Source organism: Crinia signifera, chromosome 6 (assembly GCF_055691185.1).
Source record: "Crinia signifera chromosome 6, ASM5569118v1, whole genome shotgun sequence".
Lineage (NCBI taxonomy): Eukaryota > Metazoa > Chordata > Amphibia > Anura > Myobatrachidae > Crinia > Crinia signifera.
Window position 1 is genome coordinate 46,276,772 of NC_139222.1, and position 144,179 is coordinate 46,420,950.

Here is a 144,179-nt window from a genome sequence, read left to right on the forward strand (position 1 = left end):
AATATCTTCCAGACCGACCAGGATGGTAATACCAATTTTACAGCACTTTATTATTATTCTCAGCTAGCACTTGCTATATCGCTCTCAGTGAGACAATACCTTCAACAAAAGGACTCTCAGTTAAAATGATATATTATTTAGTGTGATTTTATTCATGTGTATGTTTTAATAAATTGTTTATATATTTTTGAGAAACGTCTGATACAATTATTTGGAAGCAGCCAGCGCAGGCACAATTTTCTTTATTCTTTTCAATAAGAAGTCACTACCAGTCAGTGAAGCGAGAGCAGTCTCACAGACAGCATCTGGCTTCACTACAGTGGTGGATTTTACCTGGAGGGGCCCTGCAGCCCATAGGTAAAAAAAAACCACTCAGACAGTGAGGAACAAGTTTTGGGAGGGGATTGTCATTTGTGCCAACAAATAAGCCTAATGACTTCTCCTGGAAAGTGGATACTTTTAAATTCTCCAGAACTCTAAAATGAAGGGAAATTTTTCTCTAAAGCTTCGGTAAAAACATTGGAAATACATAACGCGGGCTTTAAAGCGATTTGGGATGAAATCCAAATATGAACCTTTACCAAACTACGCATCTATTAAGACATTCCTCAGGTTATTGGAAACCTCTCCTGATTCAGCACAGGTTAAAACACTACCCAATCTGCCCCTGAACATCAAGCGCTCAGTAAGAGCTGCAATATAGTGATCGGGGGTACAAATAAAGGGGGATCAATTGTGATATAGGATACAGAGGCATACATTGCGGAATGTGAAAGATTATTGGCTGAGACTAATACGTTTTTACCCCTGAAGGAGGATCCGACAATCCTATTTAAAAAGGAACTCAACAATCTTCTTACTCACACATTGGAATCAGGTTTTATCACACAAGCAATACTAACTGAATTAAATCAACTAATTGATTAACTGATCAGCTAGAGATCCCCTTGTTTTATACACTGCTCAAAATACATAGGGATGCACAGCGACCCCCAGGCAGACCGATTTATCTCGATCAGAGGGTTGCTCTGTGAACCTGTCGTGGTGTATTTGTGGGTTTTTTCCTTGACTTATTGCACTTTACGTTAACACACCACTATTTTCTTTTTAATGGGTGCTTTTATAAGCAGTTAACAGGCTGTGCTATGGGATCACCCGCAGCACCGTCCTTTGCAAAATGTTTTTTGTGGGAAGTGGAGAGAGATTTGTTTTTTTAAAGATGCGGAGATTGCACTGAACATAGCATTTTATTACAGGGATATAGATGACTTGTTACTGTTGTGGCTTGCAGACATCCAGGAACTGATTAACATAGTCATTGCTCAAAACAACTCACGCCCCATTAATTTGACAATGTTCCACAATCATGTTATGTGTTATCTAGACTTACAATTGAGAATGGTTGTATCAATACCTGTCTATACTGTAAACTGACGGACGAGAACATGCCTTTTTTTGCAGGATAAAAGTTTTCATCCGGTCCCTACTATCAAAAGATTATCCAATTCGCAATACTTAAGTTTAGTTGCATACTGGAACTACCCTTAACAAACCATACATTTATGGAAAGGGGTTATATAATAAGAATTGAAACAAGCAAAAGCTAAGTCCTTAATAATTAGAAGATAATAACTGATTAATCGCAAAAACCCTAACCGTTCCAAAATAACACACAAAATACCGTGTGCAATGGAATACAACACAAAAAGTTGTTTGACCTCTAAAGAACCTAAAGGCCCCCTTTAACTATGCGATTTGGGCACGATTTCACCCAATTCGGATGAATCGGGCAGTGAAATCGGCCCAAATCGCACTTGTAGACATCCCGTCCGATCCGATGCGCATCGGATCGGAGTCAGGAGGCCGGACGGGCTGCACATAAGATTTGCTAAATCTTATGTGTAGCCTGGCCCTGAAGCCGTGCGGGGGACGGCAGCGGGCGGGGTGTGCTGGCTAATAGAGAGCCAGACAGAGGGAGCAGGGGGAGGCTGCGAAGGGAGCTGGGCAGGAGGAAGCTGTTGCGGTGCCAGCGGGAGCAGGGTGCCGGGCAAGGAGAAGACGCTGGCTGCTGGGCAGTGGATGGAGCCGGGAGAAGCAGAGCATTTAAAAAAAAAACTCCCATACAGATAAAGCTTAGTGCATCTGGCCCTCAGTCTACTATCTTCTAGAGCAGTGGTAGCCAACCCTAGCCCTCGAGAGCTACCAACAGTTCACATTTTCCAGACAACCTAGCTGCTGCACAGCTGCACTCATTAATCACTGACACATTTTAAAAGATACACAGATGGCGCTAATTAGCTCACTTGTGATTCTGTGAGGAGACCTGCAAAACATGCACTGTTGGTAGCTCTCGAGGACTAGGGTTGGCTACCCCAGTTCTAGAGGGTGAAAAATAAATAAGAAGTAGATTCTGATTAGTTGCCAATAGCAACATCACATGTGAAGTAAATTTCCCCCAAAGTGTTAAAACAACACGGATCTCATGCAAAGCTTTACTAAAGGCAAAAATATTAGATTTAGTTGTGAAGAGAGATGTGACAGGTTTTTTAAAACAGGAGAAAAAAAATCAACGGGACCTTTAGTTATCTGGGTTGCACGTTATGTTCATATTTGCTTGTAGGAGACCTGTTTAGACACCAACATTCTGGGAAAAAGTTGTAAATTCCATAGGCCATGACCTGTACAACAAGTCATGTAATTTCCATCATTATTTGTCCATGCAGACTTTACTATGTGGGAAAAATGGAGTGCCTTTTAAGTTTGCATGGCCCAAAACTGGTCTGCTATTCCTGCTGTGCTTAATACAGGCCAAAGTGAGCAACCGGTGACAAGACATTTTAGTGAGAAAAATATCATTGAATTTAGGGATGGCCATCAATGGTTCATGGCTGATGTCAAATACTTTGCCATCAATGGGGGAGAACCAGATGGTTTCCCTCCATCGATGGCACAGCAAAACAATGTTTTGCAGGGTTTTTTTTTTCAAAGTGACGGGGCACGCAGCATAGCCCCCCCATGTTTTGCTTGGCCCACAGGCCAATCAATCAAACACAATGGATGACCATCGATAGGTAAAACTATCAATGGTCATCCATTGCATAGTTTTGCACTATTGATGGTCAGTTGCAAAATTGCCATTGGCATCCATTGATGCCAATGGCAACGATGGCCATCCCTATATGTCTGATGACTTTAAAGTATTGCATGATTGACTGTGTGCCAGCCCCAAGAGGAGGAGACAGAGCTAGAAAACTACTGCAAAAGCGAGGTGGATTCACCGCTTAGATAAATGTTTACCCTTGAGGATTAAATGAATCACTCAGTTTAAAAATGTCATTTCATTTGTGCGCAATATATTAATATGTGCAATATGATTCCCTTTCTGGTTATGTAAATTAACCGTTTTTCAAGGTTCCAGGTAGTGTCCGAAAGTGGAATATCATACTCCATTATACAGTATGTGACTAGTCTTAAGTCGGATCTGACCAACTGGCAAAGGTTTATGCTTATGCAATGCTCAAAAGTTTTGTAAAGTGAAAATGGTTTTCATTTAACCCTTTGAGTGCCAACTGTGAGAGATGTTCGAAAATATCTGCTAAAAAATGCCAGCGTCTCTGTGACGCATGTGCAAAATATGAGTGCCAACAGCTCTGCGAGAGAAATGTATACAATATGCCAGTGTCGCTCACATTTGTTAAATAAATTCAAATAAAAAATGTTGTGCAAAGAAAGCTTAGATTTCCTATAAAAGGTAAAAATCGCAGGTCCTTATGATGAATAAAAATGTTTGCTTGCCAATTTTCACGCCAATTTTAACAAATTCACTGAAAGGGTTACAGGCCATTAACCCTTTCGGTCAGTGGCATAACTAAAAATTATTCGGCAAATCTTCTGCGGGTCCCGGGCTCTGACCACAGGTGAGCTCCCTGCAGCGGCATTACAATAGCCCCGCAGACCCCGGCGCCCACACCTATACAGTGCCTCCCCGCTACCACGGGGTCTGCGGGGCTATTGTTATGCCACTGCTTTTAATGGTATCGGGAAATTTCTTGTGCCTAAGCTGTGCTGCAGGATTGGGATCTCATGATAATTTCCAGGCATGCCACTGTAAAAAAAGGGTGCACCAGTGATGCCTCCATCTCCTCTGTCAGTGATCCCCCCCCCCCCCCTCCTTCGCTAAACTTCCCCATCTCCTGCTTGGCCGTTCGTGTGTCCGGACATCCAAACACAGGGATGCCCGAACAACCGAATGCTGCTGAGCCTCCCAAGCGACCCCAAACTTTTCTAAGCGGCCGCAAACAACCAAAGCCAGCAGCAGCAGCCCCAGGGTAGAAGGAGCTGCTGCAGAAGGCAGTGGCTGCCCCTTCTGTGGTGAGTATTTCTGGGGCAGGACAAACCTGCCTGCCCTGGTAGTACTGTATATCATATACGGCAGTGGTTCCCATACTGTGTGCCTAGGCATCCTGGGAAGCCTCAGGACACTTGCAGGGGTGCCTTGGGTTGGTGGACCAGGATCAATTCATATTATTTATGGTCAATGTACCAGGCAAAACCAGTGCTTGTGGCTGCCAATCATAATATATGTGAACAAACAGAAGCAAACCCTGTCCCTCACCAGATAACTGTGGCATATAAACACAATGCTCTTAATTTAATATTTTTTTTATGAATTTCTCGCTAAGAAGCATTTGGCCTAGGCGTGCTTTGAAAATATTTTGATGCTCTAGGGTGCTGTTATTCAAAGAAGTTTGTTAACCCCTGATAAACGGTATATATTCCTTATTCCAGTGTTATTAATATATTCACTGTATGTTTTTTTGTTTATTGACCACTAGATGGCATCATTTACATATTTATACAGTGTTTTACAGAACAGATGGTTTTATATGTAAAAAAGTTTTTCATCACTGTTATTAGTTTCATATAGAATGTGCCATATTAAGTTTTTAATATAAGATAGTATATATTCTATTTAATTTGTGGATTTCATGAATTTTGGAGCCAGGATGTGTGTTATAGGGTGTTTGAGATGTTTGTTATAAATAAGGTATTTGAGATGGGTCTCTTTTATATATGTTTTTCTGAAAGCAATGGTTCTACCGTAATGATATAACATCCGTTCTGACAATGATTGCTGCAACTAGAAGTGGGCGGGGCTACCATGCGGGCAGATGGTACCCAGCACACCTGCTGGGGTATTGTCTTTTTGGAGGGTAAATTGCAGAGAATGGGGCTTGCGAGCGTCTCAGATGCACGTGAGCCACATTCGCTGGCAAGCCTCAGTGAATGGCACCGGGGCGCAGCAGGCTCACGTTGCACTCTTGTGCCGAAGGCTGTCCTGTGTGTAAGCTCTAGGGAGGAAGCTGAGTATGTAATGTCTAGACTAGCTGCCTGTAGGTGGCGCTGCAGCGCACAGCTCCTCTGCTCTCAGGAAGTTCCTCGGGTATGGGTGAAAACCGGACCAGGACAAAACCCCCGGACCGCATTTTGTAGCTTGTAGCCTCCGGTCCGAGGGGGTGTCCTGTCCGGGGGTGTCCTGTCTGGGGGGGCTGCCTGTCACACCTGTCACAAGGTAGAGGAGGAGGGGTAGAATAAAGCCTCCCTGTATGGTCCAGGCATGTAGCAAAAACCAGATGGTCTGGACCACCCGGGGATGCTGTAATCTCCCCTCCCCCATGTCCCTGGTGATAGCTATCACAGGGACCCCCCCAGACAAGACACCCCCGGACAGGACACCCCCCGGACCGGGCCCTACATCTCCGGACTGCAGATTTTGATGTCCTTTCCGGCGGTCCGGAGTGTAGTCCGGGTCCGGTTTTTACATAGTCCCAAGTTCCTCTCTCTGTCTACACTCTACACCACATATGGGGCTGCCTGAGAGACCGAGATTAACCCGGCCCCGGAATGGACGTGTGACAGGCTGACTCTCAAGGACTAGGTGTGTGGGCAGGGGGGTGAGGAGTGCGGGCACCATTACTGTATACTGGCCCAGTGAGAACTATGATGTCATGGTAGCTGCAGTGGGAAGGGGGAGGACTGAGTATGTCGAAACTGGGTGCCCTCCATTGCATGTGGGGGTTATTTCTATTAGTATTGGTGTTTGTAAGTATGCTGTATGTGTATGTATTCTATGTATGTGTGTATGTACAGTATGTATACTTTGTGTGTATGCTATGTGTTTATGCTATGTGTGTGTATGTTTGTATGTCCTTTGTGTATGCTATTTGTGTCTATAGCTTGTGTATGTTTATAAATATGCAGTGTGTATGTATGGAATCTGTGCCTGTATGCCATGTGTGTGTGCAGGGCCGGCGCCACCACTAGGCAGCTCTAGGCATTTGCCTAGGGTGCCGGCACCTGGAGGGCGGCAGTTTGCCCCTCACCCCCAGCATGATGATGGAGGGTTAGCGAACTGTGTAAAAAACCTTCGGCGCCGGCGTCCCTGCAGTGCTGGAGCGGGCAGGGGTGTCCGTGCCGCGGGGGTACCTGCGGCGCTGTCATTGTGTATAAAGCTGTTGGCGGCCGGCGGGGTCCCTGGAGTGAATAGAAAATAACTAGCGCTATGCGCGCGGCGGCGCGGGAAGCGCTAGTTATTTTCTATTCACTGCAGGGACCCCGCCGGCCGCAGCCAGCTTTATACACAATGTTCGTATTTATGGTATGTTATAGAAACATTTCAGGGTAACGCAGGAAAATGGGAAGGGGGGGCGCCAGAATTTTTTGGGCAGGGGGGAGCAAAATTTCTAGTTACGCCACTAATACTTACCCACCCCCAACTCCTCACTAACGCTGCCTAGTAGCAGCCTGATCCTAATGCTCCATGTAAGTGCTTACACCTAACCCTACACCCAGGGCCGGTCCGCCGCTTACCTGTTCATGGGGGGGGGGATGCAGCCACCGAGTCTGGGGGGAGGCGGGGATTTTCATGTGGCCACCGCCGAGTTGGACCTAGGTTGGTGCGGGTGTCGCTCACCTGGCTCCAAGGGGGGGGGCGTGGTAGCTGCTCCCAAATGCCGCCCTCCAGTTGCTGCCCCCCCCCTCTGCCTACATCCAGTCACCTAAATGTAAACCTGCAGCCTGACCCTCATTCCCCATTATAAGTGCCTAAACCTAATCCCCCTCCCCGCAGTCTAACCCGAACCTTCCCCTTCCTGCAGCCTAACCTACAAGTTTTTTTAGTCAAATTGCTGTATGTTGCCCTGAGGTTGGGGATTTAACCCTGAAACTTTTATTAATACGGAACACAGATATTCCAATAGTAGACTATGGGCGAGATTTATTGTGTTGACCGTTTTTCCGAAAATGCGATTTTTGCTCAAATCGCCCTGTATCGCCGTTTTTTTAAATCGCATTTTTGTTGCAAAATCGCATATTTAATGAGGTGTGTATTCCGGCATGAAAAATGCGAGAGAGTGCGATGTAGGGCGATTTTCGGGATGAAAAGTGCGATTTTTTTAGTCATGAAAAGGTGCGATTTTGTTAAAATGTGCGATTTTGTGATAAAAAAAATAAAAATGGTGTGAGGTCCCCCCTCCTGTACATAACCAGCCCCGGGCTCATTGAGCCGGACCTGGTTCCAAAAATACGGGGGACAAAAAATCTGGGGGTCCCCAGCACCGGGCTCCAACAGCCCGCAGTGTCATGCCACAGCCGGGGGACACTTTTTACACAAGGTCCCCCGGCCGTACCATTAGCACCGTGGCTGGTCAGCCTTGGACGGGGTACCTGGAGGAGTGGGGACCCCCCAATAAAGGGGTCCCCCCCCAGGCTCCACCCGTCCAGGGCTGAAGCCCGGGGCTGTCACCGGCGTCCCTGGCCATTGGACGCCGGCCTGATATGGTTAAATTCTCATTCCTAACATTGCTTAATACAGGAGAACTACAAGTGCCAGCAAACCTCCCCCGCAGGCTGGGACTTGGAGAACCACAAGTACCAGCATTCGGGGCATTAACCCCTTCCCGACGGGGCGTTTTTTGTTAACTTTTTTTTTTTTTTCCTCCTCGCGTTCAAATAAGCGTAACTTTTTTAATTTTCCGGCTATATAGACACATGAGGGCTTTTTTTTTGCGGGACAAGTTGTACTTTTTAATGGTACCATTTACTATACCGTATAATATTCTGGGGAATCAGGAAATAATTCAATGTGGGGTAAAAAGAAAAAAAAATGCAATTCCACAATTTTGCGCTGGTTACGTTTTTTTTGGAGTTCATAGTTCGTTTAAAATGATGGGTTATCTTTATTCTATGGGTCGTTACGATTCCGGTGACACCAAACTTATATAGTTTTCGTTACGTTTTACCACAAAAAAAAAAAATAGAAAATTTTACGGTTTTTCTAATTTGCGTCGCGTCGCCATGTTCTGCGGCTTATAACTTTTTTATTTTTCCACCTACGGACCTGGGTGAGGGCTCATTTTTTGCGGGCTGAAGTGTATTTTTTAATTAATACCATTATGGGATATGTGCGACTTTCTGATCTCTTTTACTTTTTTTGGGGTAGGCGATGCGACCAAAAAACGTAGTTTTGGCATTGGGAATTTTTTTCCGTTTACGCCTTTAACCGTGCGGGATAACTAATGTTATATTTTAATAGATCGGACTTTTAGGAACGCGGCGATACCAAATATGTTTATTTTTTTATTTTTTATTTATTTTTATTTGTGAAATGGGGAAAGGGGGGTGATTTGAACTTTTAATATTTTTTTTTTTTTTTAACTTTTTTTTTTTTTACTTTTACTACAAGGCCCCCTAGTGTACTTGACCACTAGGGGGCGCGATCGCCTGTACTAGGTTCAGCCATAGAGCTCTATGGCTGAACATAGTGATTTTCAGCACTTCCTATTACATCCTGCCTCAGGCAGGATGTAATAGGAATGCTGACATGGCTAGCACAGGGGTCTACATTAGACCCCTGGCTGCCATGGCAACCGATCGGCACCCTCTGATCTCGCCGCGGGGGGCCCCGATCGGCGCCGGAGGGGGGCGCCCCCCCTCCGATCAGCTATTTAAGCACTGCGGGCGCTTTGCCCGCGGTGCTTAAAGGGTTAAACGGCCACGATCGGCGAACTCGCCGCTCGTGGCCGTGAGAGCAGGTACCTGGCTGTAATATACAGCCATTACCTGCTCTCTTTCAAGCCAGCTCACTCCGTGAGCTGGCTTGATTCCCCCGCAACCGACATATGACGTAAATGTACGTCATATGTCGGGAAGGGGTTAATGGGCCCGCTGGGACTTGTATTCCACCTGTAAAAAGAATGTTAAAAGAAAACACACACACAGAAAAGTAAAACTTTATTACACACACATCCACACACCTCACTTTTACACCGCTATACATACCAATCCAGGATCCAGCGCTGGTCTCTCTGCAGCAGAGCCGGAGAGCCCGCACTGACAGCGGGCTGAACCGGCTTCCTCCGATGCAGCTAACAGCTTCTGTCGCGCTGTCCCAGCGCAACAGAGGCTGAGAGCGTCTCCGGCTTATGTGTCTCCATGGAGACGCATAGCTCAGCCAATCAGGGCTGAGCTATGCGTCTCCATGGAGACGCATCGCCCAATCACGCTCTCAGCCTGTGTCGCGCTGGGACAGCGCGACAGAAGCTGTTAGCTGCATCGGAGAAAGCCGGTCAGCCCGCTGTCAGTGCAGGCTGTCCGGCTCTGCTGCAAAGAGACCAGCGCTGGATCCTGGATCGGTATGTATAGCGGTGTAAAAGTGAGGTGTGTGTGGATGTGTGTGTAATAAAGTTTTACTTTTCTGTGTGTGTGTTTTATTTTAACATTCTTTTTACAGGTGGACTACAAGTCCCAGCGGGCCCATTAATGCCCCGCATGCTGGGACTTGTGGTTCTCCAAGTCCCAGCCTGCGGGGGAGGTCTGCTGGCACTTGCAGTTCTCCTGTATTAAACAATGTTAGGAATGAGAATTTAACCATATCAGGCCGGCGTCCAATGGCCAGGGACGCCGGTGACAGCCCCGGGCTTCAGCCCTGGACGGGTGAAGCCTGGGGGGGGGACCCCTTTATTGGGGGGGTCCCCACTCCTCCAGGTACCCCGTCCAAGGCTGACCAGCCACGGTGCTCATGGTACGGCCGGGGGACCTTGTGTAAAAAGTGTCCCCCGGCTGTGGCATGACACTGCGGGCTGGTGGAGCCCGGTGCTGGTTTCAGAAATACGGGGGACCCCTACGCTTTTTGTCCCCCATATTTTTGGAACCAGGACCGGCTCAATGAGCCCGGGGCTGGTTATGTACAGGAGGGGGGACCTCATGCCAATTTTTTTAATTACTTTTACACATATTTAACCAAAGAACCATACACAGATCACAATGATCTCTGCATGGTTCTGACAAAATCGCCATGTTTCTGACAAAATCGCCAGTCAGGATCAGGTCTATTTTTTTTTTGGAACTTTAGACCATTTTTTTGGGCGATTTCCAAATTCGCATCTCATTAAAAATGCGAATTGTATCTTTTTTAATGGGGAAAACATCTGGATGCGAATTCCGGAGTTAAAAAAAATCGCACTTTCAGAAAGTGCTATTTCGCGGCAAAAAGCGAGATTTCGTGGCAAAAAGTGCGATTTATGCCGCAAATCGCCACCCATTAAGTAGTCGATTTGGGAAAAAAATGAAAAAAGGGCAGTTTTTGTGATAAAAATTGCCAAAAACCCAACATCGATTTCTAATAAATGTCACCCTATATTTAGCCAAATGTTTCCGGGTTAAATCCCCATCCTCATGGCAACATACAGCAATTTGGCTCACGGGACAAGCTGACACTTGGACAATCATTAGTGGATATGTTAGGAGGGGCCAACTTGCATTTTTTTTCTTGTGACTGACACCCTGGGAGAAACCAGTACTGGCCTGAGGCATACTGTACTTGTGAGTCTCCCGTACATCCCGGGAGGACAAGCGTCTTTTGGGGTAGTCCCTTGTAATCAGTGTCGGACTGGCGCAGTGGTAAAATCTCAAACCAAGAACAGGGTCACATCCCCAGAAGAGTAGGTGGCTCTCCCACACCCTGCATGCAAGCTGGATGGTGAGGTAATGGTAGACCACATCTAGGGTATGGAGTACAATTCTGGGCACTATAAAAAAGGACATCATAGAACTGGAAAAAATCCAAAGAAGAGCAACAAAGCTAATAAAGGGAATGGAGAATTTAAGCTATGAGGACAGATTGAACAATTTAGGATTGTTTAGGCTAGAGAAGAGATGTTAAGGGGGGACATGCTTAACATGTACAAATATATCAGGGGCCAATATAAGTAACTGTCGGACGCCCTTTTTACTGTAAGGGCTATTTCACACGCTCTGGCTCCTGCCGGGTGGCAAATCCCCACAAGGCCAAATGCTGTGCCGCTCACAGTAGTTGTTAATGGACACGATTGTGTCTATTCACACGGGATGGCCACAGCCTGGCCGCCCGGTTGCAGCTGGATCCCACCACTGGAAAGGACGGCTGCCGGGCTGTGGCCATCCCCACCATTGAAAACTTCTGAGTGCGGCATGTCTTCTTGGCTGGAGTCGTAACATGTGTGAAATAGCCCTAAGGAAGGACTCAAGGACATGAGTTTAGGTAAGAGGAAAGAAGATTTTGTTCCCTTAGAAGAAAACATTTTTTTACAGTAAGGGCAGCCAAACTATGGTACTCTCTTCCTGGTGAGGTAAAGTCGGCAGACACAATAAACATTTAAAATAAGGTTGGACAAATATCTATTGGTTAAAAACATACAGGGGTACAAGCAATAATCATAATCTGTCCTTAAATATATCAGTATACACTACATATAACAAGGGAGGAAGCTAATACACCAAGGTTGAACTGAATGGATGTGAGTCTTTATTTAGCATTAAATACTATGTAAAATACTATGTGTATACTATGTAACTATGTAATAGCTGCAAATTAGGGTGTATGGCTGAATGACAGATATCATGACCTTTGGCTCTGCCCCACTCACAGCGAACCTCTGAAGTTTGGATGTTTCCCTGTTTTGGAAAACCATTAGTATCTACTTCAGGGAGGGAACAGCAAGGTTGGCCCAACAGGAGGGGTTATTGGTATATGTGGCCAGTGTGGGGGCCAGTGGCGTAACAATAGAGGGTGCAGGGGGTGCACCCTGCACCCTCTAGAATTTTTTTTTTTCATTTTTATTACTGCTGCGGCCCCTGCTTACAATTTGAGGATCAGCGGTACAGTTACGGGAGGCGGGGAGGGGGGGTGGACGGTGCCTGGGCGCGGATGGCTGGGCTTCTTCTGCCTGCAGTGCTGCACATTGGCTGCCCGGCTAGCAGAGCAGCAGCAGCGCAGTCCCACCTCCACATCCCTGGGTGCCTCATCCAGACTCCTTCTCCTCCCTTCATTGCCTGAAGTTGGTGACCGAGAAACTGCGGCGCCGTTTCAGGAGACGTTACTGCTTAAGGCAGCTGTCCCCAGCTCCCTTCACTTTCCCTGACCCGGCCAGCTCCAGTATCTGCACTGCAGTTCTAGGCAGCTGGTAAAGCAGCAGCAATAATGCTGTCCCTCCTTCTCCCTGGGTGCCTCTTCTTGGCTCCTCCCTTCATATGCCCTGCAGCTGGTGACCAGGAACCACCGCGCAGCGTAGTACATTTCCGGGAGGAGAGGTCACTGCCCCCGTCCGTTGTACCCGGCTCCCTTGTCTCTCCCACCCTGACTCAGTCTGCTCCAGCCTCAGTAGTGATGCACGGAGAAAACAGCGCTGGTTCACATATAATCCTGGACTGACCCCAAAAGCTGTAAGTTATAATAATGGATGGCAATGGAAAGGGGGAGTGGTGTATGTATGTATATATATATATATATATATATATATTCCTATTCTGAATGCAGAGCAAGGAGGTCATTAACAGAAAGCGTGTCCTGATATTCTTCCTAGCAAGGATCCATTTAAATTATAGCAGAAGCCCATCTATCTACCTAGTCCAGAAAAAGTATTTTCCAAAATTGGATCATATAAAAAAAATTACATTGTGATGTTTTTTTATTGCGTATTGTGTCTCCACTAGGGAGCCTGTTGCACACCTGCACACCAAATTGTTTTAGTGTTTCTGTAAGGAGTGTTTCTGTTTAGTGGTTCTGTAAGGACCCCAATTTTCTAAATAGATAGGAGGGGTGCTGTTCCCAGCAGTCAGGCATATAATGTTTAGAACAGGAGAGAAAAAAGGGACTGCTTTTTGGGGAGCGCACTGAAAGGATTGAGTCATAAAATATAACTTTTATTATATTATCATTAATAATCCCAAAATTACTCTGTGGGAATCATAGTTACAGCGAAAAAGTAAGGGTTAAAAATATTGACATACAAACACACACAATGTGCTCAAAGAGAAAGAAATGAGGTGTTTTAAAATTACACTCGAATCCTGCTTGGGAAATGTTTGTTTTATTGTGGCCAGTGATGTTGTGTCACGTAAGAAACAAATATAACCCTGTTGACGTGGTTTTATGCTGGTTTAAGAATTTTTATAGAATATCTGGTGTCCTGTAGGTATACCCAATCCTATTGTGGCCACCTACTGGTGGTTAATCATATTCTATTAGATGTGTCGTATAGAAATCCTGTTGGTAATATATTTCTATCCTCCACCTTTTATTTTAGGTAATCCTTTAGTGCCACCTGCTGGTGGTTAAATATATCTTACTGGGTTTCAGTATGTTCTTCTAGACCAGACTTATTTAAGTGATCCAATAATTTTATAGGGGTCACCAAAAGGAAAGGGGAATAGCTGTACTCAGGTATATTTGAAAAATGCAAAAAAAAACATTAATACACAAAGATAAAGGGTATACGTGTTGGTGTATTTATACGTTCAATTGAATATCGCTCTTCAGATGTGCTTGAGCGCTCAGGTAGGTATATTCCCTGTGCTGTGCAGCAGAGTTTGAATTGCCCCTTGCTGCCTTACAGCTAATGAGCTGGCACCTGTAGGGTGGTCACTACCTGCTACCCTCCTAGGTGTTCTCTTTCCGACACCTGGGTGGTCTTAGTGGCACTCTATTACACTAACATCACAAATAAATACATTATTAGACTAACAAACATCCCTAGCAGAATAACAAGCCAACGCAAGCGTTTCGCTGACTTAGTTCAGCTTTATCAAGGCCAACCTGATTGCCCCAGCTGGCATGTATTTATTCATATCTGTCCACCAATGGAGAGCCGATCTCCGTGTCACATGTTTATTTGATCCAATCATAGCTCTATTGTGATATTTGGATCCCTTCTCCTGGCTAAGGTGTGTGGGGCGTTCTTACTGTCGTAATGTCCCACGTGATTGGGTATCCGCATCACATGGTCGGCATCCCGTACCATGTGATCGGCGTCCCGCGTCACGTGATCGGAATTCTGCTCGGGCTAGTGTGATCATGTGATTGCCCGGCATTATCTCTCATCTCGCGTCTCCTTTCCGGGATCACGTGACGCGTCACGTGACTGTGTCTTGGCCAATCGCGGTGTTGTTCTTCGTTTTTGGTTTTAACAGGGTTTCACGGGGGAGAGTTTCAAACTGTCTTGTTGCCTTCTTCACAAGTCTATTGCTGTACCCTCTTCTCCTGAAACGGTCCTGTAACTCTCGTTCACGTATTTGGAAAGTTTCCGGATCTGAGACATTTCGTTTAATTCTCATCAGTTCTCCTTTAGGGATAGCTCTGATGGTGGAGGGCAGATGAGAGCTTTCAGAATGGAGGATGCTATTTTTAGCTGTTTTCTTATCTGATCTGTGGAGATGATACCTTCCTCGTTTATCCTGATTTAGGAAACTGATCTCTTTTTGATTCATCTCAGAGGTAAGTTTTAGGTTCAATTGATTGTTGTTTAGGATATCTAGGAATTCTTTCAGGTGTCCCAGGTCACCTTCCCATAGGAAGAGGACATCATCAATGTACCTGAAGTACATAAGAATATTTTCAGTGTATTTTTTCATAGCCTCATGGAACACCACTTCTTTCTCCCACCACCCCAGGTAGAGGTTGCCATACGTGGGGGCACATGCCGTCCCCATAGCCATCCCTCAAACCTGGAGGTAGTGGGATTCTTGGCATACAAAGAAATTTCGGGTGAGTATGAATTCCAAAAGTTCGAGAAGGAATTCATTAAAATCAGAGCGGGTTCCCATATTTAGGAAATATTGAGCTGCCTGCACACCTAGCTCATGATTGATGCTGGTGTACAGGCTCTCTACATCACAGGATACCAGCCATACTCCAGGGTTTACCGAGATGTTCTGTAATTTATTTAAACCGTCCGTGGTATCTTTCACGTAAGACGGTAGTGCTGTTACATGTCCCCTTAGGTGTTGGTCCACATAGATGCTTGCATTTTCTGTCAGGCTCCCCATTCCTGACAGAATCGGTCTTCCTGGAGGTTTATTTTCATTTTTATGTATATTAGGGAGCAATACAGGGTAGGGGTTTTGGGTTTTTCCATTTTGAGAAATTCTAAATAATTTTTGGAGATAATATTGTTATTGTAGGCTCTTGTTATATTGTGAGGTGAAGAGATTGCTCGGATTGAATATCAATCTCTTGTAGCAGGTGGTATTGTTTATATGTCTGTTTAGCTCTTCTAGATACATGGGTCTGGGCCAAAGGACTATATTACCGCCTTTGGGGGAGATTCTCTAAGAATCTCCGCCCCCCTTCCCCGCCCATCGCATATTTAGTTATCGCATATGTTGTAACATATGCGATAATTAAGGCAAAGGACAGCTCTTGCGTTAAGAGCTGTCCTTTGCGGTGAGAGTCGCTGGGTCCCAGCAGGTCCCGGCGGCTCTCCCCTCCCTCACACACCCGGCGCTGCTGCTGCTGCTGCGCTGGGCTCTCCTCCTCCCTGCACCCAGAAGAGGAACAGTGCAGGGAGGAGGTCACAGGTCCGGGCAGCACTGCGCTGTGCTGCCCGGACACAGGTGAGGGTGGAGGGGGCGATGCGGGGCGGCGGGGGGTCGGCGTGGGGCGGCGGAGGGTTGCGATAGAAGCCCATTGGCTTCTATGGGGCATCGCCAGATTTTTCTGGCGATGCCCCCCCGCCGCGGTAACCCGGCGGGGGATGATTACAGCATCCCAAAATGCGGTAAAAACCCCGATAACTGGGTTTTTACCGCATTTTTAGCTTAGAGAATCTCCCCCTATATCTGATGCTTTTACGATTACATCATTCCATTTGGCAATCTCAGACAGAGCTGATCTTTCCTGCTTACTGATGTTATCTTTCAAATCCTTCTTCCTTTTCATGAGGTCATCCAGATCTTGGGATACCATTTCTTGATAAACCTGCACGGCTGGGCAAATTTGGCTGTCTGGAAAGAAGGTGGATTTCTTTTTTATCTTATTACTGTTGGGGATTGAGCTGAGAGGGGTATCAGGTTCAATTTCGTTTTCAAGATTTCCAGGATTTGTAAAACTGCCTGATCTTGTTCATTAAGGGGGTCGTCTCCCATCATCTCTGTTTCGCCGTTTCTCCCTGTTGGGGATTTTTTACTGTAGAATTTCCTTAGGAGAATTTTTCTCGTAAAGAGTTAAAGGTCTTTCTCGACTTCGAAGCGGTCGAAATTGGATGCTGGGGAAAAAGACAATCCCTTACTCAAAAATTTTTTTTGATCTTTGGTAAGTATTTTATCTGTCAAATTGATCATTCGTAAGGAGTCCACTTCTTCTCCCACTGATGTTCTCCTGACTCTATCTAGTTTTGATACCTCCTCCTTTCCCTCTGGTCCCCTTTCCAATCCAGAGTATCTCTTTTTCGTCTTAGTCCTCCTCTTCCCCCTCCTGATCTTTCTCCATACTCTTGTCTGGTCTGATTTTGCCCTAAAAAAATCCTCCTGTGATCCCTTTGGGAAGATTGATAATCTGACATATCTCCGTCTGATGTTTCCATTTCTGAGCTGCTGAAATTGGATACATTTGCATTGTTTCTAGATTGTCGCGGTTTGGTGTTCCACCTAAAAACTTGGTTTAATGAATAGTCTGTTTTATCCCTCTGAAATTTTCTCCTTTTCCTCTCAATTATTTCATTCTCAAAGGTCTCAATTTTCTTGCAGTATTTCTCATATCTCTTTAAGAAAGCTTCATTGCTCTCGAAATTCTTGAGCTTTTCTCCCAGTAGGTGGCCACAATAGGATTGGGTATACCTACAGGACACCAGATATTCTATAAAAACTCTTAAACCAGCATAGAACCACGTCAACAGGGTTATATTTGTTTCTTACGTGACACAACATCACTGGCCACAATAAAACAAACGCTTCCCAAGCAGGATTCGAGTGTAATTTTAAAACACCTCATTTCTTTCTCTTTGAGCACATTGTGTGTATATGTTTGTATGTCAATATTTTCAACCCTTACTTTTTCGCTGTAACTATGATTCCCACAGAGTAATTTTGGGATTATTAATGATAATATAATAAAAGTTATATTTTATGACTCAATCGATGTTTTTTTATTGAATGATCAGCAGATATTCCTACCAGGATCAGCTGCACAAATTTAATTCTTCTAATGGTTTGAAACGCGTCGGGTTTTGTTCATCTTTAATAAAAGGACTATTTATCCAGACATGGACTGGGCCTAATCATTGAGGATGTCTTCAAAATACAAGGAAACGAATTTCTGAAATGTCATATTGATTTTATTATGCTATATTGGGAGGTACAGATTCTGTATTAGGTAGCACACCCCAATCCCCCCCTTTCTTTTACATATATATATATATATATATATATATATATATAGAACCAGGTAGGGGTAGCACACCAGTACAATCAATCAATTTGCGCGGTGCCTTCCATGAGAGATCCCTGTGCAGGAGCTCCAGCGTATACAGCGTATTCGGCGGCACTCAGAAATAAATGACACAAGGCGCAAGTAATGCAACGTTTCGATGTATTGTATATTCACATCGTCTTCAGGCAATCACCTGGTGATTGCCTGAAGACGATGTGAATATACAATACATGGAAACGTTGCATTACTTGCGCCTTGTGTCATTTATTTCTGAGTGCCGCCGAATACGCTGTGTGTATATATATATATATATATATATATATATATATATATATATATATATATGAGAGAATTTTGTGGAACCGGCACACTCAACCTTCATGAAACAACTGCTGGGGTGCCACACTCCAGTCCAGGAGGGGGTACAGCCACAATATATATTCGTATAGAGAGCACTCACCAGTCTTCAAATAAGATCCAAATAAATGCTTTAATACATCACCAAGGTTTCATGCAAATGGTCGACGTTTCGAGCCTCGCCGGGCTCTTTGTCAAGACACACAGACAGGATGGGTCACAACTTCTGGGGTTGTGACCCATCCTGTCTGTGTGTCTTGACAAAGAGCCCGGCGAGGCTCGAAACGTCGACCATTTGCATGAAACCTTGGTGATGTATTAAAGCCTTTTATTTGCATCTTATTTGAAGACTGGTGAGTGCTCTCTATACGAATATATATATATATATATATATATATATATATTCATATATATATATATATATATATATATATATATATATATATACTTTCGTCGAGGCGGAGCGGCACTCAGCAAAAATCAAACTGTAGACAGATATAAACTGCAGTTTATATCTGTCTACAGTTTGATTTTTGCTGAGTGCCGCTCCACCTCGACGAAAGTATATTTGGCGTTTTTCTTAACGACCATGGTGAAGGCACCAGGACACTACTCGTGTTGATAGCGTTGTGTGCAGCCGAATTGGACTTTATATATATATATATATATATATATATATATATATATACTGTAAAAGTATGGAATTGTGTGTGGTGGGGGGAAAGCACCAAGCATATAGGTGGTGGGGTGATTAACATAAAATTTATAAGGGGTATACATGAACTTATAATAGCTTTTGCCCCGGCACAGGGACCAAACAAAGTTGATCTACAGATTGATCTCAATCTATTTGCTAGAAAATTGACTTTGAAGCGCCATTTTTTAAAGAAACCCACACATCAGAACCAATTGGAAAGTTCTGAAATCACTCAGGGGTCTAATCTTAAACTTAAGTCTACGTTTTATCCTTTGGAGTCCAGAGGACCTTACATAGATCTCTTTTCTAAATTAGTAAAAACAGACCTTAATAAATTAAAGCCTAATGAAAATAAACGCTATAACTTAGATTACAGTGAATCACAGGCTTTAAAAAGTCTCAGCGAAGATAAATCCATTGTAATAAAAAGCGCCGACAAAGGCAGAGGCGTGGTGCTGTTAAACAGAAAAGATTATATAACAGAAACCTATAGGTTATTGTCTGACGCTGACTCTTATCAAAAACTACTCGGTGACCCAACAAATGAATATATTGACATACTAGGCGATATATTAAAAAGAGGTTTATCCAATAAAATCATCAATATGGATGAATTTAGGTATATGTATAATACAAGTCCCAACCTGGCCACTTTTTATTACCTCCTGAAGGTTCATAAAAGTGTCACTTCTCCACCTGAACGCCCGATTGTGGCCGGGGTTGGATCCCTGTCCTCAAGGATCTCCGAGTATGTAGATGTTTTTATAAAGAAATAAGTACCGGAAATAAAAACCTATATTAGGGACTCAACCCACTTGTTGCAAATATTAGATACTATTGAATGGAGGGGTGATTACTGTTTTGCCACCATTGACGTGCAGGCTTTATACACCTGTATCCCCCATGATAAAGGGATACAGGCGGTAAAGCTTATCTTACAGGGCGATGATTTAATGTCACCATCGAAAATTGATTTTATTTGTGAATGTCTTCAATTTGTTCTTAAATACAATTATTTTGACTTTTTGGGGGAATGGCACCTGCAGACATGCGGGACGGCGATGGGGACGATATGCGCCCCAAGCCTTGCTAATATTTACATGGCTGACTGGGAAACCAATGTACTCGATGATAATTTGATGCAAAATATTGTCTTAATCAAAAGATATATAGACGATATCATAATCATATGGAGAGGTGACCAGGAGTCGTTTAATCAGTTTGTTGAAGTGCTAAATGTAAATACGTACAACTTGAAATTTACATCAAACTTCCAGAAATCGAGAATCGAATTCCTGGATATTGTACTTAGTACTGAAGAGTTTCCTGATAAAATAAAAATACAAACATCGACCTTTTTTAAACAGGTCGATGGCTACCTTTGAAGATCAGGCTAATGTGTATATTGAAAGGTTTACTGAGAGGGGTTACCCTAAGGGTCTCATATATGGAGCACTTAAAAGAGCTTGTGATATCGAGAGAAAACAACTACTTTCTACCAAAAAAGAAGAAAAAATAACAAAAACTGATAGCTTCAAAGAGTCCTCAAATGTTATGTTTATAACCCAGTATAACACACATTGAGAATGAAATCAATAAGATTCTTCGAAAACATTGGAATGTTCTTAAACTTGACCCTGTCCTGACCAGCCATTTACCTGATGCTCCCCGTATAGTTTATAGAAAGGCTAAAACTATCAAATCACTGATATCCAAAAGCCAGTTAGAAGTATTAAATGAGAAACCGTCAAGTGATACCTTCTTATCTATACGAGGTAGCTTCCCCTGTAATAGTTGTAAAATTTGCCCACGTATGAAGAAGGGGCATACTATTGAGGGTACATCTTTTAAAATTGCACATTTTATTAATTGCAATTCTACTTATGTCGTTTATCTGGCAACCTGCGGGTGTGGGTTGAACTATATAGGCAAGACCAAACGTTGTCTAAAAACAAGGATATTAGAACACCTTAGAAATATAAAACATGGTGTCCTTAATCATAGCCTCTCAAGACATTATAAAGAACATCATAATTGTGACCCCAGATCACTTACCGTTAAAGGGATAGAACTGGTATCAAAAGGTAAAAGAGGTGGTGATCGCGACAAAGATTTGCTAAAAAGAGAAACATCGTGGATCTTGCGTATTGGCTCACTCACACCCGCAGGACTAAACGAGGGGTACGAGATTACCCCGTATATTAATTGAATTTTTATCTGGAATATGCATTTTAAATTCCCCTTGGTCTGGCTTTGATGAAAGGCTTATTTTTAATGATGGTTGATGCCTCTCTCTTGCCAAAAATGAACTTGACCACCATTTGTATTTTATATACATTTAATTCTTATCGTTTTTTTAGGTTTCTTTATATGTATTTTTATATGTATTTTTTATATGTATTTGTATATATGTGTGGTATATAGTAGTCAAATGACTGCATACCTGTGTTTTAATATGTTATTGTAGTGAATCTGCGATGTACACTGTATAATTAGCCCGCCTTTGTAATTAGGAAGGAGTTGTGACCGCGGACCATCGATGGATGTGATCACTGAGGTCAACAATCATAACTTGTGACTAAGTTATAAAGACACGAAGCGCTGCTATAAGCCGCCTTGATTATGAATATATCTTTGGATATGGGCGCTGTTAGAAGCCCCCCACAGGGGGAGTTTCCCACTGAGTACGGCCGCTCTGATTGATAGCCGGTACTATAAAGATCTGGGGAGCGGACGTAGTAGCCACGCCCTCTGACGAAGTCTTTGTGACGAAACGCGTCAGGGCATGGCCTACGTCGCTCCTGTTACCTGTTACCTGCCTCCCAGACGTGTTCTCCGGCTGTGGCTTCTCGTTCCCCGTCTTGCAATCCAGCGTGGCGGCGCATTGATAGAGGTCCATTCGGGTCCATCGATGGTCATGTGAGCAGTATAAGCCTGTGTTATTTCAAACCGTGTGGTATCCAGCCCACAGAGTGCATAATCTTGGTACGGGGCTACTCTGAATTGTACCGTGGATATTTTATTGTCCTAATTAAAAAACTCCGTTTAATGCACTATGAAGCGCTGTTTTTCCTCCACTTCCCAATATATATATATATATATATATATATATATATATATATATATATATATATATATGTCTGTGCCCCTCACTCCAGTCTGTCTGTCTATGCCCCCCTTCTGCCAATCCATTTATTTCCCTACATTCATCTATGCCCTATACTGCTCATCTGTATATGCACCTTTTTGGTGCGCTGTTGCTCGTCTGTCCAGCTATGTCACCTCCCATCCTTCTATTTCACTCCCGTCTGTCCAGCTATGCCTCTCCCTTCTATCTGTTTATGGCCCTTCCAGTCCATTAATCTGCCCACTCACTGTCCTCTCTCTCCAGTCAGTCCATCTGTCTGTCTAAGCCCCTGCCCATCCGTCTATGCCCTCCTTTCTATTTGTGCCACCTCCCATCTGTCCATCTATACCCCCTCCATTCTGTCTGTCTATGCCCCTGCGCCATTGTCTGTCCGCCTGTCCATTTATGCCTCCTCCCATATTTCTGTCTATACCCCCATATGGTGCTTTGTCTGTTCATCTGTCTGCCCATTATCCCGTCCATCCCAGCCCTCTTGTCTGTCCATCTATGCCTCTACTCCCATCCTGTGCTCTATATTCAAGTGGTGTCTCTCCTGCTTGCTCCTTCTTCCTCTCCTTAACAATCTCTGCTCTCTTGTTTCTCTTTTTGTCTCTCTACCTGGCACTCTCTTTCTCCCTCCCCTTCTCTGCTACCCCAAGGGGCATTGTAATGACAAAAGCTGGGGTGTGTGTGTGTGTTAGGGGGCCCTGTCAAGATTTTGCTATGGGGCCCACAGAGTTCTAGTTATGCCCCTGGTGGGGGCGACTCCCATTATATAATGACCAAAGAGGAGAACAATCTCTTTCATTTAATTCCTTTTTTTTGCTGATGTAGGCAGAAGTTCCAATTGTAAAGCGCAACAGAATAAGCTGCGATATATAATAAACTGTTAATAAATAAATAAAGTGACTCAATATCATTATTGAATTTAAAAAATAAAAAAAAGTTAGTGTTTTTCAGCAAAAAAATCCTTTGTAGCCATCTAGCAGCAACTATTTGGAACAATAATTGTACAGTGTTTGGGAGAAATGTATATATACAGTAGAAGAAGTGACAGCACTGTATTTTAAACTGAGTTTTTGACACCAAGGTTTCCTGGTATTTTGACCATTTCAGCAAAATGAATGTAGGTATTTGAACCATGTTGGCATTTGGACCATTGGCAGACAGTGAAAATACTGACATGTTCAAAATACAATTTTCCTTATGCTGACGTGGTCCAAATACTGACATTTAAGATGTCGACATGTCAAAAAAGTATGGGTATCTATCGATATGGACACCACAGGGAGCCATGCGAGATGGCATGGTATTTTGACCATTGGTATTTTGAATGTCGGGAAATCATACTGAACCCCATGCCATTACCCATTAGAAGCCTTTGGTTTTTTTTTTCACATATCCTTCGCACAGGACTTGTAGTACTCCTGGGTTCTAAACCTGAAAGTCCAGTGATCACAAAGAACAGCTCCTATCAGGAGAGCTGTCCGTAACTACAATTCTAATCACATTTATTATTAATGCCATTATGTACAGACCATACAAAGTGACAAACAGATGGAGCCATCCTCCTCTAGCCCTTTAACCCCTTCAGTGGTGTTTTTTTTTTTAGGGAGCGCTCCCCACTGTGCGAGTTTTTTATGGGGAGCGCTCCCTAAAAATAACCCCACCACTCTCTACCCGGGTCCGAGCAGTGCCGCTTAACTGTCAATCAGCCGCTGCCCTGCGCCCCGCCCCTGCTCCTGGCAGCAGGCTTGTCATAAACCGGCGCCGGAGACGTCAAAAGAAAACCCGGAGGGGAGGGAGCCGAAGCTGCCTGAGTTCAGCGATTGAACTCAGCAGCGCTGCCCGGCTCTAAACAGTGGCAATCCCGAGAATTTCCTGGGCTTGCCAGACTGGGCACTGAGGCACAGCCCAGAAAATTCTCATGATTGCCACTAAAGGGGCAATTTATTATTTATTTTGAATAAACAATAACTGAACTCTTTCATGTATTTCATTGGAATAAAAACAATTTCTAAAAAAAAAAAGGATTAAGTGAGTAATTTACTTGCTAATCCCCTACTGTATTGTTCTGTGTATTGTACTGCAGCTGATAACAACAGGTACCACACCATGAAAATAACGCACTACAATCAAATGCTGATACTGTCCCGCCTATCTCAAGGACATTGCTGTATATACTGTAATAATCTCTGACACACATTTGGTTCTCACATGTTTAATTGATTGTGTCACTTGATTTGGTTTGTGCATTACAAAAAAGTCATAGCCAATATTATAAAACGTAAAGTATACATCTCAAAACTGCATTTCTCCCCATACCCTGATATTGGAGCAGAATCGGTTTATTTGGATATGGGCACCAGACGATGGCATCACATGCAATGATGCAATTCTCTCTTCCTCTAGGAACTCAGGGACCTTCAGCCTCTATTGTTAGAATATGATCAGCTAGGTAAAACCATTAACTTTAGTACAGCACAAGTGGGGTCCATGTGAAAATATAATATATAATCTAAATAATTAAAAAAAAAATATTTTGAATAAACAATAACTGAACTCTTTCATGTATTTCATTGGAATAAAAACAATTTCTAAAAAAAAGAAAAGAGAAAGAAATTGGGTGGTATTCAATTTATGCAGATTTTTCTGACAGTCGAAAAAACATTACCTTTTCACCCCTTTTAGGTGGCATTTACATTCGACCTATTCAATTAAAGTGCGACTTTTTGACTGTCAAAAAAATCGTTGTGGTTGGAAAACACGTGGATTGGCGAATTTTACCGATCCACGTGTTTTAGTCGAAACCCTGGGCATTTTCGACAAGGCAGTTTACACTTATTGCAAAAGGGAATCGATATAGAAAAAAACGTCCGCGGTTGAAAAGGAAAGTACTTTTTTTTCCCGGCTAGTAAAAAAAAAACTTAATAATTGGGGTTCACTCAATTCTTTTAGGCTTCAGAATGTCACTGTTGCACTAGTTGTCCACAGAATGTATTTAAAAGACATACATTACATGCTTTGCACACATCAACTAAAGCATCAATCCTATTTGTAACCTACAATTCTAACTATTAAAGTATATAAGCTTTACAATATACTTTAATACCTAGAATTCTAGCTATTAAAGTATATAATCTTTACTTAAAAGTGGAATTTGCACCAAGTACTTTTTGTGCAAGAAAATGTCAGAAGCTTGTTTCTTCCTAGTCAAATTAAAATATAGATTCGACATACCAGTAACTACATAATATCTACAATGCTCACACTAGACCAGGCATGTCCAACGTTGGTCCTCCAGATGTTGTGAAACTACACATCCCAGCATGCTTTGCCACAGTTTTGCTATTAGAGAATGCTAAAACTATTGCAAAGCATGCTGGGATGTGTAGTTTCACAACATCTGGATGGCCAATGTTGGACATGCCTGCACTAGACCATTGGTGCACAGCCTGTGGAGTGTGTACCTCACTTGATGTCCCAAAATCTCTTGGATTGTCCAGTTATTTTGTGATCTACTCGTTTGCAAAACAATGGTAGACTGACAATTAGGATTACAGAACAATAGTACATTGACACTTTCGGCAGGGCCATAACTAGGGGGGAGGGGCTGGGGGGTCAGGTGCCCCGGGCGCTGCATGGGGGGAGGCACTGTGAGGTTCAGGCAGCTCGGATCCAGGGACAAGCAGTGGGGATCCGGGGACAGCCAGCGGGGTTCTGGGGACTGGTGTAGCTGACGTAGCGGCAGCTTGCTTTCACTCCGTCTTCTAGCGCTATTTGCCTGGCTGCGGGAAGCGCTGATGACTTTGAAAAGACTTGCCGGACGCTGATTGGCTGAATTCAGCTGCTACACCAGTCCCCAGAACCCCGCTGCCTGTCCCCAGACCCCCGCTGGCCGCGCACAGGTATGTTGTCAGCAGGGGGGGGGGGTCACCCAGCCTCCGGCGCCAGGTGCAAGGCGTTTATTTGGTCCCATCCCCCCCCCCCCAGTCAGGGGAAGGGGGGGCGGCCAAATGACTGCCTTCCCCGGGCACCGGAAACCCTAGTTCCGGCCCTGCTTTAGGCTCTAGATCAATGGCACACTGACACTTTGAGATACAGAATAATTGTACATTGATACTTGGGGTTTCAGGACAATGGCATACTAAACAATGGTAAATTGACACAATAGCATACTGACACTTGAGTTTACTCAGGACACTTGATGCACTGGCACTTGGTTTTGACAAAAGCGACCCAATGACAAGTAGTGAATCAGAACAGTAGTACACAGACACTTGGGCGAAAAAAGGTTGAGCACCACCTAAACTCACGAATAATCCTTGTCTATACTTTAAACCTGCCCATAAATATAAATTTACCATACCAATTTCTGACACACTATGCATATGAAACATATTCATTAAAGTCCTAACAAAACTGATTCCCAACCAAGACTCCCTCCTCTTCCTTAATTAGAAGAGTAATCTGAGTATTCTGGTGAAGAAGACAATATAACTACTCTTTAATTCAATCAAAAGAAGCCGCTCCTCCCATCTCAATCTCAAAACACAAATGATATGTGCTTGGACTGATTCTGATTGTGTGTAATGCAATGATCACTCCATATTGGAATATTACCCTCTACCTTTACCAATCCCCCTTTGTTAATACCTGGTTTACCTGGCATGAATATGTCACAGATGGGGACAGTATAAATTACAAGAAAAATAAAAAATCTGTACATATACTTTACAAATGTGACGTTTCATTGATCTAGCTCACAGATAGTGGTTTTAGTTAGTGAGGTCTAATTTTTCACCTTTAAAGTAGAATGATCAAGTAATAATATAATTTATTTTGCCTGGACAATGTCAAATATATGCCATGCATATAAAACCATTTTATATAATAATCATTTTATGAGTATAAGCTCCCTGTGTGTATAGTAAATTTTATAGTAAATTCTAAAACAATATTCTTACAAGTAAATAATTCCAGACCAAAATAAAGGTGCATCTTTAACGATTGTGAAAAAATTTACAGCCAAAACAAAAAAAAACAGAAAAAACAGACCGTCAATCTCCATTAATTATGGTACTGTTGAAACAATAACGCATCATTAGGCTTGTACTGTAGGTCATTACTGGCTAGGGGAGTTGATATTTGTCCTTCATAAGCTAGATATGTGAACTCTGGTACACAAACCACTAGAGGTCCCGAAGGAAGATTCTAGGAGTACTAAAAAAAAGCATATTACATTCAACTAGAAAAATCGAACACACAGTAAATATGAAAAAATATATACAAACCAATTGAGATGGGTTATTTATGAAAGGTGTAGGTGCACAGTAGCTTGCTTGTTATATATTTATGCCTAGTATTTGGTGAATGCAATACATATAGAAGGTGTGTGCAATAAACTTGCACACATCAGTGGGTCAGTGGTAATCACTTGCCATTATAAGGGGGTATGTGAGGCGAAAAGCTTGTAAAATGCTGAGCTAGTGATAACCCAACTATCCGCACATTGGTGCCTTGGTATCTAGATAGATGGTGATCACTTTGGATGTTTTTTCTTCTTTTTCTTCAGTGCATATAGCCAGTTCATAGAGTGACTGAAATAGATAATGGACGGTAATTAAAAAGGGCATTAGTCTTCTTTAACCACTCTATGTAAAGAGACAGCTATTATGACCATTATATACAATAAGAATGCCCACCTTCTTATTAGCTGATATGGGGAGGGTTGCTCTAACATCAATAACATCAATACTAATCGCATATGCTCTAACATATGCAATTAGTAATGCATGAGGAGAGCGGGGACTACAGTTGGCAGCCTATTCACAGAGCCGGTGGAAATCCTCTGAGTTGACCGCATTATCTTGGAAAGCACCAGCGGTTGGAGCGTGACACCGGGGTCTGGAAGCCACTTCCCTCACCTAGCAGCTGAGATTATTTTAAGTATAACTATTACACCATTTGCACATAGGTTGGACTGAACTGAGTGAATACTAACCCATTAACCCAGTGGTTCCCAAACTGTGCGCCTAGGCTCCCTGGGGTGCCTCGGGACACTTGCAGGGGTGCCTCGGGTTGATCGTCCAGGACCAATTGAAATTATTTATGATCAATTATTTCTGGACAAAACCAGTGCTGGTGGCTGCCAATCATAAAGGCCCTTATTCTGGTTGGTGCAGATATTCCCGCTTGCGTACGGGCCGCCGATGTTTATCTTCTGCGCATGTGCAGAGGTCACTCTGCGCATGTGCAGGCGATTTCGCCGCAAGGATTCTCTATACGCCGCACAGGGGGCGTAGAGGGGCGTGAGGGGCTACTTATCCTCATTACCCTATGCATACGCCCCGCGTTTCATGGGCGTTCCCATGCCAACGCGGGGCGTATGCATGGTAATGAGGCCGTGACGCGTTGGTACGGGCGGGCATCTGACATCGCCGGATGTCAGCTGCCCGCCCCCATACAAGATTTCACACGGACAAGTGTCCGTGTGGTCTTGTGTTGCGGGACCTGGTGGAGCGTGCGGCCCTGCATTCGATGTTCGGCGACCATCGAATGCAGGGGCTGCTCCCACCATGGAGGAGGCGTATCCCCGTCCAATTTCATGCGGATCGCCACATATCCGCGTACGGACGGCCGTGGCGATCCGTATGGAAGGCGGGGATTCGCCTGCACGGTCGGAGCCGCATATGCGGCTCCGGCCGCACCAACCAGAATAAGGGCCAAAATGTGTACAATCAGAACCAAATCCTGCCCTTTACCACATAACTGAACCTAAGAAGCATATATAAACACAATCTACTTAATTTGCTATATATTTTTTGGGGCCTAGGGGGTGCCCTGGCAAAATTCTGATACTCTAGGGTGCCGTGATTAGAAAAAGATTGGGAACCCCTGCATTAACCCATTGAATTGTGTGGAAGTGATCACAGGAAAAAACCTTTTTAAAAACCTGCATGCATGCATCTAACCTCATTATACTAAAAATATAGGGGGGTTATATATGTGTGTTGTTCTTATATGAAATGTATATGGCTGTAAAATACTGTTGATTTTTTAAAACAAGAGTTATTATAACTTTTTAATAAATAAGTAAAAAGATTTTGCACAGCGCTGCCTCTATTCTCTTTTTTTTTTGTCTCTTTCAAGTTTTAAGGGGTCTGGTAATCCCCCTAATTTGAGACAGCTGCAGTGCAGAATCACACAATCTGCGCTCAGAAATTGCTTTCTTGTTGTTGTAGTAATGCAAAAGGTAGCTCTTGCAATAATAGCTGTCCTTTGCGAAGCAGCCGGCAGGGGTGAGCTGTCCTTTGCGAAGCAGCCGGCAGGGGTGAGTGGATCCCCTCCTTATATGCCTTGCAGCCCACTACTCAGACGGGTGTGGTATATTTGGCCGACAGTCGGGATTCCGACAGTCATTAGTCAGACGTCGGAATCCCGACTGCACAGTGTGGGGAGCGCAATGATGCCCCTTGTGGGCTCGCTGCGGGCACGGTGGCGAGCTGCGCTCACCACCTATTTTATTCTCCCTCTATAGGGGTCGTGGACCACCACAAGGGAGCAGTCGGGATTCCGACGTTGGAGGAATGACTGTCGGAATCCCGACTGTCGGGGAGCCATCCGGCACCCACTCAGACGGCTGCAGGCACTGAAGGCTGCCCGTATTGGCAGAGTATCTGGCAATGGTGCTTGTGGTTGCTAGACAACATAATTCAGAAGACTTAACCAGCTTAAGGCTTATTCTCAATGATATGAACACAATGTACAACGGTACTGCAGAGGTTAACTTCGGGTATGATATAACTGGTGCATGGATCAGAGTCACAGATACAATCTCATACAGGTGATATTCAGCAGATGTATGATGCAGTTGTCTACTTATCTGTTCCTTGCAGCAGCCCTGAGTATCCTGACTGATCTACACTTGGGTAGTCTGGACCGGACTCTCTCTCCCTCTAGCCCTTCGGGGTGATTAAAGGATCTCTCCATATACAGGACGCGCCGGCAGCGGGGATATGACAGGACTCCTTGATTACACACTCCGGTGCATGAGATGCAGGCTCTATACTCATGGGAGGACACAGGCTCTCACTCTCCGGCACGCGCGCTTCCAAGCTGAGAGGAGGAAGCTATAACAGCAGGGTTCAGGGTATGCTGCCCTGCTGTGTGGCTGTGCATGCTGTCACGCAGTGTAGTGACATCGAATAGGGACGCTGGGGCTACCCTGTGCTAGCTACGGTGGCTGCAGGGGCACAAGGAAGTCTGTGGGATCCTCACTGATGGGGAAACTAAGGAGACAGGATGCTGAGCCCTCCTTTCCAAAAGCCCGGACATCAGCTTAGGGGGGTGGCACGGGACAGGGCAGGGCGGTGGGGGTTGTTGCAGCGGTATCCCGGGGTGCAGGTTTTAATGCATTAAAAAATGCGGTAAAAACCCACAGCTGCAAATTTGCACAGTGGCCGATTATCGATATACTGGGTATGAGTGTGGGCCGCAATGCACATGCGCGATGCTGTGCTGCGATGGAAGCCTGATAGTTTGGGGTTATTCATGGTTGGTTTGCAAAAGCAAATTCCTTCTTTTATGGACAAAACCATGTGCACTGCAGGTGGGGCAGAAACATGTGCAGAGAGAGTTATGCTGTGTACACACGGTGCAATATGATTGCTAGCGATATATTTCAAGCAATCATATTGCTCAGTGTCTCATTTTCATCAGCGATGAAAAGGAGACACTGCTACTGTCACGGGGCGGGGGGAGCAGCAGTGTCTGGTTGCTGCTATCAGGCGGCGAGGGAGGGGGGGGGGGAGCAGCAGCAGCGTCTGCTGCTGTCACGGAGAAGGAAGGGAGGGACGCGAAGGGAGGAGGGAGCAGCAGCAGAAGGGATTCCTTCTGCCGCTGAACTCCACTGACCTCCTGCTCAGTGCCGGGGGAAGTCGCTGGTCGCAGGAGCATGCTCCTGTGACCAGCAACCATTAGGGAGTGCACACGGGAGCACGCAGCTGGTGATTTATTGCCAGCAGCACTCCAAATCACTGGCAATATGGTCGCTCAGCGACCATATTTCCAGCGTTTTCAGCCAATATCGCCCCCGTGTGTACACACCTTTACATTTGGGTGAGTTATTTTGTTTCGGTGCAGGGTAAATACTGGCTGTTTTATTATTATACTGCAATTTAGATTTCAGTTTGAACACACCCCACCCAAATGTAACTCTCTCTGCACATGTTACATCTGCCCCACCTGCAGTGCACATGGTTATGACCATTAATAAAGGAATTTGCTTTTGCAAACCAACCAGAATAACTCCTTATTATATTTTCACTAGTCACTTGCAAGGTGATTGACAGGAAGTAGGCATCTGTGGGTGGTTTAGTGGGAGTGTTAAAATATAATAACAATGGGAGTGACAGGGAAAATGAAGGTGGTGAACAGTGAAAAAAAATGGTACTTGTTTCCTAGCACGGCGCCCGTCGGGGTTGATCAAATTAAGGTACTTAAGGCATGCGATGGACGCGATTTTCTGTCAATTACCAGCTTTAATTGCCGGTAAAGAGAAAATCACGTTGATCGCGTCCATCGCGTGCCATTATAATGGCATGCGATGCGACCGACGCGATCAACGCGATTTTCCCATAGAGAACAATGTTAAATGAGTTTTAAAGTTAAAATCACGTTGATCGCGTCGATCGCATGCCATTATAATGGCATGCGATGCGATCGACGCAATTTTACATAGGGAACAATGGGAAATGGGCCAATATGGCCCATTTCTCATTGTATATGCCCCCTTATGGGTATTAAGTATGCTTAATGCCCCCCATTGTTAACGCCACCCCAATATTGACGCCAACCCGAAGCGTGGCGAGCGCAGCGAGCTCGCAAGGGGTAGCGGTACGCGTCCTCCAACCTTTTCATACCCCCAAAGTTACCTGTAAAGTTATGCGCGTCCCCTCGCGGGGCTCGCTGCGCTCGCCCTGCTTCGGGCTTGGTGGCTCGCTTTATAAATTCAACTCCACGCCGATGTGGATAGTGGGGGTATGAAAAGGTTGGAATACACGTACCGCGTCCCCTCGCGGGCTCGCTGCGATCGCCACGCTTCGGGTTGGCGGCAATAGTGGGGTGGCATTAACAATGTAGGGCCATTTCACCCATGAGGGGGGGGGTTTGCAATGAAAATGGGGGTTTGGGGGCTTTTTACATTGAAATCACTGTAAAATTGGGTCTCAGGGACCATTTTACATTGATTCCAAAACAAAAATCGCGTCGAACGCATCGCATGCGATTTGGTTGGCATGCCATGCGATTGACCCGGTATATCCCACAAAAACGGTTGGCGCGCCCATGGAAACGCTGGGTGTATAGACTTACTTTTTGGCGCAAAGGCTGGAGAAATCATTCGATGATGAGCAACCATCGCATGATTTACCTGTGCGTCCACATGCGAGTGCGAGGGTTCGGTCGGCAGGGGGCATGCGCTCGACGGGGCAGTGTCTGAATCAGGCTCTTATCTTAGTTCTGTGACATATTATATACTGTATATTATATTATTAATGTATTTAGCAGAAGGTGGAAGCACTATCTATGATAACATAGAGACCGAACAATCTTGTGTGACAGCTGATAATCATTGCATGTTTGTCATATAAATTTTAAGGGCCAGATGCACTAAGCTTCAAAAGTGTTAAAATGGAGAGTGATAAACAGCCAGCCAATCACCTCCTACCTGCCATGTCACAAACTGTGTTTGAAAAATGACAGGTAGGAGCTGATTGGTTGATTGTTTATCACTCTCCATTTAACACTTTTAAAGCTTAGTGCATCTGGCCCTAAGTTTTAAGCACCAAAGGTTTTTTTCTTTCCGGTGCTTTTCATATGATGCATATTACCTTGAACTATCTGCTTTTTCTTTCCCAGGAGATTTTGCTTCTTCTGAGTCTGGTTTGGCTGTTTCATCTTCAGAAGTTTTACTGCGAGCCTTCAAGCGACCCTGTTATATAGGTACACAGTTATTTGGGTAGTTAAAAGTGTAAGGTATCACTGTATACACATTGGGCCTCTTTCCTGTTTGTACACAAATCAAATAGCATTTGCCATTTTCTAGGTTATGGAAATGCTAATGTGATAGTAAGGGAAGCTGCAACCTAGGAATAAGAAGACATGCTCACAGGACTCAATCGTAATTGATAATCGTAACATTAGCGGACTGTATACAATTATGGAGACCATCAAAGCTGGTCAGACTTTGTCGAAATTGAAAAATAAAGCCAATGCAAAATTCAGGAATGATTTATTTGGAGTTTCACATTGTAGATTGGTTGCTAAAGAAGACGCTTAAGAGGGTTATGCCTCTAAAGACTCCATTGACTTAAATCAGTTCCTGTATCTAGTTTAAACCTTTATCTTTAAAATCTTTAACCCTTTCAGGTCTAACGTCTAGTCAGGCAGGACAGCCCTAGCGCTAGAAGCAGATCCAATGGTGAGACACTTTAAAATAAGAACGTTAACATTGTTCAACATTCATTGTAGACAGTTTCTGAATTTAAAAAAAAATTACAATTAATTGATACATTTAAACCAGACTTTTTGAATTGCAAAAAATATATATATATATTTGGACTGCAAAGGGTTAATGCTACTGAGGTTATCATAATTTAGAGCTAAATAGTTAATCACAGACAGTGTATAAACCCACTGTAAAACCCACTGATGCCTTGTTGAAATATATGTAAGAAAAATGTCTTCTTATAATGATTTTGTGCCACTGCACCAAGAAAAAGAGTTAGCTACAGTATACATCTGCAATCAGTACATACCAGGAGCAAAGTCCAGCTGTGCTCAAATACTGATATCTATTGTGATATGTTTATCTCAGAAGACTATTGTTAGCCGTAATGCTAACCATTAGGTCATTGGTACGACCTCATCTAGAGTATTGTGTTCAGTTCTGGAGGCCATATCTCCAGAAGGATATAAATACATAAGAGAGTGTACAAAGAAGGGCAACTAAAATGGTGCATGGCCTACATCACAAAACGTACCAGGAAAGACTAAAAGATCTTAATATGTATACTTTAGAGCAGAGAAGGGAAAGGGGGGACATGATAGAAACTTTCAAATATATCAAAGGCTTTAACAAGGTACAGGTGGGAGACATTCTTCACAGGAAGAGGAGCAACAGAACACGAGGACATGCACTGAAACTAGAGGGAGGAAGATTCAGGGGAAATGTGAGGAAGAATTACTTCACAGAAAGAGTAGTAGATAAGTGGAATAGCCTCCCATCAGAGGTGGTAGAGGCAAATACAGTAGTACAATTTAAACATGCTTGGGATAGGCATATTGATATCCTTACAAAAAAATAAGGATCAAATATGGTTTGAGGTAACATGTTTAAAAAAGGGGCAGACTAGATGGGCCAAGTGGTTCTTATCTGCCGTCAAATTCTATATTACACCATCCGTAGTGCCTGCATAGCAGACGTACACCACTGTGGGTTACAGTGTTTAGCTTACTAAGTTCCTGACTTCTACATGCTCTCTTGCAACTTCTACTAACTACATTTATTTTTATCTTTTTTAACTACAGTATTTATATCACCAGTAATTTGTTTATGTTCATTACCCTAACATGGCACCATTCTGCTGTGCCCACTGCATAGTTGAACTCAGAAGTCAGCTCTGTGTCACGTTCCAGGGCAATGAAAAATACACAATAGTGAAGTTAAAAATACTTGAGTACAAAGGACAGGATGAAGGTCGACATAAAGAAAACCCCAGTGAACTGTATATAATAAAGCGTACAAAATATGAGCAGGTTACTTCAGTAAAGAAACAGAAAACTACCTTTAAGGAACTGTAGACAGAAACGTATTTAATAGTAAACTATGCTAGCACTCGTGTACGTACATGATAGACGTACAGATATGTATTTTCTGCATTCCTGCCAAACAGCCACTCTTTGCATGCCAGGTTGCATGACAATTTTCTAGCATCAGGCATCTTTTTAGTCTTATTGGTACCGCAATGCAACTAACTACAGTAATTGCAAAACTGTAGCATGGAATGCTGGTATTTATAGTTTCACAGCAGCTGGCGAGCCACAGGTTGGCTAGGTCTGCTACAGTATGGATTAAGAAATAGAGATTTACATCTTGAGGTGAATTTGCATTGTTGTATAGTGAGTGTGAAATCTAAAGGAGGGGTACAGTGTACTATTAATGTTTCCTTAGAGACATAGGGAAATAACTAAGTACTATAACTTGTTACCTTAAGGATAGATGGTGATATTATGCCAGAGAATATCCCACCCTTCTTGGAAGCCTTTCTTGGCAAGGGAGAATTGTCCGGAGTACAGTCGGAAGATGTGGGCTCTTTCTCCTCCTCATCAGAATCTTTCTCTGGGCAGCCTTTTGGATCTACAAACCAACCATACAATCCAAATAAAAATGTTGTGTTAGAACTCAGTTACTTAATCATTTTTAAGAGTTTCTTTAAGCATGTTTAGTTTATTTTTAAGATGTTTTTACATTTCACCTCAAAGGTTTTGCAGAACCATATGTAGGGCATAGGGCCCTACAATCTGGAAGAGCTAAAGGGGTGGGCACAAAGTGGGTTAGCGAAGAAAAGGGCATGATCACAGGCTGGAGGCAAGTTTGATCAGGCATTGGAGAGCATTCCAGAGATTGGGAGCAATACATGTGAAGTCTTGAATGCAAGAGTGGGACGATGTAAATAGGGAGGAGGAGGGGAGGAGACCATTGGAAGAGTGAACAGGGCATGAGGCAGTGTGTGAGGCTGGAGATGTAGGGACTGATGGGGGGATTTGAAGGAGAGTACATTTGAACTTGATTCTGAGTAGGACAAGGAGCCAGTTAAGTGGCTGGAAAGGGGGGGGGGCGCAGCAGAGGTAGAGCACCAGGACAAAAATGATAACTGAAGTTGAGGTATGGATAGACTGGAGAGATGAAAAGGACAGATAGGAGATGATTACAGATGTTCAGTCGATAAATGATGAGGTCATGAATAAGAGTTTTAGTAGCTGGGAGAGAAAGTACCTGGTCCTGCAAATATTATGGAGGTACAGTATAAAAGGACTGGAAATGAAGAGTAAAGGAAGAGCTAGTCAATTCTGATGAGGACAGGGAAATGGGAAAAGATGGTAGATGGTCAGAACTGAAAAGCACTGAGAGAGTGAGTTAGGTACTGCAGAAATCACTGGAAAAATGGCCACTGCTCTTGATTAGTGCATGTGCATTAGAATCTGAGCACTGTATGGCACTATGTGACTGCCAGTAAATACTGTAGGAGAGAGTTTAAATGGAGGTGGCTGTGCACAACCCACCTCCTCCTCTCTTAAATCGCCTCCGGCCAAAGCAAACCTTCTTGCACCAAAATGACAGTGAAAACATTTTTTTTGTATATTATGTTTACTGACATTTTACTATTTGAAATAAATTCACAGTATACTAAGTTGTATTAAACTTCAACAATTAGCCATATATTCAAAGGCTTGAGTGATATTTCATACCATTGGCAGGGGTTGCTAAATATCCTAAAAGAGGGGGTGCTATGTTCTCATTATCTAAGCTTTAAAAACAATGATAACGGCAGTAGAAAAAATTGTATGCATCATACTTGTCATGCTTACAATACAGACTTGTATTTATTCAGTATAAACCCAAAGAGGGAGAAGAAAAAAGGAGACTCTGGGGCCGGTTCATACCCGCACGTAGTGAGCTGAATTTGGCCCTTGCCGATGGTGGTGGGGTTGCGCATGCGCGTTTATGTGCTTGCGCTGACCTGTTCGCTAGGTTGCACAGTCTAGCGAACAAGTCTGAATCAGGCCCTCTGTGTGGGGCACTATTGTGTGTCAGAGAATGAGATGTTACAAATACAATAAATGTTTTTATTATTATATGCATTAAAATATGTATAAGCAGTCCTTCTCATCAACAATAAAGTATATAAAAAAATGAAAAACGCTGCCGAAAATATTGATTATAATAAAGAAAGCTCAATTAGCTGTATGCAAAAATTGTTTGATTCAGACCTGTTCGCTAGGCTGCCCCGAGCAGGCATCGAACCACCAACATCCCCAGGGGAATGGCCAGCGTTTTTGTGGGGACACCCGTAAAATGCTGGGAGTTCCCCTGTCCCAGCCTTGTCTCCGCCCCCACCCGCCCACTCTGGAGCGAACAGCTCAGCTGAGAGTGAAACTCGCCAAAGCCACTCGCTCCCTAGGTTTGCACATGCACATAAACAAGCATGCGCAAACCCCAAACATCGGGGTTTGTAGCCCACTATGAGCAGGTCTGAATTGGCCCCCGTCAGCTTTCTGTATATGATAGGAAAAAAGATATAGCGAAGATTTATTCCACACCTGTGGAGTCCCGAAACATCCAGTATTCAGGGTCTTCTTCCTGAGAAGTGGCAGCTCCTGGTACGGGGATCTTACGACATCTCTTTTTACCTAGAGATGCTCTGCTCCTCATGCAGGACGAATCTAGAACAACAGTACCCTAAGCAGAAAACAACAAACAAGATCTGTACGGTTAGAACAGGTATACACTTAGAAATACCTGGGGAAAATATTTCTTTAATTAAAAAGCACAAGCAGAAAACCTACTGAGTTCAAATCATATTATTCTTGGTTCTAGAAATCTGAAAATATCAGATAAAAAGGCAACAGGTGGAATATAACTAGAGGCATGGCTGGATTAGGGATATCCCCGATGGACCTTACTGTCTGAAGTCCCCTCCTCTTCCTCTAGGGGTCGGTAAATTGGTAGAGCAGGATCAACATGGCTGCAGGTTTTGGTTTTATGAAAAGTTCATGAAGATTAGCCTTCCTGCCAATCAAAGACGATGCTCATGACCCCATCCTTGGGTCTGTTCTCTGCATGTCCTCTCTAATGGGTCGCAAGTCTCTCTGTGATGGATGGCCACACCATTTGGGCCCTACCACCGCATTCCCTGGTGGGCCCATTCATGCTCCCTCTGACACTGCCCATATGAATTCATGATAAACATGATTGCAGCTACATCTCATTGAGTTAAGTGGCTAAGTCTACATCACTAAAAATTTTAATTAATTCAATAATTTATTTAAAGAAAATACACCTATATCTCCTGTATACAGTACCTCTGCTCCTGGCCCTGTTCCAACAATGTGAAAACAGGTTTGATTTATGAAAGATATTTCATGCAGAGGCGTGTTCATACCACAAAGTTTCCACACCAGTTTGACAGCATAGTCACACACCTAATAATTATTGTGTTCTACTGAGTTTATACTCCTTCATTTATGTGACCTCAGCCTGTGGCTTCCACCTTGTCTCCATTCCAGTCCTCATATCATTGTGAAAGTGGGGACATGGCTGCTTATGTCCATAAACATAAGTGACCAGTCTTTGCCTCCCAAAACACTTACATAATCAACGTAAAACACTGTGTACCGCTGTGAACATTCCAATGGTTTGGCAATATGCCATCACCTTCAAAAATACAGAAGGATAAACGGGATAAATAATTGTAACTATAGGGTCATGTCATAAATGTAACATACTAGTTGTACATGTGACATATGGCAACTGGGTCTCACTAGCAGATATCCTTTTGTAGTGAAGCAATCTGAGCAATCTGAGCTGCAGAAAATGCTATACAACTGGATGTATTCACTATGTTGACAATGAAATGTCAACAAAGTTCGAGATGTATGTATCAAGGTGAGAGAGATAAAGGGAGGTATTCAATCTGTGCCGTTATTTCCGCCAGCGGAAATAGCGACACTTGCCTATTCAATGCTGCCGTTGCAGACAGCATTGAAGGCAGTCAGATCTGACTTTTTTGAAAGTAGGATGTTTTTTGGAAACGGCCGCAGATTGTCGAATTCATAGCCGTTTTTCAAAAAATCCACAGCTGTTTTTCGGCGATTCACAGAGTGAAGTGGGTAGAAATTGGAAATAAATACAGTAAAACCACAGAGGGGTGGGCCTAATGATGCATTTCTATGCTAAACTTATCATTATAGCCCTGCCCCTATGCAAATTCTCTCCAATTCTCTCCATGATTAGGCTGGGCCTAATTATGCTATTGCCCGATCCCAGTTTCAATCCACCTGCTTCTCCTCTCTGGGCATCTCCCAGAAAGGAATTCATAATTGTAGGCAAGTATGACAACAGAAGTAAATGAAAATTGTTGCAATGTGAAGTTAAATTAGATTGGTCTATTATTAAAGGAACTTGTATTGCCCAAAGAATTAATGGAAACTAGGAGATCATCAAAACCTGCCTCATTAGAAAGACAGCTGTTTATGTATGGGCTGTAGTTTCCATAGTGTATACCTTGCACATCTGCATACACAATATGTATGTTCAGCAGTTAGGGGCCGATTCAGCCACATTCGTTAGGGTCCAAATTCGTCCCAATCCCCGATGTTTGGGGTTTGCGCATGCGAGTTTCACACTTACCGGGCTGTTCGCTCGTGGAGGTGAGGAAGGGGGATGGGCAGGGGGCAGCAGCAGGGGAACGTCCCGCGTTTTATGGGTGAGAGACCATCGAATGATTTTTCGGCCATGCAGCTGCATATGAGGGAATGTGTTAACGTATACATTCCCTCTCATGAAACCAAGTGGATTCATGAGGTGGGGGGCATTCACAAAGGTGACGTTCACCTGTTAACTAGGCTGCGATTACACGCAGCCTAGCAAACAGGTCTGAATCAGGCCCTTAGTGTCAGGCGATGATGTCCTGCATTTAGATTTGCTACTTATGTATTATCTGGGCTCCCATGTTAAATGCACCCCATTTTTTCATACCCCTACTATCCAACTACGCATGGAGTTGATGTTATATAGTGTGGCGAGCGCAGCACTATAGTCAGACAGGACGAAACGTGTTGGGTGTTCCTAGCCTCCAGAATGCAGGTGGCAGGCATATGCAGTTGGGGAGGCTGAGGAAAAATACATGTGATGTGCAGGAGGGGGAGGGGGAAGTAGCAATTTAGATCCAGTGCCCACAAACCCCCAAAAACCTTCTAACCTGCTCTTAGCTGGATTTGTTGGCACTGCTGCTGGTCGGATGGCATTTGAATCCCCATAAACAGACATTGTAACTCCCCCATTCCTCCTCATCTGGGGAAGAGTGGTTCAATCCAACTGAATGACCTAATGGGTCTAATATTTCAAAACATACCTCCAGAAAGTCAAAATTTTCTTCATCTTGGGGCTCCTCTGGCTGTGATGTATCCTCAGCATCTCCAGCTTGGCTTCCATCTACTGTATGTGATTTTCGCTGATCTAATGTAATATCATTGTCTTTTGACTCCTCTAATTCAATATGTCCATTTATGTTTCTTTTTGAATAAGCAGGTTCGTCTTCTGGCTCCTCCCGATGTTGCTCCTCGGTCTCCGGTTTATCTGACTCAGTATGTCTTTTTATTTTATCTACTTCAGTATCTATATGCCTTGACTGCTCTGATGAATCCTCTACAGTCTTAGGTCCTTCTTGATAGGAGTGACTAGACTGTGGCTCTCCTGACTGTGATTGACTGTGGTTTTGCTCCTCAGAGAGACTTTCTTTATGAACCATTGCAGCATCCTTGTAGGTTTGCTCTTCTGAATAACTATGTTCTTGCTGTAAGTGTTTATGTATGTACTCTGATTCTGCTGAGTGAATTGGTCTATCATGTTGCTCAGCTGAAATATTAAGTGCACTGTCCATCTGCTCTGAGGGCACGGGAAGGTTTCCACGAACAGGCTTCATTGGGATTCTCGGTTTCTTTTCGCTTGGGATGTCCTTTATCTGCACGGGCTCATGAGACTGAATAGACTTATGCTGTGGTTCTTCTGAATAAAGCTGAACCTGCTGTGTATTTAGTGATTGGATATACTTAAAATTTGACTCCTCTGATTGTGCATGTTGATGATCTGGTTCCTCCAAATGTGATTGCTTACAAATTGGTTCTTCTGATTGTTCACATGCTCTTAATGGCTGCTCTGATTGTACGTACTTGAGAAGTGGTGCATCTTGGAGTTTATAAATGCTTTCCTGCTCCTCAGATCTTTGTATGTGCTCCTTTGATTGTATATAATGGTGAGCTGGATCTTCTGATTGGTCAGAACGGTGAATTGGCACTTCTGATTGTATATAATGATGAACTGGCTCTTCTGATTGATCATAACTGTGAATTGGCACCTCTGATTGCACATAGTGATGAGTTGGCCCTGATTGGTCAGAACTGTCAATTGGCACCTCTGATTGTACATAATGATGAACTGGCCCTGATTGTTCAGAACTTTGAATTGGCACCTCTGATTGTACAGAATGAAGAACTGGCTCTTCTGATTGGCCATAACTGTGAATTGGCATATCTGATTCTACATGATGATGACCTGGCTCTTCTGATTGGTCATAACTGTGAATTGGCACCTCTGATTGCACATAATGATGAACTTGCCCTGATTGGTCAGAACTGTGAATTGGCACCTCTGATTGTACAGAATGATGAACTGGCTCTTCTGTTTGGCCATAAATGTGAATTGGCATCTTTGATTCTACATGATGATGAACTGGCTCTTCTGTTTGGCTATGGCCATAACTGTGAACTGGCATATTTGATTCTACATGATGATGAACTGGCTCTTCTGATTCCTCATACCTGTGAATTGACACCTCTGATTGTACAGAATGATGAACTGGCTCTTCTTTTTGGCCATAACTGTGAATTGGCATATCTTGATGAACTGGCTCTTCTGTTTGTCTATGGCCATAACTGTGAATTGGCATATCTGATTTTACATGATGATGAACTGGCTCTTCTGATTGGTCATAACTGTGAATTGGCACCTCTGATTGCACATAATGATGAACTGGCCCTGATTGGTCAGAACTGTGAATTGACTTCTCTGATTGTACATAATTATGAACTGGGCCTTCTGATTGTTCATATCTGTGACTTGCCTCTTCTGATTTTTCAAAACTTTGCTCCTCATTTTTATGAATTGCCTTTTTTGATTGTAGATATTGGTCAGTTAACTCATCTGATTGTTCAAGTCTATGAATTGGCTCCTCTAATTGTACATGCTGGTTATACGGCTGCTTTGATTGCGCATAACTGTGATCTGGCTCTACTGGCCGATTGTATATATTAGCTGTTTCCTCTGATTGCCTGTGAATTGGCTCTTCTAATCGACTATGTTGTTGCTGTTGTTCCTCTGACTTATTAGCAGCATGATCTAATTTTTCTAATGGAAGATCTCTATCCTGAGCCTTCTTTGACTCATGTTTTTCTGACTCAGTCAGGTAGTCCTGTGGCTTCCGTGTCTGAGTGCGCATGACATGTAACACTTCTGCCTCTGTAGAACTGTGTTGTAGGTGCTTGGATTCAGAACTTGTTGCATGAGATTCCTTTGAGTGAATATATACATCTTCTGGAAGAAGGTTGACACTTTCTTGTACATGTGACCCCTTATACAGGTGTGGTCCCTTCCTTGTGACTACATGTTCATGCAACTCCGATTGAACCTTAGGACTTGGATCGTGAAGATGCACAGAGGGTGGCTCAGAGTCATGGGAGGAGCAGATAGTCTTTCCAATTGCTGATCTAAAAGAGGGATGTGGGAAACAAACAAAAGATGAATAAAAGCTTGCTCTACAAACACTACTTTTTAAAGAACACACACACACACACATATATATATATATATTTATATATATATATATATAGGAGAGCAGTTGCGGCCCGGCACTCCAACCAGTGGTACAATAAACCTCGGTACCTTCTGGATCAGGTTTGTAGAAATGATGAGACAGGCAGCGGCACTCGTAGGAAATTTTCAAAGTGTATTCAAAAACGTGACCAAACCAACGTTTCGGGACTAGCCCCTTTGTCAAGGTTCTACCTACACCTTGACAAAGGGGCTAGTCCCCGAAACGTTGGTTTGGTCACGTTTTTGAATACACTTTGAAAATTTCCTACGAGTGCCGCTGCCTGTCTCATCATTTCTATATATATATATATATATATATTCTAATAAAATCAGTCCCTCCCGCGTTTGCACGGGGGACCGATTGTTTGCGACAGGGCATGCCCACAGTGCTCGCACACACTCCGGGCAGGGGCGTTCCCATTGTAATTCTTCAATGGCGCGGGTGCGGGGGGTGGGCAGCTGACGTCAGCTGCCTGCCTGCTTCCCGCACAGGGCACTCGCAGGTCTGAGACACCACAGAGGTGTCTCAGATCTGTCAACGCTGAAGAAATTGTTTGAATGATTTCTCCCCCACACCCAAGGCTGCGAATGGATGATTATGCAAATCATCCATTGGCATGCCTGCGGGGGTTCGGGGGGGGGGGGGGGCGGGGGGGGGGGGGGACTCGTCTGGGGTACTCACAAGGCCAAGAAATTTGCTAACCAAACTGCCTCATAACAATATCGATGCCAGCTGTATGGCTGCACTGGCTTCACTGTGACTAACATTTGTGGTTCCTATTTGTATGATGCAGCCTATTCACATAGGAACAATATTTACTTACATCTCAGATCACTACTGGTCACACCTTGGTACGTATGTATATCAAATATCTCCTACGATCTGAATATGGAGAGACATTTTTTCTAAAGGCATTCTTTTCCACTGACTAGATTAAACCCCTTATGAAGTCTTAGTGGCTAGTAGTCCATTCAGTGGGCGTGTTATGGAACGGTCTGATGTACGTTAATGAAACCAATTGCAATTCCAGAAGCACAGCCGTAAGCATAGAAGGCTGTGCTTAGGTGGAAAAACTGCAGCTGCCAAAGGGCATGTGCAATTTCTCATAGTGTAACCGATGGTGGCATATAAGGACACCAAGGTTAGAAGTCTCAATCCTTGCACATTCGCGAGCATGGAAGGTAAGGAGCTTGTAGCAGCATATGTACAAAGTAGCAGAGAGTGTACATGGGTGAGACTATTAGGAATGATGTTGTCCTACCAAGGACTGTAAAATAGTGAAGGAGAATTTAAATAAATGCAGCTGCCTAGACATTTGTACTGTATGTGAATTAGGCTCAATGTATGTAGTAACTAAGTGACTAAGCTTGGTGTAGTCATGTGACTGCAGAGGAGCGATAGCATGCCGATGTTGTTTTAATGTTGAAAGTGGTACCTATTTAGGCAGAGGCTGTAAAATTTATGATGGAGGAAAAATGAGTATGAATACTTAAGAACAGGGCTTAAAGTGCTCCTGCAAAGGTGGTGGAACTCTGTTCCCCTAACACCACCACCATTAGGCAGAGCCTAGACCAGTGTCTGGGAATTTGTGCCCTACCACCCATAAAGGGATAATGGTCCCACAACACACATTAGCACATTCATATACACATTACACCGCATGTAGTGCCCTTGATTCATATTAAATCACACAGTGATACCCCTTATATATATAATGTCCACAGTTGCTCATCTTAACTTTACATTAAATACGCTGTGCCAGAAGAAGAAGCCGCTGGGACACGCTTTTCTGTTGGAATTACTGTTTAGGACTGTGGTAGAGGTGTAACTCAGTTCCCCCTGCCATTAGAGGTGGTGGAACTCAGTTCCACCATGTTCCCCCTCACTTTAACCCCTGCTTAAGAAGCAACATGGTCAAGTCAAATTAGAAGCCTAGCCTATGGCAAACGCAGGATTTCTGGAGTGGGGTTTCAAAATTTAGATTTCAGAGTTATTGGCACCAGCCCAAGAAGAATACATAATTAGCATATAACAAGCTATATCTTGCCCTAAATTACAGTTAGGATACATATGATATCCTGGCTGTCAATATGCAGACTATTAAAAGAACGTCCCCAGCATCCCGATACAGAGAATCCGGACAGGTACCCTAATCCTCTCCTCTACTACTACCCTCTCCCTAAGCCACCCTTGCTACAGCCTATACTCCACCATTACATATGCACATATGTAATGAGCGGCTCATTACATATGTACATATGTAATGAGTGGTCCCACTCATTAAATATGCACTGCACTGGTCTCGCTCATTAAATATGCACGTAGCGGGACCAATAGTGCTCACTGCTGCCTGGGTACCGTTTCAGACCTGTTTTTTTTATGTTGCTTTTTTACCGTTTTAAAATACCAGTTATTTTAAAACGGCAAATTCACTCTGGACCTTTCAGACCGCACATATTACCGTTTTGAAAATGTAAAAAAAAATGGCAAAATACCGGGTAATAAGTTCGGTCTGAAAGGGGTATTAGTATGAGAGGTGTACTTTATGTTGTGTACTGTTGTGTTCTACTGGAAAACATAGTAAGGCTCTACACATACTTTGGTATACCATTTGGGTTAATGTTACTGACTATGAATGATGTGTTATTTTTCCCCCAGCGGACCAAAATATTAACAATAAATTGAAACAATCTGTTTGTGTACATGGATGACTCACTATAAATAATGATGTGATCCTACCAAGGATTGTAAAATTGTGAAGAAGAATATTAAATGGTATTCTTTTCTATATTGTGCGGTCTATGCCTGATATTGTGCCATATACAAATGTGTTCTATGAAATACAGCTTGCTTGGAAGATCTGTACATTTACTTGGAACTGAAACAGTCTGAAGAAGATTGAGCAGACAGCTGTTCCACAACAGAACATTTACCAATTAGTAACCCTTTAATATTATCTTTACATTTTAGTAATGAACTGGAATTAAAAGCGGAATGTCTGTGCTGCCAAATAAAAACAATAACATTACTTAAGGCGCTATCATTTCTGGATCTCGGCCAGTAAATACTAGATCTGTTTTATATGTGCCTATATACTGTATTAGCAGATTCTCCCTCTGGTGTGATCATTTAGAACAGGCATGTCCAAAGTCCGGGCCAGGGACCAATTGCGACCCGTGCTGTCATTTCAAGCGGCCCGCAGACTCCAGCCGAAAGTGTGTGGAGCATCAGATGCGGGATGCCCAGCACAGGACACTAAAGGTGGGGCCTCGGCAAGCGCGCCTTTACCTTACTGTCTGTAGCAGTGAGGAGGTGCCGGCCACCACAGTTATATGCGTCCAACCCCTGCTGCTACAATCACCCTCCTCCACAATCACAGTGACAGCAGTGTGTGGGGAGGGGGTGCAGCAAGGGGGAAGCTTGCACCCGTAACATGCAGAGCGGAGGAGGATGGAAGCGGGAGCCCAAGCATCTCCTGTCCTTGCAGTGCCTGCTTTGCCTCTCTGTCCTCTGGATCACACAAGGGGCTGGGAAACATACAGAGAAGGGAGGGGGCAGGCTGGGGGACATAGAGTGAATGGGGATAGAGTGGGGTACATAGTAAATGGGAGTCATACAGGGAATGGGAGTCATACAGTGAATGGGGGCAGATTGGAGGATATACAGTGAAAAAGGGTCAGGCTTGGGGACATACAGTGAATGCAGGTAGTGATGGACATTCAGTGAAGGGGGCAGTCTGGGAAACAGAGTAAAAGGATGCAGAGTGGGGGACATACAGTGAATGGGGGACATACAGTGAAGGAGGGGCAGGCTGGGGGTCATAAAGAGAAGGATGGTCAGGCAGGGGAATATACAGTGAATGGGGCAGACTGGTGGACATACAGTGAATGGGGCAGATTGGGGAAAATACAGAGAAGGTGGGCAAGCTGGGGAATATACAGTGAAGGGGCAGGCTGGGGGACATAGAGTGAATGGGGGAGAATCGGGGAACATTCTGATGTGATTAATGATTCAAAGAATGTCAGGCTGAATGGTTGGCCCCACATAATTTCACCTCACTTAGGGCCAGATTCTCTAAGCCAGCCAATCAGCTCCTACCTGACATTTTTCAAACACAGTCTGTGACATGGCAGGTAGGAGCTGATTGGCTGGCTGTTTATCACTCTATATTGTATCACTTTTGAAGCTTATAGAATCTAGCCCCAAATCTGGCCCTCGTCGTAAAAAGTTTGGACACCCCTTATTTAGAATGTTAACTAAAAGTGACTATGCAGGCATCAGCAAATTGCTAGCGAATCTGCACAGTGTTTTTGAGGCAGCAGATATTTGAATGTTAAAACTAACCTGCTTCTAAAAAAGCAAGGAGATGTAATTTGTGGAGAGTCTTCACCCGACATATGCAAATCGAGGGGAGATTACCACCCTAGTCAACCGGTAGATATTGCCATGAAACACAACCAGATACAACCACAAAATGTGCAAAGAAAGTCTATTCTGCTAAATTCTTCAGATATTGCTTAAGAAAAGACTGAGCTACCTCTCTACCTGGAGAAATATCATTTTTGGTGGATAATTTGCAATATTATCTGCCTTGCTGCAAATCTCAAAGCTACTATTAGTAGCGGCAATTCCCTGCTGCTGAAGGCTGAGTGTCCCTTAGTCCCGATACCTGCTGTTATTGGGTATTATGCTTTGGCTGACTGAGGCAGGCAAAACATAATCCCTGATAAGCAGCTGTCTGGACCCATGTGTTTTTGCCTGATTGCGGGTCCATTTTCAGCTGCTAAAAGCAGACAATAATTACATAGTTACATAGGGCCTTATTCTACTTTACTCTTTCTGGCAAAATCCTTCTTAGATGGACAAAGCATTTTACATCTGCCCCCCATGTGCACTGCAGGGGGCAGATGTAAAATGCACAGAGAGATTTGGGTGAGTTATTTTGTTTCTGTGCAGGGATACTAACTGACTGCTTTATTTTTACACTGCAATATAGATCTCACTTTGAAGTAAAACCTTACCCAAATCTAATTCTCTCTCTTCACAAGTAACATCTGCCCCACCTGCAGTGCACATGGTTTTGTCCATCTAAGAAGGATTTTGTCAGAAAGAGTGAACTAGAATAAGGCCCACAGTTACATAGTAGGTAAGGTTGAAAAAAGTCCATCAAGTCAACCTAGGTTTTTAATAGCTTATCCCTTGCTGTATAGTATGTTGTTAACCCCTTCCCGACATTTGACGTACATTTACGTCATGGCCGGGAGGTACTTCCCGACACATGGCATAAATGTACGTCATGAGTTTAAACTGTCACTGCGTCTCGAGACGCAGTGACAAAGGGACGATGTCTGCTGTCCCTGACAGCAGACATGTCCCTGCATGCCCAGGGGGGGCTGCGATGCCGCCCCCCCGTCGGCGATCGCTGTGATTGGCTGTTCAGTGTGAACAGCCATTCACAGCGTTTTCCTGTGTTACCAGCGAATCAGACGCTCGGTAACACAGGTGTCAATCACCGCCGGGCGTCAGGGGGCATGAGGGGGTCATCGGTGACGATGACACCTCACCCCACCCTCACCCCACCTGCCCCCAAGGCTGTGATTGGTCCGTGGGACCCACGGACCAATCACAGCCAAGGCGCGACATTTAAACTGACGGTGACTGCGCTGCAGACGCCATTCCGGTCTGGAATAGCGTGCAGAACGGTCACCGTGCCTGCCTGCCGTGAATACCGACCTGATCCTTGCTAATACTTACCTGATCCTTGCAAATACCTTACCTGATCACCTTATCACTGCTTGTAGCGTGCTGGACGCTTCCTGGATCTGACTTCCTGAGACTTCCTGCTGCTGCTGCAGTGTGATAGAGAGATAGAGAGATAGAGAGAGAGATAGAGAGAGATAGAGAGATAGTGACAGAGAGAGCTATATTTTGTGTCTGCTACCCCCCCTTTTTGGGGGTGCAGGGGTTTTCTATATATAAATAACTGTCAGTGCTGCTGCTGCAGTGTCATACAGTGATAGATAGTGATAGATAGTGATAGATAGTGAGAGGTAGAGAGATAGAGAGATTTGTGTCTGCTACCCCCCCTTTTTGGGGGTGCAGGGGTTTTATTTTATATATATAACTGTCAGTGCTGCTGCTGCAGTGTCATAGAGTGATAGATAGTGAGAGATAGAGAGATAGAGAGAGATAGTGACAGAGAGTGATAGAGAGTGTATATTTTGTGTCTGCTACCCCCCCTTTTTGGGGGTGCAGTTTTTTTTTATACATATAACTGTCAGTGCTGCTGCTGCAGTGTCCTAGAGTGATAGATAGTGAGAGATAGTGAGAGATAGAGAGATAGAGAGAGATAGTGACAGAGAGTGATAGAGAGTGTATATTTTGTGTCTGCTACCCCCCCTTTTGTGCTGATCAGTATATCTGTGCTGATCAGCAACTTTTTGGGGGCGCAGAGGTTTTTTTTTTATATATATATACCTGTCAGTTGCTGCCAGTTGCACTGTCAGTTGCACCAAAGGTTGTGCACCTGCTGTCCCTCACTGGTAATCAGTGTCGCATCACTGATCACCTTTTTTTTTTTTTGTGAGTGCTGTGGGGTCTTTTTTTAATTTTTTTTTTACACACACTGATTTTGTGGGTGTCCTGTGGCCACTGTGCGCCGATCAGTGACGTACATCACTGATCAGCTTTTTCGGCACAGGGTTGATCTATTTTTTTTTTTTTTTGATCAGATTCCTGTTGCCTTTGAGCGCTGTTCAGTGACAGACGTTACTGACCAACATCTGTGCTCAATTTTTGGCGCAGGACCTTTTTTTTTTTTTTTTTAACCCCTTCAATTTTTTATTTTTAACCCCTTCATTTTTTTTTTTTTTTATTGGTATAAAGTATTTTTTTTTTCTGCACTACATACACACTACACACTACATACCCCCCGGGTTGAAATAAAGTTTGTACCCCCCCCTACACTATACACGTGTTGAAACATTTCACTACCAGTAACACAAAAATAAAAATGGCATCCCAAATGTCCTCCCAAATGTCCTCCCAAATGTCCTCCCAAATGTCCTCCCAGTCATCCAGGAGAATGTATTCAGTGGAGGAGGCATATGCCATGCTTGCCTCTGACTCTGACACAGGCAGTGATGCAAGCGGGGAATTTGAAGGATTCGTCTTAAGCTCCTCTTCCTCCTCTGGTGATGAGGGACCCCCTCAAAGACGCCCCCGTAGAGCAGCTGAGATTCCCCCCCCAATAATTGATCTAGTATGGACCCCACCACCAGACAATTTTGAGCCCCAGGTTCCTGAGTTTTTGGCCATGCCAGGAATCCAATTTGATTCCACAGGTCTCAGAGAAATTGACTTTTTCAAATTATTTTTCTCTGATGATTTTATAAATTTAATGGTGGACCAAACTAATTTATATGCCCAGCAGTTTATTGCTCAAAACCCCACGTCATCATTTGCTAGGTGGACCCCTGTAGATGCAGTAGAGATGATGACGTTTTGGGGTCTGGTGTTTCATATGGGCATAGTAAAAAAGCCAGAAATTAGGCAATATTGGAGTACAGATGTTCTGTACAGTACTCCATTTTACCGTATGGCCATGCCCCGGACTCGATTTGAGACAATTCTTAAATTTATACATTACACCGATAATGCACAGTGCCCACCCAGAGATGATCCCACCTTTGACCGGCTATTCAAAGTCAGGCCGGTCATTGATCATTTCAGTGCCAAATTTGAAGAGGTGTACATCCCTGAAAAATTTATTTGTATCGACGAGTCCCTTATACATTTTAAAGGAAGGGTTAAATTCCGCCAGTACCTTCCCAGTAAGAGGGCAAGGTATGGCATAAAAATGTATAAACTGTGTGAAAGCACCTCAGGGTACACCCACAGGTTTAGGGTTTATGAAGGGAAGGATTCAAGAATTCAACCGCCAGAATGCCCCCCCTCCCTCGTAGGTGTTAGTGGGAAAATTGTCTGGGATTTAGTGCACCCCTTCCTGGATAAAGGTTATCACCTCTATGTGGATAACTTTTACACTAGCATCCCCCTGTTTAAGGCCCTTGGTTCAAGAGGTACAGCAGCTTGCGGTACTGTGCGCAAGAACCAAAGAGGCCTCCCAAAAACGCACATTGCCCAAGTAATGAGAAGGGGTGAAAGCAGGGGAATATGCAACGAAAATATGTTGTTGGTCAAATATAAGGACAAGAGGGATGTCCTTATACTGACAACAATTCACGGAGACAGTACCACCTCCGTCCCTGTACGAGGTACCAGTACCCACACCTCAAAACCTAATTGTATCCTGGATTACAATAGGTACATGGGCGGAGTGGATCTTTCAGATCAGGTACTGAAGCCGTACAGTGCCCTGCGGAAAACAAAAATCTGGTACAAGAAGGTGGCCGTGTATATCATCCAGATGGCACTGTATAACGCTTACGTGCTATTCCGTTCTACCGGCCAGAGGGGGACATTTATGCACTTTCAAGAGGAAGTCATAAAGGGCCTAATATTTGGGAACCAGCAGGCAGAGGGCCCCAGTACTTCTAGTACTGGCCCCCGTATTGTACCAGGGCAGCATTTTCCTGATGAAATCCCCTCCACTGGAAAAAAGGGCAGGACACAAAAAAGGTGCAAAGTTTGCTATAAAAAGGGAATAAGAAAGCAAACTATTTTCCAGTGTGACACTTGCCCCGACAAACCCGGCCTATGTATAAAGGAGTGTTTTAAAATATACCACACATCTATGGAATATTAGGTTCATAATTTCACCGTGCTTCGGGGGTCTTGCTAATGCCACATAGCACCCACCATTCATTCCACCAGAATCTGAGCCGCAAAATCCAAAAATCACTCCTTCCCTTCTGAGTCCTGCCATGCACCCAACTGGTATTTTTTGGTCACATGTGAGGCATTGCCGTACTCGGGAGAAATTGGGGCACAGATTTTGGGGTGCTTTGTCTCCTTCATTCCTTGTGAAAATGAAAAATTTTGAGCCAGAACTGCATTTTTGTGTAAAAAAATGTAATTTTTCATGTTCACTGCCCAGTTTTATCAAAATTGGTGAAACCCCTGGGGGTTTGAAATGTACACTATACCCCTAGATGAATTCCCTGAGGGGTGTAGTTTGCAAAATGGGGTCACTTGTGGGGGGGTTCCACTGTATTGGTGCTTTGGGGGTCTTGCTAATGCGACATAGCACCCACCATCATTCCACCAGAATTTGTGCTGCAAAATCCAAATATCACTCCTTCCCTTCTGAGTCCTGCCACTTTTTGGTCACACATGAGGCATTGCCGTACTCGGGAGAAATTGGGGCACAGATTTTGGGGTGCTTTGTCTCCTTCATTACTTCTGAAAATGAAAAATTTTGAGCCAGAACTGCATTTTTGTGTAAAAAAATGTAATTTTTCATTTTCACTGCCCACTTGTATCAAAATTGGTGAAACCCCTGGGGGTTTGAAATGTACACTATACCCCTAGATGAATTCCCTGAGGGGTGTAGTTTGCAAAATGGGGTGACTTGTGGGGGGGTTCCACTGTATTGGTGCAACATAGCACCCACCATTCATTCCACCAGAATCTGTGCTGCAAAATCCAAAAATCACTCCTTCCCTTCTGAGTCCTGCCATGCACCCAACTGGTATTTTTTGGTCACATGTGAGGCATTGCCGTACTCGGGAGAAATTGGGGCACAGATTTTGGGGTGCTTTTTCTCCTTCATACCTTCTGAAAATGAAAAATTTTGAGCCAGAACTGCATTTTTGTGTAAAAAATGTAATTTTTCATTTTCACTGCCCACTTGTATCAAAATTGGTGAAACCCCTGGGGGTTTTAAATGTACACTATACCCCTAGATGAATTCCCTGAGGGGTGTAGTTTGCAAAATGGGGTCACTTGTGGGGGGGTTCCACTGTATTGGTGCTTGGGGGGTCTTGCTAATGCGACATAGCAACCACCAAAATTCCACCAGAATCTGAGCTGCAAAATCCAAAAATCACTCCTTCCCTTTTGAGTCCTGCCATGCACCCAACTGGTATTTTTTGGTCACATGTGAGGCATTGCCGTACTCGGGAGAAATTGGGGCACAGATTTTGGGGTGCTTTTTCTCCTTCATACCTTCTGAAAATGAAAAATTTTGAGCCAGAACTGCATTTTTGTGTAAAAAAATGTAATTTTTCATTTTCACTGCCCACTTGTATCAAAATTGGTGAAACCCCTGGGGGTTTGAAATGTACACTATACCCCTAGATGAATTCCCTGAGGGGTGTACTTTGCAAAATGGGGTCACTTGTGGGGGGGTTCCACTGTATTGGTGCTTTGGGGGTCTTGCTAATGCGACATAGCACCCACCAAAATTCCACCAGAATCTGAGCTGCAAAATCCAAAAATCACTCCTTCCCTTCTGAGTCCTGCCATGCACCCAACTGGTATTTTTTGGTCACATGTGAGGCATTGCCGTACTCGGGAGAAATTGGGGCACAGATTTTGGGGTGCTTTGTCTCCTTCATACCTTCTGAAAATGACAAATTTGGAGCCAGAACTGTATTTTTGTGTAAAAAAAATAATTTTTCATTTTCACTGCCCAGTTGTACCACAATTGGTGAAACCCCTGGGGGTTTGAAATGTACACTATACCCCTAGATGAATTCCCTGAGGGGTGTAGTTTGCAAAATGGGGTCACTTGTGGGGGGGGTTCCTAACTTTTAGCATCTTATGGTGCCTAGAAACCTACATGGTGCCTAAAAAATAATCTCATAAAAAGGAGGCTCCAAAATCAAGTAGGTGCTCCTTCTATTATGAAGCCTGTGGTTTGGTCACCGTGCACACTAGGGCCACATATAGGATATTTATGAAAACAAAAGAATTGGGGGAATCAATTTTCAGTCACATTTCTCTAGTAAAATGTACTGTGTTCCTTAGAAAAATGTATTAAAATTGCAAATCTGCAAAAAAAAAGAAATTTTGAAATTTCACCTACACTTTGTTTTAATTCCTGTGAAACACCTAAAGGGTTAACAAACTTCCAAAATGCTGTTTTGAATACTGTGAGGGGTGCAGTTTTTGAAATGGCATCATTTATGGGGGTGTCTCACATACAAGTCCCTCAAAGTCACATCAGAACTGAACTGGTCCCTAAAAAAATCAGTGTTTAATATTTTCTTGAAAATTTGAGAATTTGCTATTCATATTGTAAGCCTCCTAGTGTCCCAAAAAATTAAAAGGAAGTTGAAATAATGATGTCAACATAAAGTAGACATATGGTCTATGTTAGTTATTCACTATTTTGAGTGGTAAGATTATTTGTCTCACAAGCAGAAAATTTAACATTTTGCAAATCGCTAAATTTTCCATTTTTTCACGATATTTTGGTATTTTTCACAAAAAAACACAGACTGTATCGACCCAAATTTACCACTAATTTGAAGTACAATGTGTCACGAAAAAACAATCTCAAAATCACTGGGATAAGTAAAAGCAAAAAAAAGTTATCCCCACTTAAGTGAGACATGTCAGATTTGAAAAAAAGGGCTCTGTCAGGAACGCAAAAACTGGCTCTGTCAGGAAGGGGTTAAAGACAGTTTATGATTAATAATTGTACCCATGGATGTTATTAACTAAAAAATGTTTATCCAACCTTAATTTGAACATATTTATTGTCTCTGCTGACACCACCCCCCCAGGAAGATTGTTCCAAAGTTTGACAGCTCTGACCAAAAATAAATAGTTTCTTCTATGGGAACAAAATCTTTTTTCTTCTAATCTAAACTCATGCCCTCATGTCCTAGATTCCTTTCTAGTAGAAAAAATGGTGTTTGACAGTTCCTTATATTGTCCCCTGATATATTTGTACATGTTGAGCATGTCCCCCCTTAAACGTCTCTTCTGCACTGTAAATAGTCCCAAATTTCTCAATATCTCCTCGTAGCTTAAATTCTCCTTTTCACTAATTAGTTTTGTCGCTCTTCTTTGTATTTTTTCTAAGTCTATGATATCCTTTTAATAGTGTGGGGCCCAGAGTTGTACTCCATATTCTAATTTCCATGCCTCTTTTAATACATGCTAGAATTCTGTTGGCTTTTTTGTTGCTATGTGGCATTTAGCACTACACCCCAGTGTTATGGACACGGGTGACCTCGCCGCCCCTAACTCCGTTGCCACCCAGTGGAGTTGGCGGACGCGTGCAGTGCTAACCTTCACCACTAATAGCCGCATTCGAAGGAGCCCGTTAGTCAGGCTCCGACCCCGATGCCACCTGGTCTTACGAGCGACAACGCGGCCGCCAAGGCCAGAGGTGGACAAGGGGAGAATTAACTGACACCCTATTGGCGAGGACAACCCGGCCCTACGGGTAAGGTGTGTAAGAGCCACACCCTAACGAAGATCCCCCTGGGGAAATGCTGTTACCAGCGTGTGAAACAATACACAGAGGTAGACACAGACTATCGGCGTGACTGGAGTAACTATACACAAGAGTTGACACAATGTCCAATGCAGGCAGGTGTAACAATACACAAAAAGTTGACACAATATATAACTCTGGCTGGTGTAACAATACACAGAAAGTTGACACAATATATAACACTGGCTGGTGTAACAATACACAGAAAGTTGACACAATATATAACGCTGGCTGGTGTAACAATACACAGAAAGTTGACACAATATATAGCACTGGCAGATAACCATACACAGTGAATAAAGATGTTATACAAAGATAGGAGGAGCGGGGAAACCCCAACTTATCTGAACCCTGAAGGCTGAAAGCCGGGAGGGGGTCTGCCAGGAAAAGCAACCAGAAGAGGGACACTGAAACGCAGGAGGTGCTGAGACAAGAACACTGCCACCAAAGGAATCCCAAAAGTGACAGGAGCCAGGAACCGGGAACACTCAAGACGCTTGGTCAGGAACTATAGCCGGCGTCTGAATGACCCGGCCCGGAAGTTTAAATAAGGCGCCACTCAGCAGATCTCCTGCAGCTGCGTGCGGCGTATCGCGCACCCCTTCCTCCGCGCGGCCGCCTGCATACCCCGTCGCCTAGGCAACCGCTGTGGCAGGGGAAGAAGGGGTTGCATCTGAGCTGCCGGGCGTACGTCCTCGCCCGGCGGAAGTGTGCGCCTGATGATGAGGCGGCGTCCCGGCTGCCTGACAACCACCGGGCGCACCGCCTAGAGACTGCTGGGCAAGCGCTGGCGCTGCCCATGCCGTTTCTAACACCCAGTTTGTCATATGTTTGGACTCCCAGATCCAGTACCGAATTACCCAACGTCTAGCTGCTTTGGTTATAACTAGCACACCTGTTGTGTCTCCCAAGGTGCATGACCTTGCATTTATCTACATTGAACCTCATCTTCCACATTTTTGCCCACTCATCTAGGGTGAAGCGCAGCGACATCCTCGGGTGATTTAATAACTCTGCTCAATTTTGAGTCGTCTGCAAAGATGGATTGCAAAGATGGATACATTGCTGAGTAACCCCATCCCAATGTCGTTAATAAAAATGTTAAACAAGATGGGCCCAAGGACCGAACTCTGTGGCACCCCACTTAATACCAGGATTATATTTGATTCAGCGCTGTTAACAACCACTCTTTGTTCTCTATTACATAGCCAGTTCCCTACCCATCTACAGATATTTGCCCCCAATCCTAAGTCCTCCATTTTATTTATCAACCTCCTGTGTGGCACAGTATCAAAAGCTTTAGCAGAATCTAGGAAGATCACATCTATGGCGTTTCCGTTATCAAAGTTTTTGCTAACGTCCTCGTAGAAGCCTAGTAATTGGATACCGCGATAATGACCATCGGTCATTAATCGCAATATCCGGCCTTTTTGGTCAGCCAAAAATACATTAGGGCTGGCCATACAATAGATCAACTAGTGGGTTGTTTGGAACAAAAATATGTGTTTGAGCCAATGGCAATTAGCAATTTACCCCAACTGCTGGAAAACAGATAAAAGCCATCGTTAAGACAAGTTGTTTAAAACAAACATATTTAGCCAAATTAAATTACCATTTACCCACATTTGAGAGCTAACTGCTGATTGTCATTTGCTCCCAAACATGAGCAGATTGCCCTTGTGAACCAAGTCCGTCACCGAAGGTTGCCGCCCGCCCTCGGTGACGGACTTGGTTCACAAGGGCATCCTTCATAAGACACAGGTAAGCAAGTGTTATGCTTATCACCTTCCCTGCACTTGCACTTTACACCTGTACTGACCGGATCCTGACGAAATGGCCGGTGGGCCATGAAACGTTGATGGAGTCATTTGTAATGTATCACTGAAATTCTTTAACAAAGTTTTCATTTGTAACTACCGTGGAGTGCCGTCTTTTCTTTGCTGATTGCAAAAGGTTCTTGTATACGATGTTGTGGACAGGACACCCCGGGCGCTGACTATTAATTTATCCAGAGTGCCAAATTTTCACAGACATATAAAATGCTAACAGAAAAATGAGAGATATGTTATTACCTGGACTCTGTACGTAAATCAATTTGATCTTGAGTTAATTCTGATTTATGGGACATGGAATCGCCAGGCAGCATCCTAGGAACATCTTCTCTCTTATATAAGTGGTCATGCTCTTTCTCTACAATATCATCAGGTACTTTTGTGTCTTGATGGTCATCTGCAGAATACCCATATGACTTCTCGCCGTGGAAATGGTCATCTCTGCCAGCTTTGATTTCCTCATGCTCAGAGTCCGATCTATCATCAGTAGCCGGTCTTCCATGCTTCTTTTCTACCAGCAGACCATTAGGTCCAGCACTGCCAATCAGTATAGGGTCTGTGTTATCTTCATGCTGGCTCTCTCTATAAATCACATGATCTGTAACTTGTGTTTTCTCTTTCACTTCACACTTTCCATGGTTGTTTTGATTTGTCTCTTTCTGTACATTTTTTGCAGGTCTTTGTGGGGTCTGTAAGAAACAAATAAAGGAATATAATTTGATGAACAACAACTAGCAGGTCATAAATCCAGAAGTCTTCTCATCCCAAGGGACAGCTCTTATCATGCAGTGGGGTACCAATAGTGCCGCAGACCTTGCAGTGGTTTGGGGAGCAAGCGCCAGTGGGGTCTCTGAGAAGCGCCTTGCGTATTCTCAGCGCTGCTGCATGGACAAGCAATGTGGCACCCGTCAGACGGCAGAGGCAGGATGTGCTTGCTATGCATGCAACCATGACCTCCAGAACTGAAAACAGTACTCTAGATGAGGTTGTACCAATGACCTATACAGTGACATTATTACTTAGAAACATAGAAACATAGAATTTGATGGCAGATAAGAACCACTTTGCCCTTCCAGTCTGCCCCTTTCTTAAACATGTTTCCTCAAACCATATTTGATCCTTATTTTTTTGTAAGGATATCAATATGCTTATCCCAAGCATGTTTAAATTGTACTACTGTATTTGCGTCTACCACCTCTGATGGTAGGCTATTCCACTTATCTACTACTCTTTCTTCCTACTGCTGATACCTCTCGATATGCAACCAAGCATCTGACTTGGCTTCTTAATTGCTTTGTTACATTGCCTACCTGCCTTTAAGTCACCTGAAATAGTGACATCTAGATCCCTCTCCTCCTTAGGGATCTAGATTTATACTATATTTTGCCATTTATACTATATTTAGTCTTTGGATTTTGAGACCCAAGTGCATGATTTAGCATTTTTTGGCATTAAACTGTAGTTGCCATGCTCTTGACCTCTGATCTGCCTAGATCATCAATCATTTATTTTACCCCTCCTGGTGTGTCTACCCTGTTGCATACCTTTGTGTCATCTGCAAAAAAGCATATTTTACCCTCAATTCCATATGCAATGACACCAATAAAGATATTAAAATGCACTGGTCCAAGTACAGATCCCTGGGGTACTCCACAGGTGACCTTTCCCTCCTGTGACTGCACTCTTATCCATTTAACCATCATAGAATCAAATACAGAGCTTTCAAAATTATTTAACAGTCTGTGATGTGGGACAGTGTTAAAAGCCTTACTAAAGTCTAGATAAGCTACATCTATGGCAGCCCCTTGATCTATTACTTTAGTCACCCAGTCAAAAAAAGTCAATAAAGATTTGACATGATCTACCCCAGTAAACCCATGCTGTTCAGGATCCTGTAAATTGCTGGTTTTTATATATTTCACAACGCTTTGTTTTAAGGGTGTTTCCAGCAATTTCCCTACTACTGATGTAAGGCTCACAGGTCGGAAGTTGCTTACCTCTTCCTTGCTTCCACTTTTGTGCAGTGGGACTACATTCACTATTTTCCAGTCCTCTGGGATTACTCCAGTAGCTAGTGGCTGCTTTAATAATTCTGTTAATGGTTTTACCAGCTCCCCTTTAAACTATTGTATCTATACTATAGTATCTATACTATAGTATCCTTGGATGTATCCCATCTGGTCCCGTTGATTTATCCCCTTTCTTTTTGCATAATGTGTAAGGGGCAGTATGGGTTAGAAGTGCGCAGAAAATATTTTGGCTGGGAGGATTCCAGAGAAGGAGACATACTCAGGTATTGCTAAAATGCATCATGGGACATCAAGACTGCCTTTACTACATGTAAAACTTTTCTCTGTTTAAAAATGTGTTTTACAAACCTAGACAACTACAATTTACAGTTGTAAAATGTTCCCATTAAAAGTATACAAAGAAACCCAATCTCTGAGCTTTAGTTTCATCTGCAAGTTGGTGCAAACATCCAGCACACAATGCAAATGACCACATGGTCTATGTACTAGGCCTTGGACAGAGATAAAGTGGACAGGGAAAAACATACCAGCTCCTGGCTTACTTCTCCACTCTTTTTACTGCTTCATAAAAAAAAACTTTTTATCTCTCTCCAAGGGTTAGTACATAGACCCCCTATGTGCCCCAACACTCAGCAGGCAGCCCATCTAAAATGTATACAGTACATATTTTTGCACTGCCATAAGAGAATAAGCACACCAGCCTATTGGCTAGTGCCTGTCATCATTAACTATGTACAATACAAATGGAAGCAGTGTTTCTACCAGGTAAACCATAGCATGAGCTGTTTCATTAGGCTCCTGCACTGAATATACTGAACCATCAAAGACCTGCCTGCTCTCCATCCTCTTCCCAGCTACAGTCATTCTCATTAATTCTGAGAGTACAGTATATCAGGTGCCTGATTAGTGTACTTGTGTTCCTGAGGCTGACCTTCTGGATTATAATCTTGGCATCCTCTGACTTCCGTTCAGCTCTAATTGCCATTGGCTTTTGTGGTACTTGTTTCCTAGCACGGCCACAATCGCGGGCATCGTGTACCTTAAAGTTAAGGTACACGATGCCCGCGATGAACCCGATTTCCTTTTCCATTAACATTGCCCCTGACGCGACCGACGTGATCCCCGCGATTTTGCCATAGGCCATTTTGCCATAGGCTTCAATGTTAAAATATTTTTTAACATTGAAATCGGGAGCATCGCATCGGTCTTGTGCCATTATAATGGCACAAGATGAGATGGACTTGATTAAGTCCATCTCACATAGGAAACAATGTGAAATGGGCCAATATGACCCATTTCACATTGTATATGGCCCCGTCGTCACCCCACGATTGACACCAACCCGAGGCGTGGCGAGCGCAGCGAGCCCGCGAGGGGCGGCGGTGCGCGTCCTCCGACCTTTTCATACCCCTACTATCCACGTCGGCGTGGAGTTGAGAATACAAAGTGTGGCGAGCGCAGAGAGCCACCGAGCCTGAAGCGTGGCAAGGGGACGCGTATACCTGTGAAGTTATACGCGTCCGCTCGCCGCGCTTCGGGCTCGGTGGCTCGCTGCGCTCGCCACACTTTATGTTCTCAACTCCACGCCGACGTGGATAGTAGGGGTATGAAAAGGTCGGAGGACGCACACCGCCGCCCCTCGCAGGCTCGCTGCGCTCGCCACGCTTCGGGTTGGCGTCAATCGTGGGGTGGCGTTGAGGGTGTAAAATTGAGGGTCTGGGGAATATTTTACATTGAATCCAATGTAAAATAGGGTCCCAGGGACCCTATTCACATTTGATTCAATTAAAAAATCGGGTCGATCGCGTCGGTCGCATCGCATGCGATTTGGTCGCATGCGATGCGACCAACGCGATTTTTCCGACACGACCGCCCCGATGCAAATCAGTGTGGCCGTGCTAGGAAACAAGTACCGCTTTTGCTCCTTTCTACCCACAACAGTTTCCTGACTTCTTATCTTTCTGCCAAGCTTATGGCTTACTCTCACTATGGCTCAACTGAATCATTCAGCTACCAGCAACTACGATCCAAACCTTAGATTACATCACTGCAGCCACTGAGCTAGTTAACTGGACAATTCTATACAAACTATTTTTTCTTTGCTGACTACTCTATTTGGCTCCTACTTTATGAACGGGCTGCTGATTTTCAACTCCCTGCTACCATTCCTCGCTGCAGTCCAGGGTCCCTGCACCTGTACAATGCAGTTTACAGGCACCAGGAATCCTTTAGATTCCTACAGGAAGACAGCTCTTGGCCTATTGCAGCCCAGACTGGCAGTCCTGGAGGGAGGGAACACCTCCCAATGGGACTGCCTTACTGCAGGTAGGACTTCCAATACAAAGCACTGCCAGCCACATGAAGTGCAGTCTCACAGACTGCATATGGCTTCACTAAGGTTTGCCAAGGTGACGGATATTATTGGGGATGCTGCAGTCCTGCAACCCATAGGTAAAATCTGCCACAGCTTACATCCAATGCTGGGAAATGGCACTGATAATCACATTTTAATTTTCTGCATTCCATCTGATTTTTTATTCCAAATATATAAAAGCTACATAATGGTCCTTATTCTGGTTGACTCGCAAGGCTTCACATACTAGCAAGGAGATGCGGGTGGGGGGCAATCGCTGATGTGTTGAATGTGGTGATGATTTGTAATTCGATGCATGATGCAGTCTCTCAGACATACTGTACCAGGTGGGGTGGCAAGAATGTCTGTATAGAACAGTTACAGATTGTTCAGATTTGCCTCTGACAGTGCTCATCAAAAAATGTCTGGCTGTTGCAGGGCTTACATGCAGAGTTTGGATGGCAGCTGGTAAGTAACCTGTGCAAGATATGATAATGACTGATGGGGTGTATTGGTACAAAAGGTGGTTACTCTTCAATTTGTGGTTTGCAATTGGAGAAGCATTTATGTGTAATACTGAACTGACAGGAGGGTTTATACACCAACAATGTAGGGTGTGGAGTGTTCTTTGTAATATGTGGTTTGCAATAGAGGTATGTTAATATGATATGAAGCTTGCAATGTCTGGGGGGTGGGGGGTATTCACCTGGAATCGGTACATCTGTCAGACCAGACTTAAGGCCCCCATACACTAGGGCGACTTGTCCTTAGGACAAGTCGCCCCCGACTTCCCCCTGAACTTCCCCGACTGCTCCCCGGGGGAGCTTGATTAGATTGGCACTTGATGTGCCATTTTTTACATGTGATAAATCGTCTCGATTTATCACATGTAAAAAACCCGGGGAGCAGGGGGGGGGCTACAGAGCAGGGCTGCTGGTGGGAGCAGGGGGGGCTGGGGACGCTGCGGGGGACACAGGCGGCATAGAGCCGGGCAGAGGGAGCCGGGAGCTGTCAGTGCTAGAAAAAAAAGCCTATACAATGAATGGGCAGCCTGTGATTGGCTGAGCGCTCTCTCAGCCAATTGCTGACTGGCTGAGAGAGCGCTCAGCCAATCACAGGCCGCCCATTCATTGTATGGGCTTTTTTTTTTTATTCAGTACTGACAGCTCCCGGCTCCTCCTGTCCGGCTCTATGCCGCCTGTGTCCCCCGCAGCGTCCCCAGCCCCCCCTGCTCCCTCCACCGCCGCGCCGCCCCCCTAGGTCCCAAGTCGGGTGGTCGGACGTGCAGCAGGTCCGACCACCCGACGCAGATCCGATGCGCACGGGACCGCGCATCGCATCTGAGGGGACATCAAAACTAGCCGATTTTGGTCCGATTTCGGCCAGATCAGTCGGATCTGGCCGAAATCTGACCAAAATCGGCTAGTGTATGGGGGCCTTTAGGTCTACAGTCATTAGGTATACTCCGGAAGGTCGACTGGCCCCAAGGTCGACAGGGTTAAAGGTCGACATGGATCAAGGTCAAAATGACTTAAGGTCGACATGGGCCAAGGTCGACATGGGTTTAGGTCGACAGTCATTAGGTCAACATGAGTTTTTCGCTGTTTTTTTACCCGAATGTCGACACAGTCGACATGGACACAGTTGGAGTTGAACCGCAACCCCTCGCATCGCTCGCTTCGCTCGCAATGCTTCGGGCACAGTGCCTCGCTACGCTCGGCATACTATTTTATTCTCCCACCGCGCCCTAGTGGATGGTAGGGCATGAAATACCACCTGTCGGCACATGTCGGCTCAAAAAACAGTGAAAAACTCATGTAGACCTAATGAATGTCGACCTAAAACCATGTCGACCTTGGCCCATGTCGACCTTAAGTAATGTCGACCTTAAGCCATGTCGACCTTGACCCATGTCGACCTTTAACCGTGTCGACCTTGGGGCCAGTCGACCTTCTGGGTTGACCTAATGACTGTCGACCTAAGTGTGGTCTGACAAATGACCGTTTCCCATTCACCTGAAACCAGAAAAATGGTTTGTTTATTTATTTATTTGGAATATACAGTATGATCCATTGTGTAGGATGATATCAGGTATTTGAGTTTCTGAGGGGCTAAGCTGCCTAAACCAGGGCTGAAACTAGGATTTTTGTCACTCGGGGCAAGGCAAAAAATTTGGATGAGCTCCATCTCCCACCACCCTGCAAGCACGTATGGGTATAATATCCAGCACATAGGGCTTGCGCCCCCTGGTAGTTGCGGCCCTGCCCTAACACCAGTCCTCTCTAAAAACACCTGTGAATTGCTACACACTTTGGAGATTGTTTTGGTTCACTCGCAAAAGGCAAATTCTCTCTCAAATGGACAAAACCATGGGCCTTATTCTAGTTCACTCTTTCTGACAAAATCCTTCTTAGATGGACAAAAGCATGTGCACTGCAGGGGGGGCAGATGTTACTTGTGCAGAGAGAATTAGATTTGGGTGGGGTTTTACTTCAAAGTGAGATCTATATTGCAGTGTAGAAATAAAGCAGCCACTATTTACCCTGCACAGAAACAAAATGACTCACCCAAATCTAATTCTCTCTTAACATTTTACATCTGCCCCCCTGCAGTGCACATGGTTTTGTCCATCTAAGAAGGATTTTGTCAGAAAGAGTGAACTAGAATAAGGCCCCATGTGCACTGCAGGTGGTGCTGATGTAACTTGTGCAGTGAAAGATAGATTTGGGTGGGGTTTGTACTTCAAACTGATATCTATATTGCAGTGTAAAAATAAAGCAGCCAGTATTGACCCTGCACAGAAACAAAATAACACCCAAATCTAACTCTCTCTGCACTTATTACCTCAGCCCCACCTGCAGTGCATATGTTATTGTCCATCTGAGAGTGAATTTGCCTTTGCGAGTGAACCAGAATAACCCCCATTGCCTCTATTGCTTGCATCACTGCAGTGACAACCCTTCCCAAGCAAGACCAGATAAAAGCAGTGACATAATGAGGTTTGTGCATCCAGTGCCACTTCGTTAAGGCTCAAAGCTGGGTAGGCGTCACAACTGCTACTCCGATAGCCCTTTGCCATCCTATTCTATCTAATATAACGGTCAGAACATCCAACTCCACCAATGGTAGCTATGTAACATCCTAATGGCAGGTGTATTGGGTGCAGGGCCATGGTGCACAGCAGCCTCACTATGGCACTGCAAAAGAATCCTCCCAAAATGTGACTGGTTCTGTATGATAGATCTACAGTGTCTAGATAGACAATCAATAGGTCTACCACAAAAGGTTTGCATGCAATAAGTCGACAGGGTCAAAATGTCGACATGCACTAGGCCCACAGGGTCAAAATGTTGACAGGATCGAAATGGTATCAAATGGCAAGGTCGAGATGAGTTTAACGGCTTGTTCCTACTCAACCATCCATGTTGGCATAGAAGAATATAAAAGTGTGCCAAGCATAACGAGGCACCGAGCCCTAAGCATGGCAAGCAAAGTATTACACTAATTGGGGGTCCATGTACACCAATTTTTTTTTAATAATTAAAGTCAAACTTTTCATGTATCTACATTTTTCATGTCGACACATTCGAAACCGTCGACCCTGTGACCTATTGCATGTCAACCTTTTGGTGTCGACCTATTGACTGTCTATCTAGACACCTGCTGAAATTGGGGGCCTAATTCAGACCAAATTTGTCCTGCGATCAGTTCTCAAAATTGGGGCAGCAATTGGTTCCCAACAAAATTAACCCTAGAACGAATGTGTGTGCTATAGTTGCCTACCCTCCCGGAATGGCCGGGAAATTCCTGAAAATCGGGTGCCCCTTCCGGCCCCACCGGGAAGGTGGGCAAGTCTCCCACAAGCCCCCCAAAGCCCCGAAACCCCCAGAGAGGTTAAAATTATGCATTTTGTGTAATTTAAGCCCTGCCCCCTCCTCGCAGACGCGTGCATCGCAGAGTTTGCGTGGATTTGGGGTGGGGCTTTGAGAGTCAGCTTTGGTCCCCCCTAACGTGCAGATTTGGTTATCCTCTCCGGGCTTCCCCTATGGTGTGTGCGTGTACATGCGGTACGGAACATACATTGTAAACTCCACTGGGGCAGGGCCTGATGGGAATGTTCAAATATTCTGTGTACAGCTCTGCAGAATATGTGTGCCCTATATAAATAACTGGTAATAAATAAATAAACAAAATGGGCAAAACCATATGCACTGCAGGTGGGGCAAATGTAACATGTGCAGAGAGAGTTCATTTTCAATAGGATTTTGATTGAGATTTTAATTCAGCAGAATGAATGTCAGAGGAACAGTACATTTATTACATACAGTATACAGTGTATGCATGAAATTGTTGAGGCTCAAGTCACCTGAGTATACACATGCCAGAAAGGTGAGCTGGGTTGTGGCTTGTCACACCCATCAGCGTTTGATCTGATTGTATGGTAATCTTTCATGCTAATTCTTTCTGCAGGCAAAGGCCTGCAATGGTACAGTGAGTTTAGTTTCTCTGTCAACCACAAGAGGGAGCATGGGCGAATTAAGATATTCATACACTTCACATTGGCTTATACTGTATCACACTCACACCCTCTTTCATACGTTTGCCATTATTTCTCTAGATTTGTTCCCGCAGCATAATTCTTGCTGGAATATTTCCTGTTAAGAGTTTATATTTATGTTATTTTATTGCAGAAGTAATTCAAACACATAGCAACTGAACTCAATTTAAAGCCCTCTGAACTTTGACACCAGACAGTTAGTTTACATAAAACTTTATACAACCATAGACAACAGAAACAGGAATAATGACTATGCACTCACAAACTAAAGTAAAAACAGTTCATGGTTGTAACCAGGAGTGTGTCAGCGATGAACACAGAGTCCTGTGGGCAGCACCACCGCACTGTGGCCCACATCTGGTTGGGACGCTACTTTACCAATTTGCAATGGGGTCCGATGTTAAGGATCTGTGCATGCGCAAATGCGAATATATGCATGTTATCTGGGGGCGTCCTCAGTGTACCCTCGAAAATGCTGCCACACTACTACATGATGACAGGGATATCTTACCTTACACACAAACACACACACACACAAACGCACACTTTTATGTAAAAACCAGCATAGAAGACACTATGGGGAATGCAGATAATAATTTATTAGAAGAAAAATACAACATTAAGGGGCCAAGCTCCTGTTTATTTTGGTTTAGACTAAATAAATAGAACAGGGTTGCCGACCTTCCCAGAATTCCCGGGAGTCTCCCGAAAATCGGGTCCCCCTCCCGGCCCCCCGGTCCCCCGGTAGGGTGGGCAACCCTCCCGAAATCTGGGGGACCCCCCGAATCGCGGCATGTAAATGCCGCAATCCGCGGGTCTCAGAGGAGGGGGCGGAGCTAAAATGGCACTTAATGACGTCACAGTCAAGCCCCGCCCCCCGACCGGGTAAGGAAAGTCTCCTCTCCGGGCTTCTACCGGAGAGGAGCATTTAAAAGTCGGCAACCCTGAAATAGAATTTCTTATTGCTGCTATTTGGGGCAATAAGATCTAATTTCCACCAAGATGTATTAAAAATGTTATCCAGGCACAGACGCTCGATAAGAGCCAATCCTAGCAATGTGCAAACCAAAGGGATCACTTTATTTTATGTTGCGGACCCACTGTGCATGCACGCTCATTGGGCAGCCCATGCACCAATGGCCATTACCAGAGAGGAATCAGAACCATACTTACCTACTTTCTGGCTGCCCTTTCTGGGAGAGGGCAGCCAGCTCAGGGGGCGGGGCTGAGGGGAGAGATAAGGGGACAGTGTCACATTTGTGGCTATTTATTTAGGGGAGTGTACCGAGTGATTCGCGTCATTTGACCCGCAGATCCCCCCGCCGAGGGGGGGGGGGGGGGCGCGGGTCCCGGCGAGGGGATCGCGGGAGCCGGGCAGCTTTGCGGGAGGGTTGCCCTTCTTTCCGGGGGGCCGGGAGGGGGACCCGATTTCCGGGACCCTCCCAGCCATTCTGGGAGGGTAGGCAACCCTGATCTGAACAGTCCTAATCCAAGTAAATTGTGCAGTATGTAGCCCATGGACTACAATGGCTAATGCCAACACTATTGTGAACAGAAATAGAGAAGATGCAGCAGATCTCCTTTTGTATAATAAACCTAAACATGACTGTAACATGTGGGTGACTTTATGTAGAAGTTGCAGAGTCAGGATCCACTCATAGCTCACACCCGGGCTGAGATTTTCTGTGAGGCTTTAGAGCAGGGGTAACTAACTCCAGTCCTCAAGGGCTACCAACAGTTAACATTTTACAGGTCTCCTCACAGAATCATAAGTTAAGTAATTATCTCTACCTGTGGATCTTTTGTAATCTGCCAGTAAAGAGTGCACCTGTGCACTAGCTCGGTGGTCTGGAAAACAGGAACTGTTGGTAGCTCTTGAGGACTGGAGTTGGCTACCCCTGCTTTAGAGGGTACATTTTATGGGGTGTGGATCATTAGGTCACCAGCATATTGGTCGACGGTCATTAGGTCGACACCATTAGGTCGACATGAGTCTAGGTCGACATGCAGGAAGGTCGACATGGGGCTAGGTCGACATAGGCTAGGTCGACAGGGTCATCAGACCGACGGGGTCAAAGGTCGACATGGGTTAGGTCGACAGTCAAAGGGGTTTTTCACTTTTTCATTTTTTGTCCCGAATGTCGACACAGTCGACATGGACACTGAAACGTAGCACTGAGTACCCTCTCATGTCTCGCTGCACTCGCCATGCTTCGGGCACATTACCTCGCTACGCTCGGCACACTATTTTATTCTCCCTCCAAGCCCTAGTGGATGGTAGGGCATGAAATAACACCTGTCGGCACATGTCGGCTCAAAACAACCCCATGTTGACCTTTTGACTGTTGACCTAATCCATGTCGACCTAATGACCCTGTCAACCTAACCCATGTCGACCTAGACTCATGTCGACCTTCCTGCATGTCGACCTAGACTCATGCCAACCTAAATGCATGTTGACCAATATGCTGGTAACCTAATGACCGTATCCCATTTTCAGCTGAACTTGGTTAAAAATGGGGGGGTCAGAGGCTGAAACAAGAGAAAGGAATGAGGACAAAGGGAAGTTGAGGAAGATATGAAGAGGGAGGGGGTAAAGGTGCATGGTTTGGCCAAGAGGAGGGGCAGGCGACAGTCAATAGCCTCACACTGTAGTGGTTGGAGCAGGGTACAGAAGGGAGTAGGACCCCAGAGGCAGGTGGAGAAGGGCTTTGGGGAGGAAGGAGGTGGAGCAGCTGGAAAGGGTATTTTATCCGGTACTTATGTAGTATCTGGGCCTCCGATTTAGAAATCGGGTTGGATCGGTAGCATCGCATCGCATGCGACCAAATCGTATGCAATGCGATGCGATGGTCCCGATTTTTCCATAGGATTCAATGTTAAAATGGTCTGAGTCCATTTTAACATAGAATTCAATGGGAAAAAGGGGTCCTTTTCCTTTCCCCACTATCCAAGTGGGCATAGAGTTGGATATAAACCTGTGGCGACCCACCGAGCCCGAAGCGTGGCGAGCGAACGCAGATTTCTTAAAAAGTATTCTGTGTCCCCTCGCGGGAAATGAACAGGACCTTGTTAACATTGAATCCTATGCAAAATCGCATCGCATCGCATGCGATATCAGATGCGATTCGATGCGATTTTGCCGAAAATCGCGTCGAATCGCATCTGATTGTATGCCTTAAGGTAAGGCATACAATCAAAAAATCGGCAGCCCAGATACTACATAAGTACCTTTTATCCTTCCTGACACTGCCTGTATTAATTGTACAGATGTATCGGGCCTTATTGTTGCTGGCGATCCGCCAGCAGCATGCTGCTGGCGGATCGCCAGCAACACGGCGCCTCTATCTGACTGAGACGCGCGTGCGTCCCCCACGCACACGCGTCTCAGTATACGGGCAGCGGGGCGGCGAGGCGGACGCAATACTGTCCGCCTCCCGCTCGAGGGGGCTGGGGGGGACCTCTGGCCACTGTGGGGGGGTGCGGTCGCCCAGTGTGGGCACCGGGCGACCGAGGGCAGCACCGTCGGAAGGGGACGCGCGCGCACCTCGTGCGCGCGCGTCCCCTTCCGGCATACAGATGGCGGCGGGGCAGGGGATGGCAATGGCGACGCCATCACCTGCAAAGATGAATCCCGCTACATCTGTACATGGCTGTTAAGGTGCCCACAGACGCATCCATCCCGGCGTGCGTTCTGTGCTTAACTAGCACACATAGCATCGCATCGTATGCCTTGTGCATGCGATGTGCATGCGATGCGATGCTATGCGATAAAATGCTAGTACAAAAAGTATGTGCAGCACATACTTTTTGTACTGTGCGATGAGGTGCCGCGGGAGCGCGCACCCCATCGCATAGCATTGCACCGCCGGGATCGGTGCGTGTGTGGGCACCATTACACTGCACCCTGTGACCCAGTGCTTTGGTGTCTCTCAAATGTTTTTTTCTGGGGGGGTCAACCCACCCCCTTACCCCCATGTTTCAGCACCTATGATGCAGTAGTTGCTTGTATGGGAAAGAATATGTAACTTAAGAGTATACTACAATTCCTGTTCTGTCATCATCAACATGAGCACACTTGCAAAGACTGGACCAATGAAGCTGTATATGTATATATGTAGATATATGTATAGATATATATATATTTTATTATTAAAAAATAAACAGGTCGGGGCCCGGTACAAGAGTCCCCTTTGACCCCCCTGTCGCCTGCCATGTATATATATATATATATATATATATATATATATATATATATATATATATATATATATATATATATATAGTTATAGTATATATATATATATATATATATATATATATATATACTGCTTCATTATGATCATTTTCTCTGAGATTGTATATAGTCATTGGTGTAGTATTGTTTTAGTGGAACCTACCAGCAATATGCCTTTTACTAAACTGAACAATATATTGCTGCTTTATAAGTAATGGACAATAACAATCTTTTGTGTCTCTTACCTGTAGATTAGCTGACAAATCACCATGTTCCTCCTTAGTCAAAGTTCTTATTTCTGTTTTCTCATGCTCCTGGTGCTGATATTTTTCCTGGGTAGCTGGTTGCACTGAATCGGACAGTGAAGAGTCCAGTCTTTGTTTTGTGTCAATTAAATTTACACTAGCCATCTCTTTCGCCTTTGGCACTGCAAACCGCACAGTTGGCTTTGGAAGATCTTTGGTCTTGGGGGTTAAATATTCTTCTTGCTGAGTAGTGGGCTCCATATATTTCATTTCTGATTGTTGCACACTAGCAGTAACATTATTTTGTGAGTGTTGTTTGTAATCTATATTATTTTTTTGTGGGTTTAATTCACCAGTTATTTCTTTCATCCGTGGGGGACGGTCAGGAGCAGTATGTGCCACTTGATGATGGCCAGAATTCTTGTTCTCCTTTTGACTTGGACTGTTTTCACCTAGTGCTGGACTTGCATCTGTTGTTGTAGACACTTCAGCTTTGCTGTAATTAGGAATCTGTTTCTTTTTTAATTCTTCATCTTCAATAAAAACATTTGGTTTATTTGAGGAATTCACAGTGGTGACCTGAGTAATGACTTTATCACTTTTACTCCCAAATAACTGGCCGCTGATGTCTTGCTTATGGTCATATTGAGAAAGTTGCTTACAAATTCCAACATTAAGATCAGATTGTGGTGAAACGTCTTTCAAGGAGGAACTTTCATGGGATGTTTTTATTTCCTTATGTTGTGCTGGTGTCTCTACAGTTTTATATATCCCATAAGACCCTAATCCTGGAGAACTTGCATCTTCAGAGTGACTTATTTTTTCAGTAGGACTTGATTTTAGGTCATTGTTTCTTAACTCTAATTCGGGGGTTTCATCCACTGAAGCTGATTCTCTATGTTTGCTTGCTAAACTGGAACTGTGTTTCTGGGATGATGACTTGCTGAGAAAAGCCAAAATAAACAGAGGTGATAAACATAGGAAGGCACGGATATAAAACGAGAGAGAGAGAGGAAAGACCTGAAGGTAGAAGTTAAAAATTGCTGTATTCTAGAATAAAGGTGGGAAACCTTTCTATTCCAGCTCTTGACTACCTAGAGCTCACACAATGTTCAGTCAGTTAATATAAGTAAAAAAAAATGGGTCATATCACTAAATAGATGGATTCCATGCACTGCTGAGTTCAAACAAGGGAGGGGAGGATAACTTGATCCCATATATATTATCTCATCATGCTGGTCAAAAGGATCTATTGTATTAGACCCTTACATTATTTTTGTTAAAGCTATAATTGCAGATACAGGTTGAAAACCATTACCCAAAGTGTTTAAAAATTAGGGAAAATATAGTTAAGAAATTTGAATACTCTTAGCTCACCTCTCATGGGGATCTTTTCCTTGATTCCATCTCTGTTCCCCCCACCCTCGAGTTGTCAGCATAAAAGGACTTTTGCCTTTCCAAGCTGACCCAGTCTGCAATGGCTTCAAAGAAGATGAAAATGGTTGGGTTACAACTTTGGTTGGTAAATCTAAAGCTTTACTTTCCACTGGGGATAACAGATTATTGTCCTGATTCGCATCCTCTCCCACAGAAGATGACCATCTCCTCAAGGACGTCCGTCTGGTTCCATAAGGTTGTGGTCCTGTAAGCTGAGAGATTTTAAATGCAGAAGGGATATCGGATGTTGGAGAGTAAGGGCCACATGTTGAGGATAAAGAATTTTTAACCTCCAAATTTTGACTTGGACACAAAATGTCCTTGGGACGTGGAGGGACAATTGGTTTGGGTTTTATGGGTGGTTTTGCATGTTGAACGTCTAGATGAAAATAAATAAAAACACAGCAAATTAATAATCCATTGATTGATGCAACAATTAAACATTTATTTATTTAAATTTATTAACAGTTTCTTTTATAGCGCAGCAGGTTCCCTTGCGCTTTACAATTATAAATAGACATAAAACAAAGTGAGTTGTTACAGACAGTCAAATGGTAGGAGGGCCCTGCTTATAAGCTTACAAACATACAAGAAGAGCAAATGCTTAACGTGTGTATAGCTGTAAAATACCAGCAGCTTAACCCCCCGTGGCCATTAGTGCCCACTAAGGGCCATGGGAGTTAAGCTGCTGGTATCTTACAGCTCCCCCAGGAATGGATAAGTACCCTTTACTTTTGTGAACCTGGAAAAAATGTTGAAGGCTCTGACCTTGAATTACTAAAAGTTATATTTGCATTTCAAATGGTGGTGTGCTGGTTCTTGTGTCCTAAACCTTGATTGGAGTGGATCCTTTGGATAAATTATTGTTTATGCTCCAGCACCTGCAGACCTAACAGAATCAAGAGTGTGCAGTTTCTCCAGCAAATTGTGTGTGTGTGTGTGTGTGTATATATATATATATATATATATATATATATATATATATATTCCACTGGAGTATATAGCCTACAGAATAAACATTATGATCAGAATTTAATGCCGCCCGAGTTCAGCGGCAGTGCAAGATGTGCGGAAGTTAATTCCCCTCTTTTTTTAAAAAAAATGTCCGAGTTCGGCGAACTACTTGCACTGCCGCTGAACTCGGGCGGCATTAAATTCCACCCTAATTCTTTTTTTTTTTCCTTTATGTTTTTATTGAAAAAATTTTTATATAAAAACTACAGAATTGTAAAGAATGACATTGCGTAACAAAAATGTTGATACTAGAATCATCCTTAATTCTTAAATAGATGCCTTTCACTTGTATAATGTTTATTATTGCTGTGAAAGTTAAGACATTTTAAACATTGGTTTAATATTCTACAAATTCCACCCTTCTGAGCCATCAAATAAAACACAAACTAACAAAACAACAAAATGTCCTTGCATGACATTATAAGTAATGTAAGTAACTGTTTCAGGGACATATGGGAACCTTGCTTGTTGCAGATGGCTTTTCTTTAATGACAGACTTTACAGACTTGGAAAGTGAAGGACTGTGAGGCTCCTTACACCCATACAGCTCCTCCTATGTTATACTGCATTTGCTGTGCAGTCATTCCTGTATAGCAATGTCATTTTTATACTGCATCAACAATATATTATCTTGAGTAGTGGAAATGTCCACCACGGGTGTCTGCTGGGTCATGGGAAAGAAATGTATCCAGTTTTCTCCTGGAATCTCAGACAGGACCCCCTGGAGGTCAAGGGAACAGCCAGGAAGGTCAGTATTTCTGTGGGATGTAACTTGCTCACTAATAAAATATTATAGTGATTATATCGTCTGATATAAATTAAATCTCTAATGATAAGTGATACAAAAGTGATAGTAAAAGCTTATATCAGATTTACAAGCTAACCCTTTGCTAAATTCTATGAAAATGAAGCAGGCCTCGACACCTGATAAAACGCTGGTCGTTCCTCTGCGCCACGTGCACACCTCTTTAATACCTAACTTACTTCTTTCTCCATCATGCTCTAAACCTGTACTAAAAATCAGCATTACAAATTACAATGCAGAAGTTTTTTGTTGTTCTGCAGCTCAAGGAAGATGTATAAAAGATAATATATGTGGAAAGATTTCCATTGAATTCTCCGTCAATCCTGGACAGGGCCAGATTAAAGGTTCCAGGTGCCCTAGGCTAATACAAATGTAGCTCCCCTTGTAATGCTGCAAAACACACATGTGTGCTAAGTGACTCGCCATTCAGAAATGTGTGCTAAGTGACTCGCCATTCAGACTGCCCGTGTGCATGTGACAAAGCACTGGCGTAACTATAGCACCGCAGCCCCCGCCACCGCGGGGGGGGGGGGGGGGGCGCTGTGCATATGGGGGCGCCGGGGGCTGCGGTGCTATAGTTACACCTCCCCCCAATCCCCCGCAGGCTTACCTATTTCACCGGTCCCGGCGGCTCCGTTCTTCTGCTGAGGACCACCACAAAATGGCCGCCCACATATAGCACACAGTTCTCTGAAACTGTCTGCTGTATGGGGGCGGCCATTTTGTGGTGGTCCTCAGCAGAAGAACGGAGCCGCCGGGACCAGCGCGAAAGGTAAGGCTGTGGGGGATTGGGGGGGGGGGCGCCCCCCTAATGGCGGGGGGGGGGGGGGGGGGCAAAACGTAGCTACGCCGCTGTGACAAAGGTTATACAACTGGCATCATGTATGATCTAATGCTTGTGGCATGTGAAGCAGATTTAATAACTTTAACCACCAGAGTACAACGGAACAGGCGATAGCGGAAGAATAAAATTAAGGATTAATTTATTCCATATATGTTAGCCATTTTTGACATTTTAATAATGTAATAGATATACTGCAGGTCAATTTTGCTTTGTAGCCAAAGGACCTCCATATGCAGTGGGTCCTGGTGATGTCGCTTAACGATATTGTTTACCATTATTGTTGACCTGTGGCCGATACTCCTAATTATATCAACTGCGACCCCTATCGCCTAGTATGTATTGGGCTTTAGGAGGTCATTCTGGTTGACTCGCTTTGCGTACCAACTAAACGCCGCCCGCAAGAATGCCCGCCAACTCACTTGCACAGCCAAAGTCGCTGCAGGCATGCGGATGAAAGGTTTGCATAAACATCTATTTGCAGCCTTGCGTGCGGGGCCGAAATCATTCGATTGGTCGCCGACCGTCAAATGATTTCTAAGTCACTCTCTCATCAAGCCGCCATTTGCATGGGAAGGCCCAGTGTTTACATGGAAATGCTGGGCACGACCCATGCCTGCCACCTCATGCCCCGCACCCACACTGCTTCATGTGAACGGGCCAGCGACTATGCAAGTTGCCACGTCCCTTCGCAAACATCGCTTCCCCGTGCGAATGCGTGGGGGAGCGAATAATCGAGAATGACCTCCTTAGTGTGTATGGGGTTAGGTTAGGAAATAGTTTGCCATATTTACATAACTTCCCTGCAGCAAGGAAAGATCAGCAGATGCAGCTAAAGATCTTCCGGACTGGGCATCGGATTGCGATCATTCGATTTGCAGTAAAATCGGCCAGTCGAAGATTGGATTATCAGTCAAAAAATCACTGTAGTGTGTGGGCACCTTAAAGCTGGGTACCCGATGGTAGATATATCTGCAGATATATCTACAGACAGTGTGGACAACATGTTCTCCATACACACTACATTATCTGTCTAGACTCTATTGCCCAATACCCATACACACAGCATAGTCGGCGGATTGCCAGTGGACACAGCACTATGTGCCGAAACAGCATGATATTTCTGTATGTCAGCAGCACTCATATAGCACAATGGACAGCCCATAAGATATGTCTGTGAACAGCATAATTCACAGACATATCGCTGGTACACACTGGCCAATGGATAGCGATATCTCTGCCGTTCAATTGAATGGGTGATATATATCAATCAGTGTGTCTGCAGCTTTATGCATTTCTGTGATTCTGGCATAATTACTTCCTGTAGTCATGAAGATTCTAGAATAAGTTATATTTTTTTATGTCGGAACACTGTTGAATGTTTTTTCTCTGTACTCATTACAAGGTAATACCCCTTTCACATTGCACTTTTAAAACGGTATATTGCCGTTTTTTTCCCATTTTAAAACGTTTAAGGCTGCAATGTGAAAGTGCCAGAGTTGATTTACCGGTTAAAGTTAACTGGTAGTTCAACACGGTTAAAAAGCAGAGTCCTACACGTTTTAAAGCCGTTTTTTAGGCAGTGTGAATGGCTCTATTTCAATGGCTTGAAACGTGTCCCTTGGGGGTTAAACGGGTTGAATGTTTGAATGGTATTAAATGATTTTTAAAACGGTTTTCACCTGCAATGTGAAAGGTCTCAAGGCTCAGACCCGTTTTAAAGTCCCATTTAAGAATACCGTGTCATTACCCATTTCTGCAATGTGAAAGCAGTATTAATGTTCAGATTTTTTTAGGACAATATCAAAACAGTGAGAGGTTTTTCAGTGAAGAGCACTGTCTATTTATGGGGGAGATGTATCCAACCTTAGCTAGAGGTAAAAAAATAACTCAAGGTGATTGGTTTGCACTTGAAGCACTGAAGCTCATTGGTTGGTACTTTATTTACATTTGGTACTTGTTTCCTAGCACGGCGCACAGATTTTCTACGTACGCATGGGCCATTTTAGTGCCGTGTGATGTGATGCGATTTTTTTATGTAATTTATTGACTGCTGTACAATAATACGATTGTATGACATACCGAGAGGTTTTAGCCCCCCACGGATTACTTTACATGTATTATGCTTCCGCACGACACGCTTCGGGCTCGGTGGCTCGCTACGCTTGGCACACTATATGACATCAACTCCACGCCGACGTGGATAGTGGGGGAATGAAAACGTCGGAGGATGCATTCTGCCGCCGCTCGCCACGCTTAGGGGTGGCGTGGATAGTGGGGGGGTGCCTAAAACCTCTTGGTATGTCATACAATCCTATTATTGTAGAGCAGTGAATAAATTACATTAAAAAATCGAATCGCACGGCACTAACATGGCCGATGCGATTTCACTACGCAGACTATAGAGCGGTGTTTTTCAACCACTGTGCCTAGGCACACTAGTGTGCCTTGAGCTGTTCTCAAGTGTGCCCCCAGATCTAGAGATGTCCAAACCAGTTTACAGCCAGCACCAGTTCAACTGTTATTTACTGGTCTCTTCTTTCATGTAAAGGGCCAATGTATTTTATTTTTGCTACCTGTGGGGACCAGTGTGATTGTTTTTTTAATATGGGGGCCAATAGTATCTTTTTTTCCTGTGGGGGCCAATGTGTTTTGCCCTGTGGGGATCTCATGGTGTGCCATGGCAATCTTAAAATCTTATTTAGTGTGCTGCAAAGTAAAAAGGTTGAAAATCACTGCTCTAGAGGCTCTGACCCTGACATAAGTTAATATGTAGATGTGGGAGATTTATCAAACTTTTTAGTAAAATGTAAGGTACTTGTTTCCTAGCACGGCGCCCACTAAGCTACTGCCTCCTTAATAGGAACACTAAAATTGTTTACTTGCAAAAGATCTGTCCAATTTTATAATACACCATACCGATACATTTCCCTGTTCCTCATAAACATTCAGAGGAAATGTAAAATCTGTTGATGATTCAATATTTGGATCAATAGAAAAGGCTTGCGTAACCCAAAAAGCAGCTGCCAAGCTCCTTTGCACATATGTTTTGCAGTAACTATTGGGTGTTTTCACTCTAACACGTCCGTTTTCTGTCCTTGTGCATTCAGCAATGCCTCATGTGGCCGCCATACCTCTTATTGGTTCTGTCTTGTCCAGGGTCTGCTGTGTGCTGGACAATGACATGGTAAAGCTGGGAAGTGTCTCTGTCATCAAGAGAAGAGAATATTGCTTTAGTAAACAATAACACACACATTCCACAAAGTGAAATAACAACTAAAATATCCCCAAAAAATTGCCATAAATTCTACACATTTTAATGGACATGTTGCTTTTAGAGTCAGTGATACATTGGAGTTTATGTAACGTACCAAGTGCCAAGAAAATAGAAGAGGCCATGATTTCAAGGGAGGACAAATAACAATTAAAAAAAAGAAAGGTACTTATGTATTATCTGGGCTCCCATGTTAAATGCACCCCTTTTTTCATACCCCTACTATCCAACTACGCATGAAGTTGATTTTATATAGTGTGGCGACCGCAGCGAGCCACCGTGCCCAAAGCGTGGCGAGCGGACGCGGTCTCATAAGAAAAACGGGAGCCCAGATAATACATAAGTACCAAAAGAACACATTAATAGGAAACTGGGACCATTGTTGTGATTATATTTTTACTAAATTAAGATAACTCTACTTGCCAAATAAAAAAGAAAATAAGAATAAACTTTATAGGAACTGGGAAAATAAACATAACATTTTGGTTATATGTACAATGCATTCATTTATGACTACATACCCACATGTGATTGCAATTGTGCCAGGTGCCCCAATTTGTGTTTGATAGGCCTAATTCAGCGTGGATCGCTAGTCTGCAAAGTTGCAGATAACTGCAAGCAGGGCCACCATCAGGGGGGTGCCGTGGGTGCAGCTGCATACCCTCCAACATTTGAAGGGGAAAAATCGGTACACACCCAGAAAGGGGGCGTGGCCATATGTAAATTGGGTGTGGCCACTGATAAAAGGGGGCGTGGTCATCCCTTTCCGAATGTGTACTCTGCATTTAAAATAAAAAAGTGTTGCCAACCTTCCTTTCTGCAGAGCTTCGTGTGCTCTGCCTCCGTTCGCCAGGCTGCATGTGCTTATCAGATCCCCCGTCTGGCCACCGCATCCCACGCTGTGCAGCTCAGCCTCAGGCAGCTGAGCTCTCTGCTGTACTTTACTTTGCGCACAGAAGGACGCCACTGCACTTCCCCTGAGTGTGCCGGGTCCGCGGTGCAGGCGTGTGACGTCATGACGCGTCACACGCTGGCACAGGACCCGCAATGCACCCTTGGGAATGGGTGCTTGGACGGGGAGCGCACAGCCGGACTGACAGCCCGGAGCCAGGAAGAGTTCTACGAATACAGGGGAGAGCGCCCCAGTGATCCACAGCCGAGCCTAGAGGAGTCGGGGCAAATGTAAAAAGATCGGTACATTCGGTACAGACTTTATTTGCCGGTACAGACCGTTAAAAAACGGTACTGTACCGGCAAATTCGGTAGAGTTGGAGGGTATGCAGCTGTCCTGGGAATGGCCTCTCTGACAGAGAGGGAAGGGCCCGGGTCACTCATTCTGCCCTTGGAACCCCCTCCTCCCCCACTGCCTCTGTGTGCTTCCTATGCTAAAAGCAGAGCAGGATTACTGGGGATAAGTACCCTGGGCCCCCTCCCCCGCCACAGATCGGATCTATTACCGATCCGCTCTGCAGCGCTGCCGCTGCGCACCTGAAAGCAGTTACTCATACTCCCAGCGGCAGTGCAGGCCCCCCCTGCAGGTATGCACATGCAAGGCCAGGGAACCGGCTAGTGCTGCACAATAGTATGGATAGCTAAGGTTTGGGCTTTAATTTCTATTTATTAAAAAGAAATAGCTAAAAAATATTATAAACAAAAGAATAAAGCATTTCTCAATGATTTTTAGCTACTTACATCAGCCTGAGAGGATGCCGCTATATGTATACGACGCAGCAATAAATGGCAGTTTTCCCCCTTTAATAAATCAGCCCTCTGGACCAGTGCTCACTATGTCATCCTTAATACAGGATTGTATTTGTATGACATATTGGAGGCATTGTCTGTGTAACTCATCGGAGTGCAGCTGGGCAACCCCCAATCCTTAGGTCCATACACACTGGGCGATTTTGTCCAACGTGTATGGACAGCGATGACTGCTGTCATCGCTGGGGGGAAAGCCGCTCAGTGCATACACTCTGAGCGGCTTCCCCCCTGCCCGGCGCTGTCAGTGGGGGGGGGGGGGCGCGGATAGCGCAGCGCTATGCAAAGCCATCCACAAAGCCGCTCATCTGCTGGTAATGCAGATGTGCAGCTTTCCTGACGATGATGCAGGAGCGCGTATAACCGCTCAACGCTCATCGCCACACCGTTTGAGCGGCTTTTAGCTCAAAATCGCTAACCCACTTCTCTGGGAGATCTAGCAGAAGAGGTTCAAGGGCTAAGAATTGGAGGAAATGTGTTATAACAGCAATGTCCTCAATGCAAAATGGTGTGATTCACAATATTTAGCATAAACCAAAATGATGCAATTCCCAGCGAATCTTGTCATCCCTGGGTTGCGGGAGAGTTGCCTCCTCCGTGAAATTTGGAAGTCTGGGAGAGTAGGCAAATATGACACAAAAGTGAATCTTATGCTGGGTACACACCAGGACGATCCTGCTTGTGAGCAGGTCGTCACAGGAATGTATGACCCGCTCACGAGCTGCAGGAGCCGCCGCTGACCGGCACAAAAAAACCCCTGATGTGATCGCGATCCAATCGTGACCAGCACCCACTACAATGGTCGTTTCTGAGATCCTACCTGCAGCAGGTAGGATCTCAGAAAATAGCTAACGACCCGAGGGGTCACGCATCGGATCAAGATCTCATCAAAAGGGCAGCGAAATGGCCCAAAACATGGCCGATTTACATACAATCTTTCGACATTGTATCTAAATTGGCTCGTTTTTGGCCATATCGTCCTTAGTGTGTATTAGTTTGACTGACAGTACAAGATCTCTCGGCCTCATACTGGCTGCATGTGTCACAATTGCCCTGCCATGGTGCTACAAGTCAGTACATCTTAATTTGCTGACTCATACAAAGCCATAACTTGATTATCCGGTTGCACTAAGATACGGGTTGGATTCTATTGCATAAAATTTTGCAAACAAAAATAATTAAATCATATTATCGCCATGCTAAAATATCCAGCACCTTGTGCAAGGTTTAATTTCCCTCCGCCCAGAACCTTGCATCAAAACCAGCCCAACCAAACCTGTTATGTAATCTTCCCATTCTAAATCTTTTACTCTTGTTTGAGTTGGAGCGAGATGTTTACTGAAATTGGCTTCCAGGTAAGAAAAGGAAGCATTAAGGTTTACAATGAAAGGATTGATTCAGAGTTGGAGCAAATCCAGCTAGAGTTCCATTTGCACCAGCACCATGTTGCATATGCAGAGTAAATATAAGCTGCTTTTACAAGCAGCACCTTTCAAGCTGCTTTCATTTACAACTGCAATTTAGAGTTGTGCTTAGAACCTTCACCCAATCGTAATTTTGATTACACATGTGCCCCTGACTTTGTGTACAATTTGAGTTTTTATACTCCAATTCTTCAGTTTGCTTCAGAAAACGAGATCCTAACCCCACGCGTGAAACCCTGGAAGGTTAATTTACCGAAAACAGAAATGAGACTGCAGCAAAATATCTGAGGGCCTTATTTTGGTTCACTCTTTGGGCTTTATTCTAGTTCACTCTTTCTGACAAAATCCTTCTTAGATGGACAAAACCATGTGCACTGCAGGTGGGGCAGATGTAATTTGTGCAGAGAGAATTAGATTTGGGTGGGGTTTTACTTCAACGTGAGATCTATATTGCAGTGTAAAAATAAAGCAGCCAGTATTTACCGTGCACAAAAACAAAATAATTAACCCAAATCTAATTCTCTCTGCACAATTTAGATCTGCCCTCCTGCAGTGCACATGGTTTTGTCCATCTAAGAAGGATTTTGTCAGAAAGAGTGAACTAGAATAAGGCCCTTTCTGACAAAATCCTTCTTGGATGGACAAAACCATGTGCACTGCAGGGGAGCATATGCAAAATGTGCAGAGAGAATTAGATTTGGGTAGGGTTTTACTTCAAAGTGAGATCTATATTGAAGTGTAAAAATAAAGCAGCCAGTATTTTCCCTGCACAGAAACAAAATTACTCACCCAAATCTAATTCTCTCTGCACATGTTACATCTGCCCCCCTGCAGTGCACATGGTTTTGTCCATCTAAGAAGTATTTTGTCAGAAAGAGTGAACCAAAATAAGGCCCTGAGTGAAGTGCTTAATGCAGTATACGATCGTTAGGTTGACACCATTAAGGTTAACATGCATTCGGTCTACCTTTGAAAGTCGACAGTGACAAAATGTTGACACAAGTATTAGGTCGACAATGGTAAGGTCGACAATTAAAGGATTTACATGAATTTTTCTCTTTTTTTCGAGCCAACATGTGCCGACAGGCGGTATTTAATGCCCTACCATCCACTAGGGTGTGGAGAGAGAATATAATAGTGTGCCGAGCATAGTGAGGCACCGTGCCCGAAGCACGTCGAGCACAGCGAGCCATGCGAGGGTACATGGTGCTGTTTTATGGTGTCCATGTCGACTGTCAACAATCACGACAATTTTTTTTTTTAAAATCATGTCAACGTTTTGACTGTCGACATTCCCATTATTGAACTAATGCTTGTATCTACCGATTGACCCTGTCGACCTTAGCCATGTTGACCCTTATATATTTTTAACCTAAGCCCTGTCGACCTATTGCATGTCGACCTTAATTTGGTCAAGCCAATGACCCTTACTCCCTTAATGCATGGAGTAGGGACACTGTAGCCCACCTGAAGCTGGAACACCCAAAGGTTTCTATAGGGGATGCAGTGCTGCCATACTTACCAAGCTCCTGGAATGCCAACCGTTACAGAGATTGGTCCCTGCAGCGAATGCCATCTAAAAATGGCATTTGTGCGTTGTAACCTATGGGCTCCAGAATGCATAATGAGCCAGTGTCTGGATCCCATTGCATTCTTATGGAAATTCACCCATGATACGGGTGCCGGGGGCGGGCAGCTGATGTCACCGGATGTCAGCTGCCGGCCCACCAGATCTGTCAGCACTGTATAAATCATTCAATGGTCGGCGAATATCAAATGATTCAAGCAAGGCTGCGATTGGATGTTTATGCTAAACAGCCATTCGCATGCGTGCATGGAAACCGCAATGCGAGGGGGGGGGCAGTCGGTCATGCAGGCGGCGTTTAGATGACCTGCAAAGCTGCGACTTTTGCAGCTTTCCGGGTCAACCAGAATAATCCCCAATTGCGTGCTTGCACGTAGGATATACATGAACATGAATTTTACATTTTGAAATTAGGTGTACACTCACTTAACACGAGCCCCAATGTCTTTTGTGGCCATCGCATAGTTATAGAATAACTTGTGTTCCGGTATAATGTGCCTTAAAGACAGAGCGAGGGCCGCATAGGCTGGAGGGAATTTAAGAGCCTGTGAATTTGTTGTCCACAAGCAATGTACAGCAGAAGCATCTGTGTAAAGCCCTATGGAAATAGTAGTGGAGTGGCATTTAGTTCTGCCAATCAGGTAGCAGGGGGGCGGCAGCCAGAGAGGGTTATATCAGTGATCAGAGACAGGAAGTGAGCCTCTTTGATTCTGGATCCCCACCCTCCCTACCCTTCTCTCTGTGCTACCTGGCATCAAGCCATTTCCACCAAATTTGGTTCTCTATTTCCATAGCTTTAGTTAACAATCGGCGAGAAGGCGCTCTCGACCAGCAAGCAGGTGGGGTGTCAGGTGGTCTCTGTGCGGTATTGCCCCCCCTTTGCCAAGAAGGCGGGCGAGTCCCTAGTTCCGGCTGGGGGCGTTGGCCTTCATGGAAGGTCCACGTCATGCAATAGAAGGGGGCGGTATGTCCGTCACAGCGCAGGCTGTACCCACAAGAAGGGGTGTGGCCATTGGCGGCGCTGAGGTCGCTACCATGGCAAGACCCGCGTTTATGGTGCTGGTCTCAAGCGCTTTCTTTGCCATCCCTTATACAAATAGGGGTCATACCACTTAAATAAACAACTATGACCTTTTTAACCTTACGCAGTTGGTGTCAGTGTCGTTATTTTTAGATAAGGTGTTTGGGTACTCTTTACCTAGAACGGCGCCCACGATTGAAATCGCGGGCATCGCGGGTAAAATCGCGGTAATCGCGGGCATCGCGGGTAAATCGCGGGTAAATCGCGGGTACATCAAAATCGGGTACCCGCGATTACCGCGATTTTCCCATAGAGAACAATGTTAAAAAGCCTGATTGACCGCGATTTTAGCGTTAAATGCCTCAATGCCCGCGATTTTCCCATAGGAATCAATGTTAAATGGGCTACAGAGCCCAAATAGCCCCAATTAACCCTTAAATGTCCCCCCAATTTTTGTACGCCACCCCACGATCCACGCCAACCCGAAGCGTGGCGAGCGCAGCGAGCCCGCGAGGGGCGGCGGTACGCGTCCTACGACCTTTTCATGCCCTACTATCCACGTCGGCGTGGAGTTGAGAATAGAATAGTGTGGCGAGCGCAGCGAGCCACCGAGCCCGAAGCGTGGCGAGCGCAGCGAGCCCCGCGAGGGGACGCGGATACCTTCACAGTTATACGCGTCCCCTCGCGGGCTTCACAGGTGTCCGCGTGGCCACGGACACCTGTGAAGCCCGCGAGGGGACGCGCTTACCTGTGAAGGTATCCGCGTCCCCTCGCGGGGCTCGCTGCGCTCGCCACGCTTCGGGCTCGGTGGCTCGCTGCGCTCGCCACACTATTCTATTCTCACACCACGCCGACGTGGATAGTAGGGCATGAAAAGGTCGGAGGACGCGTACCGCCGCCCCTCGCGGGCTCGCTGCGCTCGCCACGCTTCGGGTTGGCGTTGATCGTGGGGTGGCGTTAAAAATTTGGGGGGACATTTAAGGGTTAATGGGCTCTGTAGCCCATTTAACATTGATTCCTATGGCCAAATCGGGTGGATTGAGGCATTTAACACTAAAATCGGGTCCATCGCGGCTTTTAACATTGCTTCCTATGGGAAATCGGGAGCATCGCGTCGCGGGCATCGCGGGTACGTTTATGGCCGGCCGCGACGCGACCGACGCGATTTTTCAGGTTTAACATGGTTTTCAATGGGAAAATCGCGGGCATCGCGTCGGTCGCGTCGCGGGCAGGCATAAATGTACCCGCGATGCCCGCGACGGGCGCCGTTCTAGGTAAAGAGTACCGGTGTTTGTGTCATTTATTTCTAGGCATGAGTGTTAAGTAATGGTATGAGTTAACAACAACATAATTCAATAGGCGCCTTAAAGGGTTTTACCAAGGACGTAACGTACTAAATCACTACATGACATTACAAGCAAATAATAACATCTGGAAAAAAATCTGTTTTCCAGCAGCTTTCAGTCTGCAATTGACACAGAAGAATTTCTACTAAACTAAAGGGAGCGCAGGGGGCCAAAATGGCCCCTGAAGCAGGATAAGGGGGTGGGGCGCTAGGCACCCTGCAGGTCAACGGAGGGAAACCTGGGTTCGGGGGGATGGGGGGGGGAGGCAGCAGCCAGGGTAGCCGGTCCCCTTCTTGCCACCTAGCCATGAGGAGGGCCAGTGAGAAAGGACAGGATTAATTGAGGGGGGCGTGAGCAGCAGCAGGAACAAAAGCAGAGAGCAGGGGGTCTGAGTTCACTCATCACCCAGCTAGGACAGAGACACATCTTCAGCAGCTCCAACACTTATATCCAGCAGAACAAAGGAATCAGCAGGGAGCAGTTACTACATTCCAAGAAGGCCTGTAGCAGTCCCAGCTGAGTGCACATTGCACAGAGTTTTTCCAGCAGCACGGAGGGAGGTAAAAAGCCTGTAAATCGTTCGGATGGAAGCAGGAGTAAGCCAGCACGTTTCAGAGGTGATCGAGGAAGGCAACACATACAGGGGAGAAGAAGCTCGCGGGCGCCATCTAGTGGTCTGAGGAAAGAAGTGCAGAGCAAGTCGGTTCAGCAAGGTTTCTCAAGCATCCGGCCAGCAGCAGCACAAGCAGCAGCACGGGGACGCAGAAGGGAAATTCCGGCCAGGTCAGACGGGGCATTGCTACAGTGTGAAGGCAAGCGTTTGAGGGGGGGGGTGATTCCTGAGGGTCAGAGGGGCACGAATCAGGGGTGGAGGGCCAGGGCAGTGTTTTTTATGCACCAGGCCCAATTGGACACGCCGGAAGGGGTGCAGGGAGGTATGCCGGGACACAGGGGGGAGGGGGGGAGCAGGGAGAGCACATCAGGGTCTCCAGGGGTGCGGGGAAAGTGGGTCTTCCTGGCGGAAACACAGAGCTACAAAACCCCAATTTCACCCCAAGTCGTAGGGGGGCCGGGAGGAGTGCCAGGAGACAGCGGCGGGGGGCGGGAGCCAGGGTAATTTCGCCCACTCGGACCATTTTGTTTCTCTCCCCCGGAGGGAGTATTGCAGCCCCACTACCCCTGCTAATGGGCAGCGGGCACAGAGATTTGATACCCCAAGGGCGCAGGGGCCAGAATGTCTTGCCGATGAGAAGCAGATGCAGGCATTGTTGGAGCAAGCCAGAGGGGGGGGGGGGGGCGATCTTGCCACGGAACAATTGGGGACACATTGGCCCATGCCTCGACCAGCAGGGCGGCAGCACAGCCAGGCGGAAACAGTTTGACCCATGCCTCGGCCAGCAGGGTGCCAACACAATCGGTGGAGACTGGGGCCATTTCCCAGACAAGCGCGGTTCAAGGAAGCATCGGATTGGCAACGCACGGTATTGGTGAGATAAGCGATGTTTGTAATGTATATGCAGGTATTGGTGCGGTTTGGCTGGGTAGCAATGTGAAAAATGTTTCCGTGTCCGAGGTTACTGAAGAGGGCAGACAGAGCATAGCGGTAGGCACAGGGGCATTGCCGTGCAGTAATAGCAAGCAGAGCACCGCAGATGATGGCATAGGCACAGGGGCGCTCAGCCCCTGTGACTATGCCCCGCATAGTCGCTATCTCCCGCAGAGCATTGCGGGAGATGGCGACTCAGGTACAGACATTGATGAGAAGTGCAAGGAGCTGAGGGAAAGGCTGTGATTGGCACGATTAAACATTAAGATTAAGAAGTTAGCCGCGCCAGGGCCAGAGGCCCTGTTAAGTAAAATAGGGCAAGCCGAGGCGGGGAAGTCAGGGTTTTTGCACCAGAGGGCTTCCTGGAGGGTTTTAGGGTCCTTATAAGGAAGCCCGTCTGGCCCAGCACGGGTTACATGGTATATGCAATGATTAGGGGAAGGTGGGTTTAAGGTAAGGACATGGGCACACTGGACAGGCTTACACTGTATATACAGTGCGAGCAGAGGCACGTTAAATTTCCCTGGGTCAAACTGCAAATGTATGGCATTTTGTCCCCTTCTTTTGTTTAGAAGGTGTCCTAGACAGCAGATATGCTGGGAGAGATCGCTCCACAAGTGCCCAGGGGCAGCCCCCACCTTCCCAGATAGGGTGAGGAAATACTTTGATGCTAGAGTGATACCAATTGAGGACAATTCCGCCCCCCCCCCCAGCCCTGTTGGTTTTATGGCAGGAAGGCACACAGCTTGTGGTCTTTGAAAGTAGAGGCCAAACGCTGATAGCAGGGTCACTCCAGGGGGGGGGGGGGGGGGGGGGGGAGTAGTACACATTGTTCACAAGGCTGAGACAGCTGGTTTATTAGAAGCAAACAGCTGGGCAGGAAAAACATGCGGGCAAGTTCATTAATTAGGTGAAGTCAGCAGGGGGGCCCAGCACGCACAAACAGGACAAGCTTAAATGCTACTTGTTTAACGATGCAGAGTGCACCAGGCAGTCCTGTAAGTTTAAACACGCATGTACAATCTGTAGCGGGAATCACCCAGCGAAGGATTGCTATAAGCAGACAGGTCAGCACAGGGACAAGGCACCTGGAGCGACAGTCACGGAAAAAAGCACCTAGCCCAGGGAGGCTTCCTGGAGGGTTTTAGGGTCCTTATAAGGAAGCCCGTCTGGCCCAGCGGGGGTTACACGGTATATGCAATGATTAGGGGAAGGTGGGTTTAAGGCAAAGACATGGGCACATTGGACAGGCTTACACTGTATATACAGTGCAAGCAGAGGCACGTTAAATTTCCCTGGGTCAAACTGCAAAGGTATTGCATGTTGTCCCCTTGTTTTGTTTAGAAGGTGTCCCAGGCAGCAGATATGCTGGGAGAGATAGTTCCACAAACGCCCAGGGGCAGCCCCCACCTTCCCAGATAGGGTGAGGAAATACTTTGATACTAGAGTGATACAATTGAGGACACTTCCGGCTCCCCCACCCCTGTGGGTTTTAGGGCAGGAAGGCGCACAGCTTGTGGTCTTTGAAAGGAGAGGCCAAACGCTGATAGCAGGGTCACTCCAGGGGGGGGGCGGAGTAGTACACATGGTTCACAAGGCTGGGACAGCTGGTTTATTGGAAGCAAACAGCTGGGCAGGAAAAACATGCAGGCAAGTTCATTAATCAGTTGTTTATTTAAGGTTTCAGAGATAGTGCAGCTGTGTCTGTGGCACCTGACACTGGTAGACAGTGATTAAACAAACTGGTAACAGCAGACAAAATATGGCAGGCTTGCCTGAGAGGGAGTTTTTCAGGGCAGTCTGGACAAAATGGATGGGAGATATTTGGTGGAAAGTGAGGAGATATATGCTGTGCAGTAGGGTTGATGGCTCTATATGCGAGCAGAAGTGTTTTAGGTTGAATACAGTAAATGCAGGCAACCAATCACACTCTGTCACCTATACTTGTTTAGTCTGTGGAGCGATATAATTGTATTTGAACGGGCTGTGTGACTGGGCCATATATTAGGCGCTAGTAAATGTCATGTGCCGTGTTCAAATTAATTATTATTATTGCCTATTTAGCTGTTATGTATCAGCATTTGGCAAATGGCGGTGTGTATGCCGGGTGTGTGATCTGGCCGTGAGTCTGGCTCTATGTCACTCTGTGGTTATATACCCGAATTAATATCCTCCTCAGATTTATTAGCTATGCCTTTTAAGCGGTGTTATAATCGGCATATGGCAGTTTTGATATAATTTGTGACTCAAGCCTTCATTTTGGGCTTTTATTTCCAGTACAATATTGTGTAGTATTACACTGTGTTTATCCCAGGTTTCTATTTGAATACAGTATTGTTATGGGATTTGATACTGTGTATAGATTTTAACTGCATGTATTGCACACTTCCCAGAGTGTGCATGTAACTTCTTTTAATGATTCAGTGGATACTTTGTTATTCCCTGATTTGGCGTTTTGCCCAGGGTTTTGGTATAACAGTATTGAATACACTTTGTTATATTCCTCCTAGTCGCTACTGACACCTACTGGTGTATAATTATGCGGTGTGTATCTCTTAATAGGTATGCTCTGTTTTCAGTGCCGATTTTTGGGGCAACTGTATTGCAATTTTATATTGTATGTATGGTATTAATAGTATTGGTTGCAGGCACTTTATTCAGTTGTGCCTGCTGCACCTGTTGGCACTACACCCCTTAGATGGGCGTTTGGGTGTGCACTATAGGTAGATTGTTTATGCCATACATTTGCTTAGTTGGAATTCTTATCTACCTGGATAGGTAGATTGCGTGAGCTATGTTGGTTCACTTATTACTAGCAGTAGGTCAGAGCGACTAGCGTTGTGGGTGGACAAAAGGTGGATTGTGTGTGAGGTGGGCTGCACTGGTGTAATATCAGCGCCATCTTTGAACCAAACCATTGAACCATTGTAACCAATGTGGAGCGGCAGAGGGGAGCTGCAGGCAAATGAGTGTCTTGCTGGGAAGATCAGCATAGCACCAGCATTGTGGGTGAACAAAAGGTGGAGAATAATATAACAACAAATAATACTTAATGCAATTTACATCCTATTACACCTGCCTAACACGGGTCTAGAACACTTGTTTCGCGCTTAGGTGCTTCTTCAAGCTAGCCAAACGATTGATCTCCGCTGTATAAGCTTTATTACGGTGTCCCACCAATCATGTCCAGGTATTACGGGTCGCGTGTTGCTTGTTTAGCCAATGACGCGAGGGAGTTTTCAGGGCAGACTGGACAAAGTGGATGGGAGATATTTGGGGGAAAGTGAGGAGATATAGGCTGGTGCAGTAGGGTTGATGGCTCTATATGCAAGTAGAGGTGTTTTAGGTTGAATCATTGTGTGTGAGGTGGGCTGCACTGGTGTAATATCAGCGCCATCTTTGAACCAAACCATTGAACCATTGTAACCAATGTGGAGCGGCAGAGGGGAGCTGCAGGCAAATGAGTGTCTTGCTGGGAAGATCAGCATAGCACCAGCATTTAAATGTATTTCAAGGGCCATATGGTGATTGTGTTTTTTAGACGCATTGGCACGATCCAGGTGGCATGAGGTTACTGGGGGGCAACCAGTGGGGAACGGTCACAGTCCGGTGGAGGAGTCCCATGCAGCTCAGGCGAGGAGCAGCAAAGTGCATAAGTGGCGGAGGAAGGTGGTGTTGCTAGGGCAGGGTGGGGGCTTCGGTACCCGGCGCGCCGGGAACCTCGTGTGGCGGGGAGGGAGCGGTGCACAAGGCAGGAAATGTAGGGGAGTTACAGAATGCCTCGCATACTCACCATTAGGCGGCCGCACGCCTGGTTCCAGCATTAATACGGCAGGTGACATACGGGTTGCGTGCCAGGTAGGGTGAGGTGCGGATGGTAGCTGATCCCATAATGGTAAGGGGCGTGTTCACGTGAGTCACATGACAGTGGCTGGCACGGCCCATAGCGTGTCAGGGGCGTGTTCACGTGAGTCACATGACGTGGCTGGCACGGCCCATAGCGTGTAGGGGGCGTGTTCACGTGAGTCACATGGTGGTGACTGGCACGGCCCAGGCGGTACCAACTTGGTAGGGGGCGTGGTCGCGTACCCACGGCGGTGGAACGGACACGTCCCAGGGGTAACGCATTAGCAGGAACAGAGCGCACCGCTCCCCTTTCTATCCCTTGCCCTGCAAAAGTGTTTGGTTATGATTATGGATTTGTGAAATAAAGCTGTGACCATTTTAATTGCCACAAACTATGTCGTCATGTTTCCATTATTTCGTTGACCAGAGCGGGGTGCCGGTAAGTCGCCCTCTCCCACCTTAAGGGAGCGCAGGGGGCCAAAATGGCCCCTGAAGCAGGATAAGGGGGTGGGGCGCTAGGCACCCTGCAGGTCAACGGAGGGAAACCTGGGTTCGGGGGGATGGGGGGGGGAGGCAGCAGCCAGGGTAGCCGGTCCCCTTCTTGCCACCTAGCCATGAGGAGGGCCAGTGAGAAAGGACAGGATTAATTGAGGGGGGCGTGAGCAGCAGCAGGAACAAAAGCAGAGAGCAGGGGGTCTGAGTTCACTCATCACCCAGCTAGGACAGAGACACCCACCCACCCAGCCCAGTTGTTTGGGAAAAGCCGGGGAAAGGCACTTGACAGGTGTCAGGTTGTGAATCTTGTATGGGACAGGTTTGAAAATGTTGTAGTTGTCACGTTGAAATGTTGTGAAAAAAAAAAAAAAAAAAAAAAGAAAATAAAAAAAAAAAAAAAATTATAATAATTATAATAATTAAAAAAAAAAAAAAAAAATAAAATAAAATAAAGTATATATACCGTTTGCATACTTGTTGGATAATGTTGTATAGGAAGACTATATTGGCTAGGAGTGTAATTGTAACGTTGTCCTTGGTTGTCATTGTCATTACGGTGTATAAGATGCTTGAATAAGAATGTTGTCACAGTATTGCGGGGAGGGAGCGGTGCACAAGGCAGGAAATGTAGGGGAGTTACAGAATGCCTCGCATACTCACCATTAGGCGGCCGCACGCCTGGTTCCAGCATTAATACGGCAGGTGACATACGGGTTGCGTGCCAGGTAGGGTGAGGTGCGGATGGTAGCTGATCCCATAATGGTAAGGGGCGTGTTCACGTGAGTCACATGACAGTGGCTGGCACGGCCCATAGCGTGTCAGGGGCGTGTTCACGTGAGTCACATGACGTGGCTGGCACGGCCCATAGCGTGTAGGGGGCGTGTTCACGTGAGTCACATGGTGGTGACTGGCACGGCCCAGGCGGTACCAACTTGGTAGGGGGCGTGGTCGCGTACCCACGGCGGTGGAACGGACACGTCCCAGGGGTAACGCATTAGCAGGAACAGAGCGCACCGCTCCCCTTTCTATCCCTTGCCCTGCAAAAGTGTTTGGTTATGATTATGGATTTGTGAAATAAAGCTGTGACCATTTTAATTGCCACAAACTATGTCGTCATGTTTCCATTATTTCGTTGACCAGAGCGGGGTGCCGGTAAGTCGCCCTCTCCCACCTTATGGCAAAACGACATTAACATGTATCACTTGTACTTTACATTCCATCTTGCAGGTAAGGCTTCCTTTAATACAGCAGTAAAGATAAGAATATGTATTCTCACAAGTGATAGTGCAGACGTTTTCACCTTCACCTCGTGCAGTTGCATTCATTGTGCTGCAGCGTGTGGCTGTGCAAGGGTCTTGTCATTTACGAGCTGTGGTTTTAGTTGTGTAAATGTTTTAGATGTGAGTTTGTTGCAGAAAGTCTGGCACAATCTGTGTGTGTGTGTACAGGAGGAGGGTTGTCTATATCTGTGTCATGATCTGTGCTCCATACAATGTTCCAAAGTACAATGAAATCCTCAAGGGAAAGAAGAGGAGAAGCCAAGGATTGAGCAATAACGATTAGATGCCAAACAGAAACTGTGACAAGCACAGAGTCACGCCCGGATCTGCACCCACACAAATCCAACATATACATTCTCTGCAATTTAACAGCATTTTTAAACAAGCACATAGAGACATAAATACAATAAACAGCAACCGGACATCAAAATTGTTTTCAAACAAGAAACATTTGACTCTTTGTGAAACAGGGCGGTTAAAGAGAAGAGTGGGCCTGTGTCCAGGCTCTGCGTGGTCCCCATCCTCTCTATGCGGGTTGCGCAGTAGGCACTAGGGCACCAACCTTTAGGAATATAACTGCCCAATCTCATGAGAGGTGAGTATAATTATATGTGTGCACCTTACATTAGGGCCAGATTAAGCCCATGGGGTTCCCGGGGCACTTAAGATAGGGGGGGGGGGGGGGGGGAGAATGACAGGTAGAGAGTGTGGGTGGGTGTATATTATATTGTGTATACCCTGCCAACATGACCCATTCCAGGAGGGATTGTACTGCATACTGCCCTGCTCGTATTATAACTGCTTGGGGGCTTGGAGTACAGTATGCCCTGCGCCCCCTTTTAAACTGGCTATGCACCCATTATAGGTGGTGTGAAAGCTGAAAAGTGGTGCGGGCGCTACCAATGATATTGTTCAAATTATATACTGCCGATATTATCGCAATGTACTTGTAAATACTCACAGCCAGTGGCATAAATGCTTGTCTCAGTTCCTGAGCGCATGAGGAGGGGTGGGCCACCGTTAAGGATGCTCCATGGGGGGGCTTTAAGGGTTGTGGCGTACACATCTGAAGCATCCTAAGGACGCTCCAAGTGGCACTGCAGCATATATTCTGGCTGAGGGGTGCTGGCCCAGGTTCCCTGCTAGCAAGATGCAGGGACCATTGGCAGGGGCAGTGCAGCCCACAATGCTCTGCATTGTAGAACTGCTCACACCCCTAATTACAGCTCTGCTCCCAGCGCTACAAATGTGTTGAACACACTGTAGTGCCCACCAGTTCATGTTATGCCACAATGCCCACACTCTGGTGATGTAGTGGGGGGATCTGGGCAACACTGATGTAATAGTATACATGACACTTAGTATATACAATGCAATAATACAAATAGCCTGAGTATATCCTTTAATGTGAGGCATTAGAATGTTCAGTTGGAAACCAGCATTTGATACAATAAGTAGTAATCAGTAGAGTGAAAATACTGGAACAAAGGAACATAATACAAATCACAATAGCACAAGCTGTAAGCAATAAAACATACTGTGTAAAGCAATAACCAACACACCCTCATAAAACATATGAAAGTCTCAGGCAAGACTGAAAGAATTTCTAAACATATTAACTATCACAAACAGCCTAACAGAGAGATTCCCAGCTATAGGTGGCTAAGAACATAGTGGTACCTGCATCTGTGTCTGTCCTTCTGACTTGTTAGCCTGCAAATGTTTTCACAAGTAAAACAGCACAAGAGAGAAAGTCAGGACATTCCTCTGTAGTTACGCAGGGATATCCCCGCCCTCTGCTGCTACATATTCATATTAAGTCATGAATATTCAGACTGCCTCTTGCATAATAATTGGTGATCTTGCGAAGCAGAAAGCAGAGATATTATAGACTAAAAAGGCAGTGCCCCAGACAGAACCCAAAAAAAAAAAGTTGCAGTACAATTTAACATTTTTTTCCAAAGCAGGAAACAGCAGGATGAGTGGTAAGACTAAGAATGGCTGAGTCTCCTAACCAGGGCTTGTGAGCTTCACTGTGGTTCTCCTTTCTTTAGGAAAATAATATGACATTTATTTTTGACCATTAGATTTACAGTTTATGGATTCACATAGGAGAGTTAGAGTTATTTAAACATACAATCTATGTGCCTGTTCCCAGAGTGCCATAGTTTCCAATCAGCTGGATAGCAAATGTAAATAGTGTCACATACTGTAAATTCTTTTAAGCTGCAGGAACATATTCATACAGTAAGTGTGAATACTGTTCGCATTTCTATCACATGCACATCAACTCTCCCTCACTCCGCCAAGAGGGGATATCCTCCCAAATCCATGAACCTGTTTTTCACGTGACATCCCGCCAGGGCTGGCAGTGTTCTGTGGTGAAGGAAGGGGGGGGGGGGTGGCAGTGAAGACCCCCCCCCCAGAGAAGCAGGGAATAGACGCTAGACGCTGTGCGCATAGTGTCTATTCAGAGGCAGAGGGGCTGGGGTCTTGGCCAGCAGCTCACACAGAGCTGGCCATGTCCCCATAGTGTCAAAATGGGGCATGGCTTATGGCTGCGGCATCCCCATGAGGCCACACCCCCTTCGACTGAGATCACAACCACTTTTTGTGCTTGCGCGATGGTTCAATTTCCCAAAGTTAAAATGTTCGGAGGTATATTATGTTTGTTCTTGCTATAGAACCCTTAGCAGCCTTATTAAGACAATCCCCCCTTTTTCCAGGTGTACGAGTAGGCCCAACTTTACATAAATGAAGTCTCTTTGCGGACGATGTCCTGGTTTTTATCATTGACACTGAAACCTCCTTTCCAGCTCTTCATGTGGCGATTAACAGTTTAGAGTGCTGCCTCATATTATAAACTCAACCTTTCTAAAACCGAAGCTTTACCATTTAATTTGAATTCTAATAAATTGCCCCTCACCAACCAACAGAAGGAGGCTCATGCGCAAGAGACGTTTGCGTGCCCTGTTCTGTCGGAGCCCTCAGCGGGTCTCCAGGCAGCTCCCCCGCCAGCCTGCGTCAGCTCAGGGGATCTGGCGCTCCATCTGTACATCACTATATAAATAAGACTGGAAAAATGATTATTTACTCTACCTAGATATCAAAATCCCCAACAAGCTCTCCCAAACTGCGGAGTTTAACTATGCTCTCCTACTTACTCATATAGAGATGCTTTTAAAATGGTGGAGCGGTCTAGAGATATCTTGGCTCGGCAGATTAGCATCTTATAGAATGCCAATTTTTCCGAAATTGGTGTACTTATTTCATCCGATCCCGTATATGGTCCCCCAGAAATATATTGTCCATATTCATTCGGCGATACTCAGGTTTGTTTGGAAGAATAAACCTCTGCATATAACCAACAGACACCTAACGAGGCCTAGGAAACTGGGTGGTTTGGAAGTACCAGACTTAAAAGCTTACCAAATTACTTGCTTAATGTCACAAATTAGTGACTGGTCAAAATTATGGGTGGACCTAGAAAATGCACTATACCCACATTTTAGCCTCTTAGACCTTCTCAGGACCCCAGTTCAACAAAGACCACCCTCTAATACGATCCTGGGTACTATTTTAGATTCCCTTCAAGCATGGGACATGATGGTTACGTCCTCTAAATCTGTTTCTCTACCTTCCCATAAACTGTCTTTAGCTGATTTACCCAATATATTGTAACTCAAGATTTAAATGTTTCTAAATGGTTGACTTTTATTACTACCATAGCAGATTTTGTTGATGGATCCACTATAACCCCTTTCCCTATTTTACAGACCCAATTCAATTTCCCCCATACAGAGCTCTTTAAATATCATTGTATAACTTATTGGATTGTGGGTTCAATAAAATCCTCTGGGCTCCTTATGCTCCCTCCTCCTAATATATTAGAGAAAAATATTATCAGGTAACAACAGAGGTTCCATTAGATTCTGGTATGCCGAGCTTCAAGAGACTCTAAAACTCAATTACAGTGGGAAGCTGATTTAGAACTCACACTTACACACCAGCAATGGGAGTCGATTTACCTTACTTATTATTCTGCATTATGTCCAAATCATAAGGAAATGCATAAACTTCTTCACAGATTATATTTCACATTAGTTAAACTACATAGATACTGGTCCATGCAGTCAAAGTTTTGCTGGAGAAACTGTACTGACATAGGAGATATTTTCCACACTTTCTAGTCATTCCCGAAACTTTGCCCTTTATGGAATGAAGTGTTTGCATTAGTGTCTAAAGTTCTTAAAACTTTTATCCCAGAGTCTCCAATGATTGTTCTTTTTCACATTTTCCCTAAAGATCTTACCAAGCCTGATCGGGCCATATTTTAATAGCAACAAGAGTCGCAATAGCTCAAAATTGAAAAAGTCAATGCCTCCACAGTTAGCTCCACAATTATCCGTAAAAACCCATCAGGCCTTTTTAATGGAGACTCAAGGGCTAACTTACACATGTAATGAGACATCTCCTCTAGTTAAGTGGTATCGCTGGTATTATTATTCTATGAACGCAGAATCTGCCTATGTCTTACTTACATCGGATGACTGATTTCCTATTACTCTTGACAAGTTCTACATACATTCTACCAAAGACATGTTTCTTATAGCTCAATGCAATTTGTTCTAATTATCAAGATGGAGGTTAGGTCTTTGTCTACCTTATTGTGCATTACTGGCTGACATTTGTTCACTCCATACTCCCCCCTCCCTTCCCTTTCCCTTTTCTTTTCTGTATCCTTACCCTTTCGGTGTAAACGGAACAAAAATTCCAATAAAAATCTATTGATGGAAATGTTGGAGGTATGTCCGTGGGCTTGATAACATAATTTGCAGTAAATTGCATTATAGTTCACCTTCCACCCTGCGGTTGCAACAAAGTGCAGATTTGCACATTCAATGGAGGAGCTGCAACATTGGCGTATTTATAATGGGTGCAAGGTAGGGATGGCCATCAGTTCTATCATCATTGATGGTGCAAACGGTCATTGATGGAAGCAGACTATGTAATGACTACGCAATGCATGATCATTGTTCTGTTTTTCTTTGACTGACTGGATGGTGAGCCAATCAGATCCTGGGGGAGGGGCTTAATGGGTGTCGGGGGCAGAGCTTTACATGTCTCAGCACTTTAGGAAAAAAATGGAAACCTATTAATTTATGATGCGCCATCGATGGAGCGAAACATCTACTTCTCCCCCATTGATGGTTAAACTATTCTACATCAGGCTCAAACCATCAATGAGTATGATTTATCAATGGTCGATGGCTAGTGCAAGGTGTGTAAAAGGTCGACATGAGTGTTTCACCTTTTTTTGGTGTCTATGTCAACATGGACACAGTATAAGTGTACTGGGGCCCCTTGCATGCACTATTTTACTATCCCTCTATGCTCACTGGGATGGTAAACAATGAACAAGTTGTTTTTAAAAAAATCATTAAAAACTTTTTTTCCATGTAAACCTTTTCTTGTACCATGGCAACTTAATGCATGTTAACATTTTTTCATGTGTCAACTTTTCTTTACAATCAACCAATTATGGTAAACCTTTTGGCTGTCGATCTAGACACTGTTGACCTCATTACCGTATCCCCACTGAACACCCTGCACCCATAAAATGAAACTTACCTCTCCAAAGTCATGCAATAACCAGCACTGCTGACAGAAATCGAGGGAAAATGGCATGTTGGTCCTAGTTATTTGCACACGTGCCATAGAGATTTCCCAGGGAACAAGCCATGCTCTCAGAGACTTGCAAATGCATAGTAGATTCCGGCACAAAGCCAGTGTCTACTGCCCTGCCAGGCCCTCTCCTAAATAAAACAACTTGTTCATTCTTTACCATCCCAGTGACATAATTCATTGCACCACAACCCCCATTCCCAATACCTGTCCAGGATCTCTCTGACTTTGTATGCAGCAATGTGTGTATTAGGTTTAGTGAAATAAAAGCAACTGGACCTCATTCTGGTCCATTGTATCTGCTATACATGATGCAGAATACCAATTATCAGTTTGATGCAGTGATTGTGCGGATGCCAAGGGTGCATGTGCGGGCACCGAGCTGGGAAGCCGGGTGAGTGTGTGTGTATGGGCACCGAGCCAGGTGATTGAGTGAGGGTGGTGTGATGTGGAATCCCCTACCACCTGGGAGCCGGGAGAAAGTCTGGAGGAAGTGGAAGGGAGGGTAAATCAGTGAGGAAGGGCCCGAGGTAGATAGTGGTGGTAGGGGATTCAATTATTAGGAAAGCAGATAGGGCAATCTGTTATTGGGACCATTATAGGCATACAGTCTGATGTCTCCTGGGTGCTTGGGTAAGTCAAATCACAGACCTGGGTGGACAGATCATTTGGGAGGGGCTGTGGAAGATCCAGCGGTCTTGGTGCATGTTGGCACTGATGAAAAAGTCAGTGGTAGATGGATGTCCTCAAAAAAAGCTAGCCCAGGGGGAGTTTAGGAAGGTTAACGTGTGGCTCAAAGATTGGTGCAGGAGGGAGGGTTTCGAGTTCCTAGAAAACTGGGCAGGTTTCTTGTCAGGCCCCATCTTTTTTGCTGCTATGGATTGCACCTGAGTGAGGGGGTAGAATGGTGGGAAGTAGGGATGACAATCCCGGGGACATTTTTCAATACCGGAATTAGGGATTGAAAAATGCCCAATCCCGGGTTTCCCCGGTATCCCAGGATTGGCATCCCTAATTTTTTAAAAAATAGCCCCGGCCATCCCGCATATTTACAATTATGGCAGGGTGCGGGCAGGAGCAGCCAGGAGCTGTGTGGGCATGCGGCTAGGAGCCGGGCCGGGGAGCGATGCTGTTGCTGATTGAGGTGCATCTGGGAGCCAGGCCGGGGAGCTGTAGGCATGTCTGGGAGCCGGGCCGGCAGAGCGATGCTGTGTGGCTGTCGGTAAGAGGAGAGGCTGTTCGCCCTGCATAGCGTGACCTCAGACTGTCACGCTACGCAGTGCCGCAGGCCAGGCATCAGGAACAGCCGGGCAGCGTCTGAGCAAGTGCTCAGATGCTGCCCGGCATTAGACTGCGCATGTGCAGACTAATCCTGAAACTCCAAGCCCATGATTGATATCCCGGCTTTTTTGGGGCCAAATCCTGATCCTGGGATTGGCCACCCTAGTGTAAAATGGAAACAAATACAGCTACATTGTGGAGGAAGCAAGGGGGAAGGGAGGAAGAGGGGAGCAAGGTATATGACAGGAGTATGAGTCACACAACTAAATACAAGCATTGGCCGTTATACTAATTTATCATTTCAAGGAGGGAGATGGAAAAATTAGATTTGAAATGCCTTTATCTGAATGCTAGGAGTTTAAATGGGATACAGTCACAAGGTCTACATGCATTAGGTCGACACCACTAGGTCAACATGCAGGAAGGTCGACATGACTGAAGGTCAACAGGGTCATAAGTCGACATGGGAAAGGTTGACAGACAGTTATTTTTAGCCTAAAAGGGGGCGACAGGCAGTATTTCATGCCCTAGCATCAACTAGGGCAGGGGTGTCAAACACAAGGCCAGCGGGCCAAATCCGGCCCGCCAGACCTCTTCATGTGGCCCGCGCAGCCGCCGCCAGCCTTCACCTTTTATTCTCGGGGGTTTTTTTTAAACAAGAAAGCCGCCTCTTCAGCGCATGCGCGGCAGCCTACAAGCCAGAGAACGTCTGCCCTCTAGCGCAGTGCCGCCGGTCGTCAACCCCTCCTCCGCTCCCACCTGCTGTATAGGAGCCAGAGAGAGGAAAGAGCAGGTCCGTCGTGGTGAATGGTGCAGTTGCTGCTGTGCGCTCCAGGTCACTTACTGCTGAGTGTGCACTGCACAGTGACCGGGAGCACGCTGCCCCCCCACTCCTGGATAGATAGTGCGAGGAGCGCTACTCACAGGAGGGGTTGGGAAATGCGCCTGTGTGAGAGCGCAGCTGTGTCCTTGGTGGTGGAGCAGCTCAGACTGGAGTGGACGCATCAGAGCGGGTAAGTGTCAAAGTGTCATAGGCAGAGATGCCTATGTGTGTGTGTGTGCACTGGCACATTGCAGCCCATAATTAATTGCTGTGTCCCATGATAATAAGCAGGACATATGCCCTAAGACTGAGTGCTGCCCCCCTGTGCAGGCAGCGTGTGCCCTAATGCACTGCAGTTCACAGCAATAGTAGGAGGGAAATGCTACTGCTGAGTATACAATAATTTAATGCAGTGACAATAATTTATGATAATAAAGCAGCGGTGGCCAACCCGCGGCTCGCTGGCCGTATGCGGCTCGCCACGCTGTAATGTGCAGCTCCCGTCCCATCGGCGAAGCAGGGTTTTGAATTTGGCGCCAATTCGGCTGCCAATTCAAAACGCCGCATCGGCTGCCAATAGGAAACGGCTGCGGCGAGCCAATCAGCGCTCACCGCGCCGTTTCCGCCCCGGCGTCTGACATCAGACGCCAGCGGGAGGGCGAAAAGTCGTCTCCACGCCGGCGGAGCGCTCCTGAAGACGTGAGAAGCCGCCAGAGGACGGCGCAGAAGACGGCGGTGTGGAGAACAGTTCCGGCGCCACTGAAGAGACAGAAGATCTCCGGCGCCTTCTGCAAGAAGAAAGAAGATGGCTCCCGGAGAGGCCAGCGGGGGTGGGAAGCAAAAGAGCTGACAAAGCTCCCCCCAGCGGCCTCTCCCAACACCAGGTAGGGGCCTTTGGGCTCCTACCCCCCATCCACGACCTCTTTATCTCCCACTTTTTTAACCTTCTTGCCATCACTGAAACCTGGCTGTCCGCATCTGACACTACCTCTCCTGCTGCCCTCTCTTATGGAGGCCTCTCCTTCACACACTCGGTCAGACCGGATGGCCGCCAGGGTGGAGGAGTGGGCATCCTCCTCTCCCCCAACTGCACCTTCCGCGCCATCCCACCTGAGCCCTCCCTCACATTCTCCACCTTTGAGGTACACACTATCCGCCTCTTCTACCCCATTCACCTCCTTGTGGCTGTAATCTACCGCCCCCCTGGCCCCTGCTCCCCTTTCCTTGATAACTTTGCTGCGTGGCTTCCACACTTTCTTGCCTCTGACCTCCCCTCTATCATCCTCGGTGACTTTAACATTCCTATTGACATCAATAATGCTGCCTCCTCTAACCTTCTTGACCTTACCACCTCCTTTGGACTTTCTCAATGGACCTCCACCCCCACTCATAATCTCGGACACTCCCTTGACCTAGTCTTCACCCACCATTGTAACCTCTCTGATTTCTCTAATTCTTCCTTCCCACTCTCTGACCACAATCTGCTCTCTTTCACCCTCTCATCCTCCCCTCTCCCCTCATTGCCCAGACCCACAGTCACCAGACGTAACCTCGGATCTCTTGACCCCACTGTCCTGTCTTCCCTGGAGACTTTCCTCTCTCCTCTCTCAACCATGACTTGCCCCAACCAGGCTGCCTCTTTCTATTACTCTTCTCTCACCTCTGCTCTCGACTCTGTAGCCCCCCTCCACACTGTTCCCCTTCGACGCTCTAAACCACAACCCTGGCACAACAAAATAACTAGATTCTTGCAAAAATGTGCACGCTCTGCTGAACGCCTCTGGAGGAAATCTCACTCTCTGGAAGACTTCCTCCATTTCAAGTTTATTCTCTCCTCCTACAGCGCTGCTCTCTCCTATACCAAACAATCTTTCTTCAAATCTCTCATCTCTTCCCATTCCTCCAATCCCAACGTCTCTTTGATACTTTCAACACTCTACTTCGCCCTGCACCACCCCTCCTCCCTTCATCCCTCACTGCCACTGACTTTGCCTCCTTCTTCCTCTCTAAAATTGAGGTAATCCGACATGATATCTCCTTCCATACCCCCTCTGCTGCCCACCCACCCCAATCATCCTCCCCTACCAATTACCCCATTATGTCATCCTTCTGCCCTACTACAGCTGAGGAAGTCCGCTCCCTCATCTCATCCTCTCCCCCCTCTACCTGTCCCTTGGACCCTCTCCCCTCCCGTCTCCTCAGTTCCCTCTCCCCCACTGGCTGCTCCCACCTTGCTCACCTCTTTAACCTATCTCTTTCTACTGGCATCTTTCCCTCACCCTTCAAACACGCTCTGGTCTCGCCTATTCTTAAAAAACCTAACCTGGACCCTTTATCTCCCACAAGCTACCGCCCTATCTCTCTTCTCCCATTTGCCTCTAAAATACTAGAACGGCTGGTTTACAGGCGTCTCACCAGCTACCTGTCTGACCACTCCATCCTAGATCCCCTTCAATCTGGCTTTCGCCCACTTCACTCCACTGAGACTGCCCTAGTGAAAGTCACCAATGACCTGCTGTCAGCCAAATCCAAGGGTCACTTCTCCCTGCTTATCCTTTTGGACCTATCTGCTGCCTTTGACACTGTGGATCACCCTCTCCTCCTCCACACACTCCAAAACATTGGCCTCTCTGGCACAGTCTTCAACTGGTTTTCCTCTTACCTCTTCAACCGTTCCCTCTCAGTCTCTGCCTCTGGCTCTACCTCACCACCTTCTATCCTTCCTGTCGGGGTCCCTCAGGGTTCCGTCCTTGGCCCCATTCTGTTCTCTCTGTACACCTCCTCTCTGGGTGCACTCATTAACTCCTTTGGCTTCCAATATCACCTCTATGCAGATGACACCCAAATCTACCTCTCCTCTCCTGATCTGTCCCCCACTGTTTTCTCTCAAGTTTCCAACTGCCTCGCTGCCATCTCTACCTGGATGTCTGAGCGATTTCTGAAGCTGAATATGGACAAAACCGAACTTATTATCTTTCCCCCACCCAGAGCTATGCCCCCTACTAATATCTCTATCACTGTTAACAACACCATCATCTCCCCTGTTCCCCAACTCCGCTGCCTGGGTGTCACTCTTGACTCCTCCCTCTCCTTTGCACCCCACATCCAAGCCCTGGCCCATTCTTGCCGGTTCCAGTTACGCAACATTGTTCGCATCAGGCCCTTTCTCTCACAGAGTGCAACTAAGCTGATCATCCACTCATTAGTCATCTCACGGCTTGACTACTGTAATGCTCTTCTCACTGGCCTCGCTCAATCCCAACTAGCTCCTCTCCAATCTGTCCTCAATGCTGCAGCCAGGCTTATCTTCCTCTCGCGCCGCTCTAACTCTGCTACTCCCCTTCAACAAAATCTGCACTGGCTTCCATTCCCCTACAGAATCCTCTTCAAACACCTCACACTCACATACAGGGCCATCTCTAATTCCATTGCTCCATATATCTCTAACCTCATCTCCATTCATACACCCTCCCGCCCTCTACGGTCAGCTGACGACTGTCGTCTCTCCTCCACCCTGATCACTGTTTCCCATGCTAGAGTACAGGACTTTGCCCGTGCTGCACCCCTTCAGTTGAACGCACTCCCTCGCTCCATTAGACTCTCCCCGACCTTGCAAAGCTTCAAACGGGCACTGAAAACTCACCTATTCATCAAAGCATACCCTTCCACTGCATAAACCAGCTGGTTCTCCGACCCCTTGCCTGTTTACATCCTGCTATCTAACCACCACCCCCTCGCTTGCACCTCTTGTAATCTGTCTGTCTCCTCTTCCTACTAGATTGTAAGCTCCTCTGAGTAGGGCCCTCTTCCCTCCTGTTGTCAAAGCCCACTTCTCTTCACATTTCACTCACAGCTCTCCTTCACTCCAACACTCAGTGACCATCTTCATACTCATCTCCATCATTGGCCTCAAGCCTCTAGTTGTATGTTGATTGGGTCCTCACTACTTATATTTAAGCTGTAATGTGTATTGAACTGTGGTGCTCTTTATTTGTACTGTATTTTTGTTATTTATTCAATGTTATGCCAAGTTTTGTCTCCCTGTATTGTTCCTTTGTACGGCGCTGCGAAACACTTGTGGCGCCTTATAAATAAAATAATAATAATAATAATAATCCACCCTAGACCACCGGGTGTCGGGCACTAGGCCCGTGGGCACATTCAGGCCCTTCCGGCCTGTGGGCGCATTAGTCGGGCCCTATTGGCCCGTGGCTCATTTGTTTGTTGGGCCCTCCTGGCCCTCTAGGTGGGCCCTTTAGTTAGGAAGCTGGGCCCTCCAGCATAGGTGTTGCACTGTGGGCAACACCTATGCTGGAGGGCACAGCTCCCTAACTGTGGGGGCATATGATGTTTGGCACTGTGGGGGGCATATGATGTTTGGCACTGTGGGGGGGCATATGATGTTTGGCACTGTGGGGGGGCATATGATGTTTGGCACTGTGGGGGGGCATATGATGTTTGGCACTGTGGGGGGCATATGATGTTTGGCACTGTGGGGGGGCATATGATGTTTGGCACTGTGGGGGGCATATGATGTTTGGCACTGTGGGGGGGCATATGATGTTTGGCACTGTGGGGGGCATATCTGGCACTGGGGGCATAAAGTTTTGTCATGTGGCCACTCCCCTTGTGTCATATGACCATGCCCCTGACCACTCCCCCGATCGCGCATGATGTTGGCTCTTTGGCTTGACCGACTATATTTTTCGCATAGTCCTACAGATACAACCGGCCCTTTGAGAGTGACCAAACTGCTGATGCGGCCCCCAATGAATTTGAGTTTGACACCCCTGCACTAGGGCATGGTGAAAGAATAAAATAGTGTGCCCGAAGCATGGCAAACACAGCAAGACAGGTGAGGGGACGCATGCTACGTTTCAGTGTCCATGTCGATCGTGTCAAAAATTCGGGATAAAAAAGTGAAAAACCCCATGTGGACCATTTGACTGTCGACCTTTACCATGTTGACCTAATGGCTATTTCGAACTAATGACCATGTCGACCTTCCTGCATGTCGACCTTCCTGCATGTCGACCCTCAGTCATGTCGACCTTCATGCATGTCGACCTTCAGCCATGTCAGCCTTCAGTCATGTTGACCTAGTGGTGCTGACCTAATGCTTGTCGACCTAGTTGCTGTCTATCCTATGATCCATACCCTTTTAATGGCCAAATGGTATAAATAGAAATGGTAGTTTTGGAAGGAAGTTTTCATCGCGTCGCATCGCGCAATGTTTTCATCGCGTTGCATCGCATGGGATGCATCGCATGGCATCCCATGCGATGCGACGCGATTTTTGCCCCCTATGCGATGAAAGATCGTATAAGCACCATAAAGGGTGAAAATGCACCCCCACGCCACCCCCCCCCCCCCCTCCACTATAAACGTGAACCCGAAGCGTGGCGAGCGCAGCGAGCCCGCGAGGGGCGGCGGTACGCGCCCTCCGACCTTTTCATACCCCCACTATCCACGTTGGCGTGGAGTTGAGAATAGAAAGCGCAGCGAGCCACCGTGCCCGAAGCGTGACGAGCGCAGCGAGCCCCGCGCGGGGACGCGGATAACTTCACAGATATCGGAGTCCACTCGCAGGCTTCACAGGTATCCGCGTCCCCTCGCCACGCTTCGGGCTCGGTGGCTCGCTGCGCTCGCCACACTTTCTATTCTCAACTCCACGCCGACTTGGATAGTGGGGGTATGAAAAGGTCGGAGGACGCGTACCGCCGCCCCTCGCGGGCTCGCTGCGCTCGCCACGCTTCGGGTTCACGTTTGGGGGGGTGGCGTGGGGGTGCATTTCACATTGTAAGCACCCATTAGGGTGCTTATACAATGTTTAATCGCATTGCATCGCATTGTATGGCATTGTATGTCATGTACAATGTCATGCAATTTTAAAATTGTATGACATTGTACAGTATCGCGCGATATCGCGTTGCATCGCATACCATCGTATGCCTTATGGTATGCGATGCGATGGGCGCCGCCAAAATACACAAGTACCGTTTCAAGTAATACATACAATAAAGGGACAATGTCCTTCCAAATATTACAAAGTACACTGTGACTATTCAAATCTAGAACAAGAGGATCGCGCTTTAAGTTCCAGTTCCTAAATCCAACATTTTTTTTTTCTTTTTTTTTTTCTCCCTCCCCCCCCCCCCCCAAAGCTAAAATTGCGGAAAGACACCAGTCGATTTTTAATTGTATAAGCACCCTAATGGGGGCTTACAATGTTAAATGCACCCCCACGCCACCTCCACTATGAACGCCAACCCGAAGCGTGGCGAGCGCAGTGAGCCCGCGAGGGGTGGCGGTACGCATCCTCCAACCTTTTCATTCCCCCCGTTCATAGTGGGGGTGCCGTTGGGGGTGCTTTTAACATACTAAGCACCCGTCACGGTTAATTATCTTATAGGGGGCACTTTTAATATTGAAAAACCCATTAGGTTGCTTATACAATTTTAAATCGCATACCATTGTATATGAGATACAAGTGGCATACAATGCCTTACAATGCGATGGAATACAATTTAAAATTGTATAACATCGCCTGCCATCGCATCGCATACCATCGTATGCCTTATGGTCTGCGGTGCGATGGATACCGTGCTAGTACACAAGTACCGGGAAGACATATAAGAGAACACAATGGAGTCAGTAGAATCGGTATGGGTAGAAATCATGGGTAACAATAAAGGGAATAAAAAACTTATAGTAGGGACGTGTTATAAACCACCTAACATATATATATGGAGGAGGAGAAAGACCTCTTGCTACAGGTGGGAAAAGCGGCCAGTTTAGGGGACATTAATATTATGGGCAACTTTGACTCCCTAGAAATAAACTGGAAAGATAAGTCAACTAGTACCGCTAAGAGATTTTTTTTAATGGATGCTATAAATGACCGCTACTGAATCAATTTATTGAAAATCCAACCAGGAATACTAATATCCTAGATCTCCTGATAATCAACAATGGGGACATTGTATCTAACATAACCATAAGGGAGACATTTGGGAATATTGATCACAATATGGTCAAGTTTGATTTAAAGTTTAACAAATATAATTATATTGGAGCAACTACTGTAGGTCCTTAAACTTCAGAAAATCAAACTTTGGTAACTTTGAGGAGTCCCTAAAGGATATAAACTGGGATGAATTATTTAGAGGTATGGATACTACTAAAAGGTGGCAAACTTTAAAAAAAATATTGCAGGAGGGCACATATACATTTTTTCCTAGGATAAATAAAAGAAAAAATGTCAAAAGGAAACCGATGTGGCTTAACAGTAAAGTTACATTCAAAATGGCTTAAAAACACGAGGGCATTTAAAGTATTTAAACAAGACGGGTCGCCCAAATCATTTGCTGCATATAAATAATGTAATAAGAAATGTAAAAATACAATCAGGATGGCTAAATTGGAGACAGCATGAAAAATAGCTGCAGATTGCAGATCTAATCCCAAAACATTCTACAGTTATATAAACGGGAAATGGTTAAGGAAGGAAAACATCGGTCCACTAAAAAATAAGCAGGGTACCCTGGTAATAGCAGAGAAAGCAGAAATATTCAATTAATTTTTTGCTCCGGTATTTACTATTTGATTTCGCTAAAGCATTTGACACGGTACCTCATTAAAAGTTATTAATAAAACTAGGTAACATAGGTGTAGGAGATAAAATTTGTAACTGGATTTAAAAAACTGGTTGCACAATCGGGGACAGAGACTGGTGGTATACATTCCAGCTGGGGTATGGTCCAAAGTGGAGTCCCAAAAGGTTCAATATTGGGACCCACCTTAATATATTCGTTGATGATATAGATAATGATATAGTGGGTAACAATGCAATATTTGCGGACGACATGAAAGTGAGTAAGGAAATTAACTCAGGAGAGGATGTGGATACACTACAAAGCGACTTAATTAAACTGGAAAGGTGGAAAATGCGGGTTAACGTTGCAAAAAAATAGGAACAAAAATGAACAAGCTACTTATAGGCTAAATGGAGTTAATATAGGGAATTCTGCAGTGGAAAATGACTTAGGGGTCATCATAGATAATAAACTAAGTAATAGTGCATACTGCTCAAGTGCAGCAGCAAAAGCAAACAGGACACTGGCATGCATTAAAAGGCGAATGGATTCAAGGGATGCTAATGTGATAAATTGGCTAGATGCACTAAGCTTCAAAAGTGATAAAATGGAGAGTGATAATCAGCCAGCCAATCAGCTCTTACCTGCCATGTCACATTCTGTGTTTGAAAAATGTCAGATAGGAGCTGATTGGTTGGTTGTTTATCACTCTCAATTTTATCACTTTTGAAGTTTAGTGCATCTGGCACAATGTTTTTTTATAAGGCATTGGTGAGACCACACTTGGAATACTGAGTCCAGTTCAGGGGACCGCACCTTATAAAGAACATAAATGTACAGAGAAGGGTGACTAAACTAGTAAAAGGTCTTGCATCACTAGAATACAAAGATAGGCTAACCAGGCTGAATATGGGGGGGGGGGGGGGGGGGAGGCTGAGAGGTGATATGATTAGTATGTTCAAATACAAGACTGGGAATGATATGGAACAAACAGGGCTATACTTAGGACACGCAGTCATGTACTGAATTAAGAAGAGGATTCTTCACTATTAGAGCATTAAAAATCCGGACCTTTTTGCCAGTGGGGGTGGTTACAGCAACTACTGTTAATGCATTTAAACTGGATATATTCTGGCCACTAAGGGAATCCTATAGATATGACTTATTCAAGTCAGTAGTTACAAGTCAAATAGGTTGAACTCGATGGTCTTTCTTCAACCTTAATTACTGTGTTACTTACTATGTCGTCATCAAGTCTGCCTATTCCAAAATGAAGGATGCCTATGAGGAAGCAGTAAGTGCAGGTGGCGGCTGTAGAACTTCTTCCAAGAGGCCATCTCCACACTTTCACTTGAGGGGCTTGAATGTGGGTATTAGTGTGAGGTTATGGGGTGCTGAGAAGCTGGGTTCACATATATACAATCGTCGGGCTGTTCTTCCGTTCTGGGACGAACGGCCGTTCGATTTTATAGGTGTGTACGCTGTCCCGACTAACTCTGTACAATCGATAAACGGCCACAAACGGTCTTGTCCGTCCATACTCGGTCGGTCAAAGGTTCAGTGCTGTTTAATATTCATCCGACAGGGCGGGCCCATATCGGAACAAAAGTGCAGTGTGTACGCACATTAAGGGGGTTATTCTAGTTCATTCTTTCTGACAAAATCCTTCTTAGATGGACAAAACCATGTGCACTGCGGGTGGGGCAGATGTAACTTGTGCAGAGAGAATTAGATTTGGGTGGGGTTTTTCTTCAAAGTGAGATCTATATTGCAGTGTAAAATCATGCAGTCAGTATTTACCCTGCACAGAAACAAAAAAACTCACCCAAATCTAATTCTCTCTGCACATGTTACATCTGCCCCCCTGCAGTGCACATGGTTTTGTCCATCTAAGAAGGATTTTGTCAGAAAGAATGAACTAAAATAAACCTAAGTCTGATGATCTCATCTAAGGATGCACCAAGAGCATCTAAAGCACACAAAGTGGAAGTACCTGTCCGTGCACATTCAGATGCACAATTGTACACCAGCGAAAGGGCTTATATTAATATTTAGCATAAAATTGCAGATGCAAAATACTGCAAAGCACATACGGACGCTGCTGCATAAGACTCTGAATCAGCTCCTCTGCTGTGCATATTTATCTCTTCCCACAATTCTTTGTCAATTCTTAGCACACATGTGCAAGCCAAAATAGCAACAGAACTAGGGAAAATATCTAATTGCATTCCCTCCGCAATTTGACTGACAATGTTGGTCCGATTCAGGATTGCTCGTTGCGAACTGAATTCAGCCCTAGCCCTGACGGTCTGTGTTTTTGCATGAACATTTCTGCACATGTGCAAACCCCAGCAGCGAACGGCTTTGGTTACATACTCGCCAGGCCGATCATTGCGGGTAGGGAGGGCCTGGGATGTGCAGGTGGCAGCAGCAGGGGTGGCAATACCTGCTTGTGGCAATTGGCTAACATCACATGACATCAGTGTCCGCTCCGTCTTTGGAAACAGCGATGGGAATAAAAGTCAGTATAGGCCATCAAATGATTTCTCTCGCTTTGTACCGATGGGATTCGAGGGCGTTCAGCCGGGCAGCAGCGTTAACTTGCTTTTTGTTAAAAATGCAGGAGTATCCAGGCCTTTGAGGGGAAGGTGTGTGTGACGTCAGTGCCGGCCTTGATGCTGTTGGATGGATGGGTCATACAGTACTTACATTTACACATACTGGGAAAATTATTTGATGAATATAGGATAGGATAACGGATTGCGAAATTTTGCAATTCACATGCAAATTTGCATGGAGCGGGTTTTCACTCTGTCTGGGCGGTGCCTATCTACTCCCAGTCATCTGGAACTTTGCTGATGAGCGATCAGGTCTGAATTATGTCCTATATACAGTAGGACTGATGCTTTCCTTTTTGTAGTCCTGTAAGTGGTTGGCTTACGCCCACCAGTCCACAACATTGACACTGAAGCAGGGCACTTTCCATGCTGAAAGCATCACATGATTGGTTGAGTAGGGAGTGGGACCACACAAAGCGAACAACCATCATGTGCTGTTCTCCGCCCAACTGTGTCCTTTAATTAAATTTACTATTGAAGAGGGTTCATATGACTTTAATTAAGTACTTACTATACTTGCTAGACTGAAGAGATAGGGAGACTTTTAGGCAATGTTTCTGGGAAAAGCCTTCAAACAAGCTGCTCCAAAAGCAGTGTGTCAGCTCCAATAGACATTGGACTACTGCGGGCACACAACCAGCATCCATCTCTGCTGCTGAATTGAACGTATGCCTATTGAGAGTACAGGGCCAGATCAAGGCTGGTGGGGGATTCTACAAGTTAAATTGCTGGCAATGTCTCCCCCCAACCATATTCGCTTATGTGCATGCACAGATCTTCAATGTCGTTGATGTTTCGCAACATAGCGAATCGATCAGAATGAAGGCCATAATGCCCACAGTAGTAGGGCCGCTTACATACATAATGTCCACAGTAATAGTGTTTTTTACACACATAGGCCAGATGAATCAAGCTTCAAATGTGATAAAATGGAAAGTGAAAAATAGCCAGCCAATCAGCTCCTACCTGCCATGTCACAGGCTGGGTTTGAAAAATAACAGTTAGGAGCTGATTGGTTGGTTGTTTATCACTCTCCATTTTATCACTTTTGAAGCTTGATACATCTAGCCCATAGGCCCATATTCTGGTCCATTTGCACAGACCAGAACCTTCGCAAGGGCATCGATGGTGTGGGTATGTGCATGCACAGGGTAATTTCTGGGCATGTGCATATGCTGTGTTCGTGTGTCCAAGGTCAACAGATTGTTCACCTGGTGCACACACACAAGTGTGCAGGTGGGGGGCGGAGAGGGGCGTGGGGTGGCAGGCCGTCCATTTGCATATGGAAACGTCCAGCATACATAAAGCCCATGGTTGCCAACAGTAGTAGCATGGCTTATATGTAAGAGACATGGGGGCGGGGCATGAGACTACACTCGCTGTGCGTACTCACCTCGCTATCCTCCACCTCTCACCTTCGGGGTTCTGATGGTCCTGGTAATTCCCTCAGGCTCCGCTGGGCTACAATGCAACGCTACCTGTAGGCGAAACGGGGTGGAAGATCCCACTATCGGGGGGAGGGGATGGTCATTACAGGCACTACTGGCCTCAGACTGGTTACACCCGCTTGTGGAACACGGCAGGTGCAACCCGGGTGGGGAAACGTTACAGGGGAGGGGAAGGAGCACGAACAACACAACAAACAGACGCAACACAGATTATGCTCACCAGTTGTCTACCGATCCCCTGACTCACCGAGGATCTTGGTTCCGGCACCATAAACCTCCTGCCGACTAGGGCAGGGCAATACTCGAACTCACCTGCAGATTAACGCCCGCAAAACCTGTGGCCAGAAACCGTCTTACGCAACTTGCGACCTAGTGCCCTGTCCTTTGATGCCATGGCCTAGCGTCATGAAACCTGGTGCCTAACGCCCGCTTAACCTGAGACCTAATGCCGGATCCTTAGATGTCACGGCCTAGCATCTTGCAACCTGGGGCCTAGCGCCCGCCCAACCTGCGACCTAGCGCCGGATCCTTAGATGCCACGGCCTAGCACCCGCACAACCTGGGGCCTAGCACCCGTGCAACCTGTAACGAGCACACTCTGGAAAAGAACATGATTGCATAGATTAACACACAGGGAAATGAACAGCAAAAATTCACAGTGAAAACACAGCATAATGCAAGCAAGACAATCACTGCCCCAAACACTAGATGGGCTTACCTCCCTCTGGCTGCTTCCAGCCACACGGTAGCCACCGTGGCAGTACCTGTGCCTATGGGCCTGCTGCCCAGCTGCCTACTGCTTTGGGCCTGTGGCCCGTTTGACCAGGATTCCAACCTGGAGGCCCTGGACCTAGGGCCCACTGGTCAGGAGGACCTGACTACCACTGACCCTGGGCCAAGAGGACCCGACTACCGCCTCTGCAGGCCGGAAGGACGGGCCTAATGCCCAAAACCTTGGGGCCTTGTTGGGGGGCAGAAGGGCCTGGGTCTGCTGCCCACAAGCCAGGAGGGCCCAACTGTAGCTGGCCCCGGCCCAGAGGGCCCAACTGATGTCCCCACAGTCCAAGAGAGCCTGAAAATTCGCCATGGGCCTGGAGCCAGAACCCTGGTGGTCTAGGGGGACTGCAGGGGTTGGTGGCCACTGGCCACTTACCTGTAGTTGGGAGAGCCTCCAGGGAGGGAGCTTCACCAGCTCTTCTGCTTCCCACTCCCGGGAGGCTTCACCGGTAGCTTCTTCTTCCTTCTGCCACTGGTCCATCCTGGCCAGTGGCGCTTACTCCACTGCGGTGGATGCTGGGGATCTTCACTGTTGATCCGGACATCCACACGTCCCATCTGCCGCTCTCGCCATCTTCTGGAGCCGCTTCTGGCTCCGGCGGCATCCCCGTGGCGAATACTCCTCCACTCCTCTCTGCTGCCGACTCTCTCCTCTACACAAGCCACTTTCTCTAAGCATATCAACTTGCTTTCAAGAAGTTGTGGCGTACATATATCAGTACATATATCAGAGTCCGAGTGTCAGAACTTTAAGGTGGCATTCTATTGGCTCTCAGCATTCCCAAACCTGCTGGGAGCCATAGATTGCACCCACATTGGGCTTCGGGCACCGCATGTGAAGGGACTCGTCTACGTCAATAGGCGTGGGCATCACTCTCTGAACGTGCAGGTGGTATGTGATGCTAACCTAAAAATCCTCAGTGTGGTTGCAGGCTACCCAGGGAACTGCCATGATGCCTATATTCTGTGGCACTCAGCCCTCTGGGACCAATTCCAGGACCACCAAATGCCGGAGGGCTGGCTACAGGACCACCAAATGCCGGAGGGCTGGCTACCTCTTACCTAATCACCTCCTCCCACTCCCGTGTCCAAGACTTCTCTCGCGCTGCCCCCCTGCACTGGAACAACCTCCCACCACCCATCAGGCTTTCTGATTCCCTTACCTCCTTCAAGGGCTCCCTCAAAACCCACTTTTTTCGACTAGCCTATCCCTCCTCCTAACCTCTTTTGATCCTCCTATCCTGCCTCCGTTACTCTCCATTCCTACTTATCCTATTGTTTTTCGTTCGTCCACCCACCTATTTTTAGTATGTTAACTCTTATGAGTAGGGTCCTCCTTCCTCACGTACTCACCCTACCTCTTTACCTCACCTGTGCTCCTGTCCTGTTCTTCCCTTCCTCTACTTCATCTTCAGTCTCCTCGACAATTTTGACACCTACTTCTGAACTGATGCTGATTTTAGTTCTACCAGCTATACCCCTATTCATACTGTATTTTTCAACACACCCTGTACGTTACCTTGTAATTTGTTTTTTTGTTTGCTATGTACGGCACTGCGGACACTTTGCGGCGCCTTATAAATAAACGTACTACTACTACTACTTGGTAAGTACATTTTAACATATAGAAATGTTTAACCATTATGTATAGTGCTCTAATGTGTTAATTTGCATACTAACCAATTATTACACTCCTGTGTAGTGTCCCAAAAGTGTGTAAACTGTACCCACAACTCTATTGAATCTTCAATACCTTTTAAAGGTGCAGTCAGGCTGCCTAAAATATGGCTCTGCTTGTTTTTTTAAACCAGTAATTAGCAACAGTAAGTGTACCCTGTACTATAGTGCGTGTTTTTTAAATCTAAAGTTAAACTGTAGTGTGTACTCTCTTCTGATATGCAGGGCTGGCGCCAGCACTAGGCAGCTTTAGGCATTTGCCTAGGGCGCCAGCCACTAGAGGGCAGCACCGCACGCTGCAGATTAGTGTTTGCTATCCCTTAGGTCAGCTCCCCCCACTTCCCAAGGAACGGAGGTGCTGCGGCTTCTTCAATGTTACTTAAATGACCAGGGCTGCATGTAATAAGCCATCTCCCACTCTGTACTACCTGGCAGTGCGGACTGCGCGCTGTGCTCCGAGTGACAGTTCCATAGTGACATGCATGTGATCGTGAGCTGCCACCGCCCCCACAGCATATTCGCCCAATCAACCGCCATTCTCTCTCCCTTCCTCCAGCACCCGGCATATCCCTGCATTTGCATACCAGCTGCAGCACAGTTGTAATCAGCCCCACCCCTCTGGTCCTCTTATTACTTCCCTGGTCCTCTTATAACCCCTCCCTCTGGTCCTCTATCCCCCCCTTCCCTCTGGTCCTCTTATCACCCCCCTCTCTGTTCCTCTTATCACCCCCCCTGGTCCTCTATCCCCCCCCCCCCCCCTCTGGTCCTCCATTCCCCCCTTCTTTGGTCCTCTTATCACCCCCTCTGGTCCTCTTATCACCCCCCCTAGTCCTCTTATCACCCCCCCTCTGGTCCTCTTATCAACACCCCCCCCCCCCCCTCAGGTCCTCTTATCACCACCCCCCACCCGGTCCTCTTATCACCCCCCATCCTCTGGTCCTTTTATCACCCACCCCCCTTTCTAAGTGCTTAACCCCTGCACCCCACAGTCTAACCCTAACCCCCACCCACAGCCTAAACCCCTCTTCCCCAGCTGCCCACTACTGCTTTCCGCATACTCACCAATCACGATCACGTGCTAATGGTCTTACAGCATTAGCATCCTGATTCTTTTGCATGCCAATATTCTTAAAGCAGTCAGAATGCCGGCATCTATATTTGGACAACCAGAATCTTAGGATGCAGGCAGGGTGCAGCGGTGCAGATGGTAGCATGCATGATCTTGACAAGTGTAGGGGGGGTGAGTCTGCTGAAGTCACTATTTGAGCAGGGCAGACTCCCCGGCATCATTATAGTGGGCATCCCGGCTGCCGCCATCACTGATGGAGACATGCCTGGCACCTTTGGAGCTGCTGAGCTTACCACAAGCTACTTAATGTGAATAGTTGCCATGCACATTGGATCTATTCCTATCCCTAATACCCTAACCCAATCCACCAAACAAACTTGAATAACCTCATCCAGAAATTGCTAACTTATCAGGCTATGAAACTTACAAGATGCCATGGCCGCACTTTTCCCTTGAGGGGCTCAGTGTTTTTTTTGTGTTTTTTGTGTTTGGGGGGGGGGGGGGGCATGTTGGACTGACAATTTGCCTAGGGAGCCGAAAAAACTTGCACCAGCCCTGCTGATATGTGCAATATATAGGTGGAATCAGTCCCTCTCCTTTACCACAATTCCACAATTGTTTGCATATTGGTGTTGTCCCCCTTGCTCATGTAAGACCAATGCACATATGTTACCATATTCTGTACTGACCTCATCTTTTCTGTACAGGTGACTCAGTATATGGATCTTCTGTGGCTCATGACACCTCTGCGTTCCCCGTAAGGTTCTGCACAGCACTACTATAACGATGCACACATTGCCATTTCTAATTCACTGCAGGGACCCCCCCCCCCCCCCCCCCCGCCGCCAGCTTTATACACAGCGCCGCAGGTACCCGCGCGGCAAGGACACCACTGCAGGCTCCTGTCAGAAGCCGGCATGGACCCCCCTGCCCGCTCCCCAGACGGCGCAGCAGGTACCCCCTTTGCATGTTTTACCCTCCAGTGGCCGGCACCCTAGGCAAATGCCTAGACCTGCCTAGTGGTGGCACCGGCCCTGGACGTCTCGCAGCCGTGTTCGGACACCCAATACCCTGCAAGCCGCCGGGACATTCCCTGCGGCAGGGAAGCATGCGATCCATTGTGATCCCTCTCGCCTCACCGCCTGGAGGGAGGTCCCAGAACAGGTGGTCAAACGGCCAGCCGGACCGACCACCTGGGCGGGTCGGATGCGCATGGGACCACGCATCGGACCCGACTGCATGTCAGGGAGAGGCGATTTGGTCCAATTTAACGGGCCGATTGCTCTAAATCGGCCAAAATTGGACCAAATCGCCTCAGTGTATGGGCACATTAACACCTATGGTTGCTGCCCGCACGAATGCCTGCCTGTTTATGTTTTGCATAAACAACATTTCACAGCTTGCGTGTGGGGCAATTACCGTATTTTTCGCTCAATAAGACGCACCTGACCATAAGACGCACCTAGTTTTAGAGGAGGAAAAAAGGAAAAAAAATATTCTGAACCAAATAGTGTAACCAAAGTGCTTCACAGCTAATATAGGATTAGCAATTCACAAACTGCACATATTATGCCCTATTGCTCTGTTACATGGACACTCATGTGGCTAATAGAAGTCAGCAGATTATCATACATGGGGTAGGGAACACTTACGTAGGATCCCACCATGTGAGGTTCTTAAGGGGTCACACCAATTCAGCAGGGTGAAGTATATTCACCCACAATTGAATCAGCGACCTCTAAGGCATGGAGGTAGCAATACTAGCCACTATGCCAACAGTGCTGCATTATATAAATAAGCGTGTGGGCAGGACATGTGACTGGCAGCAGGCTGTCCCCCTCCTATCAGGAGTACATGACACGCAATGCAGCCCTTGTTTATATTCGCTATCTGATATCACCAGCAGCAGGCGGGTACTAGAGCTTGTGAGATACAGCAGTGAATTGCAGCATAGATCTCTCTACAGAGCGGCCGGCGGCAGTGACCATGGCCGGGAGAGCGGGGATGCTGGTGAGAGAGCGGAGAGACATGGCCGGGAGAGCGGGGACGCTGGTGTTACACAGGATAATTATATCAACACGGCTATCACTGGGAGCGGATACTGTACGTACCGTACGGCGCTTCAGGCCATCTGTGATCCCAGGTCTTCAGCCGTCCGCTCTCTCTCTCTGCTGTCTCAGGCCACAGACGCCGCTTCCCGGTTCCTAGGTATGCGGGTGCCCCTAGCTAAGCCACTGCCTGCGGTGTACATGATATAAGCGGGGGGTCCCTGCAGCAGATGGGAACTACTAGTTCCCATCCGCCGCAGGGACCCCACCACTGATATCACATACACTGCAGGGACCTGCTGCTGCTGCCGACCTGACCTTGCTGCTCCAGCACTCTGAGATGCCGGGCAGCAGAGAGCAGTCCCGGCGTGGTCAAACTGCACTGGCTCATCCACGTATTCGCTCCATAAGACGCACATGCTTTTCCACCCACTTTTTTGGGGAGAAAAAGTGCGTCTTATGGTCCGAAAAATACGGTAATACTACAGTTGCCAAACACTAGAAGTGCTGCATTAATCCCACGGTGGCCGACACTAGAAGCACTGCATTATGTCTACGATTGGTGACAGTAGACATGCTGGGGGAAATTTACTAAGATGTGAAATACACTTCGCAGGTCTTGTTGCTATGGGCAACCAATCTGAAGCTACTACTTATTTATTGTTCACCCTCTAGAAGATAGTAGACAGGATCTGATTGGTTGCAGGAAACAAGAAATTGACAGTTGGTACGTGGCGCAATGCTGCCTTAGGTTACAAATCCCTGAAGATACACCCTTACTTCGAAATACAGAATTTTGGAAAAGATGGGATCTGATTGGTTGCCCATAGCAACATGACCTGTTAAGTGTATTTCATATCTTAGTAAATTTTCCCCGCTGTATTATGCCTATGCTTGATGACAGTAGAAGCGCTGCATTATGCCCACGTTGCCGACAGTAGTAGCGCTGCATTATGCCCACGGGTTTAAAAATTTGAGCCGACATGTGCCAACTGGTGGTATTTCATTCCCTACCATCCACTACGCTAGGGTACGCACTACACTTAGCCTTTTGACTGTCGACCTTTTTACCCGGTCAACCTTTTGACCGTCGACCTATAGTGGTAGACCTTATGACTGCAGACCTAGATATTGTAGATCTAAAATACCATAACTGTCTGCCAACAGTAGTAGCGCTGCTTGTTCATAACACCCATGGCTGCCGACAGTAGTATCGCTGCTTATACATTACCCTCATGGTTGCCGACACTAGAAGCACTGCTTACACATAACCCTCATAGCTGCCGAAAGCAGTATTCTCTTTTACACTGTACTTACCTAATGCTGGCTGGCAGCATTCGCACATCATCTCTTTAATGCAGGGAGGGAGTGCGGGGCTGCCCAGCTGCTAGGGGAGTGCCGAACACGCCCCCAAAAATGGGTGTTGTGTGATAGACCATGTCCTTCTATATGAGGCCATGCCCACCCTGCATGTAGCCCAATCCCTTCTCAGGCGCGCCTTCAGCACAGCAGGTCCTCATTTTAAAGACACACAAGTTGCGAGGTATGCTGTAACTATATACATTTCCATCTGGGCATGTGATACAGGAGCATAGGAAAACGCAGGGGGGGTTTCTGGTTGCACAGAAATCCCCCTCCTCTTGACAAGTTCCTTAAATTATTACAACAATAGCACTGGTACAGTATATAATATGATCAATAGAGCTGCCCCCATATCAGTGAAAGGGACAGAGCAGAGCTGCTGCACATGCCTAGTGTACCAGCTTCTTCTACCACATTTACTGTATGTGTGGAACTGAGCCTTCTACGCCCAACTAACATATAAGTACTCATCGCATTGGACCAGAGAGTAGCTGCCAGGAGGAAGAGACAGGAACCTTAACATGAGGTGTGAGAATGTGAGCTTAGAAAGTGCAGCACTGGTTCTGTTATGTTTGTGTGTTTATTTATTATATGGTTAGAATAGAATAGAATTCCTTTATTCATCTCACAATGGAGAAATTTTCAATCGTTACAGCAAGGTTCAGAGTAACGTAATGCCAGCACTTACATGGAGTGAATTAAACATCCCCATCTGCGTGTCACACTGGGATGCATGTGACTTGGGGATCCAATAAGGGCATAGGGCTGGCTTGGTTGACTGAGTTAATGTAGCAGGAAGAGGAGGAGACTTCCTCTTCTTCCTGCAGAATTCAGGGTGAGTGGCTGTATAGTTAGGAGCTCCTCCAAATTGTTCCCCTGTCAGCGCTATGGCTACAGGGTCACCCTCACCGCGCCCCCGGCGCTCCACCTGTCCGCCGGCTCATTTTGTAGCTGAAGGAGGCCAGGACAGCATGGATGCACCCCCTGCGCTGGCTTCACCCACCCGCGCAAACTCGCCCGTTGCCGCCTGCCGGCGTGCCCGGCGGTACGCTGCTGCTGGCTCAGGCCGCGCGCCTGGATCGGCTGGGCGGGCTTCCACGCCGTCTCCGCTCGTGGCCGCCTAGCGTGGGGCAGGGCAGTGAGGCCTCGCCAGCCAGCGGGCAGCGGGGGTGATGCGCAACGGACAGCTGGCCTGGATGACCCCGCGCAGTCCCCTGACAACGCCAGTTCTTCCCATTCTGGGGCTGGCGGCAGACAGCGTGCAGGCTCTGCAGTTAGCAGGAGGTCAGTCAGTAGGGATGGGTCCCCGCTACAGATAGAGGTTGGGGGGCGGCGCCGAGGTAGGGCGGTTCACCCTAACCCCCTGTTGGGCTATGCACCCAGTTGGTCCCGGATGACACCGTGCCCCGGTAGGGGGAGGAGCTATTTGGGAGCGGCGAGGGACGATGGCGGGGGTGGGAGACCCTTCATCGTGGGAGTCGCTCCGGATCCATATCAGGGTCTGGGGTTGACCTCTGGGCGGGGTCTTCTGCTCCAGCTTTTGACCCCTATGTGCTCTCTGCGGCCCTCTCCTCGGTGGCAGGTGCCTGGCGCCTCTGGCGGATGGTCTGACCGGGGGTGTCGGGGGTCACCGGGCCTCTCGGCGTAGGCCTTCACATTCTCCTGCGGTTCCCATACCAGGCTGCTCCCAGTTCCTGCAGGCCTTTAGGGACATGGGTTCTGCCATAGCTGTCATGGAGGGTAGGGCCACTACACCCCAGAATTCTGCTGTCGGAGCCAGAGAGTGTGGGGGATCCCGTAGGGCAGGGAGGAGGTCCTCTGCCCACCCCCCACCAGCTTACATGGAAGAAGAGGATGTTTTGGATGATGAATTCGGTTCCAGGTCGGGATCGTATGATCAAGAGGAGGTGGATGATGATGATACGTGGGCAGCACAGCCAGAGTCGGCAGGTGAGAACTCTTCGGAGTGCGATGCTGGGTCTGACTCAGGTTCCTCCTCAGGGGGTCCCGCGAGAGTCGCTCTTCTACTTCCTCCTCCTCCTCTGCAGGGGGGTCTGATGTGGGTAGCGCGACTAAGGCCCGCAAACGCGCAGCCAAATATGCAAAAAAGGAGGCTGGGAGGCGGGCTCGCCAGACCAAGCGCCGGAAGGTGTCTTCCCTGTCCCGTAGAGAGAGAAAGAGGTGTAACTTGCCTGGGGTGGTTCATTGCGATTATACAGCGGTGTTACGTGGGTTGCGCGAGAGCTGCAGGGTCAAGATTGAGAAAGGGGACTACGTTGATGTGTTCAGTCTGACTGAGGATACCAAAAAGGCCTTTAAGGCTGCTAAAGACAAGGACGGAATAGGATCTGACACTTATCGGTCCTATGATAATTGGTTGGCCGGTTTCTGCGTCTTCGCAGCATGTTATTTGGAGGTTCGGCCTGACGAACACATCAACGTTATCAGGTATATTCATATGATCCACGAGATGCAGCGCAAATATGGGGGTACGGCATGGCGTACATATGACGATCAGTTCCAGCGCAAGCAGGACTGTCTGCACATCCTGGATTTGGGTTGCAAGGATGTTGAAGTGTGGATGGAGGTAGCTAGGGTCCATTAGACATAGTTGAGACTACAGCGGCTGCCACTGCTGCCAACGGCCACTTCTCTTCCACAGCAGCAGCCGGTGGTGTAAGTCCCCGCCGCTCGCCGCTTCCCTGGGGCGGGGAAGTCGGGCCCTCTTGGGGCTGCTAAGGGGAAGTGCTTTGCTTTTAATAACTTTGGCGCACGCTGCCGTTACAAGCACGTGTGTATTAATTGCTCGGGGAACCACCCAGCGGCTACCTGCTTTCGTGGAGCCCGTCCCTCCAGAGGGGCGGGTGCTGGTTCGGCCCCCAAACCTGCCGGGGGGGCGAACTCTTGATAGAGCGAATACACCGGTGCGGGTAGAAGCCATGTTAGATTGGCTCCTCTCGTATCCCGACAGGGAAGTGGCTGCTTTCCTGCAAGAGGGTTTTAGTGTAGGTTTTCGGCTGCCTGTAAAGGGGGATGTATGGGGGGAGCTTTTAGGAACCTGCAATCTGCACGCACTCTCCGTGCCGTGCTGTTGGAAAAGGTGACCAAGGAAGTACAGTTGGGACGAATGGCGGGCCCCTTTCCACACCCTCCGGTTGCAGACCTGGTCATATCGCCGGTGGGGGTGGTCCCTAAGAAGTCTCCTGGGAAGTTCCGGCTCATACAGCATCTATCTTATCCCGCGGGATTCTCAGTCAACGACGTCATTCCTGTCGAGTGTTGTTCGGTGATCAGTCTTTCGATGATGCTTTGGCTATGGTACGGTCGTTTGGACGGGGTGCACTGATGGCTAAGGTCAATGTGGAGTTGGCTTTCAGCTTGCTTCCACTGCATCCCGATGCATTTAGGTATATGGGATTCCACATAGGAGATGAGTATTTCATCGACAAATGTTTGCCGATGGGGTGTTCGGTATCCTGCGCATTTTTTTAGAAGTTTAGTACCTTTTTGCATTACTGCGTTGAGCAGTCATCGGGAGGGAGCGGGATTGCTCACTACCTTGATGACTTTCTATGTGTCGGGCTGGCTGGCTCCGACCGTTGCTCCCGCCTTTTGCTTTCCTTGCAGTCCCTTTTCCACCAGTTTTGTGTCCCTATCGCTGATGATAAGACCGAGGGCCCAGTCACCTGTTTGTCTCTTCTGGAGATCCAGATAGATACATACAGTGCCTTTGCTGCTTGCCTTCAGATAAGGTGGTTAAATTAAGCAAAGCTATAGGCCTGTGTCAGACCAGAAGTAAGGTTACCCTCCACCAGGCTCAGTCAGTTTTAGGTCAGCTCAATTTCGCTTGCAAGGTTATCCCCAGGTTATTTTGCAGGAAGTTCAAACGGGCCACCGCTGGGGTGAACCGGCCACACCACCTTGTTCGCCTGTCTTCTGAAATTCGGCGTGACTTAGCTGTGTGATCCTCCTTTTTGGAGAATTTCAACGGCGTGCAGATCTGGTTGGCTCCGGCGGTTGCAAATGCTGAGCTGCAGCTGTGCACAGACGCTTCTGGCTCTGGGGGTTTTGGCTGTTTTCTGGCCGGTCACTGGTGCGCTGAGAAGTGGCCTTGCGATTGGTTTGAGAGGGGTCTCACTAGGGACCTTTTGTTGTTGGAGCTCTTCCCTATCATGGTCTCTATGGAGATCTGGGCCCCGCGCATAGCGAACAGGAGCTTGCTTTTTGGTGCGACAACTTTAGCGCGGTTCATGCTATCAACCACCAGAAGGCAAAGTCGCTTTTGGTTTTACGCTTGTTGGCGCAGCTTTCCCTCCAGTGCTTGCGACATAACATCATGTTTAGAGCTCGCCATGTCCCAGGCGTTGAGAATGAGATCGCTGATTCCAATTCCCATTTCCAGTGGCAGCGCTTTAGAGAGCTAGCGCCCCAGGCTGATGATGTGGGGGTGCCCTGCCCCTCTTATCTTTTGGCAGGTGATCGGGCCGCATTGGAGGGGTTAGCCGAGTCCTCATTGGCCCCTACTACCCTTATGAACTATCGGGCAGCCTGGACAGAGTGGGAATCTTTCGCGGGAGGGGCTGCTCAGTCAGGTAGGCGAGGACAGCGTCTTTTGCTGTCCTTTCTGTGGTCATTGTATTGCACGGGTAAATCCAGGGCAGTGGCAGCGTGCTATTTGGCTGGGATAGCCTTCTTTGCTAGACTTAAAGGCCTTTCCAACTTCACTAAATGTTTCCTGGTGGTCAAAGGGGATGAAGGGCTGGTCACATTTGGTCCCCGTTAGTCCTGATTGTTGCCGGCCCATTGATGCATCACTTCTTCCGTCTTTGCTGGAAGGGGTGGGGCATTTCGCTGATTCTGCTTTTGAAGCTCTGTTGTTTAGGTTAGCTTTTTACATGGCGTTTCATGGTGCTTTTAGATTTTCGGAGCTAGTTGCGCCTACAAAGTCCCGCGATGCCATGCTTCTAATGTCAGACATTCGTTTAGATAGTAGGGCACTGTGGTTTAGAATCAGGAGGTCCAAGACTGACCAGTCAGCCAGAGGCAGGTGGGCTTCTATGGCGCCAGCTGTTCTGGCCTCCATTTGCCCAGTCGCCTTAGCATCCTTGTATGTGGAGGTCAGGCCATCTCTGGATGGTTCCTGGCTTTTGCATTATGATGGGTCACCGGTGATGGGTCACCGCTGGATGCTGGGGCGCTGCCTGGAGCGATTGGGTCTCTCCCCCAGGGAATTTGGTACCCATTTGTTTCGGATTGGTGCTGCTACCACGGCTGCTGCGGCTGGCTGGCCAGTTGCTGACATCAAGTCCTTAGGCAGGTGGCGTTCGGCAAGTTATAGGAAATATATTAGACCTCACTTCCTGCCCTGAAGGTTTCCTGTGCTTGTTCGTTTGTGTGCCTGCCTGTTGGATTGATTGGTCATTCTGTTTCCCTACCCTGTGTCCATTCTACTCGGGGATTACCTACGCTCTGCTGTTGGGTCAGCGTGCGGAGTTTTCTCGCTTTTTGCCTGACCTGATGGACTGAATCTGGCTCTCTGATTCGGCTATAGTCTAATTAAGAGTCCCTCAGCAGGTCCAGTCGTTTTTCCTCCTGCCGAGTACACCCTTCATTCTTCTTCCCTTCCAATACCTCAACCACCCTTGTTTGTCTCTTACCCATTGTGTCCTGGTATGGCTCCAATGGTTCTATTGGCACCTTAATTATTGTGCCTCAATTACATTGATCAAAAATGTATTTTTTATTTTTTGGTACATCCTCCTAATATGTAAATGTGCCTTCCTTATAAGAATCCAATCTAATCCCCTCTTTGTTACATCTCTTTCCTTAGGTCTGGGAAACGATAGGCTCAAAATATGGCTAGTTGGCCATTCCTTTGTCTTTTGGGCAGCTAGGTCAGTCTCCGCAGGCGAGGGTCCATCCTTTGCTTTCTCCCGGGTGGTTAGGTGGTTAGGAGTCCGGGGTATGTCCTGGAGCGACCTGCGGGCTTTCCTTATGGTGAATGTCCGTCGATACGAGTTACCTGCAGCTTTGGTGATCCATTTGGGTGGCAACGACCTCGGTAAGATGTCCCAATTAGAGCTGCGGAGCTTGATCTTGGATGATCTTGCTGCCATTAAATCAGCATGGCCGTTTTGCACCATTGTTTGGTCCTAAATGATTCCTCGGCTTATTTCGAGAGGGGCTAGAGATCCTAGGGCAATTGATGAGGCTAGGAAAAATCTTAATGCGGCCGTTGCTCGTTGGGTGCTGGCTAATAGGGGGGCAGTTGTCTCCCATGATAGGATTAGATTTTGCTGCCAGTATCTATTTCGGCCTGATGGGGTTCATTTAGTGAGTGAGGGTCTGTTTATGTTCCTGGAGGGTCTGCTCAGTGTTGTAGATTCAGTTGTCTAGATGGTGGCGGGGGCGGGGGGTATTTCAGTTTAAATCCCCCGCATTGGTGGGAAAAAACGACAGATTTAATCTATTAGCTCACACTACGTGTTGATGTTGACGTTTTAATGGCTTGTTTGCGGTGCACTCACCTCTCATTGGCTTAGGCCTTTCGCTGGATCACCCGTTCGGGGACAGCGACCCCACCCGGATGGGTGGGTAGTCAATGCTGTTGGGTGGAGTTGGATACCGCTTGTTTTTTAGTTAGGCCAGTTACGTTTAGATTTGGGGTGGAGTTACAGTAGTAGCCATTCTTTCTTGACCACCATTAATTAATTAATCTAATTTAAATAATCAATTTAGCTTAAAATATTGCTACAAATAAATCAGTTAACAATTTCTGCCAAACCTATGTCTCCGAGTCTTTATTTCAGGTTTAGTTATGTAAGTTAAGTATGACATGCTAAAGGTACACTTAAGATGTTGGGATGTTTAAGTACAGATAAGAGTAATAGCATAATAATAAGAACACACATAATAAGATAAGATCCAAACAAAATAACCTTTTCCTGACCACTTATCTTATTAAATGTTTGAAACAGCCTATACTATAGACAATCTGTACTGTTAAATATTAAAACTGTATTCCATACAGTATCCAGTGTATAAAAATACTAATTTTCAGGGCTGTTACCATTTCCCAAGTCTTTCGTACTTACTCCAATGTGCTGCAGAGTGGGAGACTTATTTATTTTTATTTATTTATTTATTACCAGTTTCTTATATAGCGCATACATATTCCGCAGCGCTTTACAGAGTATAGTTGAACATTCACATCAGTCCCTGCCCCAGTGGAGCTTACAATCTATATTCCCTACCACATGTACCCACACACAGACATTCTAGGGTTAATTTTGTTGGAAGCCAATTGACCTACCAGTATATTTTTGGATTGTGGGAGGAAACCGGAGTACCTGGAGGAAACCCACGCAAACACGGGGAGAATATACAAACTCCGCACAGTTAGGGCCATGGTGGGTATTGAACCCATGACCTCAGTGCTGTGAGGCAGTAATGCTAACCATTACACCGTCCGTGATGCCCGACTTTGGATTACATTTGGAAACCCCCCTCTAAAAATCCTGCGTTTGCCACTGTGAGCACATTTTTCTATCTACATGAGATTTCTTACTATTATTATGTATAGTAGGATGCATGACTCCATTAATGGTCCATTGCTGGATTAACATGTCTTGTTTTTACGTGCACAAACCTACCTTTCTCAGGAGTTAAGGGGCATACACACGTAGAGATCTGTGCTAAGCAATTTTGCTAAGCAATTTTGCTAAGCAATTTTTCTGGTGTCAAGATCTCCCATGGAGAGCACATACACACACAGAGATTTGTGCTAAGCAATTTTGCTAAGCAATTTTTTTAAGCAATTTTGCTTAAGCAAAAAAAGGCCGGGTAGTGGTTCAGAATGAGAGATTGCGATCAGTATCTCTCATTCTGTACACACAGACAGATTTGCAGTCATTTGCTAAGCAATTTGACTAGATTGGGACTGCATGCACTGACTTAGTTAGCAAGAGATATTTAATCTCTCGGAGCATACACACAGAGAGATCTGTGCTTACTTTCTAAGCAATCTAGTCAGATTGCTTAGAAAATAGCACAAATTTGCTCCGTGTGTACACCCCTTTAGTTTCAGCAGTCTGGCCTTAACATTATTCTGATAAGAAAAAGCCTTTTCTTTTCCTTCATGTTCCTTAAACATAGCACATGCGTGAGGCTGAAACGCTCCCCCCCCCCCCCCCCTTATTAGTGCTGCTGGAATATTAGCAAAGTCCATCTTTCTGACAACACAGGGCGCAGCAACAGTATCTTGACTTAAACTTTAGGTACTTGTTTCCTAGCACGGCCACAATCGTGAGTAATCGTGTCCCTTACTTAAGGGACACGATTACCCACGATGGACCCGATTTCTTTTGAAATCAGGTCCATTTTGCCGGCTAGGATAAAATATCGGGGGCATCGCGTCGGTCGGGACCATTAACATTGGTCCCGACGCGACCGACGCGATGCCCCCGATATTTCCATAGACTTCAATGTTAAAAAATATTTTAACATTGAAATCTTGTCGGGAAAGGTAAAATTTTGGGGGCATCGCGTCGGTCGGGACCATTAACATTGGTCCCGACGCGATGCGACGCGATGCCCCCGATTTTTGCATAGGATTCAATGTTAAAAAAAATTTTAACATTGAAATGGTGTAAAAATGTCAAAAAATGTGAAATGGGTCCATATGACCCATTTCACATTATAGATGTCCCCGTCGTCGCCCCACGATAGACGCCAACCCGAAGCGTGGCGAGCGCAGCGAGCCCGCGAGGGGCGGCGGTACGCGTCCTCCGACCTTTTCATGCCCTACTATCCACTAGGGCGTGGAGTGAGAATAGAATAGTGTGGCGAGCGCAGCGAGCCACCGAGCCCGAAGCGTGGCGAGCGCAGCGAGCCCCGCGAGGGGACGCGGATACCTTCACAGTTATACGCGTCCCCTTGCGGGCTTCACAGGTGTCCGTGGCGACGCGGACACCTGTGAAGCCCGCGAAGGGACGCGTTTACCTGTGAAGGTATCCGCGTCCCCTCGCGGGGCTCGCTGCGCTCGCCACGCTTCGGGCTCGGTGGCTCGCTGCGCTCGCCACACTATTCTATTCTCACTCCACGCCCTAGTGGATAGTAGGGCATGAAAAGGTCGGAGGACGCGTACCGCCGCCCCTCGCGGGCTCGCTGCGCTCGCCACGCTTCGGGTATGCGTCTATCGTGGGATGCTGTTTACGCGCTTCAATTTGGGGGGGTTGGGAATTTTTTTCATTGAATACAATGTAAAATTGGGTCCCAGGGACCCAATTTACATTGGATTCAATGAAAAAAATCGGGTCAAAAATCGGTCGGTCGCGTCGATCGCATCGCATGCGACCAAATCGCATGCAATGCGATCGACCCGATTTTTTTCAGCACGACCACCCCGATCTTAATCGGTGTGGCCGTGCTAGGAAACAAGTACCAAACTTTATCTTGTCATGGTACTTACATGATCAGCCCATCAAACAGACAGAACTTCTGCACAGCCATCCCCCTGTTACCTTCCAGGAATGCCCACTAAAATCTGCACTCCCTGTAAACAAAGTGTTTCTGCATCTGCAATAACAATTAGGACACATGCACACTATGATCCACACAGATGCACCGTGCTTAAAACATCAGCCAATTCCATGAATATTGCCCTAGCGTGCGACTCAGAATCAGGCCATTAATCTCTACCTTCCCTCTGACACTAGCATTCTAGAGTTGTCACACTGCTACATCACAACAAGCACACCGCTAGTCTAAGAATGTGAAGCATCAATGCAGTAATAAAAAAGTACTATGGCCTTACTGACATTTTTATTGTAGTAGGGGAAGTCATATACAAGTCAATAATGTAAAGAATTGTGACAGTGATAACAGCATTACTTTACTAAGGACTTACACCTTCTAACTGCTGCTTCCATAAAACGAGGAACAAATATCGGAAGCTACATTTGAGCATAAGAATGACTAAAAATTGTACATAAATTTCTGAAAAAATTTATTAGTAAACATTTAAAATAAAATATACAGTGAATCTGGAAAGTATTCACAGCACTTCACTTTTTCCACATTTTGTTATGGCTTTCTACACACATTACCCCATAATAACAGTGTGAAAAAAAGTTTTTTGGGGGGGAGATTTTTGCAAATTTATTACAAATAAAAGACTAAGAAATCACATAAGTATTCACAACCTTTGTTGATACACTATCGCCATCAATTACAGCCTCTGGTACTTGTATGTTAGTTGGTCGCAGGGGCGTAACTAACTATTCAGCGCCCCCCCCCCCCCCGCCGCACGTTTATTCGACACCCCCCACCTAACCTGCCCCCCCTTCTTACCCGCGGTCTGCGTCGTCTCGCCCGGCTCTCTGTCGGGACCTTCCTGACGTCACGGTCCCGGCCGGCTCCTGCTGCTACAATGAAAACGGACTCTTAGAAAATAGCTGCCCCCATACTGCAGACAGAAAACTGTCTGCAGTATGGGGGCAGCCATTTTCTAATTGTCAGTTTTCATTGTAGCAGGAGCCGGCCGGGACCGTGACGTCAGGAAGGTCCCGACAGAGAGCCGAGCGAGACGCAGACCGCGGGTAACTATAGCCCCGCAGCCCCCCCGGTGGCGCCCCCAATTTCTCTGCGCCCCCCGCCACCGCGGGGGCTGCGGAGCTATAGTTACGCCACTGGTTGGTCGCCCACTAAGATATTTGCTTAGTTTTACGCGTCCGCACGCCATGCTTCAGGCTCGGTGGCTCGCTGCGCTCGCCACACTACATGCCGACATGGATAGTGGGTGTATGAGCGTACTTCCTATAGTGGGCGCCCAACTAACATATAAGTACCCAGCCTTTTTTAATATGATGCCACAAGCTTGGCACACCTATCTTTGGCCAAATTTGCCCATTCATCTTTGCAGCACCTCTCAAGCTCCATCAGGTTGGATGGGAAGCATCTGTGCACAGCCATTTTCAGATCTCTCTATAGATGTTTAATCAGTTGTCCTGAAGCCACTCCTTTGATATCTTGGCTGTGTGCTTAGGGTCGTTCTCTTTCTGAAAGGTGAACCGTCGCCCCAGTCTGATTTCAAAAGCGCTCTAGAGCAGGTTTTCATCCAGGATGTCTCTGTACATTGCTGCATTCATCTTTCCCTCTATCTTGACTAGTTTCCCAGTTCTTGCTGCTGAAAATCCTCACAGCATGAGGCTGCCACCATGTTTCACTGTAGGGATGGTATTTGCCTGGTGATGAGTGGTCCCTGGTTTCCTCCAAACATAACGCCTGGTATTCCCATCCAAAAGTTCAATCTTTGTCTCATCAGACCAGAGAAATTTGTTTCTCATGGTCTGAGAGTCCTTCAGGTGCATTTTGGCAAACTCCAGGTGTGCTGCCATATGCTTTTTTACTAAGGAGTGGCTTCCATCTGGCCACTCTACCATACAGGTCTGATTGATGGATCTCTGCAGAGATGGTTGTCCTGCTGGAAGGTTCTCCTCCCTCCACAGAGGAATGCTGTAGCTCTGACATGGACTAGCTCAGGAGAGGCCTATCAGGGTTCAAGCTGATAGATTGACAGTCATTAATTCATCGGTCAATAGATAAACCTCATTATGGCCACATGACAATGGTTGACATACATATGGTCAAATTTTGGGGATTTTTAAAAAAGTTTTCAACATTTTTTATATTAAGACTGAGCCAGATGCACTAAGCTTCAAAAGCATAATACATAAATCAAATTACACTTGCCTTGGGTGCCTTTCGTTGGAATTTGACAAAAAATGGACAGCGTTACTCCAGGGTTTACCACATTAGAGAAGTCGATATTTCAATGCCTGCTGGCATTTTCCTCAAGACTAATAGGTACCTGAAGACACAATAAAACAAACCCGCTATATTGCAGGACATAATCTGGCGAACGTCCAGGTGTGGAGGGAGTACCGCTTCCGGGTTCATAGGAGTCTCTCACCACTGATGTCATCCCCGCCACCATGTTGTCAAGGCAACTTGTATAAGCTGAGGATGCCAACCCCAGCCACCGTGCAGATCCTGAGGGACGGCAGCATGAATAATGCTATAAAACACAACACAACATTCGTAACATGTGCAATAGGTAAATTATATGTACAATACAAATGGACACTAATATAAAATGGGCATACATACATAACTATACTAATTCTAATGTGTGACATTAGTGTACAATGATTCTGTATGGACTGCCTTGGAAGATATAAATAAATCTGCTACATTTGGAACCATACTAGATTAGAATCAAAAGAACACATTCCAATTAATGCGTTCATTAAGTCCACTCGGGTAGACAGTCTGTAATCGGTGAATCCATTTTGATTCTAAACGCAACAATAAGCTATCACGATCAGTGCCGCTATGTAGAGGAGGAACGTGATCTATCAAAATGAACTCCAAGTCTGTGTGGTTGGCTTCCAAATAATGCTGAGCAACTGGTTGATCTGATTTTTTGTACGAATAGCGCTGTTAATGGCTGGCCAACGGAGGGCCATCATGAATTGTGCGAATTGTCCTGCACACATAATGTAATTGACAGGGACAATACAATAGATATATGACATGTGTCATTAGACAGGTAAGTAGAAATTTGATAGAGATGTCTTGTTTATAAACAGGATGTTGAAAAGTACTACACACTACTAAGTTTGTGCAAGTCGTACAATAACACGGTGGTCTCTGCAGAAAACCAGCACCTGAGGGTTCATGATCATCAAAGTATATAATGTCCGTATGGACAACCCGATCTTTAATGTTATTGCGCCTGGCCATTGGAGTAACATTGTGGAAACAAGACAAGGGGCGAAATGTAATATGGTGCGATTTTTTTCGTAAGAAAAAAAATCGCATCAAATCGCACCTTTAAAAATCGCAGTTTTTGCAGCAAATTCGCATATGTAATGAGATGCAAATTTGCGGCAAAAAAGTGCGATATGGTGCGATTTCGGGCGATTTTTAAGTCCTGAAAAGGTGCAATTTTCAGTCATAAAAATCGGCACATTTTCAGTACTGTGCGTTGTGTTGAAAAAAAAAAAAACGGCGTGCGGTCCCCCCTCCTAAGCATAACCAGCCCCAGGCTCAAAAAGCTGGTGCTGGTATCATAAAATCAGAGGGACAAACAAATTGGGGCTCCCTTGATTTAATGAAACCAGCACCAGGCTCAAGGTCCAGCGCTGGTTCCCAAAATACGGGGGACAAAATGACTAGGGGTCCCCCGTATTTTAAGAACCAGCACCAGACCCAACCAGCCAGCAGGGTAATGCCACAGCCGGGGGACACTTATTATATAAGGTCCCGCGGCCAAAGTATTATCCCCGTGGCTGGTCAGCATGGGCAGGGGTCCTGGGGAAGTGGGGACCCCCCCCTAATGAAGGGTTCTCCCCCTCCAGGACTTACCAGCCCATGCTGAAAGTCCGGGGCTGTCCCCGATGCCCCTGGACGGTGGGCATCGGGCTGATGAAAAGTGTAAAAAAAAGAATTAAAACTATTGTCTTATACTGTAGAACTATGAGTCCCAGCAAGCCTACCCCGCATGCTGGGACTTGGAGAACCACAAGTCCCAGCATGCGGGGCATTAAAGGGCCCGCTGGCACTTGTAGTTCTACAGTACAAAAAATAGTTAAATAAAACACACTGACACCCTGAAAAATAAAAGTTTAATACATACATAACACACACATAATGATACTTACCTACCTTGAGCCCGTAGGTTGGTCCCTGGATCCTGGGTCCGGGGCTCCAGGGCTGAAGAGTCCGGTTCCGGGGCCTTGGTCCTGGTTCCGGGGCTGGTCCGGGGTCCTGGGCTCCAGAGCTGATGTCTCCGGGGTCCAGGATCCGAAGTAATCCAAAAGGGGTACCTAAGGAAGCAAATCCTACTCACCTGGTCCCCGGCATCTTCTCCGGCAGACGCGCTGCTCCCGGCTGGTACCCGCTCACGGACTGGAGAGGCGCAGAGATGTTTCATCTTCCGCGCCTTCTCTCCGGATGAGTCTATTGGCCGCCTAGCGGCCAATCAGGAGCCGACTTTCTCGGCTCCTGATTGGCCGCTAGGCGGCCAATAGAATCAGTCTGAGGAGAGGCGCGGAAGATGAAACATCTCTGCGCCTCTCCAGTCCGTGAGCGGGTACCAGCCGGGAGCAGCGCGTCTGCCGGAGAAGATGCCGGGGTCGTCGCCGGGGACCAGGTGAGTAAGATTTGCTTCCTTAGGTACCCCTTTTGGATTACTTCGGATCCTGGACCCCGGAGACATCAGCTCTGGAGCCCAGGACCCCGGACCAGCCCCGGAACCAGGACCAAGGCCCCGGAACCGGACTCTTCAGCCCTGGAGCCTCGGACCCCGGATCCAGGGACCAACCTACGGGCTCAAGGTAGGTAAGTATCAGTATGTGTGTGTTATGTATGTATTAAACTTTTATTTTTCAGGGTGTCAGTGTGTTTTATTTAACTATTTTTTGTAATGTAGAACTACAAGTGCCAGCGGGCCCTTTAATGCCCCGCATGCTGGGACTTGTGGTTCTCCAAGTCCCAGCATGCGGGGTAGGCTTGCTGGGACTCATAGTTCTACAGTATAAGACAATAGTTTTAATTCTTTTTTTTACACTTTTCATCAGCCCGATGCCCACCGCCCAGGGGCATCGGGGACAGCCCCGGACTTTCAGCATGGGCTGGTAAGTCCTGGAGGGGGGGGACCCCTTCATTGGGGGGGTCCCCACTTCCCCAGGACCCCTGCCCATGCTGACCAGCCACGGGGATAATGCTTTGGCCGCAGGACCTTATATAATAAGTGTCCCGGCTGTGGCATTACCCTGCTGGCTGGTTGGGTCTGGTGCTGGTTCTTAAAATACGGGGGACCCCTAGTAATTTTTTCCCCCGTATTTTGGGAACCAGCGCTGGACCTTGAGCCTGGTGCTGGTTTCATTAAATCAAGGGAACCCCTATTTGTTTGTCCCTCTGATTTTATGATACCAGCACCGGCTTTTTGAGCCCGGGGCTGGTTATGCTTAGGAGGGGGACCGCACGCCGGTTTTTTCTTTTTTTCTGTTTTAACTATTTTTTTACAACAGAACCATGCACAGATCTCAATGATCTGTGCATGTTTCTGATAAAATCGCCAGGCAGAACCTGGTCTATTTTTTTTTGCGATTTTTAGTAACCTTTACTAAAAATCGCAACCCATTAAATATGCGAGTTCTATACTTTTTAATGGGAAAACATCTGGATGCGATTTTTAGTCTAACTAAAAATCGCACCTTTAAAAAATGCGATTTTTGCCACAAATCGCACCCTATAAAATATGCGATTTTCGGGAAATTCCCGAAAACGGCATATTGTGCGGAAAAAAATCGCAAAAAAAAAAAAATCGCCTCCCATTACATTTCGCCCAAGGTGTTATCAGTTTTTACTATAGACCATAAGGTCTTAGTGGCACTCTGTACAATGGGGCTAGTTGTAGTGAATTATTTTTTCCATGGCATGATGAAGATTGAAGAAGTTGTTCCCTAGGTATTGCCAGAACCTCCGATTGTAACAGCTTAAGAACTCTTAAATCAAATCCTCTAGAGAAGAAACAATCCACCAGTTGATTAGTGTTGTCAATCGCCACCTGTCGTGTACTAGATATTCTGGCTGCCCTTATAAACTAGGATTTTGGTAGACCCCTTTTCAATCTGTCCATTTTTCAATGTTATCTTGACGTCCAAGTAATTAATGGTCTCCCTTTGAATATTGTAAGTACAGTATATTTAATTAGAGCTTCTCTAAGATTGATGGACTGCATGTAATTTTCCAGCTTTTTTTGTGTGCCTGACCATAAGACAAACAAATCATCAATGAAGCAAACATACCGTAATAAATGTTGATTTATGTTTGTGTAGGAATATTTAATTTTCTTCAGCGAACATGAAAATATTCACAAAGCTGGGTGCCACATGACTACCCATGGCACAGCCACTCGTTTGTTGGTAGTTTTCACGGTTATATAGGAAACAATTCCTTTCGAACGTTAACGACAATAATTTTAAAAGCAGAGGTACATCCAAGTCCATAATGTTATTTTGCCCCATGAAAGCTGCAGACATCCAAGGTAACAAACAGGGTGATCTCTGGTATTATTGTAACTTGGTGTAGACATAATAAAAATGCTGTAGTTATAAACAATGTTTGTTTCTGTACATGTGGTTGTAATATAGTGTCCAGTAAATTCAATATCGGCTGATAGATAGAATTGTTGGCTGATGGGACGACCAGGCGGATTTATTATACTTTTATGTATCTTAGGTATTGTATAAATTCATGGGGTAACCGAATAAGATTGTTGTAATGATTTAAGTAATGATGGTTCCAAGATGTTTTGTGTTATGGCTTCATTGAGGAACATGTCTAATTCCCTTTTGTATACCTTAGAAGGGTCAGCTGGTAATTTGATATACGTGCCAGTGTCACTTAATTGTCCTTTTAACTCTTTTTTAAAGTCAATCAAGTTATGAATGACTATGGCACCGCCTTTGTCGGTGGGCCAAATACCGATGTTGCGATAATTTCCCAAATCATGCAGGGCTGTAAGTTCTTTCAGATTGTGATGAATTTGTTTGGAAGCTTGGTTGTATTTAATAACCGCGTCGTTCACTAGTCTAGAGAATGTTGGTAGCAAAGTATTGGTTGATAGCAAATCAAAATGCGACTTGCTACGTGATCGAATATAATTTTTAAAACGCGTATTGTCCACTTGCATGAAAATATTCACAAAATCGTAGGTTCCGTTCGAACTGATGTTTATGGATGTTCCATTGCAAATCAGTATATGGATTGGTTGCTATAAAGGAGAGTCCCCTACTTAGTACAGAGGTTTCAGCTGGAGTGTGGGAGTGAGAGGTTGTATATTAAGTTTTGGTCCGAGAGTCCATTTCGAAGGGGGTTATTCTGGTTCACTCCTGGCAAATTCCTTCTCAAATTGACAAAATCATATGCATTGCAGCTGAGGTAGATGTTACTTGTGCAGAGAGAATTAGATTTGGGTGGGGTTTTACTTCAAAGTGAGATCTATATTGTAGTGTAAAAATACGGCAATCAGTATTTTCCCTACACAGAAACAAAATAACTCACCCAAATCTAATTCTCTCTGCACATTTAACATCTGCCCCCCTGCAGTGCACATGGTTTTGTCCATCTAAGAAGGAATTTGTCAGAAGGAGTAAACCAGAATAACCCCCATAGTACCTAAGATACATAAATGTATAATAAATAAGAATTTTCACAAATCATCTTCCTCTTGCTGCATCTCATAATATGAAAAGTCATCAAAACTGGAGGTTGTATGATTAGGAGAACTTGCCCAGCTTTTTCCAGGGGGAACCATCTGTCGCTAAAATGATGGGTTCACAAAACTTTTATCTTTGCATTATGTGCTCTTTGCTTTGGGGCCTAGTATTTAGAAACAACATCCTGTCTGCCACTGTAGTGTCACTCCAGCAGGGACGAATTAATACTCTATATGGATGTACACAACACTGAAGGAGGTGAGGAATAGTTGGATGAGTACAACATCAATTCAAAAATAGTGCTTAGCGCCGGTGTCCTCTTTAAAAAAGGCGCCAAGCCCTCGTTTTTCCTTTTAAATGGTGGCGGGCACAGGGGGTTAACCCCTTCAGTGTAGTGGCAGCCATTATCAGTGTAGCCAGGGGGGTTTACAGGCCACAATAATCCTACAAAATCACTGAATTTGCCTACAAAAGAGCATCAATTCTAGGTACCCTTGCACAATGAGTGGTTACGGGGAATTTTTTATTTGATTTAGACTTTGCATTTTGTTATTTGATAAAAATAAAGTGAATGAACAGAAAACTCTTCTATTGTTAAAGCGTGCTTACTTTGCAGCATTTCTTCAACATCTACCTAAAACTAATTTATTAGGCGGAAAATAAACAAAAAAGAGAAAATCTACTACTAATAAACTGCAATACTTGTTTTTAGGTGACCGTAAAGAGATGCGGCTGACACGGTATTTTCATACAAACCCTATTCAACACATCAGATTGTGCTCCGCCCTGACACTCCACCATGTTTGTCTAGGACTGCCCCACTTTCTGAAGTGACATATAATCGTCCTTCCCTGGTTGTGAGGTCCCCCCTGTAACCTATTCTTCTAGTTGTTATCTGATAAGAATGCAACCTTCCCAGATAAAATCCAATAAGCAGTTTGTTGTTTATCTGTCATGACATGGTTTCATTGATCTATCTCTCACTGATAATAGTTCAGGGCAGTGCCAGGAGGGTTTTAACTCTGAAAAAATGTTAAAAAGAAAATACAAATTCTAGTGTTGATCAGTGGTGTAGCTAGGTGCACGGAGCCCGGAGCGAGGGCATGTTTCGCACCCCCCGATTTGTTGCAGTGTATGTGGTAAAATTATTACATTTATCATAGTGATTGCAAAAAGAAAAAAAGCGGAATGATCACAGATTAATTGCAATGTCCAAAAAGAATAAAAGGCAATTGATGGCCAAATAAAGGTAAATAGAGTGCACAGGGCAAAGTCCCAACAGTCAATGTGGCAAGTGGCTGTATTTAGGGGAACTGTGGTGCAAGGAGCTGGTGTCCCAACTCCCTGCAGTGCACAGACCCCTGCTTTTACGTCAGTGTGTATTGTAGCCAGGGGGACCAGGTCCTGGCATGGTCCCACACTGCAGAATCGGTCCCTCATAGCCGCTTCCTACTACCAGAGGCTTGCTGGGGTCCCGCGGTGTCCTCTTCTCTGAGCTCTCACACAACAGCGTGCAGCTGCCCGTTGTGTGCCGCTTGATGACGTCACCGGGCGCAGGGTGCGTTGTGGAGATGCGTGTGCTGTAATCTAATCTACAAGGAAAAAAAGGAAATTGAGACTGCGCTCGCTAAAAACATGCAACAGGTGTAAATATATATTTAAACCATTTAATTAAACAAAACCTAAAATATTCAAGTATTTAGATAAAACATGTATCTCATTAAAATTCAAGGTACCACAATGTAGCAATAAGAGCAAGGATAGTCACCCACAGTCCGCCTGCTTAATGTCCTGTGTCCGTTCCTATGGTGCCTCCAGATAATCGTCCCGTAAGGATTACCAATGCAGGGAAACTTGTATTTAGGAGAGATGCTGATCTCCAATCCAGGGAGCACCTGATCTTGTGAGGTGCTCTACCTGGTATGCATGGAAGTAATACCCTTAGGTTCCTGATTGTGGGAATGGTTCTGGAGACTGGTCTGGTTTGTAGGAGATGCAGAGTTTTGGCGTCTGGGTAGTATTGGGTGTCCTTGCTCCACTCCACTAGGTGGAGTGGAGCAAGGACACCCAATACCCAATAGATGGAAAGACAATGCAGGGCATTGGAGGATGTGGGACAAGGATGGGCAGACAGATGCACAGTGCACCATAAGGGGGCATAGTTGAGGAGACAGTCAAATGGATGGAAGGATACCACCATATGGAGGTATAGACAGACAGGGTGCAAGGGTGGACAGAAAGAACCCTATAGATAGAAATACGGATGGGCAGAAGGCATAGACAGGGGTATAGACAGTTGGGAAGAGAGTACCATGGATAGAAAGACAGATGGGGGTGGGCACATTTTCAGATGGGGACAGAGCACCATAGTTAGAAAGATGGGTGGGTAGCAGGCATAGATCGACAGATTGGGGGCATAGATAGTTGGGGACAGAGCACCATATTGTGGGACAGAACACCATATTGGGGGACACACTGACATATGGGGCATCAGCATAGATGGGGGAAGGTTGGGAGATGGGAGTAGACTGACAAATAGAGAGATGCTCACTGTCACTGAGTCTGTAGTCTCAGCCAGATACACCCTCCTACCCTTCTTGTTGTGGCTCCAGACAGCAGCAGTAGAAGTGGCTGGTGCTGATTCTGTCAGCAGCAGTGGGGACTGTGTCACCTTCTCGATGGTTCGGTTCCCGGCATCAGCGGAAGCAATGGTAGTGGTGGTGGCAGCAGTGGCGCCGGCGACTCCTCTCACTCCACTCCACCAGCAGCTTCCGGAAAGCAGCAGCTGGCACTCTTTCCTCTCCTCATGGGGGAATAAATTCTAGAAGTGGCCTCACATGAGCAGCACCCACACATATAGGCGGGATTAATACATCATTACCCCTATGTGGATGCCATTGGTTTCATTGTGCTTGGCAGTATGATGGCCACAGACCTTTCAGATGCTATGACAAATCACAAACCTCCACATTTCACATTTTTCTCAATCAAGCAGACAGGAAACTTATTACCATAATCTGCTGAATATCACAAATATCCCTAGCCCTCCCCAGTGGAGCCCAAAAACACCCCAGGCATGGATACACTCGCAGACAGCATCCACTTTAGCAGATGTCACAATGGATATAGATGAGCGCCCACAATGGATATAGATGGACGACCACAAAGGCTGTTTGTGTGGGTGGCTGGAGGGGGAACAGGGCCACTACTCTGGGCAGGGCCACATCTTAAGAAAAAGTGATTGGCTGACAGGTGGTCTCACATGTGTGTCGGCCTCCCAGGAATCTTCCCTGTAAATTCTATGGCCAATCCACCCCTGTAACTACCTCTGTAAAGGGCTTTCCAGGTAATATACTTCAGAAAGGGAAAGTTTTAAATGTTAAGCAATAGTGCTCTACCACTGATGGTAAGGCCTCTGAGGATTGTCACCAGTCTCTTGAAAAATTGTCAAACATGTTAAAAGGATCTGGGCCGGATTCTCTAAGCTTCAAAAGTGATAAAATGGAGAGTGATAAACAGCCAGCCAATCAGCTCCTGCCTGACATTTTTCAAACACAGTCTGTGACATGGCAGACAGGAGCTGATTGGCTGGCTGTTTATCACTCTCTATTTTATCACTTTTGAAGCTTAGAGAATCTGGCCCTCTGTCCTTTACAGGATTAACTTGGACAACATGCCTCTGGATGTCCTTTATATAATGCACTATGTTCCACACATTGTAAAGGATGTCAATGAACTTCACTCAGGTGTGGTCCTGGAGAAGGACCAGTTTGATGATAGGCTGTAGACACAAAAGGTAATTTCTTGGCAGTGGATCCTTCCACTTATGCCAGGCTGATGATATGGTAGTGCAGGGGAGAACACATATGTATATGCAGGAGGATATTACAACAGCTGCTTTGGAAAACCATCACTACCAAGTACACAGCTTAGTGGAAAAGGGTCCCTGAAAAATAATTTGGCTTGAGTTGGCAAGCTACCAAGCTTAGACTCGGGAAACAATGTAGTGTAAATGGCAGGTTTTCCGACCTGGGTCACACCAAAAAAGGTGATGGGAGCTTCTGGGGGTGCTCTAACATGATGTCAACAACAAGATCCCTGTTGAGCAACTGGGGAGAGGAGTAAATCAGGAGAAGGGTGACAGGAAATGTGTACAAGGGTTATATTTTTATGCACAGACACACCTTTTTTTGTATCAAACATGTTGGATTTGTCGGCAGCTTTAAATGTTAATTCTATGTAGTCTATTGTAGCTAAATACAATGCAAAAAGATAGTAAATTGCATAACAGGCACTTTAGGAAACTATTGTCACACATGCTGATAATGTGTGCAGAGGGTTTAACCATTTACTGATTTATTTTCTAATGAGAGAAAAAAAATGTTATCACCCTACGTGTTTGTCCCCTCTATTGCAACGCTGTTGGCTGCAGGGGCATTTTAAGAGAGAGGAGGTTGCCTGTGTGCAGCCAGGCACCCTCCTCTCTGCCAGGAGTGCCAGAATAGGGTTGGGATCATTTGGTCTATTGCATTATGGTCGAAAGTCATTAGGTCGAATCCATTAGGTCGACATGCTAAAAGGTCGACATGACTCTAGGTCGACATGGGAAAAGGTCGACATGATTCTAGGTCGAAAGGTCATTAGTTCGACAGGTCATTAGTTCGACAAGGTCATTAGTTCGACATTGTCTATGTCGACATTCACAAGGTCGACATGGGGGTTTTCACTGGTTTTTTTACCTGAATGTCAACACAGTCGACATGGACACAGTTTAAAGTGCACTGCATCCCCTCGCATCGCTCGCTGCGCTCGCGATGAGTCGGGCACGGTGCCTCGCTACGCTCGGCACACTATTTTATTCTCCCACCACGCCCTAGTGGATGGAAGGGCATGAAATACCGCCTGTCGGCACATGTTGGCTCAAAAAACAGTGAAAAACTCCATGTCGACCTTGTGAATGTCGACATAGACAATGTCGAACTAATGACCTTGTCGAACTAATGACCTGTCGAACTAATGACCTTTCGAACTAGAATCATGTCGACCTTTTCCCATGTCGACCTAGAGTCATGTCGACCTTTTAGCATGTCGACCTAATGGATTCGACCTAATGACTGTCGACCATAATGCAGTAGACCAAATGACCGCATCCCCCAGAATAAAAGCAGGCATGCCCAGGCATTTTAAGGAAGGCCTGTGATATCAGAGTGGTGGAAGGGTCATAGACAGGCTGATCGAGGCTGGCACTGTGACAGAGGGGGTTGTTTTGATTGAGTCGGACGGCTGCGTGTGCGGACAGACGGCCTATGTTTTGTGTGTGCGCATGTGCAGAGGCACAATGATCATACGGGACCATCCGAGTAGGGGGTACAGAGGGGCGTGAAGGGCTGTTTGGGCTCATTACCATATGCGTACACCCCGTGTTTCATGGCCGTTCCCATGAAACCACTGGGCGTGCGTATGGAAATCCGCCGGTGCCGCACATATGGGGGCGGACAGACGACACTGCTGTATGTCAGCTGCCCACCCATATCCCTGCTTTCACAAGGATTACTGTCCGAGTGGTCTGGAGCACTCGTGGCTGCCTGGCTGCTCGGTCCATCATTCGACGCTCGGCGACCATCGGAGGATGGGGGAGGTTCCCACAGGCCAGCGAGTGGGTGTTCAAATGAAACTTTCACTCGTGGTCCATTCGCTTGGCGTCCTACCGCATTCGCGATCCGTACAATAGGCGGGGTTGAGAACACACGGCGCCCATCCATAATAAGCAACCGCCCGACTCAATCAGAATAAGGCCCAGAGTGTGAAATCATCGGTGAGTGAATTGCATATGGATTTTTAACGTCATTTTCCCAATTCACTCGCAGTTTTGCACAAGGAGAGTTTTCAGTCTGGGGTTTATTCTAGTTCATTCTTTCTGACAAAATCCTTCTTAGATGGACAAAACCATGTGCACTGCAGGGGGGCAGATGTAACATGTACAGAGAGAATTAGATTTGGGTGAGTTATTTTGTTTCTGTGCAGGGAAAATACTGACTGCTTTATTTTTACACTGCAATATAGATCTCACTTTGAAGTAAAACCCCACCCAAATCTAATTCTCTCTGCACAAGTTACATCTGCCCCACCCGCAGTGCACATGGTTTTGTCCATCTAAGAAGGATTTTGTCAGAAAGAATGGACTAGAATAACCCCCTCTGTCTGGGTGGCAGCTAACTGGTCACAGTCATCTGCAAATTTGCAGATGAGCAATCAGGTCATGGGGCCTTATTTTGGTTCACTCTTTCTGACAAAATCCTTCTTAGATGTACAAAACCATGTGCACTGCAGGTGGGGTAGATGTTACTTGTGCAGAGAGAGTTAGATTTGGGTGGGGTTTTACTTCAAAGTGAGATCTATATTGCAGTGTAAAAATAAAGCAGTCAGTATTTACCCTGCACAGAAACAAAATAACTCACCCAAATCTAATTCTCTCTGCACATTTTACATCTGCCCCCCTGCAGTGCACATGGTTTTGTCCATCGAAGAAGGATTTTGTCAGAAAGAGTGAACAAAAATAAGGCCCTAAATTAGGCCCTTAGTCAATAATGTATTCCATGGATCATCAGGTGAAAAATCTTTTCAAGTTATTTTACATGTATTTGTACCCGTTACATAACGCAGCTAGTATTTTACTTGTTGTGTTCCTCTAAGAGCTGAATCACACAAGTGTTCCATAATTAGCACACATTCAATCACATATGACTTATGCCTAATAGTCATATGAATTTTTAAGATTTACACTATATGCAGTTTAATATAATCTCCATGACAATTGTGGGATTTTACAGGCCATGTATAACAGTAGTGCCATTGTCTGACACCACAGACTGGGGAAGAGAGCGTAAAAGCAGAAGCCAAGCTGCAATCAATGACATTTCTTTTTTGTTGTGTACAGCGTAAAGGAGGAAGCCTACAGTTATGAGCAGGTGATATACAACACAACTGATTACATGTGTCTCTTCCTGATACAATACCATCCCTCCCAACTGTCCTACTGTTCGCGGGAATGTCCTTTTTTTTGGGACATTCCCGTGTCCCAGAGCCATGTCCCCAAAACGGCAAAATGAGGGGGGGTCATATCGGCAATAGGCCACGCCCCTAAGATTTCAGGTGTGCGCATCCAGCATCTGAAGATTCACTCTACCCTCCACTTCAGTGTTGGGAGGTATGCAATACTTTGAGAAGTATCTAACATTTTTACTGAACAGTTCAAGCAACAGGCCTTAAAAAACAAGTAACATAACCCCAGACTTCTATCTGATAATATAATCTACATTAAACACTGTTTCCTGGTACATTACCAGCCTTAGTGCAATGCCAGCAACAACAAAACAGGACTGTTGTCACAATGCAATTCCCAGCCGTGTAATCACAGTTACACAGTCATGTGACAGACAGAAAATCTGATTCCCCACTGGCTGACTAGGCTGAGTTTCTGAAAACAGATTTGGAAACACAAATGAAAATGTCTACTTTCTGACACTAAATACCATCTAGACCAGTGGTAGCCAACCCTAGCCCTCGAAAACTACCAACAGTTCACATTTTCCAGACAACCTAGCTGCTGCACAGCTGCACTCATTAATCACTGACACATTTTAAAAGATACACAGATGGAGCTAATTAGCTCACTTGTGATTCTGTGAGGAGACCTGCAAAACATGCACTGTTGGTAGCTCTCGAGGACTAGGGTTGGCTACCCCAGATATACTGTAGACCAGTGGTAGCCAACCCTAGCCCTCGAGAGCTACCAACAGTGCACATTTTCCAGACAACCTAGCTGCTGCACAGCTGCAATCATTAATCACTGACACACTTTAAAAGATACACAGATGGAGCTAATTAGCTCACTTGTGATTCTGTGAGGAGACCTGCAAAACATGCACTGTTGGTAGCTCTCGAGGACTAGGGTTGGCTACCCCAGATATAGACAGAACATTAAACAAGTAACCGTCACCGTCCCCAGGTGTACATCCTTAAAGAGCCTCTGCTCCCCAATATACACAACACATTTACGCATAATAGTATTCTGGAATGGATTGCAATGCCGGTACTTCAGGCATTGCAGAGCTGGGGGCGGGGCCACAATGACGCGATTTGCATCATCAGGTCCCCGCAGACCCCCCGCCGAGTGGGAATTGCAGGAGGCTGGGGGGATTCTGGGAGGCTTGCCCTCCTTCCCCGGGCGCCGGGTGGCGTACCTGATTTCCGGGAGTCTCCTGGCCATTACGGGAGGTTAGGCAACCCTGATTTGATCCCATTGTTCAGCCTTGTAGATTATGATAAATGGCCCCTACTTTATATGCCAATAGTATATTTGTATATAAGATTACAACGTCAATACAGCATAACACAATAAGCTTAATAGGCTATAATTGATTAACAGTGAGATTTAAGGAGATCAGTGGTGTCCTCCAAAAACACTCCCGGGACTGAAGGACAAGCTGGAAAAAAAGTACAATTATCTTGAAATAATTGAAGATAAAGGACCT

General features: G+C 45.9%; 1 protein-coding gene across 4 annotated transcripts; it reads right to left on the minus strand.

Moving 5' to 3' along the window:
* Window positions 1–24,126: 24,126 nt before the first annotated feature.
* Window positions 24,127–93,777, minus strand: CNOT12 (CCR4-NOT transcription complex subunit 12). Of its 4 annotated transcripts, XM_083146107.1 has the most exons (11): window positions 93,655–93,777; window positions 77,534–77,605; window positions 71,680–72,118; window positions 70,303–71,245; window positions 57,120–57,568; window positions 41,235–42,528; window positions 40,119–41,177; window positions 37,306–37,444; window positions 35,193–35,341; window positions 32,814–32,914; window positions 24,127–27,521 (listed from the first exon to the last, which is right to left on the minus strand). In XM_083146107.1, the coding sequence occupies exons 2-11, from the start codon at window positions 77,583–77,585 to the stop codon at window positions 27,464–27,466; spliced, it is 4,683 nt and encodes a 1,560-aa protein (XP_083002233.1). In that variant the 5' UTR covers window positions 77,586–77,605; window positions 93,655–93,777; the 3' UTR covers window positions 24,127–27,463. The 4 variants fall into 4 exon arrangements, with proteins under 4 accessions (XP_083002233.1, XP_083002230.1, XP_083002232.1 ...); XM_083146104.1 differs by having other exon boundaries at window positions 40,119–42,528; XM_083146106.1 differs by lacking the exon at window positions 93,655–93,777 and adding an exon at window positions 92,936–93,030 and having other exon boundaries at window positions 40,119–42,528.
* Between the last annotated feature and the right edge of the window lie 50,402 nt (window positions 93,778–144,179).

Coding starts and splice junctions, on each gene's coding strand:
- CNOT12 (XM_083146104.1), bottom strand. CDS start 77,585: ATGTCATTGTCCAGCACACAGCAGACCCTGGACAAGACAGAACCAATA. Junction 57,569..70,302: donor ATTTGTCAGCTAATCTACAG/GTAAGAGACACA, acceptor TGTTTCTTACAG/ACCCCACAAAGACCTGCAAA. Junction 32,915..35,192: donor TATCACCATCTATCCTTAAG/GTAACAAGTTAT, acceptor CCTATATAACAG/GGTCGCTTGAAGGCTCGCAG.